Source organism: Bufo gargarizans, chromosome 2 (assembly GCF_014858855.1).
Source record: "Bufo gargarizans isolate SCDJY-AF-19 chromosome 2, ASM1485885v1, whole genome shotgun sequence".
NCBI classification, from domain to species: Eukaryota; Metazoa; Chordata; class Amphibia; order Anura; family Bufonidae; genus Bufo; species Bufo gargarizans.
The window spans coordinates 141683267-141827445 of record NC_058081.1 but is presented as its reverse complement, the minus strand read 5'-3'; the positions used below and the strand labels follow the sequence as shown (position 1 = coordinate 141827445).

At 46.3% G+C, this 144179-nt stretch overlaps 2 protein-coding genes across 2 annotated transcripts; one reads left to right on the top strand and one right to left on the bottom strand.

Annotated features, from left to right (window-relative positions):
* Nucleotides 1-46788: 46788 nt before the first annotated feature.
* Nucleotides 46789-104288, bottom strand: TRIP4 (thyroid hormone receptor interactor 4). Its single transcript, XM_044279534.1, has 13 exons — nucleotides 104112-104288; nucleotides 103304-103470; nucleotides 99185-99330; nucleotides 95418-95645; nucleotides 91227-91305; nucleotides 89289-89403; nucleotides 73336-73551; nucleotides 72999-73119; nucleotides 66634-66806; nucleotides 64089-64213; nucleotides 61592-61683; nucleotides 59215-59317; nucleotides 46789-47027 (listed from the first exon to the last, which is right to left on the bottom strand). The coding sequence occupies exons 1-13, from the start codon at nucleotides 104189-104191 to the stop codon at nucleotides 46924-46926; spliced, it is 1749 nt and encodes a 582-aa protein (XP_044135469.1). The 5' UTR covers nucleotides 104192-104288; the 3' UTR covers nucleotides 46789-46923.
* A 14305-nt stretch (nucleotides 104289-118593) lies between these two features.
* PCLAF (PCNA clamp associated factor) lies at nucleotides 118594-124805 on the top strand. The gene is made up of 4 exons (XM_044283235.1): nucleotides 118594-118732; nucleotides 119845-119928; nucleotides 122010-122187; nucleotides 124212-124805. Exons 1-4 carry the CDS (start codon nucleotides 118678-118680, stop codon nucleotides 124252-124254), a joined length of 360 nt encoding a protein of 119 aa, XP_044139170.1. The 5' UTR covers nucleotides 118594-118677; the 3' UTR covers nucleotides 124255-124805.
* Nucleotides 124806-144179: the final 19374 nt, after the last annotated feature.

Genomic DNA, 144179 nt, shown 5'->3' with positions numbered 1-144179 from the left:
TATAATGCTTTGTGCAACGGTGGACTCTCTTACAAGTGGCTGCCTTACAGATCTGTTCTATAGATGCTGATGCCCTCTCTGCCCAAGAGACCGACAGGGATCTTGTTGAATAAGCCCTAAGCCCAGACGGAACCTCTTTCTGCATAACTATGTAACATCTGGAAATAGCCTGTTTAATCCATCTTGATATGTGTCATGGAACCATGAACCAGACGTACAACAAGAGATGAGTGGAAATAAGAAGGCTTTATTGAAAATAAAGCTGTAAGGCAAAAGTCCAAACGGATGGCTAAACCGAAGCAGGGTCTTGCGAAACCAGGGATCAGGAACCAGAAGGGTAGTCAGACGAAGCCAGGATCAGGAATCAGCAGGGTAGTCAGACGAAGCCAGGATCAGGAATCAGCAGGGTAGTCAGACGAAGCCAGGATCAGGAACCAGAAGCAGCAGCAGTCTTAGAAGCATGTGAGCACAGGAGGACCAAGCAAGGAACTGAAGCCACAGACCTCCTATATATATGAGCTAGGCATCCAGCTCCTCCCAGTGGGAAGGAGGAGCCGCAGGGTGGGAGGCTACAAGAAACCCAGAAACCAAGATGGCCGCCAGCACATGTCAAACGAAGGAGGACAGCAAGGAGGTAAGACCATGACAGTACCTCCCCCTCAAGGGCCCCTCCTCCGCGGAGTAAGGAACGGTTTCTGAGGGAAGCGTGCGTGGAAGGCTCGGAGCAAGGCAGGAGCATGGACATCTGCGGAGGGAACCCAGGAACGCTCCTCTGGACCATAACCACGCCAATGGACCAGAAACTGCACCCGGCCGCGGACCAGGCGTGAGTCCAGGATATTGCTCACCTCATACTCCTCACGATTGCCCACTTGGACCGGACGAGGCCGAGGAATCGAGGAAGTGAAACGATTACACACCAGTGGCTTCAACAGGGAGACATGAAACACGTTGGAGATCCGCATGCCAGGAGGAAGCGCAAGGGCATAGGCTACCGGGTTTACCCTGCGAAGCACTCGGAAGGGACCAACAAAGCGAGGCGCCAGCTTGGGAGTGGGCACTCGAAGGTTGAGGTTGCGGGTGGACAACCATACGCGGTCTCCGACCTGGTAGGAAGGAGCGGGCGCTCGTCTGCGATCAGCCTGGAGTCTCTGGCGCTGCGCAGAGACCTCAAGGGACCTCTGGATCTGTACCCAAGAAGCACGTAGGACGGAAAGGTGATCCTCCACAGCCGGAATATCCTGGGGAGAGAATACCTCCGGTAACACGGCAGGTTGGAACCCATAATTGGCCATGAAGGGAGACGTCCCAGAGGAAGAGTTCACCGCCGTGTTCCTGGCAAACTCAGCCCAAGGCAGGAGGTCAACCCAATTGTCTTGGTGATCGGAGACATAGCAACGAAGGAATTGCTCCAAGGCCTGATTGGATCGTTCTGCGGCCCCATTGGACTGAGGGTGGTAGGCCGAGGAGAAAGAGAGATGAATCCCCAACTGGGAGCAAAAGGCGCGCCAGAACCTGGACACAAACTGACTCCCCCGATCCGACACAATCTCCTTGGGCAAACCGTGCAACCGGAAGACCTCCCTGGCAAAAATCGAGGCCAACTCTTGTGCAGAGGGTAACTTCTTAAGAGGAACACAGTGGCACATTTTGGAAAACCGATCCACTATCATGAGAATGACCGTATGGTCTCGGGATGCAGGGAGGTCCACAATGAAATCCATCCCCAGGTGTGACCATGGACGCTCCCCGGTGGCTATGGGTTGCAAAAGGCCCAACGGAAGGTGCCGAGGGGACTTACTCTGGGCACAAACGGAGCATGCCGCTACATATGCGGCGATGTCGGAACGTAGAGAAGGCCACCAGAACAGACGTGAAACAGCCCAGGACAGCTGATTCTTTCCAGGATGCCCCGCGGCCTTGGAGTTATGGTAGGTTCGCAACAACCGAGTGCGCAACTCCTCAGGCACAAAACACCTGCCGTTGGGTCTCCCAGAGGGAGCACCAGATTGAGCCGCCAAAATCTGCTCACCCAGGGGAGAGGTCAGGCTGGTGCGAATGGCGGCCAGGATCTGATTCGGAGGTATGACCGAAGTCGGAATCGACTCCTCCCCGGACAGCTCGGAGTACTGCCGTGATAAGGCATCCGCTCTGATGTTCTTGGAACCGGGTAGGTAGGAGACCACGTAATTAAAACGTGACAAGAACAGAGCCCATCTGGCCTGACGTGGTGTCAATCTCTTGGCCTCAGAGAGGTAGGTCAGATTCTTGTGGTCCGTCAGGATGAGAACCGGAACCACCGAGCCCTCGAGCAAGTGCCTCCATTCTTTAAGGGCCTGCACGATGGCCAATAACTCCCTGTCACCAATCTGGTAGTTGCACTCCGCGGAAGACAGTTTCCGGGAGTAAAACCCACAAGGAAGCAGAGGACCCTCTGGTGTTCTACGCTGAGACAGGAGGGCGCCTACTCCCGTCTCAGACGCGTCCACCTCGAGGACAAACGGCAACCCAGGGTTGGGATGCGACAGAATCGGAGCCGACACAAAGGCGGACTTTAGAGCCTCAAAAGCTCGGATGGCCTCGGGCGGCCAGACCTGGGGATTACTGCCCTTCTTGGTCAGATCCGTGAGAGGCTTGGCTAGCATGGAAAAGTCCCTGATGAACTTCCGATAATAATTGGCGAAGCCCAAAAAGCGCTGCAGGGCACGAAGACCACTGGGCTGGGGCCACTGTAAGACAGCCGAAACCTTCTCAGGATCCATGGAGAACCCCTCAGCGGAAATGATGTAACCTAAGAAGGTTACCTGGGATCGGTGAAATTCGCATTTCTCAAGCTTACCGAACAGCTTGTTCTCTCGTAACCGTTGCAACACTCGTCTGACATCCAGAATGTGGGCCTCCATGGATTCAGAATATACCAAGATGTCATCCAAATAGACCACCACACACTGCTGCAACAGGTCACGGAAAACATCGTTGATGAATTCCTGGAAGACTGCGGGCGCATTGCACAACCCAAAGGGCATAACCAAGGATTCATAATGACCGGTCCTGGTGTTAAACGCGGTCTTCCACTCATCGCCCGCCTTGATCCTTACCAGGTTATATGCCGCCCTCAGGTCGAGTTTGGTAAAGACTGTGGCCCCTTTGAGGCGATCGAACAGCTCGGAAATCAAGGGTATCGGGTAAGCGTTCTTGATCGTGATGCGATTGAGACCCCTGTAATCGATGCAAGGCCTCAACTCACCGCCCTTCTTTTTCACAAAGAAAAATCCAGCCCCTGCCGGGGACGAGGATTTGCGAATGTGTCCGCGTGAAAGCGCCTCCCTCACGTACTCCTCCATGGCCTCATTCTCCGCTACCGACAGTGGATAGACTTTGCCACGAGGCGGAACGGCACCAGATTGTAACTCTATGGCACAATCGTATGGGCGGTGCGGAGGTAGGGCAACCGCACGCACCTTATCGAATACATCCCGGTACTCCTCGTATTCAGGAGGCAACAGAGAGTCCGAGGAAGTACACAGCAACTTGACAGGCCCATGGATGCAACTAGCCCCACACTGCGGTGACCACGAGAGGATCTCGGCCGATTTCCAATCGAAAGTCGGATTATGCTTCTGGAGCCAGGGGTACCCCAAGACCACCGAGTAGTGTGGAGACGAAATAACCTGGAGACAGACCGACTCTCTGTGAATGGCACCAATGGCCATCCCCACTGGAAGGGTCTCATGAGTCACGTGTGGCGGCAGAAGGGGTCTGCCGTCTATCGCCTCAAGAGCCAGTGGGGAACCTCGAGGCTGCAGAGGAATGGAATTGGCGGCAGCGAACACACTATCAATGAACAAACCACCAGCACCAGAGTCCACCAACGCCTGGGTCGTCACCGAGCCCCCGACCCAGGAGAGGACAACAGTAATCAGTGGTTTGTCAACACGGGAAACCGGGGACGAGGAGACTCCACCCAAGATCTGCCCCCGACAGGATCTCAGGTGCGAGCGTTTCCCGGACGGTTCGGGCATGCCAACCGAAAATGCCCACCGAGACCACAGTACATGCATCGGCCCTCGCGTCTCCGGAGTACCCTCTCCCCCTCGGACAGGCGAGCAAACCCCAGCTGCATGGGTTCACCCCCAGACAAGTCATCCCCAGGAGGCGTGGGAGGAGAGGGAGGCACGGGTGGGACAGCAAACGTAGGCGCCAATCTGTTAGAAGGCCTCCGCAGGCTCTCCTTAAAGGAAGGTCTCTCCCTGAGTCTGGTGTCAATCAAAATCAGGAAAGAAATAAGAGACTCGAGCTCCACTGGTAGGTCCTTAGCTGCAACCTCATCCTTCAAGGCATCCGAGAGACCATGAGAGAAAGCAGCGACCAGAGCCTCATTATTCCAGCCCACCTCTGCTGCCAGGGTACGAAACTCAATGGCGTATTCAGCTACGGATCGTGAACCCTGTCTGATGGACATAAGGAGCTTCGCAGCAGAGGCAGCACGAGCCGGCACATCGAATACCTTCCGAAGAGAAGCAACAAAACCAGAAAACTCGGCAACCACCGGATTGTTGTTCTCCCATAAAGGGCTGGCCCAGGCCAAGGCCTTGTCCGAGAGCAGCGAGATCAAGAAGCCCACCTTTGATCTCTCAGTAGGAAAGGCATGTGGCAGCAACTCAAAGTAAATGCCCACCTGGTTAAGGAAACCTCGGCACTGAGTTGGCTCTCCCCCAAAGCGCTGTGGAAGGGGGGCAGAACCGGTCATACCCCGAAACACCGCAGGTGCAGCAACAGGTGTCGGGGTAGACTCTGGCGCAACAACCGGAGCGGCAGTAGGAGCGGGCCCAGGAGCGACAACCGACCCATCGGCAACGGAAGCTAAATGAGCCGTGCGTTCAAGCAGGGTTTGCAACGCCACAGCGAACCGACCCAACAGGTGATCCTGCTGATCAAGTCTGGCAACCAGCGTAGGTAGCGAGGATGGCCCTGTACCGTCAGAATTCATGGCTTGGTCCTAATGTCATGGAACCATGAACCAGACGTACAACAAGAGATGAGTGGAAATAAGAAGGCTTTATTGAAAATAAAGCTGTAAGGCAAAAGTCCAAACGGATGGCTAAACCGAAGCAGGGTCTTGCGAAACCAGGATCAGGAACCAGAAGGGTAGTCAGACGAAGCCAGGATCAGGAATCAGCAGGGTAGTCAGACGAAGCCAGGATCAGGAATCAGCAGGGTAGTCAGACGAAGCCAGGATCAGGAACCAGAAGCAGCAGCAGTCTTAGAAGCATGTGAGCACAGGAGGACCAAGCAAGGAACTGAAGCCACAGACCTCCTATATATATGAGCTAGGCATCCAGCTCCTCCCAGTGGGAAGGAGGAGCCGCAGGGTGGGAGGCTACAAGAAACCCAGAAACCAAGATGGCCGCCAGCACATGTCAAACGAAGGAGGACAGCAAGGAGGTAAGACCATGACAATATGGAAGTTTTAGCTGCTCTCTTCCCTTTATTTCGACCAGCAAACTGCAAAAAGAGGTTTTTATCTTTCCTCCATGGTTCCGTCATCTGAAGATAAGTGATTATGTCCCTTCGAACATCTAAATTGTGGAATTATTTTTTCCTATCATTTTTGGGATTTTCACAAAAAGAGGGAATAACTGCTTTATATCCTGAGACCTATGGAAGGACGAGGATACCTTAGGAAGGAAAGAAGGATCAAGTTTAAAAATTATTCTATCCTTAAAGGATTGAAAATATGGTAATACAGTAGATAATGCCTGAATTTCAGTAATCCTACGGGCCGAGGTGATGGCCACCAAAAACACAGTCTTCCAGGTAAGGAGATTAATAGATATATCAGTGTTTCCCAACCAGTGTGCCTCCAGCTGTTGCAAAACTACAACTCCCAGCATGCCTGGACAGCCTTTGGCTGTGCAGGCATGCTGGGAGTTGTAGTTTTGCAACAGCTGGAGGCACACTGGTTGGGAAACACTGAGATATATGATCAATGGGCTCAAAATGGAGGTGCTAATAATGCTCTGAGAAACAGATTTAAGTTCCATAGAGGGACCAGATTAAATTTTTTGGGCTTGATTCTATCTGTGGCTTTCAGGAACCTAGAAATAAGAGTTACCTCTGATAGATGAACATCAAAAAAGGTACTTAGTGCGGCCACCTGAACTCTTAAGGTACTAAGGCTTAGGCCCAGATCTAATCCTTTCGAAGAAATTCTAAGATATCTGGAAGGAAGGGGTGACACAAAGTTTACCATTTTCAGAACACCATAAAATAAATCTATTCCAAACCTTTTGCCCGTTCAGCATCCAAGCTGTCAATCTTAGGGTTTTTACGTCTGGGTGAAAAACCGGACCCTGGCTGATGACAAATTTTGTCTGCTGTTTGGCAGAGTAGACGACTCCTGGTTCCCCTTTGATGTTGAATGAACGCTACTGTCGTCATATTGTCTGAGAACACCTTCATATGGGTATCTTTTACATACTGTTTTGCGGCTTTTAGAGCTTCTAGATCTGCTGTTAGCTCCCTTAGATTTGAGGATTCTAGTGACATTTTTCGATCCCAAGCCCCCTGAAAAGATAACTGCGCTACATGCGCCCCCAGCCCCAAGCATTGGCAACCATAATCAGGGTCTGGCAAGGTTCTAAAATCCATTCCATGCCCTTCTGAAGGTGATCCTTGACTAACCACCACTTTAGTGATATCCTCACTACATGCGGTAATACTATGCTGTGGTCCAGATGTTGTATGGATTTGTTCCATTGACTTAGAATCAGATGTTGGAGGGGTCTTGAATGGAATTGGGCCCACGGAACAGCTGGAATACACCCAATAACTTCATTGCCAATCGGATGATTACTTTTCCTTTGGTAAACCTGATTTTTATAAGAGAGTTCAGATTATTATTATTTTTCTGGAGGAAGAAAGGCCTTTTGTAACCGGGAGTCCAGAAACATCCCCAGGAACTTTATCTTTGAAGAAAGAACTAGATTAGATTTTTCGTAGTTCACTATCCAACCCAGATACTGTCAAGTTTTCAATACTAAAAGAACCTGGATGGAGAGAGACACAGGATGAGACTAAATAATCAGCAGGTCGTCCAGATACAGAACCAGCTTGACACCTTCCAATCTCAGATAAGCAGACATCACTGCCATAATTTTTGTGAATAGACTTGTGAATAGGGGTGCTTTAGAAATCCCGAATGGTAGGCACACAAATTGGTAATGACAAATCTTCTGAGCTACCTTGATCGCAAAGCGAAGATACTTCCAATAACTTTGATGTATGGGTATGTGAAAGTACGCGTCCTTCAGATCTATCGTGACCATCACAGAGTTTCTTCTTATCAGAGGAATTGCAGTCTTTAATGACTCCATTTTGAACTTTTTGTATACAATAAATCTGTTCAGGTATTTTAGATTTATGATTGTCCGAATTGACCCGTTTGGTTTCCGTACAAGAAAAAGGGTTGAATAATGACCCGAAACTTGCTCCTTAAACGGAACTGCCTGAATTGCTCCTGCTTGAAGAAGTTTCTGAATTCTCTCCTGTAAGTTTGTGTTTTGAAGAGTAAAGGAGAGATTTGTTAACCTGAATCTTATGGGGGAGGAAACATAGAAACATAGAATGTGTCGGCAGATAAGAACCATTTGGCCCATCTAGTCTGCCCAATATACTAAATACTATGGATAGCCCCTGGCCCTATCTTATATAAGGGATGGCCTTATGCCTATCCCATGCATGCTTAAACTCCTCCACTGTATTTGCAGCTACCACTTCTGCAGGAAGGCTATTCCATGCATCCACTACTCTCTCAGTAAAGTAATACTTCCTGATATTACTTTTAAACCTTTGCCCCTCTAATTTAAAAATATGTCCTCTTGTAGCAGTTTTTCTTCTTTTAAATATTCTCTCCTCTTTTACCTTGTTGATTCCCTTTATGTATTTAAAAGTTTCTATCATATCCCCTCTGTCTCTTCTTTCTTCCAAGCTATACATGTTAAGGTCCTTTGATCTTTCCTGGTAAGTTTTATCCTGCAATCCATGTACCAGTTTAGTAGCTCTTCTCTGAACTCTCTCCAAAGTATCAATATCCTCCTGGAGATATGGTCTCCAGTACTGAGCACAATACTCCAAATGAGGTCTCACTAGTGCTCTGTAGAGCGGCATGAGCACCTCCCTCTTTCTACTGGTAATTCCTATCCCTATACACCCAAGCATTCTGCTAGCATTTCCTGCTGCTCTGTGACATTGTCTGCCTACCTTTAAGTCTTCTGAAATAATGATCCCTAAATCCCTTTCCTCAGATACTGAGGTTAGGACTGCATCACTGATTTTATATTCTGCTCATGGATTTTTACGTCCCAGGTGCATTATCTTGCACTTATCAACATTAAATTTTAGTTGCCAGATTTTTGACCATTCCTCTAGTTTTCCTAAGTCCTTTTCCATTTGGTGTATCCCTCCAGGAACATCAACCCTGTTACAAATCTTTGTGTCATCAGCAAAAAGACACACCTTACCATTGAGGCCTTCTGCAATTTCGCTGATAAAGATATTAAACAATATGGGTCCCAGAACAGATCCCTGAGGTACCCCACTGGTAACAAGACCTTGGTCTGAATATACTCCATTGACTACAACCCTCTGTTGCCTGTCCCTCAGCCACTGCCTATTCCAGTCAACAATATGGGAGTCCAAGCCCAAAGACTGCACTTTATTGATAAGCCTTCTATGTGGGACAGTATTAAAAGCCTTACTAAAGTCTAGATAAGCGATGTCTACTGCACCTCCTCCATCTATTATTTTAGTCACCCAATCAAAAAAAATCTATAAGATTAGTTTGACATGATCTCCCTGAAGTAAACCCATGCTGTTTTTCATCTTTCAATCCATGGGATTTTAGATGTTCCACAATCCTCTCCTTAAAGGGGTTGTCCGGGTTCAGAGCTGAACCCGGACATACCCTTATTTTCACCCCGGCAGCCCTCCTGAGCCTGGCATCGGAGCATCTCATGCTCCGATGCGCTCCCGTGCCCTGCGCTAGATCGCGCAGGGCACAGGCTCTTGTGTTTTCAATAACACACTGCCGGGCGGTAACTTCCGCCCAGCAGTGTGTTCGGTGACGTCACCGGCTCTGAGGGGCGGGCTTTAGCACTGATCCCGCCCATCAGTGCTGGTGACGTCACCGGGCTGGCTGTCAGCCCCATAGAGAGCCCGGTATGTCACGCGATTTAGCGCAGGGCAAAGGAGAGCATCGGAGCATGAACTGCTCCGATGCTCATGTCAGGGGGGCTGCCGGGGTGAAAATGGAGGGATGTCCAGGTTCAGCTCTGAACCTGGACAACCCCTTTAAGTATGGTTTCCATTAATTTCCCCACTATTGATGTCAGGCTTACTGGCCTATAGTTGCCCGATTCCTCCCTACTACCTTTCTTGTGAATGGGCACAACATTTGCTAATTTCCAATTTTCTGGGACGACTCCTGTTGCCAGTGATTGGTTAAATAAATCTGTTAATGGTTTTGCTAGTTCACCGCTGAGCTCTTTTAATAGCTTTGGGTGTATACCATCAGGCCCCTGTGACTTATTTGTATTAATTTTAGACAGTTGACTTAGAACCTCTTCCTCTGTAAAGACACATGCATCAAAAGATTCATTTGTCTTCTTTCCTAACTGAGGTCCTTCTCCTTCATTTTCCTTTGTAAAAACTGAACAGAAGTATTCATTGAGGCAGTCAGCTATTTCTATTCTGTAACCTGATTCTAATGTCTGGAGGATACACAGATTTTTTGTAATGCTCCTCCAAGCTGGCACAAATTCTTTCAATCTTCCCCCTACTCTGATGGCGTCATTTGGATGTGGATGGTTGGGAGGAACCAAAAAGAGAAGGTCTGCTCTTACCCCCTTTTTTGAAACTCTATCTACCTGATTTACCTCTATCAGATCTACATTGCGGCCGAAATTTAAATCTCTTATTAGGCTTATCCCTTTGGTCCTTGTCTTCAGTAAAACCCCTCTTTTTGTCTGATGCCTTTTCTAAAATTTTATCTAGATCTGGTCCGAAAACATATTGACCATGTAAAGGGATAGAGCAGATTTTATTTTTAGAAGCCATATCACCTTTCCATGACCTAAGCCATAATATTCTCCTAGATGAATTGGCAAAACCAGAAGTTCTAGCTGCTACACATACTGTTTCATCAGAAGCATCAGCTAGAAACCCTGCTGACGATTTAAGAAGAGGAAAAGAGGACAAAATCTGTTCCCTCTGAATTCCCGGAGTCCCCTGAAATAAGTGAGACCAGGGGCATAGCTATAGGGGGTGCAGAGGTAGCAGTCGCTACTGGTCCCAGGAGCCTGAGGGGCCCAAAGACCCTTGTGCCACATAAGAAGACACTGGTATTAGAGAAAGCACATGCTGTTTCAGTTACACCTCTGGCTGGACAGAAGGGGTTAGGTTAAGAATTTGGTATGGAGGAGGGGGGGTGCAGTTTCAATTTTTGCCTCAGGCAGCACGAAGGTTTGAGGGAAGGGGTCCCAAGTTGAACTCTTGCACCAGGGCCCATGAGCCTTTAGCTATGCCCCGAGTGGGACTCTTACTGATCTATTCATTGGCAAAGGGATCTTGCTACACACGTAGAGGAAGACGCAGGATTGCAGCTACTGATTCCCATGTCTTCTTAATTATACACTCTGCCTTCCTATCCATCTGATCATTAACCTGTTGGGGACACATGACGTACCGGTACGTCATGATATCTCGGTACTTAAGGACACATGATGTATCAGTACGTCATGTGTACTTCCGATCACCACAGCGCGACGGGCGGTGATCGGAACTGGGTGCCCTTTCAAATCAATCAGCAGGCACCCTGGGACAATGCGCGGGGGGTCCTGTGACCCCCCCCCCCCCCCGTATCGGCGATTGTGGCAAACCACAGATCAATTCAGACCTGCGGTTTGCTGCGTTCCGGGTTATTCGGGTCTCTGGGGACCCGATAACACAGAAAAGGATGGTGAACGGTGGTGTGATAATAGACCACCAATCACCATCCTGCGATCCTGAGGTGATGGTGACATCACCTCTCAGGATCGCTTCTGATTGGCTGCAGGGACAGGCGGTTTAAATTATTGCAGCGCTCCTCTCCTCCTCCTTTCTGTGTCCGGGAGCGCTGTATCGATCTCCAGAGCCAGCACCCCCCTTCTGACCCTCCACAGTGCACTAAAAGGTATTTAGGGAAAGGTTAGGCAGGAATATTCAGGGAAAGGTTAGTGGAAAAATAAAAAAGTTTTTTGTTGCATCACCCTAATCGGGTATCTGGGGTTCACAGCACAGCTGTGTAACCCTAGACCCCCCACGGGTGCTGCAGCTTGCTCCCCTGCCGCCCCCCCACACACATTTTTTGGGGGCGCAAGCAGTTTTTTCATTTTTTTTTCTGCGTACGCTGACTGTGGCCAACACTCTTAGCGTCCGGCCACTGTTAGCGCTTCGCACACCCCACCGCTGATCAGCTTCGGACGGCTGATCAGCGAGTTTGAATTTTGAAAAAAAATTCCCACATTTTTGGGCCTTTTTTTAATTTTTTTAATTTTTTTTTTGTTAGTTTTAGGGCAAAGTACGTGAACACCCATGCCCCCACACACACGCACAGCAAATAAAGATTTCCACGCACACACACACTCCCCCATTGCCCGCCGGACGTTCTCGGCTGAGGAGGCATACGCCCAACTTGCCTCCGAGGATGACCCCACTTTCCTTTTGTCAGCCGCGTCCTCCTCATCATCTAGCGATGATGATGAGCCCCCAAGGCGGAGCAAGGGGACCGCCATGCTAGGGACCCTGTGGCCCACACTAGTACGCGCAACCCTGGGGCTCGTACTAGTTTTCCGGCCCACCATTTAAGTCCACCGGAGCCCCCTACCGGTGAACTTGTCTGGTGTACCCCAGAGCATTTTGATCCTGTGATTCCTGATTTTGTTAGCCAAGCAGGAATCCAGATCCCCACAGTGGGCTTCACTGAATATGACTATTTTAGTCTTTTTTCAGTGAATCTGATGTGGGATCAAACGATGCTGTACGCCCAACAGTTCATTGCTCAACACCCGGGCTCATTGCAGCCGAGATGAGGACGTTTTGGGGCCTCATGCTGCACATGGGCCTAGTCAAAAAACCCAGTGTCAGGCATTACTGGAGTGGGGACGTCCTCTACCAGACCCAACTTTACAGTACGGCCATGACATGCTACCGGTTTGGGGTCATCCGGAAATGCCTACAGATAATGCAGCATGTCCCCCCAAGATGATCCTGCCTTTGACCGCCTGTACAAAATCAGGCCGGTCATCATTAACTTTGGGGACAAATTTTTGGAGGCCTATGTACCTGGAAGGGAGGTCGCGGTTGATGAGTCTCTCATTGCTTTCAAGGGGAGACTCCTTTTCCACCAGTATGTTCCCTCTAAGCGGGCGAGGTATGGCGTGAAGCTGTACAAACTTTGTGAGTGTACCTCAGGGTACACTTACAAGTTTCGTCTGTACGAGGGTCGAGATTCCTGTATTCAACCCCCAGAATTTCCCCCCACTCTGGGTGGTAGCGGGAAACTTGTGTGGGACCTTATGCACCCACTGCTAGATAAAGGTTACCACCTGTACGTGGATAACTTTTATACTAGTATCCCCTTGTTCCAGTCCCTCACCACCAGATCCACGTCCGCTTGTGGGACCGTGCAGAAAAATCAACACGGCCTCCCTACCCACCCCCTCCAGGTACCTATCCCCAGGGGTGAGAGCCGTGCCCTTACCAGTGGAAACCTGTTGCTGGTCAGATATAAGGACAAGAGGGATGTCCTTGTACTGTCCACAATTCACGGTAACAGCATCACCCCTGTCCCTGTGCGAGGTACCGCGGCAATGGTCCTCAAGCCCGATTGTATCGTCGACTACAATCGGTATATGGGAGGAGTTGATCTCTCTGATCAAGTCCTCGAGCCATATAATGCCATGCGCAAAACCCGGGCATGGAACAAGAAAGTTGCGGTCTACTTGGTACAGGTTGCCTTGTATAACTCTTTTGTGCTGTCCCGGAGCCCTGGCAACACAGGGAAATTCCTGCAGTTCTATAAGGCAGTCCTCAAGGCCCTGATCTTTTCTGACAGGGAAAGAGCAGGCCGGAGTACCTCGGGAACTGGAGGTGCCAGGTTCGTCCCTGGCCAACACTTTCCAGGTGTGGTCCCCCATACTGGAAAGAAGGGACGGACCCAAAAAAAGGTGCAGAGTGTGTCACAGGAGGGGGATACGAAAGGACACCACCACTCAGTGTGACACGTGCCCCGATCATCCGGGCCTCTGCATTATTGGTTGCTTCAGGGAGTACCACACTTCCATGAAGTACTAAATTATAATCCCCTTCCCCAATTTTTGTTCCATTTAGCCACTGGCAATCGGGGAAAAAACTATAGTTCTCAGACTTGAGACACTAAAACTAAAATATTATTTTGTAAAACTAAAATAAATAAATAAAAAGGTATTTTAGGACATATTAGGTATCGCTGCATCCATAAGAATCTGCTCTATAAAAATACCCCATGACCTAACCCCTCTGTATTTTTTGTCACCTTACATCACAAATAGTGTAATAGCAAGCGATCAAAAAGTCATATGCCCCCCCCCCCCCAAAATAATGCCAATAAAACCGTCCTCTCATCCCGCAGAAAAAGAGCTCCTACCTAAGATAATCGGCTAAAAACTCGAAACAAACTGACTCTTAGACTATGGAGATACTAAAATGTTTTTTTTTTTTTTTGTTTATAAAAGGATAATATAGTGTAAAACCTAAATAAATAAATAAAAAGTTGACATATTAGGTATCGCCGCGTCCGTAAGTATCTGCTCTATAAAATTACCCCATGACCTAACCCCTCAGATGAACACGGCCAAAAAAATAAAACAAAAACGTTGCCAAAACAGCTATTTTTTGGCAAATTTTCCATTTTAAACCGTTTTTTCCAGTAACAAAGCAAGGGCTAACAGCCAAACAAAACTTAATATTTATTACCCTGATTCTGCAGTTTACAGAAACACCCCATATGTGGTCATAAACTGCTGTATGACCAAACGGCAGGGCGCAGAAGGAAAGGAATGCTGAATGGTTTCTGGAAGGCAGATTTTGATGGCATTTTTTTGGGCACCATGTCCCATTTGAAGAACCCCCGATGCACTTCTAGAGTAGAAACTCCATAAAAGTGACCCCATCTAAGAAACCCAAAAAAAGAGATGGAGGCAGCATGACCGGTAGAAAAGTCCCTTTAATGGGAACAGCCAAGTGAACAAACGTGCAGTAGTTGTGACGTTTCGGCTGCTTCACAGCCTTTATCAAACACAATGTGAAATCTAAAAGTACCTGTTTAAATACATTAAAACACACCCACTCACACTGGAGTGGCCAATAACACAGTGCAGGAGATGCTGATGTCATCAAGGATGCGCCCACAGGTGCTCCTACTAAGTGTCTCAATCCTAAATGTCAGATCCATTATCCCACATACCTTCAGGGCACACATATATCACGGCGTACCCAGGCTCTTGGTGCGCATGTCAGGAGAGAAGGAACAGCGTCACCAGCCGCTTCACCCAGAACCAGCTGATCGCAGGCAACTCCGCCCCACCTTCTCACATCATGATAACACTCCCGCCATGCGCACCGTTGCCAGGGACGCCTAAGAGTCGATCCATCCCTGCCAATTACATGCGATCGCTCCACACCACCACGTCCACAGCGCCAGCGGACAGAACCTGGATCGGGCCGCACGGTCATAAAGACTCACCAGCTTATCCCTTGCGTCCTCTCGCACAATCGGGGGACGTCCGTAAATGAGCAGGCAGCGATACCACGCCTCCAGCCGAGACCCGGCCCTGGTGACGTCATAGCTCCGCCCCTCCAACGTCCGACCCACCCCGTGTTGCCAGAGACGCAACCAAGGTCTAGCCCCGCCCCCCGCTGTGGCGTGCGGTGCGGAACGACCGCACTCATGTCAGGGGTGAAAGATAGGGTCCAACCCTATATGACATACCGTACCCTGATCCATGCGGGCCAGGAACAAGTGAAAATGTGCATAAAACAAATTACAATTAAAAAACATTACACAGAGAACCAGTTCCATGGTCACTCAAAATTATACATTTGATACTGAGAACTCTACATTCATTCCGAAAGGTTGCAGGGCTCTCATCTCAAAGATCCACTTAAGTTCCTTCTTGCGCAGAATCCGATCCTTGTCCCCCCCCCACGTTTCAGAGGGCCGACAGAATCAATGATTCTAAAGCGTAGTTGGTTGACCGAGTGCCCACGCCCCAGGAAGTGTTTCGCCACCGGCTTGTCAATCTGGGCCCTACGGATGTTGCTCTTATGCGAGTTGATGCGCTCCCTGGCTTCCATTGTGGTTTCCCCAATGTAAATGAGGCCACACGGGCACGTGATCATGTATATCATGTCCCGTGACCTGCATGTATAGAAGTTTTTATCTTGTAGGGCTTGCCACTATAGGGATGGGCAAAGGTATCTCCCTTAAGCATATTGCCACAGTTACAACAACCAAGGCAGGGAAAGCATCCCAGCTTCCTTGGTGCCAGATACCTCTGCCCATCCCCATGTGGCTCACCAACCTCGGTCCTCACCAATTTGTCACGCAGGTTGGTCCCTCTCTTATATGCCATCATGGGGAAACCCACAAACTCCTCCACCATGGGTAACCCTTTTTGCAGGATGTGCCACTCTTTGCGTATAATCCGCGCTATGTCGCCACTCTTGGCTCCATACGTCGAGACAAACGGAATCCGTTTAGAGTCCCTCTCCTTCACCTTCCCCTGGAGCGTGGACTCCCGGTCAACCTCCCCCACCTTTAGCGAGATCTTCTCCACTAGTCGTCGTGGATACCCCCTCTCGAGGAATTTCCTCCCCATCTCCTCCACCCTACTCCCAAATCGCTCCTCCCCCGATACCACCCGTCTCACCCTCAACATCTGACTCCAGGGTAACGACTCTACCATCCGTCGAGGATGGTTACTCCTGAAATCTAACAGATTGTTCCTGTCTGTCGGTTTGTGGAAGATATCTGTTTCAATGCCCTCCTCCCTAATATGTACCATCACGTCCAAAAATTGAAGGGAAACCGTTGACATTGTCATGGTGAACCCCAACCCGGGCACCATGGTATTGAGGAACTCACAGAAGAGCTGTAGTTCACCTTGGGAACCTCCCCACACCACAAAAATGTCGTCGATGTAGCGCCACCAGCACCGGGCTTTCCCGAACAAGTCCGTTTGGTAAATGAGTCTGTCCTCCACCTCCGCCATAAACATATTGGCATATGTGGGCGCCACGTTCGAGCCCATGGCCACTCCACGCAATTGCTGGTAATAGGTGCTCCCAAAGCGGAAGTAGTTCCGCCTCAGGACCACCTTTAAGAGATGGAGGACAAACCCACGGCCGCCCAGGGAGAGTCCGGTGCTGGCCAGGGCCACATCGACGACATTCAATCCGTATGTGTGTTCTATGGAGGTGTATAGAGAGACTACATCGAAACTGACAAGAATGGGGTCGGTAGGTAGGCTCAGCTCTCTGAGCTTCAACAGAAAGTGGCTAGTGTCCCTGATATAGGAGGGGGCGCTGGTGGCATGGACCCGCAACACCCTATCAAGAAATATAGCTATATTGCTAAAGATTGATCCCCTGCCCGACACAATGGGCCGGCCCAGGGGATCAACCAAGCTTTTATGTATTTTGGGAAGCACATAGAACAGGGGAGTGACCGGGTGTTTAATCAGAAGAAACTCCCTGACTTCCTTATCGATGATACCCTCAACCAGGGCTTCACCGATAATCGTTTCCAAATTACGTTTGATGTCCCATTTGGGGTCATTCTGAAGCTCAACATACACCTCCCGGTCACCCAGCTGTCTATGCACTTCCCGTTCATAGCTAGGTGTGTCCATCACCACCACTGCCCCTCCCTTATCAGCAGATTTAATCGTCAGGGATTTATCCTCTGTCAGTTGTTTGAGTGCCTCTTTTTCCCCTCTCGTCAGGTTCGATGTAGTCCTCCCTTCCTTCCGCTCTCTCAATGTCTCAATCTGTTTAGAAACAATCGCAATGTATGCTTCCACAACGTGATTGCTACGCGGTGGAACAAAGTCACTTTTGTTCCTCAAATCCAGCGTCTTCAGAACAAAGTCAGCGTTCACAGCTCCATCAGAAGCTGGCACCGCCTTCCTTTCCTCCTTATCAAGAAAGAAGGCCTTCAATCTAAGCGTGCGGTAAAAGCGATGGAGGTCAAGTTCCAAATCAAACCAGTCCCTGTCGTGACCAGGACAAAAGGACAGTCCACGTCCCAGGACACGATGTTGTTCGGTGGATAGCTGTCTCGGTGGATAGCTGACACTTAGTAGGAGCACCTGTGGGCGCATCCTCAATGACATCAGCATCTCCTGCACTGTGTTATTGGCCACTCCAGTGTGAGTGGGTGTGTTTTAATGTATTTAAACAGGTACTTTTAGATTTCACATTGTGTTTGATAAAGGCTGTGAAGCAGCCGAAACGTCACAACTACTGCACGTTTGTTCACTTGGCTGTTCCCATTAAAGGGACTTTTCTACCGGTCGTGCTGCCTCCATCTCTTTTTTTGGACTTATTATGAAGGAGCCCTGATGAATCTTGGACTCCAGGTAGGCTGCTGCATACTGGTTGACCTCAAGTTCTGGTGAGTGCGATTCCAGCATATTTTTTTATCATTGTCTGGATTCTTGGAGTCAGCACCGGGGTTTGATCCTCCAGCATGGAAGGAACCCCAGGATCTATTAAGGTCAGTGAAACTGCCAATGTGAACTCGTGCTTATACACAGATGAACAGATCCAGAGACTCATTCATGGGGATAGCGGGGATGTTGCTTTTTTAAGCACCCCCTCTACGGATTTGCTCAAACGTAAATATGAGCAAGAGTCTAAAAGATTAGTCACACTAGATTTACACTTGAATACGCTGAGAGAATACTACCGCACACAGCGGATACCTCGGGGTTTGAGATCCCATCTCAGACCGACCCTACTTCCCAACAATGAGGAATTCTGCAAAAAATTCGAGCTAATTAACAACAAACATGCGTTTGAATTGATGCTGCTCAATATCGATTTTCTTGGCCAAGAGATTGAGGGGGTGAAAGTGTCCATGACAGCCTTGGAGTCACAGATTCACCATTTACTGAGCAGTGATGAGGCCACTACGTTCTTTGATAAAATCAAGAACTATACACTTCGACACAAAACTGAAGTTGAGAAAATTAAAAGGGACAAATGGCACCGGGATCTGGATGACTACCAGACGGGCCAGGTCTATAATTGGCAGCAACAGACGCACAATAAACCTCGCAGAAAGAAGGGGAGAAAGTTTGAGCAGAGTCGATTTGGCTTCACGACGGGCGAGTCTGACTCCTCAGACGACATAGGCAAAACTGCTTTTTTAGGCCCCCCGCTACACGGCCAAGACGGAGGTGCCGTAGGGGGGGGGGAAGAAAACACCATAGACCCCAGAAAAACCTTACCTCCACCGTTCCAAAAACACAAGAACACACGGGGACGGATGACGAGACGCAACCAGATCTAACCCTGAATCTGGTTGTCAACATTTCCACGAGACAGCTATCCACCGAACAACATCGTGTCCTGGGACGTGGACTGTCCTTTTGTCCTGGTCACGACAGGGACTGGTTTGATTTGGAACTTGACCTCCATCGCTTTTACCGCACGCTTAGATTGAAGGCCTTCTTTCTTGATAAGGAGGAAAGGAAGGCGGTGCCAGCTTCTGATGGAGCTGTGAACGCTGACTTTGTTCTGAAGACGCTGGATTTGAGGAACAAAAGTGACTTTGTTCCACCGCGTAGCAATCACGTTGTGGAAGCATACATTGCGATTGTTTCTAAACAGATTGAGACATTGAGAGAGCGGAAGGAAGGGAGGACTACATCGAACCTGACGAGAGGGGAAAAAGAGGCACTCAAACAACTGACAGAGGATAAATCCCTGACGATTAAATCTGCTGATAAGGGAGGGGCGGTGGTGGTGATGGACACACCTAGCTATGAACGGGAAGTGCATAGACAGCTGGGTGACCGGGAGGTGTATGTTGAGCTTCAGAATGACCCCAAATGGGACATCAAACGTAATTTGGAAACGATTATCGGTGAAGCCCTGGTTGAGGGTATCATCGATAAGGAAGTCAGGGAGTTTCTTCTGATTAAACACCCGGTCACTCCCCTGTTCTATGTGCTTCCCAAAATACATAAAAGCTTGGTTGATCCCCCGGGCCGGCCCATTGTGTCGGGCAGGGGATCAATCTTTAGCAATATAGCTATATTTCTTGATAGGGTGTTGCGGGTCCATGCCACCAGCGCCCCCTCCTATATCAGGGACACTAGCCACTTTCTGTTGAAGCTCAGAGAGCTGAGCCTACCTACCGACCCCATTCTTGTCAGTTTCGATGTAGTCTCTCTATACACCTCCATAGAACACACATACGGATTGAATGTCGTCGATGTGGCCCTGGCCAGCACCGGACTCTCCCTGGGCGGCCGTGGGTTTGTCCTCCATCTCTTGGAGGTGGTCCTGAGGCGGAACTACTTCCGCTTTGGGAGCACCTATTACCAGCAATTGCGTGGAGTGGCCATGGGCTCGAACGTGGCGCCCACATATGCCAATATGTTTATGGCGGAGGTTTACCAAACGGACTTGTTCGGGAAAGCCCGGTGCTGGTGGCGCTACATCGACGACATTTTTGTGGTGTGGGGAGGTTCCCAAGGTGAACTACAGCTCTTCTGTGAGTTCCTCAATACCATGGTGCCCGGGTTGGGGTTCACCATGACAATGTCGACGGTTTCCCTTCAATTTTTGGACGTGATGGTACATATTAGGGAGGAGGGCATTGAAACAGATATCTTCCACAAACCGACAGACAGGAACAATCTGTTAGATTTCAGGAGTAACCATCCTCGACGGATGGTAGAGTCGTTACCCTGGAGTCAGATGTTGAGGGTGAGACGGGTGGTATCGGGGGAGGAGCGATTTGGGAGTAGGGTGGAGGAGATGGGGAGGAAATTCCTAGAGAGGGGGTATCCACGACGACTAGTGGAGAAGATCTCGCTAAAGGTGGGGGAGGTTGACCGGGAGTCCACGCTCCAGGGGAAGGTGAAGGAGAGGGACTCTAAACGGATTCCGTTTGTCTCGACGTATGGAGCCAAGAGTGGCGACATAGCGCGGATTATACGCAAAGAGTGGCACATCCTGCAAAAAGGGTTACCCATGGTGGAGGAGTTTGTGGGTTTCCCCATGATGGCATATAAGAGAGGGACCAACCTGCGTGACAAATTGGTGAGGACCGAGGTTGGTGAGCCACATGGGGATGGGCAGAGGTATCTGGCACCAAGGAAGCTGGGATGCTTTCCCTGCCTTGGTTGTTGTAACTGTGGCAATATGCTTAAGGGAGATACCTTTGCCCATCCCTATAGTGGCAAGCCCTACAAGATAAAAACTTCTATACATGCAGGTCACGGGACATGATATACATGATCACGTGCCCGTGTGGCCTCATTTACATTGGGGAAACCACAATGGAAGCCAGGGAGCGCATCAACTCGCATAAGAGCAACATCCGTAGGGCCCAGATTGACAAGCCGGTGGCGAAACACTTCCTGGGGCGTGGGCACTCGGTCAACCAACTACGCTTTAGAATCATTGATTCTGTCGGCCCTCTGAAACGTGGGGGGGACAAGGATCGGATTCTGCGCAAGAAGGAACTTAAGTGGATCTTTGAGATGAGAGCCCTGCAACCTTTCGGAATGAATGTAGAGTTCTCAGTATCAAATGTATAATTTTGAGTGACCATGGAACTGGTTCTCTGTGTAATGTTTTTTAATTGTAATTTGTTTTATGCACATTTTCACTTGTTCCTGGCCCGCATGGATCAGGGTACGGTATGTCATATAGGGTTGGGCCCTATCTTTTACCCCTGACATGAGTGCGGTCGTCCCGCACCGCACGCCACAGCGGGGGGCGGGGCTAGACCTTGGTTGCGTCTCTGGCAACACGGGGTGGGTCGGACGTTGGAGGGGCGGAGCTATGACGTCACCAGGGCCGGGTCTCGGCTGGAGGCGTGGTATCGCTGCCTGCTCATTTACGGACGTCCCCCGATTGTGCGAGAGGACGCAAGGGATAAGCTGGTGAGTCTTTATGACCGTGCGGCCCGATCCAGGTTCTGTCCGCTGGCGCTGTGGACGTGGTGGTGTGGAGCGATCGCATGTAATTGGCGGGGATGGATCGACTCTTAGGCGTCCCTGGCAACGGTGCGCATGGCGGGAGTGTTATGATGATGTGAGAAGGTGGGGCGGAGTTGCCTGCGATCAGCTGGTTCTGGGTGAAGCGGCTGGTGACGCTGTTCCTTCTCTCCTGACATGCGCACCAAGAGCCTGGGTACGCCGTGATATATGTGTGCCCTGAAGGTATGTGGGATAATGGATCTGACATTTAGGATTGAGACACTTAGTAGGAGCACCTGTGGGCGCATCCTTGATGACATCAGCATCTCCTGCACTGTGTTATTGGCCACTCCAGTGTGAGTGGGTGTGTTTTAATGTATTTAAACAGGTACTTTTAGATTTCACATTGTGTTTGATAAAGGCTGTGAAGCAGCCGAAACGTCACAACTACTGCACGTTTGTTCACTTGGCTGTTCCCATTAAAGGGACTTTTCTACCGGTCATGCTGCCTCCATCTCTTTTTTTGGACTTATTATGAAGGAGCCCTGATGAATCTTGGACTCCAGGTAGGCTGCTGCATACTGGTTGACCTCAAGTTCTGGTGAGTGCGATTCCAGCATATTTTTTTATCCCCATCTAAGAAACTACACTCTCAAGGTATTCAAAACTGACTTTACAAACTTTATTAACCCTTTAGGTGTTCCTCAACAGTTTATGGCAAATGGAGATTAAATTTTTGGTAACCTTGCCCCACAAAAATGTATCATAGAGCAACCAAAAATCATATGTACCTTGAAGATAGTCCCAACAAAACTGCCACCTTATCCCATAGTTTCCAAAATGGCATCACTCTTATGGATTTTCTACTCTTGGGGTGCATCAGGGGGGCTTCAAATGGGAAATGGTGTAAATAAACCAGTCAAGCAAAATCTGCCTTTCAAAAACCACACGGCGCATCTTTCCCTGTACGCCCTACCGTGTGCCCGTACAGTAGTTTACGGCCACATATGGGGTGTTTCTGCAAACTACAGAATCGGGGCAATAAATATTGAGTTTTGTTTGGCTGTTAACCCTTGCTTTGTTACTAGAAAAAATGGATAAAAATTGAAAATTGAAATTCTTAAATTTCATCTCCATTTGCCAATAAACTCTTGTGGAACACCTAAAGGGTTAACGACGTTTGTAAAATCAGTTTTGATCAAATACACTTGGCAAATAGTCTTGCCATGTGAACCTCGGGTGATGTTATTTCATGACTTCCCAGAAAATGTTAGGATTCCAGGGCTGATACATGGAGTATTACTTGTAGCTTTGAGATGCTTGCTTCGCAATTGGCTGGTTCCACACACACCTTCCGAAGGGGAATTTCAATGCCAAATGAGACACTATCTGCTTATGGATCAGCTGGAAGCAGAAGCACATAAAAATCAGAAGTCGACTCGATTTTTAGACAAATGGAATGTTTTCATTTCCAAACATTTATCAGCAGATGATATTACTTCTCTTATGAAAAATTTCCAACATACAGAGTGGTATTTGTTAAAGGATCTAAAAGGGTCACTGGGGAAACTGAAAGTGGAGTAGAAACATCAAGTGCGGTAACATAGAAATAAAAATCATGGAGGTTCGAGTCGTATCCAGATGGGGAGGGTGTTATGGGAGGGGGGAGGGATTGATGTTATGGGATAACTGTCTTTTATTTTCTTGTTTCAGTGAAAATGGATATTACAACATAAATATATTGTTGAGAAATGAACATATTAAAATTATCCATATAATTCTGGCTTTGTATAACAGAAATATTGAATAAAATGTTAAATAAAAATAATAAAATCAGTTTTGAATACCTTGAGGGGTGTTGTTTCTTAGGTGGGGTCACTTTTATGGAGTTTCTACTCTTGGGGTGCATCAGGCGGGCTTAAAATGGGACATGGTGTAAATAAACCAGTCCAGCAAAATCTGCCTTCCAAAAACCACACAGCGCACCTTTCCCTCTATGCCCTACCGTGTGCCCGTACAGTAGTTTACAGCGACATATGGGGTGTTTCTGCAAACTAAAGAATCGGGGCAAAAAATATTGAGTTTTGTTTGGCTGTTAACCCTTGCTTTGTAACTGGAAAAAATGTATTAAAATGGAAAAGTTGCCCAAAACCGAAATTCTGAAATGTTATCTCCATTTGCAATTAACTCTTGTGGAACACCTAAAGGGTTAACGACATTTGTAAAATCAGTTTTGAATACCTTGAGGGGTGTAGTTTCTAGAATTGTGTGGTGTCTATTATGTAAGCCTCACAAAGTGACTTCAGACTTGAACTGGTTCTGAAAAAGTGGGTTTTGGAAAATTTCAGAAAAATTTCAAGATTTACTTCTAAACCTCTAAGCCCTGTAACGTTTCCAAAAAATAAAATGTAATTCCCCAAATTATCCCAACATGTAGTAGACATATGGGGAATGTAAAATAATAACTATTTTGGAGGTATTATTATCTATTATAAAAGTAGAAAAATAGAAATTTGGAAATTAGAAAAATTTCCCCAATTTTTGTTAAATTTTGTATTTTTTTATAAATAAAAATGATTTTTTTTAAACTCCATTTTACCAGTGTCATGAAGTACAATATGTGACGAAAAAACGATCTCAGAATGGCCTGGATAAGTCAAAGCGTTTTAAAGTTATCACCACATAAAGTGACACTGGTCAGATTTGCAAAAAATGGCATGGCCCTTAAGGTGAAAATGAGCCCGGTCCTTAAGGAGTTAAGCTGGGAGGAGTTCTTAAATGGAATGGAAGTATTTTTTTTTTCTAAAGGCAAAATACATTTCACAAAGACTTGAGAAACAGTGAAACATAAAATAAAAACATGTCCTGCAAAGGAAAATAGTATTAAAACCCATCCATGATCCAGTAAATAATTTCTATAATCACAGTTATATCTTCAGACTAGTTATAACAGGGATCTTTTATGGATCTTAAGATTTGGAATCAATATAATATAGCGGCGAAGTATTGATACATCAGTGTTGTCCTTGTTGCAGTCTACCTAATGTACCCTTTAGCTGCTCTGTTAAGTACCATTGAGTAAATTTAAAGGGCTTCATTACACTCCCAATTACTATGAAGCGCCTCCATTTCTTGAAGAACTTTCGCACCTTGCTCTCCTTACATCTCTTCTATTCTCTTCCCTCTAGTGCCATCAAAGCTTTCATCTTTTGTAGGATCAATTCTCTGGAGGTAACCCTAGGCTCCAGCCAATTTTGTAATATAGAGCTCTTGGTTACCATACTCAAAGCATGGAAAATGTCATGCCCGGCTTTCAATATGTGCGGAGGTCGGCCAGAATAGCTGCACGTGTTTAGTGTTTGTTTTGGAGTCGTGCTGGATCCGCCTCCCATCAGGTGCACTGGGTGGGGTCATTAGTTTAAATGGCTTTCAATTCCAGTGCCCTGAGCGGGTTATAGAAATCAGTCTGGCCTAGGAAGCAAGCAAGGAAGGTTTTCTGTCCCAGCTCTGATAAGATAAGTGTGGTTTCTGTTTTTGTTGTTTGAATGTTGTAGTTGTGTTTGTGTCATCTCTCCCATCTAGGTTCTGTGCGAGCAGGCTGCTCCTATTTCCCCTTTTCACCATCTCAGGGAATTTAGGGTGAATAAGCCCAGGCACGAGGACACAGCATTCCTACCACCAAGGTCTGCCTGTGGGCTGAGCAGTGCAGGGAGAGAGGTTAGGGATTAGCTAGGAGGTGACCCTTCCCCTGCTTCTCGCTCAGAGCCTGGTTGTTGTTTTCTCTGTGTGTCTGAGTGCTTGTCCGCCATGACATTATAACCCGCCAAACTTTGACTGTCATTACTCAGCGGTTTAGTGATGGCGTCAATTGAAGCGTTAGTTGACAGCATGCAGGGGCTATCTTTAGAGGTTCCGGAGCTACGTGGTTCGGTCACACGTTGTCAGAATGCTCTGGCATCAGGTGCAGATCAAATTTGTGTGGAGCCTAAAGTGGCTCTTCCTGATCGATTTTCAGGGGGTACGGATGACTTTATCCGTTTTAGAGAATCCTGCAGATTGTATTTTCGGCTGCGTCCATCGTTGTCAGGTGATGAGAGTCAGAGGATAGGGATAATCATTTCTCTGCTTAAAGGGGACGCGCAATCCTGGGCCTTTTCTCTACCACCCGGTTCTCGGGCCCTCCGGTCGGTGGAGGAATTTTTTAAGGCTCTGGGATTAATCTACGATGACCCAGATCGGGTCTCGATGGCGGAGTCGAGGTTATGTAATTTATTTCAGGGTGAACATACTGCAGAGGCTCTTCTCCAAAGAGTCTGGGTATTCATGAAAAGCAAGGGCATCCTTCAATGTTTCAGATAGCCCTTGACAAAACTGACTACGTAACGCGGGATCATTCCACTCTGATTCCGTAGCCCATCTCCTAAACCTGCAAGGTACTGTGCCACCCATTATGAGTGGTGGGCAGTGTGCACAGTACAGTCTGTGGGCCTGACACTCACTAGCAGGGAACTGCAATTATATTACAGAGAAACATTTTTATGACTTTTTTATCTGCAATTTACTGTGTCACCCTACATGAGTGGTGGGCAGTGGGCACAGTACAGTCGGTGGGCCGGACACTCACTGGCAGGCAACTGCAATTATATTACAGAGGAAAAATGTAATGACTTTTTTTATCTGCAAGGTACTGTGCCACCCTATATGAGTGGTGGGCAGTGGGCACAGTACAGTCTGTGGGCCTGACACTCACTGGCAGGCAACTGCAATTATATTGCAGAGGAAAAATGTAATGACTTTTTTATCTGCAAGGTACTGTGCCACCCTATATGAGTGGTGTGCACACAGTACAGTCTGTGGGCCTGTAGCCTCTCACACACGGACAGGCAACTGCAAAATATATATAGAAAAAATAAATAAAAGCAGACTGATGTACCTGGGGGTGCTGTCAGGACGCTGTCCTTACAGCAGATGAGTCTTTGAGGACTGGAGTGGACACAGAACACTGGCCTAGCTAACGCTTTCCTTATTAATTCAGCAGCAGCAGCACTCTCTAACTAACACTGTAGCTTCAGAATGAATCTAATAGGGCTGCCGTCCTTGCTTTTTTATAGGAGGTGGGGGGGGGGGGGGTCTGAAAGGGAGGGTATGCTGATTGGCTGGAATGTGTCTGCTGACTGTGAGGTACAGGGTCAAAGTTTGCTCAATGATGATGTATAGGGGGCGGACCGAACATCGCATATGTTTGCCCGCCGTGGCGAACGCGAACAAGCGATGTTCGCCCGCGAATAGTTCGGGATATCTATATAGATAAATCATAGGTTGCATCGCGATTTCAAGGTCACAGATATCTTTAATAATATTCACAACTTTATTCCATAAAGAAGAGATCTGTGGACAAGCCCATAGACCATGATACAAGTCAGTCTGTGGTGTGTGACATTTCGGGCAACTCGTCAGTCTGTTAGGTCTACTAGATGCTGGTGGTCATTTAAAAGCGTAAATGGCATTATGCATTATTCGAAAGTGGGTATCCCTCCAAGTTTCATTTAGTATAGAGTTCCTCAGTGCCCACCAACCTTTTAATATCTTGTCAACCGCTTCCTGATCCTTCAATATCCGTGCCCATGGACTGAATGCCAAAAGGGGTAGTCCATCTCCCAAAGCCTCCCTAACTTGGGAATATAGGAAAGATATAGACTGAGGACCTGTCCCTCTCTGCAATATCTTGACAAAGCTGTTCTGTTTCGTTTCTTTTGAGGGTTCAGACAACCTATCAGTAAGGAACTTATGAATTTGAGCAAACTGGATGTTTTGGAAGGGACTCAAATTGTTTTTATCTTTGGTTTCCTGGTATGTCAGCCACCTGTTCTCTAAGTCGTTCATCATATGCTGAGCCGAAAGTATCCCCTTCACTTTCCATTCCTTAAAAAGGCTGTTGTGTCTACCCTGCTCAAATTCTGGATTGTTCCATAATGGCAAATATTTAGACATTCTATGACATAAGCGAAACTGCATTCTGATGGCTTTCCATGCCGCCCAGGTATGTCTAAAAAGAGACGATTTTCTAAGGTGCATAGGCACATCTTTCAATCTCACATGCAGCAGGGTACCAGGATTCCACAGGGAGCAGAAATTTCCCTCTAGAACATAGTCTGAATGATGTTTCATGTGTCTTATCCAATCTATAATGTGCCTTAGACGGCAGGCCAGATTATACAATGTAATACTTGGCATATTCATATCTCCCTTCCATTTGAGAGCCATAAGCTTTTTGATCCCTATTCTAAGGCGTTTCCCTTGCCCCGAAAAATGCGTCATCTCACTATGTAATTTGGTTATGTCTGTGTGTTTAATAAGTAGAGGTAGGGTTTGGAGGTGGTACAGGAGTCTCGAGAAGCTCATCATTTTAATTAAATGAACCCTTCCCAAAAGCGATAGAGGTAAGTTATGCCACTTACGTAATTCTTGTGTTATTTTGAGTATTAAGGGCGTATAATTAAGTTTGTATAAAGAATCAGTTTTATTTCCCTCTTTAATTCGTATATAAGTTATGTAGTCTGTTTCTACCGGTACGCCACATAACATTGGACTCCATAGAGCCCCATCCTTCCTTTTCTTTAATTGCAAGAGTGCGCATTTGGATATGTTAATTTTAAAACCAGAAAGTTTAGCAAAGTCATTAATGCTGTTCAGCACCTCTTGAAGATACTCCTGGGGTTTTTTCCAGAAATAAAATAATATCATCTGCGAAGAAGGCTACTTTCAACTCCACCTTCCCGATCTTAATTCCTTCAAATTTCCCCCGGGAGCTTAAATACCTAACCAAGGGTTCCACCGCTAAATTGAATAACAGAGGAGATAGAGGGCAACTCGGTCTGATCCCTCTATATAACTCAAAGGGATCAGATAAAAAGCCCTGAATACCTATTCTAGATTGTGGGCCTAAGTATAATTGTTCCAAGTACACCCTAAATGAGCCCTTCATCCCCAGCTTGTCCAGCACCCACCCTAGCCACTCCTAGTGGATGTTGTCAAAAGCATTTTCAGCATCCAGTGTGACCAGGGCGGGGGTTGAGGATCCCTCCTCCCTTCCATCCACCACATCTAGGCAGGGCCGGTGCTACCATAAGGCAGACCAAGCGGCTGCCTTAGGGCGCACCCTGGGGGAGGGCGGAAAAATGTGACATGGAGTGGGAGAAATGTGACATGGGGGGCTGATGTGACATGGAGGGGGAGAAATGTGACATGGAGGGCTGATGTGACATGGAGGGCTGATGTGACATAGGGGGGTGATTTTTTGACATGGAGGGGGAGAAATGTGACATGGGGGCATGATGGCTGACATGGGGGTATGATGGCTTACATGGGGGGCTGATGGCTGAAATGGCAGCATGATGGCTTACATGGGGGTCTGATCTGAGGTCTGATTAACATTGGGGGTCTGATTGCTGGTCTGACCTGAGGTGGGTCAGACCAGGTGAGCTGCGAGTGGGGCGCCAAAATGTAGCTTCGCTTGTGTTGGCAAAAATCCTTGCACCGGCCCTGCATCTAGGGCCGCCAAGACCCTACGAATGTTTGTGACCAACTTTCACAAAACCAACCAACTATGATGGGGGCGGGGACGTAGTTCTGGCGGCAGTGCATGGCGAGAGGTATCCGGAATAAAAGTACTGCATGTGGTACTTTTAGTCCGGCTGCCTCTCGCCGTGCGCTGCCGCCGGAACTCCGCCCCCGCCCCCATCATAATCAATGGGGACGGAGCGGCAGTCCAGGGGCACACGTGAACTAGAGGCAGAACAGATCCGACAGGCTGTTCACCCGCCGGAACAGCCTGCCGGACTCCCCTGCTGCTAGTGTGAAACTAGCCTTAGTCTTGCCTCCCTTTGCTCCTTCAGATATGCAAAGGAATTTCTGGTATGGTGAGCCAGCTGCTTCTGAGGCCTCTTTCACACAACCGGATGGCTTTTTTAGTGTTTTGCAGTCTGTTTTTTCACGGATCCATTGTTCTGTTTTTTGTTTCCGTTGTGTTTCTGTTTCTGTTTTTCCGTAAGGCATATACAGCAATTACATAGAAAAAAATGGGCTGGGCATAACATTTTCAACAGATGGTTCTGCAAAAACGGAACGGATACGGAAGACATACGGAGTACAGTCCGGTTTTTTTGCGGACTCATTAAGGCTACTTTCACACTATGCAGCAGAGTGATCCAGCAAGCAGTTCCGTCGCCGGCAAAACATATGCCAACTGATCAGTCAAAAAATGCATTGAAATGCCGGGTCTATCTTTCCTGTATCACCCGGCAAAACGGATCCGGCATTTATTTTCTTCACCTTTTTTTTCAGTCTGCGCATTCCGGTATTTTGAATGGCACTAATACATTCCTATGGGAAAAAATGCTGGATCCGGCGTTCAGGCAAGTCTTCAGTTTTTTTGTCCGGAGATAAAACCGTAGCATGCTACGGTTTTATCTTTTGCCTGATCAGTCAAAATGACTGAACTGAAGACATCCTGATCGGATTACTCTCCATTCAGAATGCATGGGGATATACATGATCAGTTCTTTTCCAGCATTGAGCCCTTTTGACGGAAAAGAAAAACGCCACGGAACGTAATTTGCGGGCAATAATAGGACATATTCTATCTTTCAACGGAACAGGAAAACGGAAATGGAATGCATACGGAGTACATTCTGTTTTTTTTTGTGGAACCATTGAAATGAATGGTTCCGTATACGGAACGCAAAAAACGGCCCGTAGATGGAAAAAAAAACGGTCGTGTGAGAGAGGCCTGAAGCTGCAGTGTCTTCTCCGCTTCTTATAGGAAATGCTGAGCAAGTGATAAACTGGTGCTAAGTGATAAATCAGTGTTACTGTAATTGCGCTTGCTCACTACTTTTTCTGAGGAGTAGAGAAGATGCTACAGCTTCAGAAGCAAAGGTAGGGTGGCCAGATGTCCGGATTTAAGCCGGACAGTCATGTTTTTAGATTCCTTGTCCTCCATACGGCGCCAGGCCAGGACTGACGGCCAGAAGTCCTCCTTTTTGTACTCAAGTCGGGATCACATTGAGATGTCACTTTAAATCTTCATAACAAGGGGCAGGCCCTGGCAGCACGTCTGGAGCGCTGTATGGTGTGACGTCACGTCATCAATGCTGCTGCATGAATGCCAACGTGCCACCTGAGCCAACTGTTATCTGCAGCAGGTGGGAACTGAGTGTGCAGAAGCTACACTGTGGAGGTCCTCCTCCTTGGGCTATGACTTCATCCTCAGCCCAGGAGCTCCCCATCCAACCCAGTATGGCCCCACCATCTCCCCGCTGGAAAATGTACTTGTATTTAATATTTACCTGTATTTGCAGTAAGAGGGCCTGGGAAGGTGTGATGGGTGACGGTGTACCGGGAGCGGGGTCTGCTCAGTGCTTTATCCCCATGATGTGCTGTCTCCACAGGTGTACTATCCCCAGGGTAACACCACCTGTAATGTAAGATAACCCCCACCATAATGTATGAGCTGCCCTCTCTCCCACATGGCACAAGAAGCCCCCCTGCATTCATTTCTGCCGTAGGTTCCTCATCCTTGTGTTTAAATGACTGTGGTGAAGCTGCCAGCACCGTGCTCCCCCAGAAATCCCCGGCTTATGTCTAATGCTACATGCACACAAACATATTTTGTTTCCATGTCCGTTCCATTATTTTTGTGGATGCTGTCCGCATCAGTATGTCCGTTCCGTAACCCCACAAAAAAAAATAGAACATGTCCTATTCTTGTCCGTTTTGCGGACAAGGATAGGCATTGTTACAATGGATCTGCAAAAAAAACGGATGGCATATGGACGTCATCCTTTTTTTTTGCAGATCGCAAAACACATACGGTCGTGTGCATGTAGGCTAGTTGTACGTGGAGTGTCAGCTCCAGAGCAAAGAACATATACTGTATATCATTCTTCTAAGTGACTGGCTTTTACACTGCGTTGTGGGGCATCCCTAACGGGAGGCATGTGTAGCAGTGAGTTACTGATAGGAGTCCTCATCCATTGTGAATCATTTGACAATATAAATCTTTGCTCACATTATGTATTTTATGTAATATAGATCAATATAGATCAGGAAAACTGGATGGAAAAGTTTAGTATACAGCGCTTTTCCATCCTGCAGAGTCCAGTAAAAAAAAAAAAAGCCCTATGGTGACATATTTTTCCTTTTCCTGGGCACTTACTGGGAAAAGGCGTGGTTTAGCAGGTTGGGGGTGTGGCCTAGAATGTCCTCCTTTTTGGAGTGAATCAAGTGGCCACCCTAGCAACTGGCTCATCACACCATACCTCATACACAAAGGAGCAAAGAGAGAGGCAAGACAGGGCATGTGTGTCTGTATTGGTACATTTAATGGAGTGGACACAGAACGGCTGTTAAATAGAAACAGCAGGTGGCGCTATTCTAACATTAATATTGGAATATCTGGATATGTCACAGACATTCTTTTAATAAGTGTAAATACAAAAAAATATTGGGTTGATGTAACGATAAACATTATGTACATCTTTTTGTATATAATGATATGGAGCATGCTGGTATAACCTGGACCTCTCCTGAATATTATTATATATGTACAGCTGATATACTGTAAGCTTTACATCTTCTTGTATATAGTGTTATGGACTATGCCGGTATAACCTAGGCATCTCCTGTATATAATTAGGCTACTTTCACACTTGCGCTTGATCGGATCCGTTCTGAACGGATCCGATCATATTAATGCAGACGGAGGCTCCGTTCAGTACGGATCCGTCTGCATTAATAACTTTAAAAAATTTCGCAAGTGCGCAAGTAGCCTGCGCGGATCCGTTCAGACTTTCAATGTAAAGTCAATGGGGGACGGATCCGCTTGAAGATTGAGCCATATGGTGACATCTTCAAGCGGATCCGTTCCCATTGACTTACATTGTAAGTCTGAACGGATCCGCACGCCTCCGCACGGCTAGGCGGACACCCGAACGCCTGTCCGTGCGGAGGCGAGCGGAGCGGAGGCTGAACGCCGCCAGACTGATGCAGTCTGAGCGGATCCGCATCCATTCAGACTGCATCAGGGCTGGACGGAAGCGTTCGGGTCCGCTCGTGAGCTCCTTCAAACGGAGCTCACGAGCGGACCGACTAACGCTAGTGTGAAAGTAGCCTTATATGTACAACTGGTATAAGTTATAAGTCGTCTTGTATATAGTGATATGGAGCATGCTGGTATAACCTGGGCATCTCCTGTATATAATTATATAAGTACATAATAAGTTATACATCTTCTGGTATACAGGTCCTTCTCAAAAAATTAGCATATTGTGATAAAGTTCATTATTTTCTGTAATGTACTGATAAACATTAGACTTTCATATATTTTAGATTCATTACACACCAACTGAAGTAGTTCAAGCCTTTTATTGTTTTAATATTGATGATTTTGGCATACAGCTCATGAAAACCCAAATTTCCTATCTCAAAAAATTAGCATATCATGAAAAGGTTCTCTAAACGAGCTATTAACCTAATCATCTGAATCAACTAATTAACTCTAAACACCTGCAAAAGATTCCTGAGGCTTTTAAAAACTCCCAGCCTGGTTCATTACTCAAAACCGCAATCATGGGTAAGACTGCCGACCTGACTGCTGTCCAGAAGGCCATCATTGACACCCTCAAGCAAGAGGGTAAGACACAGAAAGAAATTTCTGAACGAATAGGCTGTTCCCAGAGTGCTGTATCAAGGCACCTCAGTGGGAAGGAAAAAGTGTGGCAGAAAACGCTGCACAACGAGAAGAGGTGACCGGACCCTGAGGAAGATTGTGGAGAAGGACCGATTCCAGACCTTGGGGGACCTGCGGAAGCAGTGGACTGAGTCTGGAGTAGAAACATCCAGAGCCACCGTGTACAGGCGTGTGCAGGAAATGGGCTACAGGTGCCGCATTCCCCAGGTCAAGCCACTTTTGAACCAGTAACAGCGGCAGAAGCGCCTGACCTGGGCTACAGAGAAGCAGCACTGGACTGTTGCTCAGTGGTCCAAAGTACTTTTTTCGGATGAAAGCAAATTTTGCATGTCATTCGGAAATCAAGGTGCCAGAGTCTGGAGGAAGACTGGGGAGAGGGAAATCAGTGTCAAGTACCCACAGTCAGTGATGTCAGCTGCTGGTGTTGGTCCACTGTGTTTTATCAAGGGCAGGGTCAATGCAGCTAGAGATCAGGAGATTTTGGAGCACTTCATGCTCCCATCTGCTGAAAAGCTTTATGGAGATGAAGACTTCATTTTTCAGCACGACCTGGCACCTGCTCACAGTGCCAAAACCACTGGTAAATGGTTTACTGACCATGGTATTACTGTGCTCAATTGGCCTGCCAACTCTCCTGACCTGAACCCCATAGAGAATCTGTGGGATATTGGGAAGAGAAAGTTGAGAGACGCAAGACCCAACACTCTGGATGAGCTTAAGGCCGCTATCGAAGCATCCTGGGCCTCCATAACACCTCAGCAGTGCCACAGGCTGATTGCCTCCATGCCACGCCGCATTGAAGCAGTCATTTCTGCAAAAGGATTCCCGACCAAGTATTGAGTGCAGAACTGAACATAATTATTTGAAGGTTGACTTTTTTTTGTATTAAAAACACTTTTCTTCTATTGGTCGGATGAAATATGCTAATTTTTTGAGATAGGAAATTTGGGTTTTCATGAGCTGTATGCCAAAATCATCAATATTAAAACAATAAAAGGCTTGAACTACTTCAGTTGGTATGTAATGAATCTAAAATATATGAAAGTCTAATGTTTATCAGTAAATTACAGAAAATAATGAACTTTATCACAATATGCTAATTTTTTGAGAAGGACCTGTATTATATACCAGCATGGTCCATATCACTATATACAAGAAGATGTGTAACTTATACCAGCTGTACATATATAATTATATACAGGAGATGCCCAGGTTATACCAGCATGGTCCATATCACTTTATACAAGATGTATAACTTAAACCAGCTATACATATATAATTATATGCAGGGGATCCTTAGGTTATAAAAGTTGTACATATATAATTATATACAGCCTCGGCTCTTCTCTCTATCACATTGCAGCCACAGAGACGTCGCTGAAGGCCCTACATTCTAGTTGGCCAATCACAGAGCCAGCCAGATCCTGCTCGTCCTCTCTTCATTGCCAAACATATCCCCTGCTCCTCAGCCAGGGCAGCCTTTGCTAAGTATACAACAAGTTTGAAGTTCCAATCATCCTCTGGTTACGCCGTGCCCTCCATAGGCAGCTGTAAGTATATGATGCAGAATATGTATGGAAAGCGTCTTACACTGCTGGTACTGTATTATACTCATGCTGTGGTTTTTCCAGGCAGAAAAACCCTTTGTAATCTGTAGTAGTGTTGAGCGCGAATATTCGAAAAGTGAATTTTTATTGCGAATATCGGCACTTCGAGAATTCGCGAATATTTAGAATATAGTGCTATATATTCGTAATGACGAATATTCGTTTTTTGTTTCTTTTAACACAGTACACATCAGGTGATCATCCCTCTCTTCCTCTAGCTTGTGGGCCAAATGAGGCTTTGTCACAGCTTAGCAACATAGGAAAGTTGCCTACCCCACGCCGGTATTTTGCGCACATTACGCGAATAATACACTTTGCCAATTTTCGCAATCAAGAATATAATGGCAAATTCATGAATATTCTGCAAAATATTGCGAATTCGAATATTGCCCCTGCAGCTCATCGCTAATCTGTAGCTGATTACATAGGTCTTTCCATCTGGAAAAAACACAAGCGTATAATACAGTATTTTGCTTTTTATTTTCTAGGCAGAAATTGATCTGCCATGTGGATTTAGAAATCCTCATTTTTTTTGTCTGCAGATTTCACTATTTTACCTATTAGTGGAGCTGTTTTCTGCAAGGACCTGACTGCCGAAGAGACTGGATTTTGGCCGCCACTCATCTGGTTACCGCCAGCTATATCGCCTTGACTATTAAAGCCCTGGAGGACGCTGTTGGTAAGTTCTGTTAAGAGGTTCAAGCAGTATAGCACTACTAACAATATGTGTTAGGGTCCATTCACACGTCTGTGGTGTATTGCGGAGTCGCAATACACCCGGCCGGCACCCCCTATAGAACGGCCTATTCTTGATCCGCAAAACACTTTACGGAAGTGTCAATGGACCCTTAGACTGCACACAAGTCAAAATGATGTAATGTCTGGCATTTTTTATTTTATTTTTTTATGTTCTCCTGACGGCCAATATTATTTCAGAGGTAGATCACACAAGGTGTAGTTTGTAGAAAGGGTTAAATTCTTTTTATATACGGTAATCTGCATCAACATCAAAAATATCCAAATCTAAATATCCATTGAGAAAATGAGAATCCATTTTTCTCCTAATATACTCCGAGGAATATGGGAATTTCCACACATTGTATCTTACAAATAGATGTACAATACCACCAAATAAAGCTGGCGAGTGCTGCTGCGCATTGCCGCGTGCATCACTAAACAGGTTTTTACAGACAAGTCACTCTTAGGAGGTTTAGTTGTGTCTGCGTCTGTGAGCAGATGTCTCTGACATATGGTGTCATACACTGCCAAGAAGTGAAGGCCGCTCTTACATCGTCTACTAGCGACGGTTATTTGTTCCCCATGTCTATTAAATCTGCCTCCATTGTGCTAGTACATTCACATGCTCTGCCTTATGCTGCCGAACCGGCCACCCAGTTTAAGATAACTCTATAAGCGACTACTGAATGTTATATTCTGATTTTAGTAGGAATATACAGACCGCTTATAATGCTAGTGCTTCACATTACTGATCGCAGCAAAACTAATGAATGGTGGGAGATGAGCTGGAGGCCAGACAGGGTACTTTGTGCCAAGTCTAATCTAGGTTTTGGTTCTGGACATTTGGGGTACCAGAGCCTGGGCCCACCAAAGGATCCTCTAGTACTCTGGTGGGGTCAGACAGGGTGCTTGTTAAGGCGGATTTAGCACTACAGACATCATATAGAGTTCTGACTTCTTATTCACTGTAACTCATATTCAGCACCAGGAATTACTTATGCCTTTCTTGCAAGGCATTGACATATACCACTGTATAGAAATACAGTGGCAAAGGTTATCCATAGGGCCCCATTATTTAAAAAAATATATATCTGCATTATTTTGTGATAACTTTTTTTTTTATAGAAAAGCAATTTCTTGCACTTTCCTATATCCACTTTACCAATCCGGAAATGTCCTGTTTGTTTCCATTTTGTGAACAAAAATAGGCATTGTAAGTATAGGATGGGATGCACACGGCCAGTATCCGTGTTTTGTTGATCCACAATTTACAGACCGCAAACTGCATACATCAGTGTGCATGAGGGCTTATCCTCCTAAGGCTACTTTCACACTCGCGTTTTGTGCGGATCCGTCATGGACGTATTCGTTCTGATAATACAACCGTCTGCATCTGTTCAGAACAGATCCGTTTGTATTATCTTTAACATAGCCAAGACGGATCCGTCTTGAACACCATTGAAAGTCAAAGGGGGACGGATCAATTTTCTATTGTGCCAGATTGTGTCATAGAAAACGGATCCGTCCCCATTGACTTACCTTCAGGACGGATCCGTTTGGCTCAGTTCGAGGCTGCAAAAAATACAGACAGCACACTGCATTCTGTCCGCATCCGTATGTCTGTTCCAAAGTAGTACAAAAAAGATAGACAAGAATAGAACATATTCTGTTTTGCAGACAATAGGGATTGTTACAATGGGTCCGCAAAAAAATGGATGCAACACGGACTTCTTCCATAGTTTGTGCTACCACGGCCTCATTCACACAACCATATTTTTGTTCCACATCCAATCCGCATTTTTGCGGATCAGATGCAGACCCATTCATTTAAAAAAAATACGGTCAGCACACCGCGTGCTGTCCGCATTCGTATATTACACAGCTCTGAAAAAAAGAAAGAACATGTCCTATTCTTGTCCATTTTGGGGGATAAGAATAGTACTTGTTACAATGGGTCCACAAAAAAACGGAAGCAACACAGATGTCATCTGTAGTATTTGCAGAATCGCGTTATGCAGACAGGAAAATACAAATGGTCATGTGAATGCACGCTTAGTATTAGGAACATCACCAGTCACCTAAGGTGCTGTAACACACGTTGCTAAGCAACAGCTAAGTATATCCAAATCTTAACAAGCAGTGCAGGAGAATCTTTATAAGCGTAAATTCACACATATAAGATTTATTGCAGATTACTGTAATAAGTCCTATTCATCCAGTCCATCTAGTCCTATTCATTGGGACTTAAAGGGGTTGTCGGTGGGGTCCGACACCCAGCACCCCCTGCTGATCAGTTGTTTGAAGAGGAGGTGGTGCTCCATGTGAGCGCTGCTTCCTGTTCATTACACTGTCCGTCATCTCGGAAGTTACAATGACAAGTACTCGCTCCATTCACTTTAATGGAGTGAGTGCTTGGAATGACTCCACAGGAGACAACAGGCAGTGTAATGATCAGAAAGCCGTGCTCGCATGTAGCGTCGCCTCCTCTTCAAACAGCTAATCAGCAGGGGTGCCGGGTGTCAGACCACCACCATCTGATATTGATGATCTATCCTGCCCTTGTCTGAAACTGACTGGCCTACGTTGGGGTAAGGCCAAATTGGGTGGCAGTGGAGCGACCATGATGGAGTAAAAACCACAGTAGCCAACTTTAAAACTGAATGTTAATTGGCTGCAAGCCAATATGCAGGCATAGCCACTGCTGCTGGATTGCAGGGCGGCTGTAACCCCTGGATGCGAGAAGTGTATAACGTGATGGAAAAATAAATTAAGCCAGCAAAGGAGGCAATATTGACAATCACAATACATTAGTAAGTGTCTTGTATTAACTTTATCTACGTAATAAATGCCATTTGCTGAAGAGACACAACCAGGTTTGCCAACCAGAATTATTCTTTTTTTCTGGACAACTTATCTCAAAATCATGGATAGCCAGCATTTTTTATGGACAAATTGTAAAACTATGATGAATGATAAAGATTATAAGTAATCCATGTCTATAGCTCAGTATACTAATGAGAACTCATTACCAGCATTTCCTGTGAGCTGAAAATTGATGATAATTATCACCAAAATAATCTAATCAAGTACCATCCAAGTGATTATAAGACTGTTTTCTCATGACACATCATACTTCATATCAGTGGTAAATTTGAGTTAATATATTTCACCTTTATGTATAAAAAAATCCCCAAATTTACAGAAAAATGTTAAAAAATATTGCAATTTTCTAAATTAGAATTTCTCAGATTTTAAGACAAATAATGATTCCTTGCAATATAGGTAAATAACATTCTGCATAATCCTACTTTATGTTGGGATAATTTTGTAAATTTAATTTAATTTTTTTCAGATGTTAGAAGCAGGCTCGGACTGGCCCACAGGTGGGCCCTTCATCCACCAGCACAGCATCTAAAATAATCTATATCAATATAATTCAGTTTATTATTAGAGACACATCAGATGATAGAGGAAGGCCAGCAAGTATCTTCTCTTCCCTGGGATCCACATTTGAAGTTGTTGCAGAGAATCCCAAAATCAATAATCTGTTAGCGTCTTGTTGCTGTCTGTCTCTGTGTGGGCAGGTAATATTTGCATGTCGCTGTACAGTGGGCCCCCAGAATGAATTTTACTGGTGGGCCCTAGGCATCCCTGTCCGACACTGGTTAGAAGGCTTAGAATTTTGGAAGCAATTTTTGAAATTTTCAAAACCATGTTTTCAAGGGCCAATTCAGTTCTGAAATGACTTCAAGGGGCTTACATCATAGAAACCACACAAAAATTACCGCATATTAGAAACTAAACCCTCAAACTATTCAAAACTGATTTTGCAAACTTTGTTAACCCTTTAGGTGTTCCACAGGAATTAAGGCAAAATGGAGGTGAAATGTAAAAATATCTTTTTTTTATTGTGTGCAGATTTTCCATTTTAATCAATTTTTTCCTGTCATTCAACAAGGGTTAATAACAGCAAAACAAACCTCAATATTTATTACTTTGGTTCTGTAGTTTACAGAAACACCCCATATGTGGTCGTAAATTCACACGGCAGGGCTCAGAAGGAAAAGAGCGCAATATTGTTTTTGGAGGGCAGATTTTGCTGGAATGGTTTTCAGGTGCCATATCAAATTTGAAGAGACTCCGAGGTACCCCTAGAAAGGAAACCCCAAAAAGTTACCCCATTTTGGAAACTACACCCCTCAAGGTATTAATCGGGTGAAGTGAATGCTTTGACCCAATAAGTGTTTAATAGAATTTTGAAACACTTGGCTGTGAAAATGAAAAATTACATTTTATTTCCAATAAAATGTTGCTTTAACCCCAAATTTTTCATTTTCACAAAGCCTAACAGGAGAAAATGTGCCCACAATATGTTATGCAACACCCCATATCTGGTCATAAACTACTGTTTGGGGACGCAGCAGCGTTCACAACATTGGAATTTGCTAAAATTGTTTTTAGGGACCATAACATTTTTATTTTTTGTTGACTGAGCTGTGTAAGGGCTTGTTTGTTGCAGGACTAGCTAATATTATAGTAATTTTTTTTGTACTATTTTGGAGTACAAAAACGAGATTTTTGTGAAACTCACCTGTAAAATCTCTTTCTCGCGTGGTTCATTGGGGGACACAGGACCGTGGGTATAGCTTGCTGCTGCCACTAGGAGGCGACACTAGGCTGAAAAGTGATAACTCCTCCCCTGCAGGCTATACCCCCTCCAGCCTGGAGAGAGCATATCAGTTTGTGCCCAAGCAATAGGAGTAGGAAAAAAATAACCATACGGTAAACAACCAACAAATGACCAACGCCAGCCGGAGCAAACCAGAACTGGGGCCATACTGGCTCCACAACCGCCAACAATCACAGCAAACAGAAATTACTGGGTGGGAGCTGTGTCCCCCAATGAACCACGCGAGAAAGAGATTTTACAGGTGAGTTTCACAAAAATCTCGTTTTCTCGCTGGTATCATTGGGGGACACAGGACCGTGGGATGTCCTAAAGCAGTCCACGGGGAGGGAACAAATCACATGCCCATGGAGAAAGAAACGCCCTCGAGGATGCGTAACTCACTGCCGCCTACAAGAATTTGCTGCTTGGAACAGTACCCGCCGGCGCCTAGGAAGGCACCCGGTAAGACTTGATGAACGTGTGCCCGGAAGACCAAGATACCGCCTTCCACACTGGAAGCTACTGCATGGAGGAGATGGACCCGAGAAACGCCGACCGCTGGTCGGGTGGGCCAAGACTCAGCTGGGCGTTGCCTACCCGAGGGCGCATGCCCGAGCAACTGTTGAACGGATCTATCTGGAAAACATCCCTTGGAGGCCGTCAGCCTTGACAAGGACCCCAAGATAAGAATTGGTAGAAGTCCGTAGGGCTGTAAGCGCTAGACAAGGACAAGCAAGTTCAGAGGCCAAATCACATGGCTGATGGAGAGCCCGGTCCATGTACTACGAGGGAGAAAGAAGAGAAACCCATGTCTGCAAGGCGTGGAAAGGCGACCACCTTCTGCGAAAAAAGAGGATCCTGGACGGAACACTGCCCTATGCCATACTCAAAGAAAAAAGTACGTACAAGAAGGCAAATCAATTCAGAGAAAGAAATAAAAATAAAAAATAACGCCACCAAACAGCTGGCTCCTGGCCGCAGCTGTGGAAGCAGAACTAAAAAGGCCAAGTCCGTAGGATTCACCTCTGGCCCAGAGAACACCCCCTAGGGAGCGGAATATTGGTAGACCAACGCCCTTATAGCCATAGAGGCTGGTGGTGAGATTTCTAGTGAGAGAAACTGCCTGAGAATCACTAAGAAACAAACGCCTGAGCCAGGCGTGCCCCACTGCAGGCCAAAGTATCAATGCCCCACGGGAAAGGCAAAGTAAAGCCAACGAGAGCACCGCCAGTGATGGGAAGCCCCGTCAGTGACCATATTTCAACAAAGCGGCAACGCTGCCTGGAAGGGCAGATGAGTGGAACAAAGATGAGAGAAATACTCTTGTCGGGTGAAGTTCGACTACGACGTCCAACGCCTCCACCATACCCGAGGAACCCTGGGTCCGTGAAAAAATAGAGATGGGCTTCCAGGGCCGTACAACCCACGACTACTGGTCGGCTAGACAGGAGGATAAGGAGATCAGTCATCCACCACGAGGGGAGACCGGAAAGGAAACGTGTGATCCGTACCGGGGACGAAACCCCTACTAGCGGGGAACGTCGTAACAGACACCCGCTCTACCCGTCTTGGGAAGGCTCTCAGTCAACACCCGGAATGAGCAGTGAATGAACAACCACCATTGGCTTGAGGCGATATCACTGACATCTGAAGAGAGGTAGCACCAATGGCGTTACGGTATGACTACTAGAATCCAGGTCCCGCTTAGAACGGCAATCTAGTGTTGACGAGTGCCGTAGGGACTGATCTACTCAGTAGAACGCACTCAAAAGGTAGGTGCTGATCAGCCATGGTAACTACACCATCGCCATCTCCGAGCCGACGACAGAAGGACAATAGTCAACAATAATAATGAAGAGGACCGGCACTCATTGTAGTCTTCAACAAAAGATGATGTCTCTATTGGTCACATACAACACTGTGACGCGTTTCGGCTCACATCTAGAGCCTCTCTCAAACATATGGATATGGATTGGATGTGGCAGAAGGACAACAGTTGTCAGAGCCACGGACCCCCATTGGTAGTAAACCAGAAAGAGGCCAGAACTAAAGCCCATTCCCATGTGAGACTGGAGCTCCACAGCGTCCAGTGGTGATGCGATCCTCCGCCTGAAGGGAGGCCCTACAAGGGAAGCCCCAAGAGTAATGCTCACGCCATACTCCAGCCGAGGAGTAGGCCACACCGTAGAGGTCACTGAAACTCTTGTTAGAGGAATCCGTTGCCTGACGAAAGAACTGTGCAGAAGGAACCTCAGCATGTAGTGGTGACTCAAACACCCCTTGTGCGGAAGGGGCTACCGCATGCTCCGCCAGAGTGGACATGAGGGGAAGGCCTGAGGACATTCAGTAGAAGTGCTGGTATCAAGCTGGCCCAGCCAGTAGAGCTAACCTTAAACCCTCCACCTGACAAGGGCGCTGAATAGGAGCAACTGCCGAATTAGTACCAGGGCAGAACCCCTACCTGAGGGGGGCCGTCTCGCTACAGCGATTAGGAGCATCTAGCCCTAGCATGAAGACTACCCTGCGAAGGAGAAGCCGTTGTAGTAGCCACTGCAGATTGCCAGCATAACGCCCTCACCCAGATAAGGATGAGTGGTGGACGAAGCACCCGGAGTCGGTGGAATATTCGGCTTGCTGGATCTTGACCACAGTACTCTGTGCAGTGTGATTGACATGAAACGGTGGAGGCTCATAGGGACAGGGAGTCTCTAGGACACACAAGGCTGGTGACCCCCTTAGAGCACAAAGGCCACAATCTTGTGTCCAATAAGTGCATGAAGAAAAAGGGATACAATATGAGAGTATCCATAGTATCCAGTGGCAGAATCCATATGCCACTAGATGGAGAATATCAGGCACCAGCGGTACCGACTGTTGCCACAGACCACCTGTGAAAGAAACCAAGGCATCTAGAGTCGTGGCGTAGCTGAAATACAGCATGCAAAGAGGCATAGTGATTCCCCCGTAACTGGATCGTTTGTAGAGCGTAATGCCCTAGGAAGTATGTGATGGCAAATGGGAGACCAACGGAAGCGCAAACCCCCGGTTAGGGAAGGGGGTAGCGAGATAGTCAGAACCGCGATCTACGGAAGTGTAATTACCCACTCAATGGAGGGGGAAAAATCTACGTCAAACACTGCGCCCAGTGGCAGTGCCAACGCTTTACCTATGATCGGGAGTAACATATCCAGTAAGTACAGTAACCCGAGGTAGTGCAAATACAACACCCATCGAAGGGGGTAACGCACCTAGCAGGAACTTGCAAATGACGAGTTCTGTACTCTGTGGGAAGTGCCATCATCCTACCCCAGTAAGGGGGTAATGCGTACGTAAACACTGCGACAGCAGTGAGAATGCCATAATGCCACCTATACAAAAGGTTAATGTATGCTGACTATACTGAGCTCAGTGGAACTTCAATTCCGCCACTCACAGAACGAGGGGCACCTATGGCTGGCATTGAGGCTAATGCTAGTGAGGTCAGTCCACCTCAGGAAGGAGGTAATACCCAAATTAAGCACTGTATCTAGTAGAAGAGTAAATGGTGCCTAAGGAAGGGGTTAACGCTACACCAGAACCGGTTAGCACGGACGTAATCTAGGAAAAATAATCCGGATTCATGTCGGAGTCCGAATAACTGTCCTGCTTCGGCCCACACGTGCGCAGTTCCACCTCTCAGCCTCTAGCCCATGGCTGTTGCAGGCTGTGGCGGTGTTGATATAAGAACCAAACTACCCCGGAGGTGGAATGGAACTAAAGGTCTGCTCACCGATTGCGCAGACGGCGCTCTATTAACCAAACGACCCAGGAGGGTGGATTGGGAACTTCCAGAGGTCCTCCGCTGAGTTGCGCAGGAGGAGAAACTCAAACAGACGCCCCCGGAGGGTGGATGGGAAGTTTCAGTTGTCCTCAACTGGATTTTTGCGCAGTTGTAGCACCATTAACCCACCGGCCTCAGAGGGCGGATTGGGATCCTCCAGATGTACCCCACTGGATTTATGCAGTTGGAGCATGATCAACCAAACGGCCCGGAGGGCGGATTGGGGACCCTTCGGATGTACTCCACTGGATTTACGTAGTTGGAGCATTATCAACCAAACGGCCCAGAGGGCGGAATGGGAATCCCTCAGATGTACTCCACTGGATTTGCGCAGTTGGAGCATAATCAACCAAACGACCTCAGAGGGCGGATTGGGATCCTCCAGATGTACCCCACTGGATGTATGCAGTTGGAGCATTATCAACCAAACGGCCCGGAGGGCGGAATGGGAATCCCTTCAGATGTACTCCACTGGATTTGCGCAGTTGGAGCGTAATCAACCAAACTGTCTCAGAGGGCGGATTGGGATCCTCCAGATGTACTCCACTGGATTTATGCAGTTGGAGCATTATCAACCAAACGGCCCGGAGGACGGATTGGGGACCCTTCGGATGTACTCCACTGGATTTTGCGCAGTTGGAGCATAATCAACCAAACGGCCTCGGAGGGCGGATTGGGATCCCTCAGATGCACTCCACTGAATTTTGCGCAGTTGGAGCATAATCAACCAAACGGCCTCGGAGGGCGGATTGGGATCCCTCAGGTGCACTCCATTGGATTTTGTGTGCTGAGGAAGGCAGGATCTGTATGCGCATAATATATTTTTTTTTTTTTTTTTTTTTTTTGGTGAGGACCTAGCCTGATATGGAGAGGAGGTCAGGGAGGGGTGTATACTGCAATATTAAGGCACATTGTGCCTGCAGACAGAAAACTAGAGTAAACAGGGGCCTGAAATGAGGGAGGAAGGTCCGGCCTAGAAGGCCGCAAAGCCGGGGACTAAATTATCACGCCGGCCGACCGAACTCACCGCTAGTCAGCACAGAGCGTACCTGGAGCGATGTCCGGAATGCGGTCGCCTGTGTCCACTGACCGCGGAAGCCCATCGGAGGAGTAAATAGCGTGGCCGGAGGGAAAAGAAAGAAATAGAAAAGGTAGGCCCGAATAAAGCCGGGGCCTAGATTTTGCGGCGTCCGGCCGAGTAGGGGAACCGTTCTGCCTGCTCTCCTGGGACGGCTTAGCGGGCTCCTGAAAAGGAGCCGCCGAGAAGATGCGTCGCTTGGCCGGCCGGGAAGCCACCCGGTCGGTCGGAGAGCGGGGTGACCGGAATAGGGCGCAGAAGGCGCCTGTTTTAGATCGGGAAGGGGTGAAAATAAGATGCCGTCGCCGCGGAATGGGATTAACCCTTTCTACTGAGGAGAGCTGGGCGACGGGTGGAGGATTCGTTACCCCCTCCAGAAGGTGGCCATGTGAGGGGGACAGGGAGGGACAGTAAAACTCACCTGTCTTCATCTGTGGTCTTCACCCTTAATCTTGTACCAGCAGGGCCACCCCACGACCGCTGGCACCAGGCATCAGGGGTCCAGGTAGAGAAGGGCTGGAGAGTAGGTGGCCCTCTTGCTGGCGGGAAGCAGGGGAGCGAGGCTGCCCTGGTCCGCTTTGTCTTCTTGGGGGGAGGCAGGGCGGTGGAGCAGGCAACACCGGCCAGCCTCCCAGGGAGACAGAGACGCATGCGAATCTGTGCCCCTTAACCTAATAAAATAAAATAAAAACAAAATTGTAAAAGAGCCACCCTGCTAAGCAGGGAGGTCTGCCTCCTACGACACTAAGCTAAAAACTGATATGCTCTCTCCAGGCTGGAGGGGGTATAGCCTGCAGGGGAGGAGTTATCACTTTTCAGCCTAGTGTCGCCTCCTAGTGGCAGCAGCAAGCTATACCCACGGTCCTGTGTCCCCCAATGATACCAGCGAGAAATGACTTTTTGATTGCTTTTTTTTTTTACCATATTTTAAAAGGTGAGGTGGGGAAAAACTGCAATTCTGTCAGTGATTTTTTTTAATGTGGTTCTATGACATTTCTAGTTGCTATTACAACCTCATTTTAATCAGCCCAGTGACAGCAAATCAGTTGTTAGCACTTTTGTGCTCTGTATAAAGTGTCTCAGAGTCAGGGCCCATTTACACAGGCTGGGACATAGGGCTACAAGGTATGTTCCAGATCACTGCCCACATGTGAGCTGCATTTACATGCAGCAATAGCCCCTATTGTATGGGGATTAACAATCACTACTGTGATCGTTCATCCCTATAGAGATGTTTTGTCTGCAGCATATCCCTGCTTACAACCAAATACCAGGAACAAGCATTCACAGGAACGTAGTCATGATCCTCAGTCCGTGTGAAAGGGCCTTTAACAACTCCATCAAGCAATATGAAAAGAAATACCAGTGCCAAATGGAACTGAGCAATGGACAAAATGACACAAAGGTGATTACTAGGAAAAAAACTTTAGGGTCCCTTTAAAGGAGTTATCCAACCCCTATAATGACCCCCCCCCTAATGAAAGATTATACAGCTGCATAGCGAGGCTAGCCTGCGAGGCTAGGGAGGCTTGTCCCTGTTACTACTACCCCCCCCCCCCCCCCCAGCATGTTTTGATCCATGCAGCGGCCGTGCGGGGATCAGGAGCGATGCGGGTGCAATGTTAGCGTAATGTATACGAGGGGCCCGTGCATTGGAGGGGGTCATTATAGGGGTTGGATAACTCCTTTAAGGCATCTCTAGATGTTTTGACAATACCTGCTCAAAATGTATGTGGTCTTAACTTCAGCTAATAAATGTGTCATAGCCAAAAGCAGGTGTCCTAAGAATGTTATACATAAAACTAAACACCATACACCAGACTCTGTGAACTCATCTTTGCCAGTTTACTAAAATAAATAGACCTTTATAATCACATTTTTGGAATATGTTCATAAATCCAAAATCAAATTTTAGAGTGAATGATAAGGAAACTACATTCTGTAAAGGCAAGTTATTGGGAAGGCTTCATCTGCAGAATGCTGAGCCACTTTCCTCAGCTTGTCCTGTTCTCCCTTTGCTGAACATTACTCCTTTCTTGGCACCTTGGTGAATCTTAGAATCCAGTTTCCCTGTGAATAAAAAAAAATAAAAATTTGTATGAAAAAACACACCAAAAATGTATGTACCTTACATATGCATTGTGTTTCAAAGAACAATAGGCTGTATTTAGTAATATATGCTAGATTTGTGATTTGTGCTAAAATGTGGCGTAATTTGGTGCATACAGGTTTACAGTTTATGTACCTAGCCTGACATGTTTCTTTTTTTTTTTTAACTCGTTTTATTGAACTAATCATTAGAAAAGTTCAGAGACCAGCAGTATACATGAAGGTCAATGAGACATTCAAATACAAAAACAGTACCATATTCATACCGACATCAGTTGCAGTGAGGCGACAATTCACAGTTACAATGAATGTACAGAGCAATCTTAACGGGCAGGACACATGTTTGTAATGGGAACATACGCATCTTACCCTAACACTGCGTTAAGGTTGTCTGAAAATCTAGGAGCTGAATACATAGTTTGCATGAATGAACACCAAGGTCCCCACACTTTATTGAATTTCTGAGGACAACCCCGATTCTTGAACACAATATTCTCATAGGATACCACATTGTTCACAAGTACTTTCCATTGATTAAGAGAAGGTCGTCTATCACCAATCCAACGAATCGCAATAGCCTTTCGTGCAAGGAATAATGATTCTGTTAAGAATATTCTGGTATGGTGAGGATATACTTCCTCATCCAGTATACCAAACAGACATACCTGCGGGGTCAATGCCACCGGAGGATGTGTGAGCGCAGAGAAAAAAGCTTATGATGTCAGACCAAAAGGTTTGTATATATGGGCAGTCCCATATAAGGTGCCAAAAATTTGCCCCTTCCGCGTCGCATCTGTGGCACCTCTTTGCCTATCCTTTGTAGCCGAACGGGTGATAGATAACCTTGGTGAATAATACATAACTGTATAAACTTATTATTGATAGATGGGGAGACCAATACAGGAGATTCCAATATATCGTTGGTTTCCTCATTTGTAATACCCGGTATTAGAGTTTCCCATTTAGATGATACCACGAGGGGGGCTCCGTGCATTTTAGTGCTCAGCAAGTGGGTATAAAGAGCAGAGATGAATCCCTTGGGAGCGTATGACACCGATCAGTGGGTAATCAGAAATAGATATTGTAGTATCCCTAAAGTGAGTGCTCATAGCATGTCGCACCTGGAGATATGTGAAAAAGGTGGTGCTAGGGAGATTATGACGTTCTCTTAGTTGTTCAAAGGAGTTAAACACATTGCTGGAATATAAATCTCCCAGGACGATAATCCCATGATCCCTCCAGAACTGCCCATCCATTCCTGTATGAAGAGGGGGAATCATAGGGTACATATATAGGTACATCAGAAGTCAGTCCTGTGTGAGAGTGCATTTTCTTGCCAGCATCCCAAACTTGAATGGCTAGTTTGTGCACGGGTAGAAGCATTCGGCTAAATAGTTCTGTTCCAGCACTGGCCACAATGATGGGATATCCAAGGATACAGCTAACTGCTTTTCTGCTCTAGTCAGAGCACCCTCCATCCATGACTTTAACTGCCTCTGCTGTCCCGCCAGATAGAACAGATATAAATCAGGCAAGGACATACCTCCCTGACCTCTAGGTCTACACAGTACGTCAATGGACAATTTAGGTCTGTTATTGCCCCAGATAAATGGAGATAGTAGAGACTTGTAGCGCTGAAATGTTTTTTTTTAGGCACAATAAAGGGCGCATGCTCTAAGACATATAACAACTTAGGCAGAATAATCAGATTAATTCGACCCGGGATGGACAGAGGGAGCCCACTCCATACCCTAAATTTGTCTGCACTATAATTCAGGAGAGGCTGTATGTTATGAAGTACTTAAACTCAGAGACTATAGGCAGCTCAGTATTCAGAGAGGATGAGGGTAGGGAATACAGCGGAAATAGAACAGATTTAGTCCAATTTATCCTGAGACCGGAAAACTGGCTAAGTGTTTCAATGAGGTGAGTAGCACGAGGTAGTGTAGATTCCACATCTGACATGAACAGTACCGTGTCGTCCGCATATAATCCCACTCTGTCCTCTTGATCTCCTATAGCTATCCCCTTGAATAGGCTATCAGATCTGATACGGATAGCTAAGGGTTCAATCGCCAAGGCGAATAATAGTGGCTACAGCGGGCATCCTTGTCTGGTCCCACGGCCCAGGTCAAAGTTTGCTGAACACATACCATTCACCAGAATTCCAGCCGAGGGTCGTTTATACAACACTGAAATCCACTTGATAAATGCGGGACCTATTCCAAAACATTCCAGGGTTGCCAGTAGGTAGGGCCATTCCACTGAGTCAAAGGCCTTGGCTGTGCCTAGAGAAGCAAGGGCCCAATGCTTCCCCCACTGAAGGCCTATCTGGGTGACAACCTGCACTCTGCGGATATTATCTGTTGTAGATCTACCAGGCAAGAAACCAGACTAATCTGGATGAATAAGATTCAAGATAACCCCATTCAGCCGCTGCGCCAAAATCTTAGCCAAGATTTTGTAGTCCAAATTCAATAGTGATATGGGTCTATATGACCCACACTCAGTCGGATCCTTGCCTGGTTTAAGCAGTATTACAATAGTGGCCTCATACAGTGAAGGTGGTAGGACACCCTTTGAGAAGGAGTCATGATACATTTGTAATAAGGGAGTGACTAACTGATCGGCATATCTGGAGTATATTTCTAAGGGTAGCCCATCTGGGCCAGGGGATTTCCCATTTGCTAAAGATTTGATGGCATCTAGTATCTCCCGATCCGATTTTGGGCCTTCCAGAGATTGGGCCAGCTCCTGCGAAAGCTTGGGGTAGTCTAACTCCTGCAGGTAAGTATTAACCGTCTCCGTAGTGTAATCTGCATGGGCCTCATACAGATCTTGATAAAATTCCCGGAAGCGCTGGGCTGTATCCTCTGGTTCTACTACTATAGTGCCCTCCCCATCTCTAATACGCAGGATAGCAGGAGATGCTTGATTCTGGTGAACAATATGTGCCAGCAACTTACTAGACTGGTTGCCTAATTCAAAATAAGATTGTTTAGTGAAAAACATTTTACGCTGGGCCTTTTCCTGTAACAATGTAAGGTAACGCCTCCCAACTTGTAGCCAACTGTCCCTATTCTGAGACGTTGGGTCTGCAACATACAGCCTCTCCATCTCAGCACATTCCTCAGCCAGCTCTTTTTCTTGTTTAGCAGAGTTTCGTTTAATAAACGAAATAGAGGATCTCAGGCACCCTCTCAGATAAGCCTTCAGCGTCTCCCACACCATCGATCTATCAGTATAAACGGCGTTGTCAGACAAGAACATAGATAATTGGTTCGGGATACGGTCCGAGGGCGGAAACAATGTAAGCCAGAATGGGTGCACCCTCATGGAGCGCCCTGTGCCCCTAGCAGTCATCAGTAAGGACAACAGAATAGGGTTATGGTCCGACACCCCTCTAGCACCATACTCCACCTGATGGGAGAGTGAACGCACTGTGGAGCTACCAAAGACATAGTCAATGCGGGACAAAGAGTGGTGGCTCGCTGACTGGCACGAGTAGGTCCGATCATCTGGGTGCTTAAGGCACCATAAGTCCACCCAACTCACCTCCGTCATCAATTTGGATAATGGAGATTCTGATTGGGCACTCCCACGAGGTTGCTCCTCCCCATGAAACCGGTCCAGCAGGGGATGTAGAGTCATGTTAAAGTCCCCCATACATATAACCCGTGCTGTGGGGAAAGTGGCTGCAAAACATATCGCTTGGTGTAACGCTTGGAAGGAAGAGGGGGGGAGGGATATAAATCCCCAGTATAACATATAGTATGCAATTAATGTATGCCGCCACGAAAATATACCTTCCCGCATTGTCTACCTGTAGCCTCTCCACCTCCCACCTCAGGGATTTATGAACCATAAGAGAAACTCCTCTGGCCAGATTAGAATAGCATGAGTGGCTAGACCTTTGGACCCAAGGTCTACATAATCTCCTAGTCTTGTCAGGGAGTAGGTGGGTCTCTTGTAAGCACAAAATATGGGGGTTAAACCTCCCGATCGCTGAAAATACCATGGTACGTTTCCTAGCACTCCCAAGGCCCCTGACATTCCAGGACATCAGCCGTATTTCTGCCATTGTGACATGATGTAATATGCATAACTCTCCCCACCCTCTGTCGCATATTTCCGCCTCCCGCCATATCTCTGCAGATCGTACACATAGTATGATGGTACATAGGTGAGCATGAAATGGTAGTTAAGAACTAAACAAAACCAAACATATAACAATAAATCCTAAAAGGACACCGCAAGAATGGATCCAGTGCCAAGCATCCAGGGCATTACAAGTATGCAACGAGATACTCGGCGGTAGATCCCGAGTGGCACAATAATATACGGGGTGTGCTACCGGGTAACTTAACCCTTCGCACTGTAGTTAGGTAAAGAAGCAAAGGAGCTTGCGCCCCAACTTTGTGTTATTTAAGCACATCCGTCTGAGAGGGAGGCCCCTCATTCCTATACCGACAATCACACCACCACCTTTCATAGCCAAAGGACTATAGGATACTACACATCACCGCTGAAACAAGTCCTACCGCATAGCGGCTAATGCAGGACAATAGTATTATACAGCAGTGTTGTGCTGCGAGTGCATGTTACGCAATGAGCAATAAAGATCAAATGGTGGAAAAAACACAACATGACTAACATTAGCCTATAAAATGAGTAAGGCACATAAGTGATGCAACAGGTCATTTAGCAAACCCTTTCCTCAAACAAGAAAAACCTTGACAGGTGATAGCACCAAAAGGTAGCAGAGAGCGTTAATCTCTGAGGTCTCGCTGGACGCGGCTGTCCGTCCAACCAGGCCGTGGCTTCAGCAGGAGTGTTGAAGAACTTAATGGAGTCCCCGTCCACTACCGTAGCCTGGCCGGGTAGGCCATGGAATACGGCATGTTTAAGTCGCGAAGGCGTCTCTTAATCACCGTAAACGTCGCTCTGCGCTTCTGGAGCTCTGCGGAAAAATCCGGGAATAGCATAACCGTTGCATTTTCAAAACGGAGCTCTTGCTTGCGACGGCCCAATTGCAGGATGAGGTCACGATCCGCCGATGTCAGAAGGCGCGCCAGTAATGGCCGAGGTGGTGCTCCAGGAGGCAAAGGCTTGGCAGGTACCCTATGCACTCTCTCAACAATAAAAGCGGAGGAGAAGGTGGCGTCAGGGAAAGTGGCTCGCAGCCATGTTGCCACGAAATCGCATGGGCTGTTACCCTCCGCACGCTCAGGGAGTCCCACTATACGTAGGTTGTTGCGGTGCGAACGATTTTCGGAATCGTCGCATTTTTGCTGCTAGTAACCCACCTTTCTTTCCAGTTCGGCCAAGTGTGCTGGAAGTGGGTTCAGTAGATCTTCCGCCGTGGATACACGGTTCTCTACCTCCACAATGCGTTCCCGCATGTTCCGCATATCATGTCTCAGGAGGCTGATATCTTTCTTCACCTCCTCCATCTTCTCTGACAGAGATGAGCGGCAAGTAGCTATCGCCTGGAGTAATTGATCGGTCACCTGCTTGAGTGAAGGTTCAGCGTCCGGTGAGCCATCCTCACTAGGAGCAGGGGAGGCACTCCGGGAGGTCACTGCTTGCACACGCGGCCCAGGGCCGGCGCCATCTTGGGAATCAGACCGGGCAAACTCTGAGTCTTATTACGTGCCATCCCGGATTTACGGGATCTCCTCTCCTCCGTGGGGGATATGATTGCGGTCAGTAAGTTCAGGATAATGACAAAGTCAGGGCATCAGAGAGGGATCTCAGCTAAACATGTCCGTCCATGTTGCGCTCAGGCCACCTAGCCTGACATGTTTAATCGAAGAGAGGCATGGAATTGTGTAAAAAGAGGTGTGGTCTGATATGCAACATTTTGTGCCACAATTGTGGCGTAAAATTCTCCAAGAAAAAAAAGTCAGAAACGAAAATGGTAGGTATACAGTTAGACAAAAGTGTCTATCCCTTCACCAAATTTATCATCCAGCCTGGGCCACTAGCGTAGCTCTAGACAGTGGCGAACATTTATCAAGACTGGTGTTCCCATACGCCATTCTTGAACTCCTTGCGATGGAGTGAGACACGTCTAATTTATTATACACACACACTTAGACCAGCAGTGCAGGGGACTCCTAAGCAGCACAGGGACTACCAGAAGCTGCCTGCCTGCTGTGTTAGGCTAGAGCTACACTGCGAAATGTGCTGTGCGAAATATAGGGTACAACTACACTACAACACGTGTCGCAGTAATGTTGCACAACATATTTTATAATGCTAGTCTATGGTGTCTCACAGCAATATGCTTTGACTGTGATGCAACATTCGCACAAAAAAAATCTATTTGGATGGGTTCTTTGCAGTAGTCATGTCGCAGCGCAACACCATAGACTAGCATTATAAAATATGTTGCGTAACATTACTGCAACAGTCATGCAACAAATTTTGTCTTGTAGTCCTAGCCTTAAAGAGAAGATGCGACATCAGCCCACTGCATATAAAAGGCAATCGGCCCACCAGGAAAATGCCCACTAAGGTACATTGCCAATCCACCCCTAAAGACTATGAAAAAAATGAATCAAACATTTTTACTAAATGGATTACTGAATTACACGTTTGCTGATGAAGGTTTTTAGTTAGACAAAATTCCTTGCATGCAACAGATTTTGGTCAGGGAATTCTCGGTATGTTTTCGGCACGCGGCCGGATCTCCAACAGTCCCCCATTATAGTAAATGGGGCCAGCAGGTGTCAGAGTCAGGCAGTTCTGGATCCAGACATCTCCAGGAGGCTGCTCTCTGCCAGAACAGCCTACCGGAGATGTCTAATGCAAATGTTAAACAGGCCTTAGCCACATATGTAGTCAGACAGGGGACTCCTAAGCAGCACAGGGACTCCTAAACGCTGCCTGCTGTGTTTAAGAGCAGATGTGACATTGGCCCTCCGGGAAAATTCTCAGTAAAGAACCTTGCCAATCCGCCCCTGAATGCAATACAATAGTTAATCAAGCAAGCAAAGGCTATGACAGTACATTAATAAGTGCCTTGTATTAACTCTGACTACATGATAAATGCCATTTGCTGAAGTGAGACAACCCCTTTAACCCCTTAAGGACTCAGCCCTATTTCACCTTAAGGACTTGGCCATTTTTTGCAAATCTGACCAGTGTCCCTTAAGTGCTGATAACTTTAAAACGCTTTGACTTATTCAGGCCATTCTGAGATTGCTTTTTCGTCACATATTGTACTTCATGACACTGGTAAAACGAAGTAAAAAAATTTTTTTGCATAAAAAAATACCTAATTTACCCAAAATTTGGAAAAATTTGCAAATTTCAAAGCTTCAGTTTCTCTACTTCTGTAATACATAGTACTATCCCAAAAAATTGCGATGACTTTACATTCCCCATATGTATACTTCATGTTTGAATTATTTTGGGAATGATATTTTATTTTTTGGGGATGTTACAAGGCTTAGAAGTTTAGAAGCAAATCTTGAAATGTTTCAGAAATTTACAAAAACCCAATTTTTAGGGACCACTACAGGTCTGAAGTCACTTTGTGAGGCTTACATGATAGAAACCGCCCAAAAATGACCCCATTCTATAAACTACACCCCTCAAGGTATTCAAAACTGATTTTACAAACTTCGTTAACCCTTTAGGTGTTGCACAAGAGTTATTGGCAAATGGGGATGAAATTTGAGAATTAAATTTTTTTGCCTAACTTTCCATTTTAACCCATTTTTTCCACTAACAAAGCAAGGGTTAACAGCCAAACAAGACTGCATCTTTATTGCCCTGACTCTGCCGTTTACAGAAACACCCCATATGTGGCCGTAAACTACTGTACGGCCACACAGCGGGGCGTAGAGGGAAAGGAATGCCATACGGTTTTTGGAAGGCAGATTTTTGACACCATGTCCCATTTGAAGCCCCCCTGATGCACCTCTAGAGTAGAAACTCCAAAAAAGTGACCTCATTTTAGAAACTACGGGATAGGGTGGCAGTTTTCTTGGTACTAGTTTAGGGTACATATGATTTTTGGTTGCTCTATATTACACTTTTTGTGCGGCAAGGTAACAAGAAATAGCTTTTTTGGCACTTTTTTTGTTTTGTTATTTACAATATTCATCTGACAGGTTAGATCATGTTGTAATTTTATAGAGCAGGTTGTCACGGACGTGGCGATACCTAATATGTATAAAAAATTTTTTTATTTATGTAAGTTTTACACAATGATTTCATTTTTAAAACAAAAAAAAAAAGTTTTAGTGTCTCCATAGTCTAAGAGCCGTCGTTTTTTCAGTTTTTGGGCGATTATCTTAAGTAGGGTCTAATTTTTTTGCGGGATGAGATGATGGTTTGATTGGCACTATTTTGGGGTGCATATGACTTTTTGATTGCTTGCTATTACACTTTTTGTGACGCAAGATAACAAAATATAGCTTTTTTTTACACCGTTCTTATTTTTATTTTTTTTACGGTGGTCATCTGAGGGGTGAGGTCATGTGATATTTTTATAGAGCCAGTCGATACGGACGCGTCGATACCTAATATGTATACTTTTTTTTATTTATGTAAGTTTTACACAATTATTTCATTTTTGAAACAAAATCATGTTTTAGTGTTTCCATAGTCTAAGAGCCATAGTTTTTTCAGTTTTTGGGCGATTATCTTGGGTAGGGTATGATTTTTGCGGGATGAGATGACGGTTTGATTGGTACTATTTTGGCGTACATGCAACTTTTTTGATCACTTTTATTACCTTTTTTGGGAAGAAGGGTGGGCAAAATTTCAATTTTCTCATAGTTTTTTTTTTTTTTATGGCGTTCACCGTGCGGGGAAAGTAACATGACCGTTTTATAGATCAGGTCGTTACGGACGCGGCGATACCTAATATGTGTAGTGTATTATTTTATTTTTTTTATTCAGTGATAAATGTTTTTTTTTATCTTAACTTTTTTCACTTTTTTTTTCCACTTTTTTTTTACCCAGACCCACTTGGTTCTTGAAGATCCAGTGGATCTGATGTCTGTATAATACAGTACAGTACACCATATAGGGTACTGTACTGTATTTTACTTACACTTTGTCAGAACAGATCTATGCCTTTAGCATAGATCTGTTCAGCACCATGGACAGCAGGATGCCTGAGAAGGTGTCCTGTTGCCATGGGAACCTTCCCCGTCTGCTCAGTTGTAGACACAACTGCGCAGACGGGGAAGGGTAAGGACGGGGCTCTCGGGGGGCTCTCTCCCTCTCCCATCGGGGGGCTGCAAAGGCACAGCAGCCCCCTGATGGGAGAGGGAGGGTGCTCCCTGAGCTGTTAATCTTTTCCATAGAGCGGTCGGTCAGAGACCGCGGGGATCAGAATAGTCTAAAAGCGCAGCAAACCGCAGGTCTGAATTGACCTACGGATTGCTGCGATCGCCGATACGGGGGGGTCACATGACCCCTTCCCAGCGTTGTGACAGGATGCCGGCTGAATTATTTCAGCCGGCATCCCGTTCGGATTAACCCCAGGGGCGCCGCAATCTTATTTTAAACTCATAACGTACCGGTACGTCATGAGTCCTTAAGGACTCGGGAAACATGCCGTACCGGTACGTCATGCGTCCCTAAGGGGTTAAAGAGGACCTTTCACTAGAATAAAACATCTAAACTAACTATACAGACATGGAGAGCGGCGCCCAGTAATCTCCCTGCACTTACTGTTATACCTGGGCGCCGCTCCGTTCTCCCGGTATAGGCTCCGGTATCTTCATAGTTAGGCTCCACCCAGTTGAACCTGCCGGCGTCTCATTCTCCCAGGCTGGAGTGCTGGCCAATCGCAGCGCTCAGCTCATAGCCTAAGAGAAAAAAAAGCCTCTCAGGCTATGAGCTGAGCGCTGCGATTGGCCAGCGCTACAGCATGGGAGAATGAGACGCTGGCAGGTTCACCTGGGTGGAGTCTAACATATGAAGATACCGGAGGCTATACCGGGAGAATGGAGCGGCGCCCAGGTATAACAGTAAGTGCAGGGAGATCCCTAGGCGCCGCTCTCCATGTCTGTATAGTTAGTTTAGATGTTTTATTCTAGTGAAAGGTCCTCTTTAAGGCATTTTTCACATGAGTGATACAGAATGAGGTAGGGTCTACTCATGGAAAAACTGACGGCTGTGCGTGAAGAAAAACTGAAGATCAACACTGAACATCTCTTAGCAACCATCGGTGAAGAACGCATTGCATCCGAATGTCTTCCATTTTTCAGGCTTCCCCCATTCAATTCCATGGGCCCAGGGATGCATGAAAAACACACAACATAGAACATGCTGCGATTTTTCCTGAATGCAGAGATGATCGGTGATAAACAATGTTCATGTACGCAAGCCCACTAAAATGAATGGGTCAGGATTCAGTCCAGATGCTATCCAATCGCATCCGGACTGTGGATCTGTACACTCTGACCATATAATGTTACATCCCAGCTTCCTTCACTATGGCACTATTTATGAGTGAGGAGGGGGAGGGTTTATCCTGGTCGATTTAATAGTCTGCAGTTTACAGCTTCCCATGGTGGCAATACAGCTTTCCCGGGACCCTGAAAGGCAAATCTGCCTAGCTATGGCACTAATTAGGAGTGGGATTTATCTTGGTAGATGTATTATTTGTAGTCTATTACAGGTCCACATTGTTGTAACCCAGCCCCAGTTTTCCTTGGATCTTCAAAGGCAGATCTGCCTAATTATGGCACTATTTAGGAGTGAGGAGGGGAATTTATCATGGTAGATTTAGTATTCTGTAGTTTATTACAGTTCCACATGTTGGTAACCCAGCTTTCCCAGGACCCTGAAAGGCAAATTTGCCTCACTATGGGACTATTTAGGATTGACGAGAATGATTTATTTAGGTAGACTTAATTTTTACCTCCTCCTCCTAAACCTCCTGACTCACGTGTAATAGCATCAGAAGAGGCAGGAGGAGAAGTCATAGCTGCAGCCTGAGAGAACAATACACTGCTATTCTATTGTATTTTCATAATCTGCAATAGTGATATCTCACAAAACAACCTTAAATAACAAAGACACATACACACATAAGGAGATTACATTAAGATTTGATGTTTGTACTTTTTTTTTGTTTTTGTTAGATTCTGGGTTTAGTTTCCCTTTAATTTGCATCCCCTTTCCTACAAGGTCCTTTTGCTATAGGGGATGTACAGTTTACAGTAGCCAGCCAATGGCTAAAAGCTGCAGTGTTTTAATTTCGTTTGGTCTTTATTGATTTATTTTAGGCTGAGGTTACATAGTGATAACTGCTATGACACCCGTCACATCACTAAAGATCACACATTCACATCATACTGTGACCTTGACACTACAGTCACAAGAAATCCAGCCCTGCTGTGTCGTAACGCATCTTCAATCACTTCCACTATGCTTTGATGCAACACCATGCAGCCAAGATCACAGTGTAGCACTAGTATTATATTTTGTGCCCTCAAAAGACCATACAAGATCTTTGGGGGGCATTTTAACAATACATTATTTTTGTTTTGATCTTGATTTCTCCTTAACTTGGTTGACATATTATCCCCAGCAATACAACCTGTTCAATGCCAAGCTCATCTGGGTCTGCTCCTGTAGTTACCCGTGATAATGTGATCACTAGGTCAGGAGGAGAAAGCAACTGTAATGAGGAAGGCAGGAACGGTAATGATAATAATAATAATAATAAATAAATAAATAAAAAATAAGTATTAGGCCTTATTCACAGAACAAGTGCAAATATTTCCATGATACTTTATCTCTCTGTAGCCTCCACCCCTGGTTTTGGCTCACAATTACTAATCGAAATCAAACACAAAACACTGACGTGAATAATGGTCCCTTCACAGGGGACAACGATCTAGCAGATTGTCCTTCCCGACAATCTGCTGATCGCTAGTGGAGGAGATCAGTGCATTTACATTCACCAATCTCCTCCACAGTATGGGGAGGAGGGATCACTAACGCCATTGCTCTTCCCCATACTGACTCGTTGTTTCCCGGCAGCAGATCGTATTTACACAGCACAATCTGCCACTGGGAAACAATGATCTTTTGTGCTGAACAAAAGATCCAATTATCCGTTGAACGAGCGTTTCAATAAATATCAGTCAGGTCTATACACTGTAGCACTTACAGATCTTGTGTTGTCCTTTGATGGGGAATTTTAAGAGCAGTTCTTCAGGGTTTGTGCAGATAAAAACAAATGGAGAAGCAGATTCCTGGCCAAGAGATGGATACTGTAAAAAAATAAAAATAAAAAAAATGTATAAAAAAAAAAAAACATATTGGCCAGAATTACTAATACTGTCTAAGTGCAAGCTTAAGGTACTATTACACCAGCAGAAGTCATACAGATCACAATAAACAAATTAATATGTAGTGATTTGTTAATGAAAATTTAGCTTATTTTACACAATTAAATAATCGTATGTACTTGCGGTCGTTACTCGTTCACTACTAAATCATTCCTTGTTATTACATGTAAACATAGGGGACAGATGCTTGGTCAGAAAGCATGTATGAGATAGTTAGCGAGTAGACGACTCCATATTATAGGAACGAATCTATTACATGGAGCGATCATTTTTTAGCACTCAGAGATCACGATGGATTGAATCATTCATTGTTATTACATCACACGATTCTTGTTCATTTTTGCTCTCATGCATGAGAATCTGTACGATATTCGCTCCGTGTAATAGGGCCTTTAGACTAAATAGTCACACCCTCTTTGAGCCACCAGAATAAAGGCACATTTTGAATAGTAAATCTGTATATATAATTTCCTTGATAAAAGCACTGGATTAAGACTACTCTGTATAGTAGCAAATAAATAGATTTTTTCCTCTTACCGTAAAATCACTTTCTCGTTCAATTCAGTGGCAGACACAGTACTAGGAGTATATGCCCTGCTGCCACTAGAAATAAAAAGGAAGCTGGGCTATACCCTCTCCATAAGCATTAGCCCAATCAGTTTGTACCGATAGCAATAGAATGCATATGGCCAATAGTAAAAACTAAGAAAAAAGGACCGTATGGTTTCAAGACCATGTAGAGTGAAAAGAATTGAAGAGACCACACTTCCTTCCCGACAATCGTCTGTTAAATCACGCTGTCTTACAGCCTTTACCCTGGGTTCACACCTGAGCGTTTTACAGCGCGTTCAAACGCGCTGTAAAACGCTTAAGACATGAAAACCAATGCTTCCCTATGGGAAGGGTTCACACCTGGGCGTTTTACAGCGCGTACGAACGCGCTGTAAAACGCCCGACGCTCAAACAAGTACTTGAGCTTCTTTGGGGCGTTTTGACGCGCGTTTGTGGCCATAGGACACTGCAGTCAATGACACAAACGCGCGTCAAACGCGCGTTTACTATTACAAAAAACGCGCATAAAAACGCGCGTAAAAGGAACGCTCAGGTGTGAACCCAGGGTTAGGATAAGCCTTAAATATCAGATTGGTGGGAGGAATCCACTCAGCAACCCTGCCCATCCATGGACTCCAGCAAGTGCAGTGTCTCCTATACAGGTGAAACTCGAAAAATGTGAATATTGTGCAAAGTTCATTTATTTCAGTAATGCAACTTAAAAGGTGAAACTAACATACGAGATAGACTCATTACATGCAAAGCGAGATATTTCAAGCCTTTATTTGTTATGACTTACAGCTTATGAAACCCCAAAGTCACAATTTTGAGGTACCCTTTGCTCAGGGGGTATGGATTAATTAGCTGACTAGAGTGTGACACTTTCAGCCTAGAATATTGAACCTTTTCACATTATAATAATTTTAAGTTGCATTACTGAAATAAATTAACTTTTGCACGATATTCAAATTTTTCGAGCTTCACCTGTACATACAGCTTTATTTTATTTGCAGTGGCTGGGCTCAGAGAAGCTCCATCCCAGTGAAGTGAATGTGACCAAGCTGTAACACCAGGCACAGCCATTGTCAAAAATACAGAGCTGATCCTGGTATTAGGGATGTAGTGCTTTCTTGATTGGCGTTCTGACGAAACCCCTCTAATGGGGTTGTCTGGACTAGAAGCCAACAACTCCAATAATACTAACCTGTGCCCCATGATAAAAAACACACTACACCAGTCTACCATCCCACCGTGCCAGAGATGCTGCCCTGTTTCCAATTGCTTCAGGTTTCCATAGGACCAGAAGGGGCTTGGTCTCATGACCATTCCAGCCAATCACAATTTTTTGTGGATCACATGCGGACCCATTCACTTCTATGGGGCCGCAAAAAATGCGGACAGCATACAGAAGTCATCCGTGTGCTGTCCGCATCCATGGGGCTATGCCGCAAATTACAGACCATGTCCTATTCTTGACCGGTTTGCAGACAAGGATAGGCATTTTTACAATGGGGCTCGCGAAAAGTACAGGATGCACGTGGATCGTATGAGTATTTTGTGGATCCTGAATTGCAGACGGGAAGACAGATACGGTTGCGTGAGTGTAGCCTAAACCATTATACGGCATAGCGTGAGTGGGCTCACCTGTTCCTTAAATTGATCCTGTGCCAGACAGTCAACTACATTCACACACCCGAGCAGGCAGCCAGTTGGGTAATCCTTGGGGAAATGAATATCTAAAAATACAGAAAAAAGTACTTCGACTATTAAACGCAAAGGATTGTTAGTCACTTAAAAGGTAATCAGATAAAAATATTAAATAAAAAAGGACATTGAAAAGAACATAAGAGAAAATGCAAAAGCAATGCAAATACATTACAATCCTGAATCTTGAACAAACTCCTGTATTATATCATCTACAAAGTATACATAACAATGAAAATTAAAGTCATATAAAAAGAATTTCCACACAACTTAAATTGGCTATACGGTAGTAAATCAGAGGCTAAAGCCAAATTAACTATGTTTCATTTACTTGCAGCTCTATTGAACCCTGATCAGAAGAAAATTGCACCCCATATCTGTTTATAATGAACTCCATAGCAATTTTAAAATATTTCACTGCCTGTAATAAAGGGTTAATAAAGGGTTTGTGCACCTTTATTTTTTGGTGTTTGGAGGAAGGGGAGGGGGGAATTGTTGGCAAAAGCCCTGTCCTGGGCAGACCTGCAAAGGGAAGCTTACTTAGGCTACTTTCACACTAGCGTTCGTCGGTCCGCTCGTGAGCTCCGTTTGAAGGAGCTCACGAGCGGACCCGAACGCAGCCGTCCAGCCCTGATGCAGTCTGAATGGAGCGGATCCGCTCAGACTGCATCAGTCTGGCGGCGTTCAGCCTCTGCTCTGCTCGCCTCCGCACGGACAGGCGGACAGCTGAACGCTGCTTGCAGCGTTCGGGTGTCCGCCTGGCCGTGCGGAGGCGTGCGGATCCGCCCAGACTTACAATGTAAGTCAATGGGGACGGATCCGTTTGAAGATGCCACAATATGGCTCAATCTTCAGGCGGATCCGTCCCCCATTGACTTTACATTGAAAGTCTGGACGGATCCGTACGAGGCTATTTTCACACTTAGCTGTTATATGCTAAAAATAATGCAGACGGATCCGTTCTGAACGGAGCCTCCGTCTGCATTATTATGATCGGATCCGTTCAGAACGGATCCGATCGAACGCTAGTGTGAAAGTAGCCTTACCTGCTTTCCGGCTTCTTCACGCCATGCCCTCTGCTGCTCCACAATGCAGCAGTCAATTGCTGGCCGCAGCGGTGGTCTGCTCCCCTTGCGACATGAGACCATTTGTTACGACGCAAGGGCAGCAGCTCCCTGCTGTGGCCATCGATTGGCTGTGGTGGTGTCAAACAAGAAGTTTATATCCAGGGTGCCCAGTGGACTGACCGATGCAGTGGAGCAAAGGAGCCAGTGCCGGGAAGCAGTTAGGTGTGCTTCCCTTCACAGGTCTGACCAGGAGGGAGGAGGTTTGCCAACCACCCAAAGGTTAACAACCCCTTTAAAGGGTTTCTACCACTTAGGTGTCACATATTTGGCTGTCAGACACTAGCGATCCGCTAGTGTCTGCTCTGGCCAACCATCCTAATATAATTGCTTTTGGGGCGGTGGTTTGGCTAAAAAAACTACTTTTATTAATATGCTAATGAGCCTCTAGGTGCTATGGGGCGTCATTAGCACCTAGAGGCTCCGTCTACCTTCAGAAACTGCCGCCGCCGAGCGCGTCCCTCCAGCCCGCCCATCTCCTCCTGAATGCGATCCTCGTATGTATTCTGCGCATGCGCAGTGAATGTCTGACCGCTTCCTTGCTCAGACATCTCCACTGCGCCTGCGCGATGACGCCATAGTGCTCCGAGGAACAGGCGCAGTGGAGATGTCTGAGCAGGGAAGCTGTCAGACATTTACTGCGCATGCGCAGAATACATACGAGGATCGCATTCAGGAGGAGATGGGCGGGCTGGAGGGACGCGCTGGGGGCGGCAGTTTCTAAAGGTAGACGGAGCCTCTAGGTGCTAATGACGCCCCCATAGCACCTAGAGGCTCATTAGCATATTAATAAAAGTTGTTTTTTTAGCCAAACCACCGCCCCAAAAGCAATTATATTAGGATGGTTGGCCAGAGCAGACACTAGCGGATCGCTAGTGTCTGACAGCCAAATATGTGACACCTAAGTGGTAGAAACCCTTTAAAGGGAACCTGTCACCGGGATTTTGTGTATAGAGCTGAGGACATGGGTTACTAGATGGCCGCTAACACATCCGCAATACCCAGTCCCCATAGCTCTGTAAAAAAAGATTTGATACATATGCAAATTAACCTGAGATGAGTCCTGTCCCTGACTCATCTCACATACAGGACTCATCTCAGGTTAATTTGCATATGTATCAAATCAGGTTTTTTTCCACAATAAAAGCACACAGAGCTATGGGGACTGGGTGTTGAGGATGGTCTAGCGGCCATCTAGCAACCCATGTCCTCAGCTCTATACACAAATTCCCGGTGACAGGTTCCCTTTAAGCTCCCTTAAGTAATGAGTCAACTGCTTTTCATTCACTTTTTGGAAGGTTTCCCAGCACAACCTTTATGAAGTAGTACTCGATATGATGCCTCTAGCTCCGAGATTTCCTGCGGGGAAGGCCTTTTAGCTGCAGCTGCTATCCATAGACGACCTCTATGTGCACTGTACCATGATCGGCCCTCCACCCTGAAAATGACAGTAGTGAGAAGTAGAATTAGCAGTCTGATCCTGCACATAGGGAACTGCAGACACATTTCAAGAAGCTGGAGTCACACTGAGACAAAATGACTTTGTTACACTTTGTGTCAGCAGGGGCAGTTGTACTACAATGCAGATTCAGCCACAGCTAGTGCTCAATCACGCTGACAAGTTAGTAGGAGCACAGTGCTCATTATGTAGGAACCATCCAGTGTTACCTTCCCATAATCCAAGATGCTATGTGATGAAGCACCAATATTTGAGGATGGCAAGATGAAACAAACAGTAAAAATCCATATAAATCACATTAAAATGTAAAAGCATACAGAATATAGATTAAAACATATATAAAAAAAATATATGTAAAAAATGAACTTTGTATGTTTTTGTATCAATTTATTAATGATAATTTGCATACTTTTTCCTATGGAGCGCTGCTTGAAAGTAAGTCTTGAATATCAGCTGCATCTATTTAATAAGAAGCAGGAGGCACCAAAGCTCAATTCCTATACATAACCACTTGAAAATTTATGTTGGCTGCCTTTGAAAGTAGCTTTTTTGGATTGCTCTGTTGATTGAGATATTATCCCATTGGGGAGGAACGCAGCAAAAAAAAAAAAAAAAAAAAATCACCTGTTAAAGGGTATGTCCACTACTTTTATATTGATAGCATATCCTCAGGATAGGCCAGCAATATGCGATCGGCAATGGTCCAACACCCCACACCACCACGATTAGCTGTTGGGGTGTAGTTCTGACAATTGTTTAGTGGACAGAGCTGGTTACTGCAGCAAAGCTCACATTCACTTCAGTCCTTTTGGGCTAGTTTCACACTAGCGGTAGGAGATCCAGCAGGCTGTTCCCTGCCGGAGCTTTCTGGATCTGGCATGGCTGGAAGGTACCTGAATGCCTGCCGGCCCCCCATTAACTGTTATGGGGTCCTGCGGAGATCCAGCCGCCACCTGGCAAGTATGCCATGAATCAGCCGCACAAAAACCACTGCCTGGTAACGTGATACGCGCAGCAAACGGTACTGTAAGTAGAAGTGGGAAGTTCACCAATCATCTAGTATTATTTCAGTTTCAAATAAATTATATTAGGAAGAAAAAATACGTCATTAAAACAAAAGACTAACATTATGTAGGCCCCACACAGGAGGCAATAAATAGTACAGACACTTGTATGAACAGTCAGTATCACAAAAGAACAGTGAACAGACACCCCATGGTGGGTATGGCATAAAATATCAGGGATATAGAAAAATAAAAGTATCAGGTGAACGCCCAAAGCATGACTGAACCAGTATATTTAAAGGTGATCACCCCTTGGGGACATGATAGGGCAACATAAGACAACCTCGGCTGCCAAAGTTGCAGATAACAATCAACAGTATCATTTTAGATTGCTGCAGCCTTTTCATATATTGCCATTCTATCCGTGCTGTGTATAACCTCAGATATATGAAGGGTGTTGGTTCGCCATTTGGCAGCAATTTGGATGTGTGCTGCTAGAAGAAGAAATTGTGCTAGTTTAAATGGAGCAGTTAATGGCACGGTTTGTCCCCAAGTAGTCAAATAGATGGGATTTTATAGAAGGTGAGCCCCAGTACATCAGAAATAATTGAACAGATATGTGTCCAAAAGGTACTAACCACAGGACAGGTCCACCAAATATGGTACCTAGACCCTATTGAATCACATCCACAAAAGCAAAATGGTGAAACCGAGGGGTAGATTTGATGGAAGAATGTCGTGGGCATGCTCTGTGCAGAGAGAGTGAGCTGTCCAAATATTCTACTGTAAATGGTGCGATTTTCTAGCATTATAACAGAGGTGTTACAACTCTGATACTATTAGGATGACTGCTTGCTAAACACTCCCTATCTCTCGCATAAGCAAGTACGCTAGGCTTGGCAGAATGAGGAGGTTTTTTTTAATAGGCAGATGAGCCACTAACACAGTGCGCTTTCAGCAGCTTTCCTTGTACAGGGACAAAGGCATGTTGATATCCAACATCTCTGTTCCTTCTTTCTCCCAAATCTGCTACCAGGGGAGAGTCTGATAATCCATATACACACTACATGGTCAGCCAAAATTGGCAGGGTCTAATGATCTTTTCCTAAAGGGTATGGGCATGTTTACCCTAAAATGATAATGAAATGACTGCTGAGAAGTGATGTCTACAAAACAGGAAGTGTCAGACTACTGTGTGGCTCAGCGGCCAGAGTAAGAATTGTACAATTTCAGAATTTTCGTTTTCTAAACAGTCACACAATAAACATCATCAAGTACTTATGAAAATATATTTAATATAAAAAAGTAGATTTAAACAATATGGAATTTTCTGGCAATACATTCCTGTTCAGGTATGAACACAATTCTTTTTAAGAATTCCGGCAACGTCATTACCTTTTAATGCCAGCAACAAGAAGTGAAGCCCATGGCTGGTGCATGCTAAGGCACATGCCCTGATCACTAATCTCCTGCAGTTCTCTGTCCTGTATGCGAAGTCTGCTCCGCTCATCTGCATCTTCTATACCGGTCCTCTTCCTATTTGAAGTTGCACTCACCTGATCAACCCACTGGGGAAACACAACAGAACTGAGACCAAACATATTAAAAAACCATATTAAAGGGGTAGCCGATTTCTGAAACACCCCCTCTCCCATGTGCCAGGCCCCTCACAGGTAATATACTTACCTCGCTCCCACTCCCTGCACCGCCGCTGCTGCACACTGATGAAAACATTGGGTGGGGAGGGGGGCAGCCAATAGCAGGCAAGGACAGGGACAAGCCTCCCTAGTATCACCCGCGATGCTAGGGAGGCTCATCCCCGTCTGCCATTGGCTGCTCCCCACCGACATTTCCATCCGTGTACATGTGTGCAGGGAGAAGCAGCAGCGGCGGTGCGAAGATCAGAAGCAGCGCCAGGAGCGGGGTAAGTATATTACCTGTGAGGGGCACGGCACATGGGAGGGTGTTTCAGAAATCGTATAACCCCTTTAATAGTGTATTTTTACATCTAATAATTGTACAACTGTAACAGAAATGAAAATAGGTTTTCAAGTATTGCAATTTTTATGATCCTCTCCCCCTGGCGGGCACGGCACTGCTCTGCTTAACTGTTCAGACCCACGAGCCTTCCTCTCCTTTCCAGCGAGCCTGGCAACCGGAGGAGCCTGGCTGTTCTCTATTGCAGGTTGTAACCTGATTCATAGGGCACACATGTGTGCACGCTCCCTCTGGCTCTTGAAGGGCCAGTGTGTGCACCATAATCTTTCCCAGTGTATTGCTAGCCACTCAGGGGGGCGTAAGGCACCCTCCCCTGTGGGAGCGTGCCTGAGTAATGAGTTTTAGTCCACTAGTGTCTGGCAAAGGTCTGCTGTTCTACATTTGTCTGCCTGTGTACTGACTTCTGCCTGTTTCCTGGATTTGATTTTTAACAGCAATATTGATGCACCATCAAGGAAAGGTCACGAATATCAAATCGGGGGGGGGGGGTCTGAATCTTGGCACCCTAGCCAATCAGCTGTTTCAAGGGGTGTCTGTTCTTGGGCGGGTGCTCTGTACACATGCATGTCCTACATTTAGTAGCAGCTCTGTAGGGTACTGCATTTATTTGACTGGGACAAAGCTGCCATGCTCAGCATTGATGCTACTATATGTATGGCAGGGTATCAAGAGTCGGGCCCCCACAAATCTGATTACTTATCCTAAGAAAACTATTGTAATCCCAGAAAACTCTTTAAAGTACAATGTGCCAAATTTATCAATGCGTTCACAGTGTTCAAAAAGAGGCAAAGAGCTATGTCATAGTGATTTGTGGAATATGATGCAAGCTACACTAGGATATATTGGCAAAATGTTTGAATCCACAACAATAGCAGTGTCCCATTGTTATCTCAGCTAGAATGTGCAATATATTATACGAAAACAATTACCGTATTTTGGTCTATAAGATGCAACCCAAGTTTAGACAAAATAAAATTTGAAAAAAAAAATTGTAGGTCAACTTTGAAGGGAATATGGTTTACTGAAGTGGAGGGGTCAAGGTCAGTAACATTAGAGTGTGTGTGTGTGTTGGGGGAATAGTTCTGGGCAGCTCCTGTTACCCTTACTGTGTCATCTGCTGACCATTGTAACAACCAGCAATGGTGCATGTAGTCACCTTATTACATACAGTCTGCAACACACATACAGCTCTACTACATCCATACAGTTCTCTTACACACATACAGCTTTGCTACACACATATATACACATGCAGCACTGCTACACACATCATCTTTAACAGGGCCGTCTTTAACAAGGGGCAGAAGGGGCAGCTGCCTCTTGAGCCCTGCTAGCCACTGCCCCGGGTGTCAGGCTGTCAGCTACACTGGGGGTGCTGCCATGCCATGCCTGCCGGCACTCCAGGCAGCGTACTGTGAGAGCTGCGATTCTCTAGGACCTTAGGTGACATCATCACCATGTGACCAAGGTCCTTTCTACAAGGAGTGTTGCTGTAGACATTTGCCTTAACTGTGGAGCTTTTTTTGTGAAGATTATATCAGAAAAAGGTGACAGGGGCTGTTATGCTAATATACTGTAAACTACTGTATAGTAGGGTGCTGTATAGTGTGGGAGCCTGTATACTGTGGGGGGCTGTATACTGTGGGTGCTGTATATTGTGGAGTGCCATACTGCTGTACTGTATAGTGTGGGGGGCTGTATACTGTGGGTGCTGTATATTGTGGAGTGCTATATTGCTGTACTGTATACTGTGGGGGGCTGTATACTGTGGGTGCTGTATATTGTGGAGTGCTATACTGCAGTACCTTATACTGTGGGGGGCTGTATACTGTGGGTGCTGTATATTGTGGGGTGCTATACTGCTGTACTGTATACTGCGGGGGGCTGTATACTGTGGGTGCTGTATATTGGGGAGTGCTATACTGTATAGTGTGGGGGGCTGTATAGTGTGGGGTGCTGTATCGTGTATAGTTTGGGGTGCTGTATACGGTGAGGTGCTATACTGCTCTACTGTATACTGTGAGGTGTTGTATACTGTGGGCTGCTATACTGCTCTACTATATACTGTGGGGTACTGTATAGTGTCCATATCGCACCCTACCTAAGAGTGGAACTGACGCACTGACGGGCGATTCCAATGTCTATAGAAAACCCTGTGCACAATGGGTTATCTAGGTAAAAAAAGTGGGATCGCAAAATAGTACTTCTATTTATGTATAATTACTAATATACCTATGTACACATGAAACGGGAAGGTAGGATTTTAATTGTTCTGATGTCTCAGGATATTAGCTATTCTATACAGGATCCTATAGATAAGTCAGCAATATTTTGAACCTCTTACAAGTATGCATTCATAAGTCTTCATTTACATTCATTAATCAACTCTGTCTCAACTAACATGGTCACATTTCTGTCCAAGAATGATAGACTACATTTTAATATTACATTTTAAAGTAGATGGGAATAAGTTGCTGATAAAGAGACATACAAGTAAAGTACTGTATTAATTATCCTACAGACTAATATAAGACTATAGACACTCAAATAAGAGACTGAAAAAGCATGTTTGAGGCAGTTGTCATCTGTGTGTGTGCCCAGACTGTGCCATCTGCCTGGAACAGATGCACTCTCCTCCTGGGCATGAGTTTCAATGTGTTTAAAGGCTCTAGGATATTGTTCTGCAGTTCACTTTAGGTGCAGTATATTATATCCTCTATAATAAAATCCCTGTGTGCGTGTGTGCCTGCCGATGAGTTAAGTGCGCATGAGCGGGCGCCAGCCAATGAACACACGGCGTTCCGCGCGCACCGCCCACATCTGCTTGCCGGCCCGCTGCTGTGCCCAGCTCTGCCCCGCCTCCCCTTCCGGCTTCCTCTGCAGCCGACTCACACTGCAGGATCTGGGCCCTGCAACCGCCGCCTGCCACAGCAAATCCTTCACCGGACACCCTTACACACTTGCGCACCGGGCAGAGAGTGGCCCCATACCTGCTAAAGCATCGCATCCTGGAGTTCATAGAACTCCCGAAGAGCCTGGGAGGACAAAGCTGGGAGCACTGGGGACCTCTGATTCTGGACCCCGGGTATCTGTCAGCACAGGGGTGACATGTTAGTCCCCACAGCAGCCGCATCCTCCTCGCTCCTATTTCGCCCTAACTCCGCCCACCAAAGTCAGGAAATGGCCACACAGTAGCAAGTGAGGGAAGCCATCATAGGCAGGGAGCATTACACACGTATTACACTCCAGTCCTCATCATTGTACACATATTACACTCCAATTCCCATCATTACACTACAGCCCTCATTGGAGTGTAATGTGTGTTTAATGATGGGGATTGGAGTGTAATATGTGTGTAATGATGGGGGTTGGAAGGTAATATGGTGTATAATGATGCGGGTTGGAGTGTAATATGTATATAATGATAGGGATCCCGGGGAATGAGGCGGCTGCAGAGGAAGCTGGAGGCGAAGGAGGAGGCACGGAGGGGCTGGGCACAGCAGCAGGCCAGCGCGCAGTTGCAGGCGGCATGTGGAGCGCTGTGTGCCGAAAGGTCCCCGTGCCACGCGCATGCCCACTATTGCAAACGGCACTCACACAGGGCTTTTATTATGTAGGATGATGGCGGCTGGAGTGTAATCCTACATAATAAAATCCCTGTGTGATATGTATACAATGATGGGAGTTGGAGTGTAATACGTGTGTAATGCTCCCTGCCTGTGATAGCGTCCCTCACTTGCTACTGTGCAACCATTTCCTGACTTCCTGACTTTGGTGGCCGGGGTTAGGGCGAAATAGGAGCGAGGAAGATGCAGCCACTGCGAGGACTAATATGTGCCCCCTGTGCTGACAGATGCCCGGGGTCCAGAATCAGAGGTTCCCCGTGCTTCCAGCTTTGTCCTCCTAGGCTCTCCGGGAGTTCTATGAACTCCAGGATGCGATGCTGCAGCAGGTACGGGGGCCACTCTCTGCCCGGTGCGCAGGTGTTGGCGGTATGTAAGGGTGTCCGGTGAAGGATACGTTGTGGAAGGCAGCAGTAGCAGGGCCTGGATCCCGGGGTGTGAGTCGGCTGCAGAGGAAGCCGGAGGGGAAAGAGGAAGGCACGGCACACATGCACACTTCACTAATCGGCACACACGCACGGACACAGGAATTTTATTATTATAGAGGGTCTGCGTGTCCGTGCGTGTGTGCCGATAATTTAACTACGCATCCAGTCAACACATGGCGCTCCACACGACGCCCGCACCGCCCACACTAGCGTGCCGCCCAATCACGCAACTGCGCTGTCCACACCAACGCGCACGGCACACTGACCAATCATCACACGCCGCCCGCACTGCCCACACCTGTGCGCCAGCCAATCACTGCCACCGCTCGCAGGTTATGGTGTGCTCTCCACGTCGGAGCCACCAGTCGCTGCCAGCAGTCTCAGCACCAGTCAGTGCCAGCAGCCACCAGTCACAGTGCCAGCAGTCTCAGCCACCAGTCAGTGCCAGCCATCTCAGCCACTAGTCAGTGCCACCAGCCACAGGCACCAGTAAGAGTACCAGCAGTCTAATGTTTATGCACTATTGTTCTAGCGCCCGTTATTGTAACGGGCTTAATGTCTAGTAGAAAAATAATTGTGCTGATATCATGAAATGCCAGCAACTTTCAGTATAAATTGTAGCTCATGGGAGGCCAGATGAAACACGGCCAGAGCGAAACGGCTGTTGCCATATACTGTAGAAGTGCCCGCATCGGCGACTGAGCTGTTTTAAAAGATGGAATAAAGAACTGCAAAGTGATTCGGTGAGTGCCGCAAATTTATTATCTCATTATACAAGTGTGCACAATTCTATATGCTAAGCACCACCGGGTCAAATGGCGAAGAAGCACCAACTCCACTTTACCCTAGATGCATGTGGCAGTGACAACCCAGAACTTTTTCAGTTAGTTTGGTGGAATTGTAGCTCAAGAGTGTAAAGGTGGAAGTGAATAGTCATAGTAGTGACATAAAATTCATGGTATAAATACTAAATAGTGGCATTGGGTTACAATTAGTGTTGAGCGAATCGAAGTTAACGAAGTGGAATTCTATCCGAATTTCTGGAAAAATGTAATTTGACCTAAATTCGAATTTCCTGGCACTTCGTGGTAACAAATAATTTTTCCTGAAATGGTGCTAAAAAATACTAAAAAAACCAAACATACATACTCATCCATTTGATTGCGAAGCGGCTGTCGCACCCATCTTGATTGAAGACAATGCGCCAATTCTTGCGCACGTTGATGTGTGATATCACCACGCTGGGCGGGCCCAGTGACATCATCAGTGATGACATCACCGCACCCATTCAGCATGATGACGTCGTGACTGGTTTTCTTCAATCAAGATGGCCACGACTGCTTCTCCGCGATCAAATAAATGAGGTGAGTGTATAGATTTTTTTTGTTTTAACCCCTGATTAACCCCCTGATAGGCTGAATGTGACTCTCAGATGCCACGATCAGCATTGAACACGGCATCTAAGGGGGTTTAATGACGGGGCGGCGCGATCGCTGTTCCCAGTTACTGCAGCTGCTCCATACGATGGAATGCGATCCATTATGAATTAATTTGTAACTAATCGAATTTCTTGATAAAGTCAGCAAGGCTGCGGAATCAAATTTTCGAAAACTTTGCTCATCTCTAGTTACAATACTAAACATACGTTACTATATTCTATCTAAGTCTATTTCTATATCATTTTCTGGTCCAGTGTACTGAAATCACTTACCACTGGTGGGGGAAATGCCAAGGCTGGATTCAAAAGCAGGGAATCCCGTGTATTTTCTCCTGAACGTCTCACTGGCTTTGATAATGTGCCTGAGTTAACTGCATGTACAACTTCATCAAACCTGTCAGGACAAAGAGATATTTTGGATCTGAAAAATGCTTTTGCAGTGGACATGTTGTTATTAACCACACATAAACCACTTTCTAAATAGGTATGAACAGTCTTACAGCACTGGTATATGCCCAAATCATTTTCGAGGTCCAATGAGATTTCTATGACTCAGAATCTACGCGTTATATCCATTGTTGCATGAGAGAAGTATGACACTTTTCCTTACTGTTTGTGATACTCCGACAAGTCTCCTCCTTCTTCCACAGCTTTGCGTCCTGCGAAATCTATAGTGATCTTGCGAGGAAGCCGAGAAGCATGACGCAGCTCTTGCAATTCCCGTTCCTTCTTGCGAAGAGTCTCACGTTCTGCCTGGGACAACCACTGGTTGGAATCAGCGGAGAAGTAATCAGACTCATCATCTATCACATGGGTGCGTCGAACACTGTATGGTTAAAACAAAATTTGACAAATGAAAGGTGCAGTTTACAGTTTAAAGGGACACTAAACTTCTAAACACAAATAAATGTAAATGCTTGTCATTGTCTTTGTCCATTGCAGTTTTGCAGATATTTTTACCCAGCTTTAACAGTCTCTTAGATAGCAAATCATTATAGTAAGGGTACTTTCACACTTGTGGCAAAGGATTCCGGCAGGCAGTTCCATCGCCGGAACTGCCTGCCGGATCCGTCAAAACATATGTAAACTGATGGCCTCCGTATGACAAATGCATTGAAATGCCGGATAGTGTCTCTGGTGTCATCCGGAAAAACTGATCTGGCATTTACATGCTTTTCCCTTTTTTTCCGGTCCGAGCATGCGCAGACCGCAATGCCGGATACGTTTTGCTGTAACACTCGGGGCCGGATCGGCATTAATGCATTTCAATGGGAGAAAAATGACAGATCCAGTATTCTGGCAAGTGTTCCGGAATTTTGGACGGAGATAAACTGCAGCATGCTGCGGTATTATCTCCATCCTGAAAAGGCGAAAAGACTGAACTGAAGATATCCTGATGCATCCTGAACGGATTGCTCTCCATTCAGAATGCATTAGGATAAAACTAGATTTTGTGACACTCACCTGTAAAATCAGTATCTCACTTGATTCATTGGGGGACACGGGACCATGGGTATAGCTGCTGCTGCTGCCACTAGGAGGCGACACTAGGCTGAAAACTGTTAGCTCCTGCTCCGCCAGCTATACCCCCTCCGGCCAGGAGAGAGCTCTCAGTTTGTGCAAAAGCAGTAGGAGAAGCAGATCAAAAAAACGGAATACAAACAACCGCACACGGTCAACAGACCAGAACGGGAAGAGGCCCCAGGAACCTGGCGCCCAAGCTGCCGTACTTAGAACACGGGGTGGGTGCTGTGTTCCCCAATGAATCAAGCGAGAAACAGATTTTACAGGTGAGTTTCACAAAATCTCGTTTTCTCGCTCATATCATTGGGGGACACAGGACCATGGGATGTCCGAAAGCAGTCCCTGGGGAGGGAAATCAAACAATGTGAAGAAAACACGAGCACCTCGTTGACAGGCATCACACCGCGACCTGCAAGACCAGGCGGCCCAGAGCTGCGTCCGCAGAAGCAAGAGTGTGAACCCGGTAAAACTTTGCAAAAGTGTGAAGCGACAACCAAGTTGCGGCATTACACAACTGAGCCATTGACGCTTGGTGGAAGCGAGCCCAGGAGGACCCAAGCGCCCTGGTAGAGTGGGACGTAATCCCCGGGGGAGGTTCCTTGTCCCGGACACGGTAACATTCCAAAATAGCGGAATGGATCCACCGCTCGCTCGTCACCTTTGAGGCTGCCAACCCCTTCTGAGAACCCTCCAGAATGATGAGCAAAGTGTCCGTACGCCCGAAAGGGGGCCACGGCCGACAGGTATATCCGCAGAGCCCGCACCACATCCAAACGGTGCAACAACACCTCCCTCGGGTGGGAGGGCCGAAGACAAAAGGAAGGTAATACAATGTCCTCATTGATGTGGAAAGCTGAAACCGGGCAAAGCACCACCTTATCCTGATGAAAAATCAAGAAAGGTTCCTAGAAGAAGGCTACCTTCCATGACAACAAGCGAAGGGAAACCTCTCTCAGGGGTTCGAAGGGTGAATTCTGAAGAACTCCCAAGACCAGGTTGAGGTCCCACAGATGCAAGGGGGGGCCGGTAAGGCGGAACGGAGTGCGCAAAGCCTTGAAGAAAAGTCTTGACCGGACCCATTCCCGCCAGTGAACGCTGAAAGAAAATGGAAAGGGCAGACACCTGACCCTTCAATAAGCTGACCGCCAATGCCGAGTTCCAGGCCAGACTGAAGGAAAGCCAGGACCACCGGCAGAGAGAAGGACCTGGGAGACAGGTCACACTCCTCGCAGAACCGCAGGAAGGATCTCCAAGTCCTATAGTAGATTCTGGACGAGGTGGGCTTCCTGGCCCGAATCAGCGTCCGAATGACCGCATCGGAGAAGCGCCGCCGATTCAGGAGGAAGGTTTCAAGAGCCACGCCGTCAAACGTAGAGTATCTAAACTGGTGGAAGATGGGCCCTCGAGACAGGAGGTCGGGTCTGAGCGGTAGCGGGTATGGAATGTCCCCTAGAAGGAGGACTAGATCCGAGTACCACGCTCTGCGCAGCCAATTCGGAGCTATCAAGAAGGCCGGAATGCCCTCCCACTTGATCCTGCGGAGGATCCGGGGCAGGAGGGACAACGGCGGGAAGGCATAGCGGAACATGAAGCCATCCCATTGTGCCACCAGAGCGTCTACCCCGCACGCTGCGGGATCCCTTGCTCGGGCAAAGTAGAGCGGAAGCTTGCGATTGAGGTTGGAGGCCATCAGATCCACGTCCTGACGCCCCCACCGGAGACAGAGGTCGAACACCTCCGGATGGAGAGACCACTCCCCAGGACCTATCGTCGTCCGGCTGAGGAAGTCTGCTGTCCAGTTGGCAACTCCCAGAATGTGAACCGCTGCGAGCGCCGGAACGTGGGCTTCCGCCCACCTGAGGATCTTTGCAGCTTCCGACATGACGACCAAGCTGCGGGTCCCCCCCTGATGGTTGATATATGCCACAGCTGTGGCTTTGTCCGACTGCACCTGGACCGGAAATCCACGCAAAACGGGAGTCCAATGGCGGAGGGAGAGGTAGATCACCCGAAGCTCTAGGACATTGATAGACAGTCTGGACTCCAACGGAGAACAGACTCCCTGCATTGTCCGAGTATCCAGGACCCCTCTCCAACCTTAGAGACTGGCGTCGGTCATCCTGAGGAATCGAATACAGGTGGTCGGAATCAGGGAAGACTTCTTCCTGTTGACTATCCACCTGAAACGGGCGAGAGAATCCAACGCGATGCAAAGACTCTCCTCGCACTGCAGGGCAGACGGCACCTTGATCAGGATGTCATCCAGGTATGGGAGTAAGGCAATGCCCCTGGAGCGCAGAAGGCCCATGAGCAGGACGAGCACCTTGGCAAACACCCGCTGCCAGACATACAAACACAGAGAGACATACTTACCTGTCTTCATCTGTTGTTTTCACCCGTCTAACACAAACCAGCAGGGCCACCTCTTCAGTCCTTGGCACAAGTGACAGGGAAGGGAGTGAAGGGCAGGAACAGGTGGCCCTATGGCTGGGGGGAGTAGGAGAGACAAGCTGACCTAGTCCACTTTTTCTTCTTGTGGGAGGCAGAGCGGTGGAATATCCATCACCGGTCAGCCTCCCTGGGATGGCTCTGGACCTCCACTGCAGCTCTGGACCCCCATGTCCTGAAAAGAAAGAGAAAAATAAATAATAAAAATAAAAAAAGAACTTACCAGCCACCCTGCAAGCAGGGGGTCTGCCTCCTACGACACTAAGCTAAAAACTGAGAGCTCTCTCCTGGCTGGAGGGGGTATAGCTGGCGGAGGAGGAGCTAACATTTTTCAGCCTAGTGTTGCCTCCTAGTGGCAGCAGTAGCTATACCCATGGTCCTGTGTCCCCTAATGATATGAGCGAGAAAACTGATTACGGTAGTTCTTTTCTGGTATTGAGCCCCTAGGACGGAACTCCATGGAAGAAAAGAATAACACTAGTGTGAAAGCACCCTAAGCCTGCTATAGTACAATAAGGGCTTCATCAAGCATCCCTGGAATTCTGCAGTCTGGGAAAGTGGGGTAACAACTACTGGGCTGTTGGAGGACATACTGGTTATATAAAATACTGAAAATCCTGCAATCATATATATAGCAGTGATGCTCAACCTCTAGCCCTCCAGCTGTTGCCACACTACAACTCCCAGTATGCCCAGACAGCCTACAGCAGGGCATGATAGAGCTGGAGGGCTGCAGGTTGGGCATCCCTGATATATAGTATTAGGACAATTTATGCAGCCTGTGGTCAGCTGTGCAGCTCTTGAGTGTTGTCACCCAGCTTTCCCAGCACCCCAAACAAAGGTTGGATTTTACAGTAGTTTTATCTCTAAACAAGGCAAATTTGGAAGCAGTCCGGGAAAGCTGGGTAAGAACTGTAACAGAGGTGACACTTGGTACATATGCTCTGTACATACAGTTGTATACAGAGGTCGCACTACATTTTTTCCAGAAGATTAAAAATAATCCTCTTAACAATTTTGAGGAGTATTCTTAGCCGAGGAGGAGTACAAATTATGTGGTAAATCATATATATATATATATATATATATATATATATATATATATATATATATATATATATATATAATATACATAGTCCTACATAACTATGAGGCTGCTATTTCTGCAGGGAAACCATTACTAGTCTCCTCTATAAGGTCTTCTGTGCAGAAATAGTAATAAGAAAAAGAAAAAAAAAACTAAGATCACTGCCACCATAACACAGTGAGATACAGTGCCCACCTGACGCTGCCATACACAGACAGCGCCCACCTGACGCTGCCATACACAGACGGCGCCCACCTGACATTACTATATACATACTACATACACAGCTGTACTACATGATCATTAGTTAGCTTAACTATATACACAATCTATACACAGCTCTGCTACATGTCCATTACACAAATAGAACTACTGTGTGCCCTGCTTTATACACATCTTCCATACATAAAGTACTTCTGCATTCTCCACTAGCACAGTCCTACACAGAGTCTGTGTTCCCCCAACTCCTCCCACACACATGGCTGATCACATGACTGTGACATCACCACAGGTCCTGTAACCACAATGTAGTGTTTAGTCCGTTCTCTGGAGCTGCTCCTGGTGAGAGAAATGTCTGTGAGGGGCGGGTCATCTCATGAGAGGGGCGGGGCTTCTTGTGTGCCAGACCTGGCAGCTTCTGATACAGGGCTCCTGACTGCAAATATAAGATTACACTCACCGGTAATCACTTTTCAATGAGCCCATGACAGCACACAGGAACTTCCGTGGAAAGCTTCTTAAGGAGGGACCCGGCCTCTATCCACCAGTTATTTGCGAGAACCTGTCCCAAAACATATACAACATCCCAAAACTTTTTTTTTTTTTTTTTTATGATTTTTTTTTGGGGGGGGGGGGGGGGGAATAAGTAGCAGGTGCTGTCATGGGCTCATGGAAAAGTGATTACCGGTGAGTGTAATCTTATATTTCCCTTATGCCCATGACAGCACCCTTGAGAGAAGACTAGAATAGAACCAGACTAGGGAGGGATAACAGCCTGTAAAACTTTCCTACCAAAGGATAGTTGATCCTAGGAGTCTAGATCTAGCCTGTAATGGTGGAAGAAAGTACAAGGGGATTTCCAAGTAGCGGTCCTACAGATCTGCTCTAGGGAAGCTTCAGCTCTTTCTGCCCGGGAGGTAGAAATGGACCTGGTTGAATGTGCCCCGAATCCCAAGGGGCAAGGTTCCCCTGCCGAGGAATAGGCCAAAGAAATGGCTGCAATAATCCATCTAGATAGTGTTCTGGATGTAACTATCACCTCTGTTCTTTCCAGCAAACTACAAAAAGTCTAGAGAACTTCCTCCAGGGTTCAGTCGTCTCCAGATACTTTAGGAGACATCTCCTGACATCAAGACAGTGACGTCTTAAGATCTGTGAAAAAAGGAAACTACTTTGGGGAGAAAAGAAGGGTCCGGTTTGATTATTACTCTGTCCTCCAGAATCTTAGTATAGGGAGGAGAGGTGGAAAGGGCAGAAATTTCACTTACACGTCTGGCAGAGGTGATCAGAAAAGCAGTCTTAAAGGATAGTAACTTTAACGGCAGATCCTGTAGAGGTTGAAACGGAGGCTCCATCATACTGGACAACACTAAGTTGAGGTCCCACGGAGGAGCAGACATTCTGGATATTGGTCTGGTACGACTGACAGCTTTAAAAAATCTCCTCACCCAAGGATGGTTGGCTACGGTGAAGTCAAAATACGCACTAAGAGCTGAAACATGCACTTTAAGTGTACTAACCCTTAGTCTTTTGTCCAGGCCACTCTGAAGAAAATCGAGGATTATCGGCATAGGAGGGGGACCTAAAGGGTCTATTGGAACCGTGGAAAAATGTAAGAAGTTTTTCCATATTCTTAGGTATATAGAAGAAGTGATGTCTTTCCTACATGACAGGAGGGTATTAATCACATCTCTGGAAAGGCCCTTCTTCTCTAGTATAGACCTCTCAGATACCATGCTGCTAGGTGTAGGTTGGTTACCTCTGGATGGTGAACTGGTCCTTGATACAACAGGTTTTGTCGGTCTGGCAGAATCCATGGTTCTGTTATTGATAGTTTGCGTAGCCAGGTGAACCATGACCTTCTGGGCCAGAAAGCGGCGATCAGAATTAGTCTTGTCCTGTGTTGCCTCAGTTTCTTTAGAACCCTTGGAATTAGTCTCATGGATGGAAAGGCGTATAGAAGATCGTTCAGCCAAGGTAGGAAGAAGGCGTCTATGCCGGTTGGAGAATCTTCTGGATTTAGAGAAAAGAAAGAGATTACATTTTTTGCCAGGTTTTGCCTGTTTGCGAACATGTCTACTAGAGGATTGCCTCAGAGGTGGACTATCTGCTTGAACACTGTTTGATTTAAACACCATTCTCCCTGATCTAGACGATTTCTGCTTAGAAAATCCGCTTTTTTGTTCTCTGTACCTTTTAAATGCACCACTTTTATGAAGGAAACTGAGGGAATGATTACGGGGGGAAAAAAATTCTGCAAGAGACATAATGTCCTCTGACCTTGTCCCGCCTTGCCTGTTCAAATAAGACACTACCGTGGTGTTGTCTGAAAAGACCTTCACTATTTTTCCCTTTAATTTTGGAAGAAAAGCGGTTTGAGCGAGGAGTACTGCCCTTAGTTCTCTTACATTCTGCGAATTTATTCTTTCTAGAAGAGTCCATCTTCCCTGAACAAAATCTTCCAGACAGTATGCTCCCCAACCTGTCGCACCCCACTTGCATCCGTGGTGATTTAAATCTGCTCTTGCATATTCCAGGGGAGCCGCTGAGACAGGTTTGCTGAGTCTAACCACCACTGAATGGACTTAATGACCTGGGATGGAAGAGGAAGTGGGGCATCCAAAGGGGATAGAGACCCCTGCCACTCTCTCAGAATCTACCATTGAAGCTTCCGAGGACGCAACAACGCCCACTTGACTGCAGGAATTGTGGACGTCATCCTGCCTAATACCGCCAGTCCCCTGTCTGATGGTTCTGCGTTTTGATGAAATTAAAGATTGTACTTCTTTCAGAATTTTGGAGATCTTGTTCTGAGGAAGAAAGCAGCATTGTTTTACGGAGTCTAGAATTAGACACAAAAACGGACAACTCTTTGATGGGATTAAGTTTGATTTCTCCCAATTTATCCACCATCCCAACTCTTCCAATATCTTGATTATTTCTGAGAGGTGGGAGGACAGAGTGCTCTCCGATTCTGCCACGACCAGTATGTCGTCCAGATAGGATATCCTTTTCCCTCACATGAGCCATCACTTCTGCCATTAGCTTGGTGAACCGCCTAGGAGCTTGGGATACTCCGAATGAGAGCGCTCTGTATTTAAAAGTGGTGGATCTGTCCCTCCATGGATACTGCTACCCTTAGGAACTTCTGGGAGTCTGCATGGATTGGGATGTGATAATATGAATCTTTTATGTCTAGGGTTGACATTACACATTCTGGAAACAGCTGCTTTATTGCCGATTGTACCGATTCCATTCTGAATTTTTTGTACTTTAGGAATTGGTTTAGGTATCTCAGGTTTATTATCATTTTGAAAGCCCCATCTGGTTTGGGGACCAGAAAAAGGGAAGAATAAAATCCTCTCCCTCTTTCTGATTCTGGAACCTCTATTAAGACTTTCTTTTTTAAGAGTGAAAGTAACTCTTGTTTTAAGGCCTGGTGTTTTATAGAGCTTCGGTCCAGACTTGTAACCTTCATCCTTTCCGGTGGGGGAGAAGCGAACTCTAGACGGAACCCGTCTCTTATAACGCCCAGAATCCAAGGACTTGTGGAGATCCTCTCCCAAGCCTGAAGAAAGAGAGACAACCTTCCTCCCACCGGAATGGAACAGTCATTGCTGACTGTTTTTAGAACGGTTACTGGACTGGGAGCTGAAAAGGAAACCTTTTTACTTCCTACCCTTGTTATCCTTCCAGTATTTTTGTCTTTTATCTTGGTTATATTCCCTCTTGTTATTACGAAAAAATTGACGCCTTTTTGTAGGTTTGGAGGATGGAAAAAGGAGATTTTTGTGAAACTCACCTGTAAAATCTTTTTCTCGTCTTTTCCATTGGGGGACACAGACCATGGGTATAGCTTAGAGGTATTACTAGGAGGGACACTATGCAAAAACGAAGCTCCTCCTCCTCGGGCTATACCCCTAGACACCTCCAGGAGGACTTCAGTCGTTGCAAAAGCAGTAGGAGAAGGAGAACTGAAAAAACCACAATGGAAACCATCACACCAACTAAACAAAAAAAGCGGGCGGGAGCTGTGTCCCCCAATGGAAAAGACGAGAAAAAGATTTTACAGGTGAGTTTCACAAAAATCTCCTTTTCTCGTACATTCCATTGGGGGACACAGACCATGGGACGTCCAAAAGCAGTCCATGGGGTGGGAAAAACCAACACCGCCAGGAGAAAAAACGTCCAACCGTTAAACGGGCACCACGGCCTGCAATACCCTGCGCCCGAGGACAGCATCAGCCGAGGCCAGCGAGTGCAACTGATAAAACTTTGTGAACGTATGCAAGGACGACCAAGTGGCAGCCTTACACAACTGGGAGGCGGAGGCGCGATTGCGTCTGGCCCAGGAAGCTCCCACTGCCCTTGTGGAGTGAGCGGTAATCCGCGACGGGGGAACCTGACCACGAGCGCGATAGGCCGCAGCAATAGCGGAACGGATCCACCGCGCCACAGTAACCTTGGAAGCCGCCAGACCCTTACGAGACCCCTCGGGAACCACAAAGAGGGAGTCCGAACGACGAAAGGAGGCGGTGGCCCCCAGATACACTTTCAGGGCCCTGACGACGTCCAGGGAGTGGAGAGCACGTTCCTTGGGGTTCGCCGGAGAAGGACAAAAAGAGGGCAGGACAAGATCCTCGTTAAGGTGGAACGGGGAAACCACCTTGGGCAAAAAAGAAGGAACCGGCCGTAGCACCACCTTATCCTGGTGGAAGACCAGAAAAGGCTCCTGACAGGAAAGCGCGGCCAGCTCCGAAACCCTCCTGATGGAGGTAATGGCCACCAGAAAAACCACCTTCCAGGTGAGGAAGACTAGGGAGACCTCCCTCAGAGGCTCAAAAGGCGCCTCCTGAAGGGCGCGCAGGACCAGGTTAAGATCCCAGGGTGGTAAGGGAGGAACATACGGAGGAACCAAATGCGCCACCCCCTGCAGGAAGGTTCTCACAGGCCCCAAAAAGGCAATAGACCGTTGAAAAAAGACCGCCAAGGCCGAAACCTGACCCTTCAAAGAACTGAGCGACAGCCCCACCTCAACGCCGGACTGTAGAAAGGCCAGCACCACCGGAACAGAGAAACGAAGCGGCGGAAAACCCGACTTCTCACAAAAGGTTAGATAGGCCCTCCAGGTGCGATAATAGATCCGCGAAGAAGCCGGCTTTCGAGCTCTGATCATGGTTCTCACCACTGCATCAGAGAAGCCTCTCTTCCTCAGGATGTAGGTCTCAATAGCCACGCCGTTAAACGCAACTGACGTGAATTCTGGTGGAAGAGCGGTCCCTGAGATAGAAGATCCTCTCTGTCGGGAAGAGGCCACGGAACGTCCGCTAACATTCGGACGACGTTGGAGAACCAGGCGCGGCGAGGCCAATCCGGAGCGATAAGAATGGTCGGTATCCCCTCCGCCTCGATCTTGCGCAGCACCTTCGGCAACAGAGGAAGTGGAGGGAAGACATAGAGGAGGTCGAATCGCTGCCAAGGAGACACCAGCGCGTCCACTCCGCACGCCCTTGGGTCCCGAGCGCGGGCCAGGAACACCGGCACCTTGTTGTTTAGCCTGGGACGCCATTAAATCCACGTCCGGACGGCCCCATCGGCGGCAGATGCCCTCGAACACCTCCGGATGTAGGGACCACTCTCCCGGATCCACCTTGGTGCGGCTCAGAAAATCCACCGTCCAGTTGTCGACGCCCGGAATGTACACCGCCGACAACACTGGAACATGAGACTCCGCCCATAGGAGGATCCTCGCCACCTCCTGCATCACTGCCCGACTGCGCGTTCCGCCCTGATGATTGACGTAGGCCACAGCCGTGGCATTGTCCGACTGAACACGCACCGGCCGAGCCGCAAGGAGGGAAGTCCAGTGGGAGAGGGAGTTCGCCCTTAGTTCCAAAACGTTTATCGGAAGACGGGATTCCTCTGTCGACCAGACCCCCTGAACTGTGAGGTTCCGGAGAACGCCTCCCCAACCGATGAGGCTGGCATCGGTGGTGACTATCGTCCAGGAGAATGGAAGGAAGGAACTCCCTGATGAGAGATTCGGGGAGGCCTGCCACCAGGGGAGAGACAACCGAACGTGCCGGGACAGGCGGACGGGAGCGTCCAGACCCCGAGAGGTCTTGTCCAATAGGGCAAGAATCCACTGTTGTAACGGTCGAGTGTGGAACTGGGCATACGGAATCGCCTCGAAGGAGGCGACCATAAGGCCCAGAACCCGCATGCACTCCCGAATGGTGGGACGAGGAGCTTGTAGAAGGAGCGACACCGCCCTCCGAACCTGAGAATCCGGAAGAAACACCCGAGAACTCGAGGTGTCCAAAATCATCCCCAGGAAGGAGAGTCTCTGGGAAGGGTGCAGAGAGGATTTTGGTAGATTGATCAGCCACCCGAACCGTTCTAGAGATTGAACGGTAATTCGGACGCTGTCCTCGGCCTGTGGAAGAGACGGGGCTTTTATCAAGATGTCGTCCAGGTAGGGCAACAACGAGATGCCCCTGGTGCGAAGAAGCGCCATGAGAGGCGCCAAAACCTTGGTGAAAACGCGAGGGGCGGTCGCCAACCCAAAAGGCAGGGCGACGAACTGGTAATGACGACCCCAGATGGCAAAACGCAGAAAGCGATGGTGAGACTTCGCAATCGGGACGTGCAAGTAGGCGTCTTGAATGTCCACAGACGCGAGAAATTCCCCCGGAAGCAGAGAAGCAATAACGGAGCGAAGGGACTCCATGCGAAACTTCCGCACCCTTAGAAACTTGTTCAGAAGCTTCAGGTCCAGTATCGGGCGCACCAACCCCTCCTTCTTCGGAACGACGAACAGGTTTGAGTAAAAACCTGTTCCCTGTTCCTCCGGGGGAACGGGAAAAATGACACCCCGGTCCAGAAGAGAGGAGACCGCCAAAAGGAGGTCCGAGGCCCTGGCTGGATCCCCCGGAACGCGAGACGGGAAAAAGCATTCCGGCGGGCTGGACGCGAACTCCAATTTGTAACCGGACGTCACAATCTCCAGAGCCCAGGCGTCCTGAACGTGAGCCCTCCAGACCTGCTGAAAGGAGAGCAAACGGCCCCCCACCACGAGGGGTGGGGGCACCCCTTCATGCGGAGGGCTGCTTGGGAGCAGGGGGACGGATTGACTGTGCCCGTGGTCGCCAAGAGGGCTGGGGTTTGAAGAAAGGCTTCTTGCAGGATTCCTGGGATCCCCCAGCCGACGAGGACGAAGACGTCCTGGCCGTGGAGAAGCGACGAAAGGACTGGCCCCGGAACCCTGAAGCCCGAGATCTAAAGGGCCGTTTGGATCTGGGTTGAGGCAGATGAGTACTCTTGCCCCCCGTTGCGGCAGAAATGAATTCGTCCAACTGGGCTCCAAAGAGTCTAGATCCTTCAAAGGGAAGGTTAGCGAGGGAACGCTTGGAAGAAGCATCAGCATCCCACACCTTCAACCAAACCTCTCTACGCTGAATGACCGAGAGGGCCGAAATACGGGCAAATAGGGAACCGATATCCATTGAAGCCTCACAGAGATATTTAGAAGCCTGAGACATTTGGAGAATAAATTCCAAAGTGTCTGCAGGGGCGCCCTGTTCCGTCAGATCCTGGTGGTGGCGCCGCAACCACGCCGTAAGGGCTCTGGCAACCCAAGCCGACGCAAAAGCCGGTCGCAGGGAAGCGCCCGCCAGAGAGAAGATGGACTTGGAAAGTGAATCCAGGCGTCTGTCCACCGCATCCTGCAGGGAGGAACCGTCTAGGACAGGAAGGGCCGTGTTCTTGGCCAACCTGGCCACCGGTGGATCTACCTTAGGGGAAGAAGTCCACTTTTCCACCGAGTCAGAGGGGAAAGGGTAAAGCGTATCCATGCGCTTGGTGGCCGAAAATTTCTGATTGGGTCGGTCCCAAGCCTTTGATATGACCGCTGTGAATTCCTCATGAACGGGGAACACCGCGGATTCGGGCCTTTTGGGCGGAAACAGGGAGAACTCCCGACTAGTGGAGGGAGTGGAATCTCCGTGGATATTAAAAGTGTCACGGACAGCCTCCACCAATTCGGATACCATGGTGGAAAGCTTAGGCAGGGGTTCCCGCTCCGTGGCCTCGTCCGATCCGGACAATTCCCCTTCGGATTTGCGCTCCCCACGAGAGGGAGAGTCAACCGGGCATGCCTCAAGGCGTGGGGGAGAAGCGGAGTCATCCGATGAGGAATGCTGCCGCTCACGCTGCCTCTTAGACGTCAGACGCCCCCTGTGAGAATCACTGAGAGGGGATGGAGCGGTGGACGCCACTGGAGTAGTAGCTGCCATACGCTCCATGAAGGACATGGCTGCCTTGGCAACTAGGGCCAGATCCGCTACCGCACTAGACATGGCGGAAGCCCAGGCGGGTACCGCCGGTTCCGCAGGGGCAGAGGGAGGACTGGGCTGAGCAAGAGAAGGAGGCTGATCCTGTCCAGGAGCAGGGCACGAGTCACAGGTGCCAGAGGCAGAAAAAGGCAGAAGGCACACCTTGCATGACCCCAAAAGAGCCTGAGAGGAGGCCTTGGCAGATTTAAGTGCCCCAGGCTTTGGCATGATGGAACCCCACAGTAAAAGATCTCCTACCAGTTGCTGCAAAGATCAGGAGCAGAGCAAATATGCGCGAAAATAAGCGCGCGCGCGAAAATATGCGCGAAAATAGGCGCGCGCGCGATTTAAACACCCCGACTCCCCTCACGTGGTGCAGCAGGGGTTAACGAGGCCATGGAGGAGCGGCCTGCCGGCGGGCGCTGAAAGAGCGCAGCAGCCAAGGCCCGACGAGAGAAGCGCTGAAGCCCACAGTTTAGGGGGGAAGAGATGCCAGTACTCCAGTGCCAAAATGAAGAAAGACGGTGGCAGACACTCCACGGGGGCCAGGAAAGCGCAATGCTGACCTGAGTCCCCATCTGAAAACAGAAAAAAATAACAAACAGGAGAAGAGTAAGCGTCACCTCCTTGGACAGACACTAAGCAAAGACTGAAGTCCTCCTGGAGGTGTCTGGGGGTATAGCCCGAGGAGGAGGAGCTTCGTTTTTGCATAGTGTCCCTCCTAGTAATACCTCTAAGCTATACCCATGGTCTGTGTCCCCCAATGGAATGTACGAGAAACCTTTTTTGTCATCTGCGGCTTTCTCAATAAATCGTCTAGAACCGATCCAAATAAGAAATCCCCTTGGCAGAAAAATTTATTTTTGGATCGTGTATCTCCTGACCACCCTTTCTTCTTGCAGAATTAGCTAAAGCCGCAGATCTAGCACTTAGTTTCAAGGCATCTGCAGAGGCATCCCCTCTTAGAATAATAATTTTGTAAGGAGAATGCTGGGGATTAACCGGTCGTGTTTCGTGGTTGTCCTGGTCACCAGTGCGCTGACCACTCTCTTCTTCCATTGTACAGTCCACGGATGGAGGGTCTTCCATAGATGAGGTCTGCAGACGTCTTTCTCTGGCTGGCTGGCCCCCTTTCACCTGCACACTGAACGGGGTTTAATACCCCAGTTATGGTCCCGTTGAAAAACCCGCCTGCGGCCTTCCGCTCCTTACTTCCGGAACGCTGTGCGTTCCAAATACTGGAAGTGGCCGTACGTCACTTCCGATCTGCGCTTCGCCCCCTGCCTCTGTAATGCCAATAGGGGATGTGGCCTGCGGGAGGAAGAGGTCCCGGACCTCCTGAACACCGCCAGGAGGTTCTGGCGTGACAGCGGTACCTCCGGGTACAACTGGTACTGCGTGCAGATCACAACCCGGCCCCAGCCAGAACCAAGAAGGCTGGAATTCCAGACTTCAGGCGGCTCCTAGTGGAGACTAATGCCGTACCAGGTAACCCCTATGGATACAAGTCAAACACCGACGGGGCCCTGCAGCCTTTGTAGCTCCACAGAAATGAGTCCTATCCATAGGACAGGAAACAGGAACTGGTGGATAGAGGCCGGGTCCCTCCTTAAGAAGCTCTCCACGGAAGTTCCTGTTTCCTGTCCTAGATGGAGGCGGGCTCTCTCAAGGATGCTGTCATGGGCATAAGGGAAAAAGACCATGTGTAAAAATACGCATTAATCTTTTTTCGGGGAGTAAAATGGCCTGAACAGGCGTCTATGGCACGTTATTGCGACTTCTGGTTGTATATACATAGTGCTCCCCTATTTAGCATATAGAGTAAAACTATATATAGTGTCAGGGCAAGAAGGATTATGTTTCATCCCCAGTTTGGTCTCCAGCATACCTCCACATTTATTTTTACACATAAATAAGTGCCTAATTACATAGCAATAAAGGAAATAAGAATTATAATCTTATAATTAGGCAGATTTGCCTTTCAGGAGCTTTTGAAAGCTATAAAACTGTAATGGGGGCCTGATATGTGTACAGTGGTTAACAATACATATACTGCTTCTGTCACTGTATAAGCAATCGGTAAGATGGCCTTTGCCACTGTCAGTGTGTGTACTACTACTGGTACTACAAATGGCACTGTGTTTACTTCATACTTTTGGTAAGATTCCTTCCATCAAAATGGCCATGCTCACTGTGTAGACCAGTTACGAAGCCTAAACCTAGCCCTGTCCTAAATGCCCTGGCTCACGTGCACTAGCACTAAACAGAGATTAGTAACCTCCACATCAGTCCTTGTCCCAAGTAAATCTAAATTCCGGAGCGGATACGGGCGCACCTGGGGAAACCTACACATCGGATGAACATACAAACTCCATGCAGATCTTAGGCTACTTTTACACTAGCGTTTTTGCTGGATCCGGCAGTGCTCAGCAAAAACGCTTCCATTACTGATAATACAACCGTCTGCATCTGTTATGTATTATCCCTAACATAGTCAAGACGGATCCGTCATGAACACCATTGAAAGTCAATGGGGGACGGATGCGTTTTCTATTGTGTCAGATTGTGTCATAGAAAACGGATCCGTCCCCATTCACTTGCATTGTGGGTCATGATGGATCCGTCTTTCTCTGCATCCTGGTATGGGAACGCAACTAAACGAAACGCATTTTGGAGCATTCCATTCTGTTACGTTTTGTCCCTATTGACAATAAATGGGGACAAAACTGAAGCGGTTTTTTTCCGGTATTGAGACTCTATAACAGATCTCAATACTGGAAAATAGAAACGCTAGTGTGAAAGTAGCCTTATCCTTGGTCAGATTCAAAGGGAGGACCCCAGCGTCGCATGGCAACAGTCAAAATCTTATTGCAATAAAGTGCTCTAAAAAATGTTCCTCTACACTTCTTGACAGAAAGTACCGTAATATTACAGTTTAACTCTAAGTAATACCTTGTCTTATCATATTCCAGGAGCTTGTCACGATGCTGCGTGGCCCTTTCTAAGCCTTCCTTAAGGCGCATTTCTTGATGTGGTAGAAGATCCATTTTCAAACTTGTTTCAGCACCTGTAATAAATTGTATATGTTTATGAATTAAAAAAATAAAATTTAAATAAATAAATCACTAAAGGCAGGGTTACATGCAATCTTAGTCTGATGAGACTTAGGCTGGTTTCACAACTGCAGCAATTCTCCGGATCCAGCACTGCCAGATTCAAAAGGGATGCCCAGCCAGCAAAAATGCGGAGAATCTACGTGCTGCGGTTTGTGTCCGCCCAATTCCTGGCATTCTCTTCCGGATCAGGCGACCAAATGTCAGTGCCGCCGATGTGAAACTATGCTCCCTTAAAACTCTGCCATTTTGCATGTAACTACCAACTAAGACCAGACACATATACAGTACCCACCAAATGCCACAAGTGTGGACACAATACATATAGTCAGAAAAGACAATACCGAAAAATTTTAAGCATGAAAAACAACCCAGGATATATAATAAATAATCAATGATAATATGGCATCAAGGCACCTAATACCTGAGTAGAATACAAGGGTATGGAAATATCCAGATGGGACTGAATGGAGAAATGTCGCCCCACGCGCATCGCCAGTGATAACCGGCTTCCTCAGGGTTATCATGTGCCTGGTCTTATTTGGTATCAGCACATAGTACATTGTATACAATTTTTAATCTTGTTTGTATGTCTTTGTAGTGCAATAAAATTTGAGTATTGATTTTATAATTGGCGGATGTGTGCTTTATTGGGGTTTTCTTAGGCCATGTAGCCCTTTTTCTGCATATACACCTATACATATCATCAGCCATCAATCGTTTGCGAAAGGCAGAAATAAGTGGCAGACAAAATTTTTGTGCCACTTGGTATAACAATTAGTTGGACCTGACGTGATATTAGTTTTCTTTAAAGGGATTCTCCAACAAATAACACATATCTCCTGCTCACCAGATATTGGATAAATATCTGATCACTGAGGGTCCAACCACTTGGAGCCACAAAGCTCATAAGAATGGAGGTCTCCAAATCTCCTTTGTGAATGGAGCAGTAGTATCCATGTGTGACAACCACAATTACTTCTGTGGGACTGATGGGGATAGCACTCAGCTCTACCTCAGCCAGTCCCATAGAAGTGAATGGAGCAGTGGGGTTGCATGCATACACGCTTCTGCTCCATTCACATGGGGTCTCCCAATCTCTTGATCGCTAGGGGTCCCAATAGTCAGACCTTTAGCAATCAGACAGACAATTACCTCCTATCCTGAGGATAAGTGGAGAAAACCCATTTAAAGGGGTTGTCTCATCATGGACAATGGGGGCATAGCGTTAGAATATGCCCCCATTCTCTTATAGGTGCGGGTTCCACCGCTGGGATCCGCAGCTATATCGAGAACGGAGCCCCGCAAGTGAAGGAGGGTGCACTGAGCATGCGCAGCCGCCCTCCATTCGTTTTCTATGGGGCCGGCGAAAATAGCCGAACACTGGTTCGGTTATTTCCGTCAGCCCCATAGAAATGAATGGGAGCGGGGGCCACGCATGTGTGGTACGCTCCCATTCACTTCTATGGGGAGCCGGCTTGGTGGTGGCCAGACCGGAGTCCTCCAGCCACCCCCTTGCGGGGCTCCGTTCTCGGTTGGGACCCGCACCTATAAGACAATGGGGGCATATCCTAGTCATATGCCCCCATTGTCTATAATGAGACAACCCCTTTAAGTCTGTAAAGAGAGACCTGGGAGTATTCTCTTTTTCTACCGAACAATGCATAGAAACATGTGGGTAAAACTACCTATCCCCAAATGCCAGGTTCTATAGCCAATAAGTAAAGAATTTTAGTATTTAGCATTTTTCTCCTCAAGAGCTGGAGTTACAGCTTACCGCCCAAGAGTTTCTTTCGCAATTTCTGACTTTTGTTGGAGTCTCTTAGTAAAATATCTTGCTCTTCTCTTGTACACACCTAAGAGGAGTCAATAATAAAACAGTTTAAATAAAGGTAGAGCATTATGGGCTAATGTGTTTTTCCCTACAGAAATAAAGGCAAACCATTATTTTGAAAGGCAACCAAACATTCATAAAATGTACTTAAGGCCTCGTTCACATTTCCTTTAAGGAGATCTGGCAGCCGAATCTTGCGCTGGATCAGGAAGCCGTATCTCCTTAACGGAGATATGAACGAGGCCTAAAAAATTGTATATATATATATATATATACACACACACACATGATATGTTGTCTAGCAGCACACAACTCCTTTAACAGGATGTTATTCTTTCATTCATACCCTGGCAGCATCATTTTACCTCTTCCCAACCTTAAAAGGTAGGGCCACTTTCCATGTGTAACCGCCTTGGAGCAAAGTACCACGTGGCAGTACGGGTCAAAGTAGTATCACTATAACTAATTAGAACAATATTGTTTATTCAGTCTTCATTGCTAATGGCCGTAAGGTGGTCGCACCCCAACTGGAGCTAGGGCACTCAAAAAACATGGAAATGCAGATGTCCAATAAAGGTATGCCAACTAAAGCAAGCCTAATGGCTATAATGGAATAACCCACTTTTCTGCGAGCAGGGCATTGTTTTTCTAACAATTTTTCTACTATCAGTATTTTCTTTCTTTTTTATTTACAATGGCTAAAGAGCGAAGCTGCAGATTCCTGTACCTTAGGGCCACACGTATGCAGTCTATATATCTTGCCACTAATGTTTCATCCTTTTCCTAAGTGACTATGGCATCACATTTTATAATGTAGAAACTTCCTTTGACTGACTTAAAAAAAAATATAAACTTGATTATCCGCCTATTTCTCTTGACATTTTATGTTTTTTACAAACATATTTGGGTATTTCCTGTGGTAAATTGCAACTTTTGTCTCAGACTTGGGACGTTTTTGTTAGATGTAATTTTCCTGACAAAACCCTGTTATTTAGCTCAATTATATTAGATAAAAATAAATAGGTCCTGTTTTATTACTTCCCTATCACTTGTTCCCACAACGAGTTGGTTTTCTTTTCAGAAATGCGACTTTTTACACAAAACACCACCACATAAGCTGGCTTAATTCTCTGCAACAATTGGAGCCATTTCCACCGATAAGAGGATGATAAATGAGGCGTAATATGCCCCAATTTGATAGCCCCGCCCACTAACATTTATAACTAATTTCTGGCATGATACATTCTTTATGGGGAAAATTGTGGACAAAACTGTTGACAGATTTGGAGCAAATCAAAACGCCATAATTCTGGCGCAACATGCGAATAAATGTCCTCCAATGTATTTCAATCTATAAACATCATCACTAAGGGTACAAAGTAATGCAAACTCACTAATGCAGGTGTCAGTTATGCCCGAGTACGTCCTGTCTGGTTAAGTGTATATAGTGAGAGGTTGTATGCTGGTCTGAATGTCCCGGCGGACAACTGTGGAGATAGGGCTCTGCTTTCTTTAGATGCCGCTAAGGCATTTGATAGTGTAGAGTGGACTTACCTGTGGGGTGTTTTGAGAGCTATGGGGTTTGGGGACCGGTTTGTGAAGTGGGTACAGGTTTTGTATTCCTGTCCCAGAGCCCGCATTAGAGCTAATGGAGGATTGTCGGACAGTTTTAATTTGGCTAGAGGTACCAGGCAGGGATGCCCATTGTCGCCCTTACTGTTTGCACTGGCCATTGAGCCACTAGCAGCTTTAATTCGCCTGTCTCCTCATATTGTGGGGTTTAGATATGGTGAATTCCAGAATAAGGTGGCTCTATATGCCGATGATACCTTGCTTTTTTTGGGTGATACTGGGTCATCTTTGGACAGTGCCATGTCACTAATAGATAGATTTGGGAGTTTCTCCGGTCTTAGGATCAATTAGCAAAAATCTGCTTTGATGCCTGTGGATGGACAGGTTGTGCCGGATGTGCGAGTGGATGATAGAATTCCCTGGGTTAATAAGTTTAAATATTTAGGGCTGTACATAACGCCTAGACTGTTGGACTTTGAAGATCTTAATCTAACCCCCCTGCTTGTGGCTTTCAGGCTTAAGGTGAGAACTTTGTGTAAGCTCTTTTTGTCGGTAGTGGGTAGAGTGAACCTTTTAAAAATGGTTATGATGCCGCAGCTGCTTTATGTTCTTAATAATGCTCCTGTATGGATCCCTCGGGATAGGTTTAGGAAAATTCATTCCATATTTAGAGATCTTGTTTGGAAGTATGGCCAAGCAAGGATCAAATTAGAGACGTTGCAGTACCCTAAGACGGAGGGTGGTTTGTCAGTCCCGAATGCCTGGATTTATTTCCTGGCGTCTCAGTGCCAGCACTTTAAGGGCTGGATTGATTTTCAGGCCTTGGATGTGACGGGGATAATATTGCAACATTGGGTGGGTAGTCAGGACCTTATGTGTATATTAGAGGGGGCGGGAATGCATGGGGGGAGAGATAGGGTCCTAATTATTGATCTTATGAAGAAAGTGTGGGCGACGGTGAAGCAACTTAGAGGTGTGGGGGGTGTTGGTGAGCTTTCCCCAATATGGGATAATAATCTATTGCCAGAATTCACGTCACTGTCGGGTCTCAAGAACTGGGAGTCTCGGGAGGTGATGAGGATAGGTCAATTACTTGAAGGCACGGTATTCAAATCCTTTCAGGAAATACAGCAAGAGTTTAATGTCCCAAAGAGATGGTTTTACCAGTATTTGCAATTGAGGCACGCTTATGATGTCACGGTAAGGAAAGGGTGTCGTATAGCCAAAACGGATGTGGTGCAGAAGCTTATTCTTTCAAAAGGTGGGAGGAGAGGACTGATTTCACAGGTGTATACGTTATTACTGGATAAGTTTCTGGATGGGTTCCCTCGGTCGCGGATGTTGAAGTGGGAGGGTGATTTGGGTACAGTTTCGAAGGATCAGTGGGATGCTATTTTAGATGCAGTTCCCAGTGTGTCTCTGAGTGAGCAGGCGAAATTATCACAACTCTTTATCATCCACAGAGTTTATAAAACACCAGTATTTTTACGAAAAATCGGGGTCAGGACTGATGATAGGTGTCCGAAATGTATGGAGAAAGGAGCGGATCTGGTGCATATGCTGTGGTCGTGCTCTGTAATAAGTAGCTATTGGGATGAGGTGTTGAATAATATTAACCGTAAGCTGGGGCTGAGTTTGCAAAAAGATCCTAAGGTGTGTGTGCTGGGATATGTGGCTGAGATCGGGGGAAGTGAGTTAGTTAAGGTGGCGGTGGGTAGACTGTTATATGTGGCCAGGAAACTGGTGGCGCAGAGATGGATCCAGGGGAGTCCGCCAGAGATTGCAGAGTTTGAAAGGAAGGTGAATGACATGTTGATATTGGAGAAGAGCGTGTTTGTTAAGCGTGGCTGTCCTCAGAAGTTTGATAAGCTGTGGAACGAATGGTTGTCTCACACTCATCTAGTGCTATAAACTAGGATAGAAGGTGTAGTACTCCTTTCAATTGGGGGGGGGGGGGGGGCGGGGTGTTAACATGTTAGTCTAGGGAACATTGTTATGATTAGTGTTCTTAGTAGCATATCTTATATGCCATTTCTTGTACTCATGATTGAATTTTGTGTGTATTTGCAAGAGTCATTTTTGTCAGTTGTGAGCTCTATGATAGAATCGTATTTGGATGGTGGTACTGGCATAAGGTGATTGTGAACCCTGATTTTGCTTTCTTAAAAATTTTCAATAAAAATGATTTGATTCAAAAAAAAAAGTGTATATAGTGAGGATCTGACTGCTGGGACCTCCACTGGTACCAGACACAGTGCTGCTCGGTCTTGGTGCTCTGTCGGGCATTACCTCACTTACTCGGTTCTCTACACGGCCTCTATTCTGGAGTGCCAAGGTGCACAATAAACAGGGGGCCCCAGTCTCTTCATTTGTACCATGGTAGGGTCCCAGTCCTCACACTCCCACATTAAACAGGTGATGAAATATTCCAGACTTTATTGCTGTGGTGAGAAAACTTCATCTGACATGAAGCTTCCACCAATGCTTGCAGATAATTTTATAGGCATCTGTTTTTTCACCCATCTTTTATTATATTTAGAAAGAAAACACGAGGAGTCTTACCAGGTTGGCGCAAAACAAACATGGTCCCGATCCCTCCTGTTCACACACAATACGGCCACAGGTTGTGCAGTTGTTAATAAGCTTATGCTTCTGAGCCAGACATTCACAGGGGTGACGGCCTGGGATCAGTACAGTCAAGCGATCCTGTCCTTCTTTAGTATAAAGGTTGACATACTTCTGCTTTTTCTTTGAAGATGACAAACCAGCCATTTCCTGAGCTTGAGCTTGCTGGTGGGAAAGAGGACACAGTGAAGTACAAAGACTTTTACCAACGGGCACCTCAATAATAGCCTAAACTGATTTGAAACATATGGCATCTTCATCCAGAATAGGAATTATGGAAGATAGTTATAAGTGAACAAGTGAATGAACACCACCACATGATGTATACCACCATGCACTTCATGATACACCACAGAAGCCTTGTTGTTCTATTTTATGGTGGATTACATTTTTCTCATACACCCAGATCTAATAATAGTCATGTTGGTGGAGTTGCCATACTTCTTTACTCACGATGAACCTTCCAGGTCATTTCCCCAGTACCAGGGGAGTAGCTATAGGGCAGTGGTGGCGAACCTATGGCACAGGTGCCAGAGGTGGCACTCGGAGCCCTCTCTGTGGGCACCAACACCCTGGAAACAGTCTATGGTGTACCAATATGCGTTAGACTTTTCCTGCCATTCATCAGCGCAGGGCGCACTATGAACAGCACAGGCACTGCACTGAATGTGGGCAGGCTATGATAGCTAAATGATAAAGTACATGGAAGATCTACTATATTGGACTGTAGTATTCAGGTTACATTGCCGTGTTGGCACTTTGCGATAAATATGTGGGTTTTGGGTTGCAGTTTGGGCACTCGACCTCTCAAAGGTTCGCCATCACTGCTATAGGGGAAGCGGCTACTTTGGGGCCCGAATTCAGAAGGGGCCCACTCAGGAGGAGGACTGAAAGATTTTATTGTCAGGGCCCCCTCAACAGTAGTATACAATGACATAATATACAGTGACAGTAAATACAGGGACATGACATACAGTATATACGTGTAGGAAACGGACGACGTGGCCGCTGGGCCTCATCCGAGAGAGCGATTTTGACTAGCTGCAGGGGTGGGGGTTGCACAGGAGGAGAAGGTTGTGAAGAAGTTGCTGTGGGGCCAGTCATTTCTAGTTACGTCACTGCCCAGTACCACCACTTACATTCTCATTATTTGAGGTTTACACCCTAAAATTCTTCCACCCACTCTCCCTGAGAGTTTTGGCTGTTTACCGACCCCCTTGGCTGACCCACCCAGTTCCTGGACAGGGTGGGTCAACCTCAGCTCTTGGATAATCAAAACCTTATAATTCCCAGACGCATAAAGTCGGTAATATACTGAACCTGGTCTTCTTCCGGCTCTGCTCTGCTTCTGACTTCACTAACTCTCCTCTCCCTCTCTCTGGCTACAACCTTCTTTCTTTCACTGTTGCAAATGCTCATCCATTCCAGCAAACTCATACTTATCCGATATTCAGAAATTGACATGTCATGGACACTAAGAAACCTACAGACACTCTACAGTCATCATTGTCCCCAATTTCTTTCCTCTCCTGTCCTAATCTGACTACAAACATTATAATGACTACCTCAGAAGCACCCTGGATGAAGGAGCCTCGCCTACACTCAGAACCTACTGACACAGAAGAAAGCCATTCTGGCACACACCTCAAACTGGCTTTCTTCAGCCCTGCTTGATGGAGTGCTGAACGCCTATAGAGGAAATCTCCATCACTGACCTCTGTTCTGCGGATCTGCCAGCCTACTTCAATAAGAAAATTTAAAACATCCACGTGACATTATCTCCCAGTCTCATCAATCCCCTTCCATCCAGCACCTCCTCTGGTTCACTTTCCCCATTTGACCCAGTCACAGAAGAAATCTCCAGACTCCTCTCTTCTTCTCACCACCCTGCTACCTACACTACTGACCCTATTCCATCACATTAACTCCAGTCTCTCTCTTCATCCGTCACTATTCACCTAAGTAAAAATTTCAACCTCTCTCTTCTGGTATCTTTCCATCCGCTTTCAAACATTCTGTCAAAACCCCTTAAAGGGTTTCTACCACTTCGGTTTCACATATTTAGCTGTCAGACACTAGCGATCCGCTAGTGTCTGCTCTGCCCAACCATCCTAATATAATTGCTTTTGGGGCAGCCGTTTTGCTAAAAAAAGAACTTTTATTAATATGCTAATGAGCCTCTAAGTGCTATGGGGCGTCATTAGCACCTAGAGGCTCCGTCTACCTTCAGAAACTGCCGCCGCCCAGCGCGTCCCTCCAGCACGCCCATCTCCTCCTGAATGCGATCCTCCTTGTGAGCGTATGTATTCTGCGCATGCACAGTGAATGTCTGACCGCTTCCTTGCTCAGACATCTCCACTGCGCCTGCGCGATGACGCCATAGTGCTCCGAGGAACAGGCGCAGTGGAGATGTCTGAGCAGGGAAGCTGTCAGACATTCACTGCGCATGCGCCGAATACAGGCGCTCACAAGGAGGATCGCATTCAGGAGGAGATGGGCGGGCTGGAGGGAGACGCTGGGCGGCGGCAGTTTCTGAAGGTAGACGGAGCCTCTAGGTGCTAATGACGCCCCCATAGCACCTAGAGGCTCATTAGCATATTAATAAAAGTTCTTTTTTTAGCAAAACGGCTGCCCCAAAAGCAATTATATTAGGATGGTTGGGCAGAGCAGACACTAGCGGATCGCTAGTGTCTGACAGCTAAATATGTGAAACCGAAGTGGTAGAAACCCTTTAATTGAAAAAAAAAAAAAAAAACATCTTATGACCCATCCTGCACAGCTAACTACAGACCTGTTTTTAATCCCCCTTTCATTTCTAAACTTCTGGAAAACCTGGTCTACTCTGGCCTCATCCGCTATCTCTCTGTTGTAACTGCCCTTATCAAAGTGACATTTGACCGTCTAACAGTTAAATGCAACAGTGACTACTCTCTATTCGTTCTTCTGGATTTGTCTGCAGCATTGTAGACCATATGTCTGTCCGTGACATGGGGTTCCTCTGGGTTCAGTCCTAGGTCCTCTCCTACGCAGCAGTCTCCAATCTATTGGCCTCAAGGACACTGCTCTCTATTGTTTTTTTTCCTATCTCTCTGACCACTTTTTTAATGCATCATTTGCTGGCTCTACCTCCCCTCATCTCCCTCTTGATGTTGCGGTGTCACGTTCTAGTGTGGGAGGGAAACCCCATACCGAACATTTAAGGGAAAAGGGAAAGGAAACAACAAAGAAAACCTAGTGATCCACAAGGTAAACATGTCAAATTTAACCACGTGTTGCCAGTCTCAAAGATCTCCTGCCACTCACTGTCGCAGGGATGTCCGTATGTCTCGGTACGTCCGTGACATGGGTTTCCTCTGGGTTCAGTCCTAGGTCCTCTCCTCTTTTCTCTCTACACAGGCCCTATTGGACAGACTATCAGAAGATTTGGTTTTCAGTACCATCTCTATACTGATGACACCCAGCTATACACTTTATCCCCTGACATCATCCCTGCTGTACTGCAGAAAACCAGTAACTGTCTGTCTGCTGTCTCTAACATCATGTTGTCTCTCTCCCCTCTCCAATCTAGTGATATGCCCCAATTGTCTGAGATGGGAAAGCCCCTTTAAGCCAACGCAGACTCGGACATTTGATAAACTTGCAGAATATTGAGCCAATGCAAAACAGACTTTAAAACTAATTTTCCCCACATGTATCGTACTGACCTTAGCCAAGTCCATTGGGGTCTTAACCTCTTCAGCAGCGGTAGCAGTCACAGCAGAATTTGGGAGAGGTTCCAGCTTGTTCCTTCCTTTACGTCTGCCTTTTTTTGACTGGTCTGTAAAGGATAACCCCTGCATACCTGGTGTGTCTGATACATGAAAACACTTTGAATGATTAACATGCCATGAAACTGGCAAACATTTGCTGTAACAGAATTGTAAACTACCTTCTAGAATCCATGCCTGCTCCAGCCTAAGACCACATGCACATGACAGTGAAAAAAAAAGTCTGTTAAAAATGGCCACACACTGCCAGTTTTTAATGTCCGTTTTGCATCAGTTTTTTCATGTCCGTTTAAAATGGACATGAAAAATGGATGAATTTGATTGGCAGTTATTTCTGAGAACAACTACAGGATGGGTAGGCCCCCAACTAAAATAATGTCCCCCATAGTGTAGGATTTTTTTTTTTTGCTGCCCCCAGCTTTAATAATACCCCCAATGTAGTCCCCCATCTTAAATAATGTCCCCCACAGTATAGGAATTATTATTTTTTTATGTCCCCAGCTTTAATAATGCCCCCAATGTAGGGCCCTCTTAAATAATTTCCCCCATAGTTTAAATAATGTCCCCATAATGGCCCACAACAGTTTTTATCCACTTGCTCGCGCTGCAGCAGCATCTTCTCTCTTCACTGAATGGGACCTGTCGAAGGTGCACGATGATGTCACTGTGTGCTTCCACGTGGTTGCATCACCACCCATATCGCAGGTCCTTCGGCAGGTCCTGCTCAATGAAGAGAGAAGAGACTGCCGTACTGCGAGAAAGTGGATGAGTTGAGGTTTAGTTTCTTAACCCCTCTTGGGTAAAGTGTACCTGTTTTTAATGGCCGTTAGACGGGTGCACTCCTGTCAATCGGCCTTTTAAAACGGTCCTATTGATTTCAATGGATCGTCTGACCGTAAATACATGTCCTATTTTTGGACGGACGCTATTCACTGGCCGTTAAAAGAACAGCCATGTGAATAGCCCCATAGACTTTCATTGGTGCTAAAAATGCCCTTGTGACGGCTGTCACACAGCCATTATTTACTGTCGTGTTATTAATTCTGCATTTAAAGGGGTTATCCTGTAATAGATAATGATAACTCATCCTCAGGATAGGTTATCATTATCACACATCGGTGGAGGTCTGAGTCATCCCCGCCGATCAGCTGTTTCAGGGAGCCGCCATGCTCACCTATATCCTCCTTGTGAAACTATCCCTATCTGGAGGGAGAGTTCCAAGGAATGCTCCTTCCCGATAATTGCCTTACATCAGATTTATTTGCCTGGGGTAAAGATAATTCCAACAATGTAGAACAAACAAAGCATGCTCTTTACAGACCAAACATCAGAAGGTGGCTACAGCTGGAAAGCACATTAGGTGGAATGATGAACAGAAGATTGGTGTAACATGGCAGCTCAGAACCCATAAGCTTACAGTGTAGTCTGCACATTAAAGGGGTTCCCCAGGATTTAACAATTCAAGCCCTATCCCCATCCATCAAAATTAGACCAACTCCTGAACAACTGATGGGCAGAGGTGTCAGACCCCACTGTTCTGATACTGATGGCCTATCTTAGGGATCGGTCATTAGTTGTTAAAGGGGTTTTGTATGTTTTGCTTACTGACGATCTACCCTCTGGATAGATCATTAGCATCTGATCGGTGGGGGTCGACACCCAAGACCCCTGCTGATCAGCTGTTTGAGACATTAGCGGCACTAGCAGTAGCAACACAGCCTTCTCACTCTTTCCTGCAGGCCAGTGACGTCACGACTACTATCACTACTATGAAGTGAATGGGGCTTAGCCGCACCAGGCCAGTGATAGTAGTCGTGACATCACTGGGCCCGCGGGAAACAGCAAAAAGGCTGTTGTGCTACTGCCAGTGTCACTGCCTTCGGGGTGTCCGACCCCCACCGATCAGATGCTGATTATCTATCTAGAACCATGGTTTGCACCTGTGTTTCTGCCTGAAGCCGCAAAATTGCGGGGTTAAAGCTCCTGCACTGGAGCAGGAGCAGGAGGGATCCCCGGCTGTCAGAGACAGCACGAGACCCGAGGAGAAAGCAGAAGCAGTGTATCAGCACTTCTGCCTTCTCCTCACACAGGTGAGCGGCGCGCTGTGCAGTTTAGACGATCACGGGTGTCAGGGGCAGAGGAGTGCAGAGCCTCACCAGATCTGCCCTGTACAAAGCCCCCCCCATGATTTGTCCAGAAGATGGGAGGATGATGTAAAAGTAGTAAACTAAGATTTTGTTTGTCAAACTGCAAAGACGAGAAATGGCAGAAAAATGGTGGTCTGGTCCGAAAGGAGAAGATGAAGAAAGAGAACATCTACATCAAAGAGACGTCACTGGATGTAAGAGGTACGTGGTGCTGTATTACTCTGTATGTAGGGGTGGATGGAGGGGTTAGTAGTACAGTACTATCTGCACATTGTAAAAAAAAAAAAAAAAAAAAGTAATCTGCAAAATACTATATATTTGTGTCAGAAGTTGTGCTTTTTTAATTTTTAAAATAATGATACAGCCATTTTATTTGATACTTTTGTGCAGATTAATTTTTTTTCCTCTATATTAAGGGACACTATAGTCACCAGAACCACAACAGCTAAAAGTAGTAGTTCTGGTGTCTATAATAAAAGGCAGTATTTACATTACTGCCAGGGAACACCTCTAGTGGCCACTCATCATTATTACAGTTTACTACTCTACGAGGTGTGTGGATTTTTTGTGTGTTGTGGTGGAGTGCGTGATTGCCTGCTAAGGTGTGGGAAGGCGGGATCCAGGGGGCCCCAAGTAAATTCTTGCCCCGGGTCCAATCAATATTAAAGACGGCCCTGGGTGAAACGCTGCTGGTGGCCACATCACCACTGAAGCCAGTCATTGGCTGGAGAGGTACATGTGACTATGCCCATATCCAACCGGATGTAAACAGCGGGAGCGGCAGGGAGCAGGAGAGTATGCATCTTATGTTTCAGGCCCATGCTCCAGAAACAAGTTAAAAATCATTTTTTACCAGGAAATCTCCAAGTCCCTGTTAGACGGCACGATATTTAGGACAATTAATGGGAACAAGTGTTTCAAGGGGCGCTCATTCCTCATATCTGGCCGACTTAATTGTGCCGCTGATCAGCCGATGCGGCCCCTTGAAAAAATACGATGTGACAATGCGGCCCCCAGACCAAAAAAGGTTGTGCACCCCTGATCTAGAGGATTGATCATCAGTAAGAAAAGGCTACAGAACCCCTTTAAATCCTAGAGAACACCTTTAAAGGGGTTGTCTGATTTTTTAGATTGATGACCTCCCCAGGATAGGTCATCAGTATCAGATCAGAAAAAGTCCAACTCCCAGCTCGCCCACCGATCAGCTGGTTGAAAAGAACGCAGTGCTCCATTCCCGTCTCTGCGCGCTGTTGACACTGCAGATACAAGCAGTGTAATTACAGCTCCTCCGCCCCATTTAATTGAATAGTAAGGAGCCGTTGTAGCAATGTCATAGAGGAGTAGGTAATCAGTGAAGAAAACAGCTGATCGGAGGGGGTGCAGGGAGTCAGACCCCCGCTGATCTGATATTGATGATCTATCCTGAGGATAGGTCAACAGCTTAGGAAGCTGGACAACCCCTTTAAGGCCCCAATGCTTTGTTAGGCTACTTTCACACTGGCGTTTCTGGGTCCGCTTGCGAGATCCGTACAGGGCTCTCACAAGTGGTCCAAAACGGATTAGTTCAGCCCCAATGCATTCTGAATGGATAAGGATCTGTTCAGAATGTATCAGTTTGGTCTCCGTTCCGCTTTTGAGGCGGACACCAAAATGCTGCCTGATGATGCGGAGACAAACGGATCCGTTTTCACTGACACAATATGGTGCAATTGAAAACGGATCGTTTTGACTTTGACTTTTTTTTTGACAGAATAATGCAGATGGATCGGTTCTGAACGGATACAAGCGTTTGCATTATAGGTGCAGATCCGTCTGTGCAGATACAAGACGGATCTGCACCAAACGCAGGTGTGAAAGTAGCCTTACATATCAGAACACTATACATGCCAGATCTACAGCAGTCACTGACCATCTTTTGTACAGATCGGTGAAGAGGAGGCGCCGCGAGGATTCTTTATTCTGTGCCAGCATATTTTTAAGTCATTGATGAAGCCTTGTTTCTGCTCATCATGGCCCTGGACAAGGTCATTTATGTAATCTTCCGTTTCTTCCCAATCATCAATGGAGAGGATATACCTGTGAGTGACAGTGATGCCCAAATTACAAGTCGGCTACAGTTCATTCATTTCCAAGCAGTGTGAAGCTCATATCAGGGGGAACTAAAATCCCATCCTTCATCTCTTGTAGAAGTATCTTCTGATGACGCTGTCACTGACGTCCACCCTGACATCACCAGGAAGCACATCTATTAGTGGTGGATGGTTACCGACTGGTCAGCAAGGGACTAACAGATTGGTATGTTTCACCCCAGACGTGAACAGCAATGAACCTCCAAACTGTGGCTGACCTGGCACTGAACACAGGCCATACCATGTCATGGAATAATGGGGGGCGACTAAACTTTATTCCATATAAACAAGTGCATATAGAACACACCCGTGCACATAGTGTACATGCAGTAAATGTTACTCCAGAGACTTCATCTAGGCCACTGAATTTAGGGACTTTAGTTGGAGGAGGGCTTTATTTATTAACATATGCTGATCCATAGATTTACAGGGAACACATTCCTCATGGACAAGGACAGCCAGACTGTAATCACATAGATCATCCCTTCCATATGATGACGTATGAACACTTCCTGTGCGCTGCGCTGACGTCAGACTACTGCACTAGGAACGCTCATGACGTGTACCACCTATTCCCGGGGCACTCACTGGACGACGTCTTCGCTGACGCTTAATCCGAAGCGGCGGTCCAGCTCTCCGACACACCAGCTCAGCAGCTCAGCGGACATGACAGCTGTCAGATACTCCTTCCAATAAGAACAGTCACCATCTACTTTACTGACACCACCCGGCAGAAGAACGCGGGACGTGTCATGTGACAGGAAGTGTCCGTGGCTCCGCCCACCCATGTGATCTATTCTCAGAGACGCTGAGCTGATCGCTCCGTTAGTTTAGGCAGGGTGGACGCTAGATGGCGCTAGTGTACAGTGTGGAGGGGTGTTTTTCCTTTCATATGGGCACATAGTGAGTGTATAATATGAGTGTATAATTCTTAGGCTAGGAAGGTCTACACGACGACATTTGTCGCACCAATGTCGCACAATTTTTATGATAGTCTATGGTGTCCACTGCGACGCGACAGTCACAAAAAATCCATCCAAAATGGGCTCATGCACACGTCCGTTGTTGTTTTGCGGTCCGTTTTTCACTGATCCGTTGTTCCGTATTTGAGGTTTTTTTTCTCTGATTTAAGTCCTCTTCCGTTCCGTTAGTGCACAAAACATATCTGTATGGTTTCCATATTTGATCAGTTTTTTGCAGATCGTATACAGAAACAGTAACTTATTAATCACCAAACACATGAGCAATATGGGCTGGGCATAGCATTTCTACAGTATGGACCCGCAAAATACGGATGACATACGGATTTGTTCCGTGTGCATTCCGTATATTTTGCGGACCCATTGACTTGAATGGAGCCTCGGACCGTGATTTGCGGACAATAATAGGACATGCACTACTTTTTTGCGGAATGGCCATGCGGACAAATGGAAACGGAATGCACACGGAGTAATTTCTGTATTTTCTACAGCACCATTTTAGTGAATGGTTCCGCATACGGTCTGCAAAATACCCGGAACGGAAGCGGAAAGAAAATACGTTCGTGTGCATGAGCCCTTATGCGGACAATAATAAGGTACTCCTTTCCATATCTTTGAACAGAAAGGAGTACCTTCCGTTTTTAGTTTTTTTGAAGATCTATTGAAATTAATGGTTCCGTATATGGTCAGTATACGGAAAGCAAAAAATGGAACATAAACGGAAAAAAAATGTTTGTGTGCAAGAGGCCTTAGAGCTCATGTACACAACCGTTGTTTTGCGGTCTGTTTTTCACAGATCCGTTGTTCCGTATCTGAGGTTTTATTTTCTTTGATTTAAGTCCTCTTCCATTCCGTTATTGCACAAAACATATCCGTATGGTTTCCGTATTTGATCCGTTTTTTGCAGATGGGAAACAGTAACTTATTAATCACCAAACACATCAGCAATATGGGCTGGGCATAGCATTTCTACAGTATGGATCCGCAAAATACGGATGATATACGGATGTGTTCAGTGTGCGTTCTGTATTTTTTGCAAACCCATTGACTTGAATGGGGCCTCAGACCGTGATTTGCGGACAATAAGGGCTCGTTCACACGAACGTTTTTTGCGTTCCGTATACGGGCCGTTTTTTGAGTTCCGTACATGGTCCGTATACGGAACCATTCATTTCAATGGTTCCACAAAAAAATAAGGAATGTACTCCATATGCATTCCGTTTCCGTATTTCCGTTTTTCCATTCCGTTCAAAGATAGAACATGTCCTATTATTGCCCACAAATCACGTTCCGTGGCTCCATTCAAGTCAATGGGTAGCATTGTCATATACAATGGCCCACATTTTTTCTACATAATTGCCTCCTTGATATGCTTCCTATTTGTGGTATTGATAATGCCCCTCCCTCCATACTGCCCGATTGCTGCCTGCCTTACCCTAAGTTCACACCTGAGCGTTTTACAGCGCGTTCAAACGCGCTGTAAAACGCTCAACACATGAAATCCAATGCTTCCCTATGGGAATGGTTCTCACCTGGGCGTTTTACAGCGCGTACGATCGCGCTGTAAAACGCCTGACGCATAATCAAGTACTTGAGCTTCTTTGGGGCGTTTTGACGCGCGTTTGTGGCCATAGGACACTGCAGTCAATCACACAAACGCGCGTCAAACGCGCGTTTACTATTACAAAAAACGCGCATAAAAACGCGCGACAAAAACGCGCGTAAAACGCGCGTTTGAGAAACGCTCAGGTGTGAAAGCAGTGTCAGGGTACTTACAAAAAAAAAAAACTCACCTCTCTTCCTCACTCCATCAGTGCTTTTGGCCTGAGTTTGCGCGTCCCTGCGCAGGCGGTCACGAACAAATCACTGTGGCCTCCTGCGCTGCGTCATCACATCATCTCGTAAGACCCGGCACAGGAGGTCACAGTGAGGTAATCACGATCTCCTGCGCCGCTATACTGCCTCATAGACTTCAGGCCTGGTGGCCTAAAGTCTATGAGGCAGAACGGAGGGGACGGGAGCCATAGGCTCCCATGGCCCTTATTGAAATGTCTGCTGCCCGGCGCCCCCTGCAATTTGGCGCCCAGGGCAACCGCCCCCCTGCCCCCCCCCCCCCCCTCAATGCTACGGCCCTGCCTTATATGGATCCAGAGATCTCCACATTTATTGATATGCTAGATTTATATCAAGCTGACAGCTCAGGGGGCGTGTCTTTTCTGCTGCAGCTCTGGGGGCGTGTCCATGTTCTATCCTTGTGATATGGAAGCTCCTGCTCCGCTCTGCTAATAGCCTACAGACAGCATTGGTAGCGGTGTAACGTTACATTACCCTGCTTCGTGAGATTTCTCTTCCTCCTAACTTCCTGTCGCACCGGAAATGACGTGTGGAGGCGTTCCTTAGTTTTGACGATCTGCGCATGCGCAAAAGGACAGTTTAGGGAAAATCTCACTGTGGAGTTCAGCAGCATACCGGGACACTGCGCATGCGCCAGAGAGCCGAAGTAGGGAAATATTACGGGCCATTGCGCAAGCGCGGTTAACTCCTGAAAATCCATCCGATCTCCCCGCCTGTGCAGTGTGGGGGTAGGGAAAATGACGTCCAAATGCGCAAGCGCCGAGGGTAGTATAAATATTGATTACGCAAGCGCTGCTAACGCTTTGCTGGAGCTATTCTCATATAGCTCCAGCATTTTTCCGTAAACGGAAGAAAAAAACGGTCGTGTGAAAGAGGCATAAAATACATGTTTTAGCTGCTTGATCTAACAATGCTTCCAAACCCATGTATACCAGTCAGGATAGACTGGATGCGATGCTTCGGCCTATACATCGCTCAGCGGGGGAATCCGTACTCCAGTACACTATGCACCAGAGTACAGGTTCTAAAGTACACTAGGAACCTAAACTTCAACAATTTTTTTCAGAAATAAAAAAGTATACAGGTCCTTCTAAAAAAATTAGCATATTGTGATAAAGTTCATTATTTTCTGTAATGTACTGATAAACATTAGACTTTCATATATTTTAGAATTATTACACACAACTGAAGTAGTTCAAGCCTTTTATTGTTTTAATATTGATGATTCTGGCATACAGCTCATGAAAACCCCAAATTCCTATCTCAAAAAATTAGCATATCATGAAAAGGTTCTCTAAACGAGCTATTAACCTAATCATCTGAATCAACTAATTAACTCTAAACACCCGCAAAAGATTCCTGAGGCTTTTAAAAACTCCAAGCCTGGTTCATTACTCAAAACCGGGTAAGACTGCCGACCTGACTGCTGTCCAGAAGGCCATCATTGACACCCTCAAGCAAGAGGGTAAGGCACAGAAAGAAATTTCTGAACGAATAGGCTGTTCCCAGAGTGCTGTATCAAGGTTCCTCAGTGGGAAGTCTGTGGGAAGGAAAAAGTGTGGCAGAAAACGCTGCACAACGAGAACAGGTGACCGGACCCTGAGGAAGATTGTGGAGAAGGACCGATTCCAGACCTTGGGGGACCTGCGGAAGCAGTGGACCGAGTCTGGAGTAGAAACATCCAGAGCCACCGTGTACAGGCGTGTGCAGGAAATGGGCTACAGGTGCCGCATTCCCCAGGTCAAGCCACTTTTGAACCAGAAACAGCGGCAGAAGCGCCTGACCTGGGCTACAGAGAAGCGTCAATTTTGACGTAAATTTGTTTTCCCTTAGTCCTAACAGCAGCACAAGTGGGGTATTCGCCCCTGTGAAGCTGGTCAGGACAGGCGGAATTTTTGCTGAAATAAATTCTGCATCCTTAGTAATTAATTAATTAATTAGCTCCCCCCTCCTTATATAGGCCGCCCTCCATAGGGCTAGTTGCTTTTTTAACAAGTAATCATAACAGCATAGAGGGAGGGATATTTGTGTGCTGCTGTTAGGACTAAGGGAAAACAAATTTACGTCAAAATTGACGCTTCCCTTACGTCCTAACCAGCAGCACAAGTGGGGAAGTAGCAAGGAACCTCGCACAAATCTTGGGAGGGCTAAAGGACTACTACTAAGTAGTTGAATTATCCCACAGGAGATAGAGAGCTGACCTATGGACGAGCAGCATTTAACACAGACCGTCCAAAGGCTGTTCCCTCTGAACGCCTATTCTCCAGGCGGTAATGGGAAATAAAGGTGTTTTGCGTACTCCATGAGGCAGCAGCACAAATTTGCTCTAAAGGGATTAGTTTCCTTTCCGCATACAATTTAGAAACTGGCCTTGTAGAATGGGCAGATAAAAAGGATGGCGATGGTAAGTCCTATGGAGGGCAGCCTATATAAGGAGGGGGGAGCTAATTAATTAATTACTAAGGATGCAGAATTTTATTCAGCAAAAATTCCGCCTGTCCTGACCAGCTTCACAGGGGCGAATACCCCACTTGTGCTGCTGGTTAGGACGTAAGGGAAGCAGCACTGGACTGTTGCTCAGTGGTCCAAAGTACTTTTTTCGGATGAAAGCAAATTTTGCATGTCATTCGGAAATCAAGGTGCCAGAGTCTGGAGGAAGACTGGGGAGAGGGAAATGCCAAAATGCCTGAAGTCCAGTGTCAAGTACCCACAGTCAGTGATGGTCTGGGGTGCCATGTCAGCTGCTGGTGTTGGTCCACTGTGTTTTATCAAGGGCAGGGTCAATGCAGCTAGCTATCAGGAGATTTTGGAGCACTTCATGCTTCCATCTGCTGAAAAGCTTTATGGAGATGAAGATTTCATTTTTCAGCACGACCTGGCACCTGCTCACAGTGCCATAACCACTGGTAAATGGTTTACTGACCATGGTATTACTGTGCTCAATTGGCCTGCCAACTCTCCTGACCTGAACCCCATAGAGAATCTGTGGGATATTGGGAAGAGAAAGTTGACAGACGCAAGACCCAACACTCTGGATGAGCTTAAGGCCGCTATCGAAGCATCCTGGGCCTCCATAACACCTTAGCAGTGCCACAGGCTGATTGCCTCCATGCCACGCCGCATTGAAGCAGTCATTTCTGCAAAAGGATTCCCGACCAAGTATTGAGTGCAGAACTGAACATAATTATTTGAAGGTTGACTTTTTTTGTATTAAAAACACTTTTCTTTTATTGGTCGGATGAAATATGCTAATTTTTTTAGATAGGAATTTTGGGTTTTCATGAGCTGTATGCCAAAATCATCAATATTAAAACAATAAAAGGCTTGAACTACTTCAGTTGGTGTGTAACGAATCTAAAATATATGAAAGTCTAATGTTTATCAGTACATTACAGAAAATAATGAACTTTATCACAATATGCTAATTTTTTTAGAAGGACCTGTATTACTAAATTAATTTCTATCACATTTAGGCCTCCTGCACATGAACGTGTGCGCCCCGTGGCCGTGCTGCAAGATGCGGGCCGCAATGCACGAACACCGTCCGTGGGTCAGCCGCAGCGGATCGCGGACCCATTCACTTAAATGGGTCCGCAATCCGGCCGTTCCACAAAAAGATAGGACATGTTCTATCTTTTTGCGGAACAGGAGTATGGGACGAAACCCCATGGAAGCACTCTGTAGTGCTTCCGTAGGGTTCCGTTCTGCACCATCTCCGGATTTGTGGGCCCATTGAAGTGAATGGGTCTGCATCCGTGATGCGGAATGCACACTGAACGGTGCCCATGTATTGCGGATCCGCAAATGCGGTCCACAATACGGCAACAGGACACCTACGGTCGTGTGCAGGAGGCCTTAGAACAGGTTTTAAAGGGCACCTGTCACCACATATTAGCAAATAAAACTGTCTGACCTTTGCGATGTGTGCTGGTCAGCTGAATGTTACAATCTTGGTACCTTCTTCCTTGGAGCCCACATTGCCATCATTTGCATAGGAGAATTACCTAGTTGCCCCCAGAGGCTCCGCTCACTGCCCTTCATGCCATGCCCCCACCGATAAGACTGACAGGCCAGGCAGAGAAAATATATTCACGCCTGGCTTCGAAGTCTCCCATTAGAAATATTATTTTTTAGCAAATTTACTATAGGCTTTAATTAAGGATAAAGAGTAAGAAAACAGAGCCAGCTCTATCAATAATGCCAGACATGGCATACAAGAAAAAGTATAGTAAAACAAGACACAAAAAGAAGGATGCCAAAACACAATGCAATGCTCTGGTACAGAGGAAGCCATTGCAAAAAAAAAGGTTACATAGGAGATTAGAGAGATATACAGTTTGGTATAACTCATTGCAATGTATCGGACTGTGAAAGACAAGCTAAGCAAGAGTGTAATCTTCTCTCATCCAGGGGAGACAAACGAGGTCTATGGTCCCCAAATGTTACCAAATTTTGGTTTGATATTGGACTCCTAGCTATAGAGCTCATTGAACTTATGGAGTTGGTTAACATTTTCACTCTAGAGCTGAATCAAGGGAGGATATTCACTCACCTAAAGAATTATTAGGAACACCTGTTCTATTTCTCATTAATGCGATTATCTAGTCAACCAATCACATGGCAGTTGCTTCAATGCATGTAGGGTTGTGGTCCTGGTCAAGACAATCTCCTGAACTCCAAACTGAATGTCAGAATGGGAAAGAAAGGTGATTTAAGCAATTTTGAGCGTGGCATGGTTGTTGGTGTCAGACGGGCCGGTCTGAGTATTTCACAATCTGCTCAGTTACTTGGAATTTTCACGCACAACCATTTCTAGGGTTTACAAAGAATGGTGTGAAAAGAGAAAAACATCCAGTACTTCGGCAGTCCTGTGGGCGAAAATGCCTTGTTGATGCTAGAGGTCAGAGGAGAATGGGCCGACTGATTCAAGCTGATAGAAGAGCAACGTTGACTGAAATAACCACTCGTTACTACCGAGGTATGCAGCAAAGCATTTGTGAAGCCACAACACGCACAACCTTGAGGCGGATGAGCTACAACAGCAGAGGACCCCACCGGGTATCACTCATCGCTACTACAAATAGGAAAAAGAGGCTACAATTTGCAAGAGCTCACCAAAATTGGACTGTTGAAGACTGGAAAAATGTTGCCTGGTCTGATGAGTCTTGATTTCTGTTGAGACATTTAAATGGTAGAGTCCGAATTTGGCGTAAACAGAATGAGAACATGTATCCATCATGCCTTGTTACCACTGTGCAGGCTGGTGGTGGTGGTGTAATGGTGTGGGGGATGTTTTCTGGGCACACTTTAGGCCCCTTAGTGCCAATTGGCCATCGTTTAAATGCCACGGGCTTCCTGAGCATTGTTTCTGACCATGTCCATCCCTTGACCACCATGTACCCATCCTCTGATGGCTACTTCCAGCAGGATAATGCACCATGTCACAAAGCTCGAATCATTTCAAATTGGTTTCTTGAACATGACAATGAGTTCACTGTACTAAAATGGCCCCCACAGTCACCAGATCTCAACCCAATAAAGCATCTTTGGGATGTGGTGGAACGGGAGCTTCGTGCCCTGGATGTGCATCCCTCAAATCTCCATGAACTGCAAGATGCTATCCTATCAATATGGGCCAACATTTCTAAAGAAGGCTATAAGCACCTTGTTGAATCAATGCCACGTAGAATTAAGGCAGTTCTGAAGGCAAAGGGGGGTCCAACACCGTATTAGTATGGTGTTCCTAATAATTCTTTAGGTGAGTGTATATCTCTCCATTTTAGCATTACAAGTATTTTAGTGGCCAAATGACTTCTCGATGGTTGGGCGTCATGGGACAGTAAGTAATACAACTTCAGGCTTACAAGAGATATCTTTGCCTCAAATCTCAATTTCACTACAAAATGCCTCCCATAAGTAGGTGATTTTAGAACATGGAAGCCAAATATGCAGGAAAATCCATGCAAATGTGTTACATCTCCAACATCTGTCAGAGCTACAAAGGTTCAGAACATCAGGAGTCCTATACAAACAAGTGAGAATTTTCCTGAACTTTCACACATCTATAAAACCATGAGCATGGGATAGCCTAGTTTTGATTTCAATATCAGAAAATAGTCCCCTGGAGATTGAACAGAACAGCAGTGTACGTGTGTGACAACAACAATTTGAACTCCTTAGGGACAGGGGCTCAGAACCCCCACCCTAGTGATCGGTGGAAGTTCCAGTGGTGGATAAATGTTGATTGTGGGAAGCTCCCTTTGAGGAGCCTTTCTCATCCTGACCATAGCTGATTACTGATCAGCTGTGATTGCCAAGAGACGTTGCGATGAGCCATACAATAAACATAGATGGGTTCGGTCCACCAGAGAGTTGTTGATACTTAGCGGGTTTCCTCTCTGTTTCATTGAGGGAACCCCTCAATGACACCCATATGCTCTCTTAAGGCATGTTAAAATAGAGCATCATGTCGCATTCAGTGGGCGCAATATCTAATGGGGGTCACAAAAGGAGCAGAATACTTAATGGGGGCACTAAGGGGCATAATACAGAGTGGACAGACTCCAAGAGGGTATCAAACTGCATGAGAATGCAATAAGGGGAAATGATTACAGTCTGAGGGATCATTGGTACTGTGTGGTGGGCACAAAGAAGTATTCTTAGTCCTCATGCACATGACCGTATGTGTTTTGTGGTCTGGACATCCATCCAATAGTAATAAATAGGCAGTGGCGACTCTAGGAACAATATATAGGGGGGGCACAAAGATACCACAGTCAAAAATGGGGGGGCAAAAACAAAATAAGTATATAGAAATAAGATTACAAAATACTAGAGAGTTGCGGTATGCAGGGATACATTTATAATAAAACAATTTACTTACAAAAGAAGCTATTCAGTCGTCTGCTGTGCCGTCCTCTGCTTGCTTCCGCGGATTCTTTCCCCTTCTTTCTGTCTCTCGTCAGTGCACAGGCGCACTGTTATGGTGGATCTGTGGAAGACACACTGTTATGGGGGCATCTGTGGATGACACATTATGCCTCTCATTAGCCCTCATTATGCCTCTCATTAGCCCCCATATCAGCCCTTATGCCTCATTAGCCCCCATTATTCTTCATATTAGCCCCATTATGCCTCATTAGCCCACATTATGCCTCATTAGCCCACATTATGCCTCTAATTAGCCCCCATTATGCCTCTAATTAGCCCCCATATGCCTTCAATTAGCCCCCATATGCCTTCAATTAGCCCCCATATGCCTCCTATTAGCCCCCATATGCCTCCTATTAGCCCCCAATTAGCCCCCATATGCCTCCAATTAACCCCATATGCCTCCAATTAGCCCCATAGACCCCATATGCCTCCAATTAGCCCCCATATGGCTCCAATTAGCCCCCATATGCCTCCAATTAGCCCCCAATTAGCCCCCATATGCCTCCTATTAGCCCCCAATTAGCCCCTATATGCCTCCAATTAGCCCCTATATGCCTCCAATTAGCCCCCATATGCCTCCAATTAGCCCCCATATGCCTCCAATTAGCCCCCATATGCCTCCAATTAGCCCCCATATGCCTCCAATTAGCCCCCATATGCCTCCAATTAGCCCCATAGACCCCATATGCCTCCAATTAGCCCCCATATGCCTCCAATTAGCCACCAATTAGCCCCCATATGCCTCCTATTAGCCCCCAATTAGCCCCTATATGCCTCCAATTAGCCCCTATATGCCTCCAATTAGCCCCTATATGCCTCCAATTAGCCCCCATATGCCTCCAATTAGCCCCATAGACCCCATATGCCTCCAATTAGCCCCCATATGCCTCCTATTAGCCCCCATATGCCTCCTATTAGCCCCATATGCCTCCTTTTAGCCCCCAAATATGCCTCCTATTAGCCCCCAAATATGCCTCCAATTAGCCCCCAAATATGCCTCCAAATGCCCCCATATGCCTCCAATTAGCCCCCAAATATGCTTCCAATTAGCCCCCAAATATGCCTCCAATTAGCCCCATATGCGTCTAAATGCCCCCATATGCCTCCTATTAGCCCCCAGCAGCCACATTTTTTATAAAATAAAATAAAAAAACACTTACCTCTCCTGCTCCTGGACGGACGCCGCCTGCCATTTTCTCCCTCCTCAGTCGACTGTGCTCTAAACTGGCGCGCACAGCGTGAGGTCACAGAGCGACCTCACGCTGTGCGCAGCCCTGCACAGCCGACAGCCGAGGACCAGGAAGTGGTGAGTACAGAGCGTTCACCACTTCCTGGTTCTTCGGTACTAATGAGCGCTTCCATAATGGAAGCGCTCATTAGTATTCACTCAGGGGAATCAGCGGGGGGGCACCCGGGGGGGCAAGGAACAACATAGGGGGGGCAATTGCCCCCCCTCGCCCCCCTCTAGCGACGCCACTATAAATAGGTCTGTGTCTGAACTGCGAAAAAAACGCAGATCAGATGCCAGGCAAAAGTGCAATTGTGTGCATAATGCCTTTGGGCAGTATTGGTTAACCTCTGGCACTCCAGCTGTGGTGAAACTACAACTCCCAGCATGCTCCATTTTCTATGGAGTTCTGAGAACAGCCAAGCAACTGTACATCTTGGGAGTCGTAGTTTAACCACAGCTGCAGTGCCAGAGGTTAGCCAACACAGCCTTAGGCCTAGTTCACACGAACGTATGGCTTTTATAGTTTTTTGCGGTCCGTTTTTCACTGATCCGTTGTTCCATTTTTTGAGTTCCGTTCTGTTTTTCCAGTATGGCATATACAGTATACAGTAATTACATAGAAAAAATTGGGCTGCGCATAATTTTCAATAGATGGTTCCGCAAAAACGGAACGGATACGGAAGACATACGGATGCATTTCCGTATGTGTTCCGTTTTTTTTGCGGACCCATTGACTTTAATGGAGTGACGGAACGTGATTTGCGGGCAATAATAGGACATGTTCTATTTTTCAACAAACGGAAACAGAATGCTTATGGGACACATTCCGTTTTTAATGCGGAACCATTGAAATGAATGGTTCATTATATGGAACACAAAAAAACGCCCCGTACACTCGCAAAAAAAACGATTGTGTGAACTAGGCCTTAGGCCTCTTGCACACGAACATTGTGTGCCCATATTGCGGCCCGCATACGGAGCTGCGGTGCGGAACGGAAGCACAGATTGGAACCCCACAGAAGCACTACGGAGTGTCCGTGCCTCCGCACCGCAAAAAAAAAAATAGTATTTGTTCTATTTTTTTGTGGTGCGGACGGATCACAGACCCATTCAAGTTGAATGGGTCTCGATCCGTCCCGTCCTCCGCACGGAATGGATGCATAACGTTTTTGTGCAATGGGCCTTAGGGTGTGTTCAGACTGAGTATTCAGCGTGGACCCTGCGCCGAAACCTTCTCCCACTGTTGTCAATGGGAGGCTGTGCAATAGTTCATGTGGTTTGCAAGACCGTGCCAAGAATGTACAGGTCCATTCTTAAAGCCACAGCAGGGGCCTGCTCGCAGTTTAGATCCATTCAATGGAGCTAAATCTAGAGCAGGTCCGCAGAAAAACCTACGTCAGAAACAATGGCGCAGCACAGAGGTTTCTGCTTCGGGATACGCACAGAGTTCGCTGTTGACAAAAATCCTCCATCTGAATGGTGTGTGGAGATACAAAGGGAACTGGGTATATATGGATAAGAATTGGGTTTGAGGCCCTGCACATTTCTCACAGCTGGCTGCTGTCCTTCTTTGCTTTTTTTATCAGAGTTGTGAGGTATGGTGAATGGAAAAGAAATGGTTTGTAAAAATATTTAGGATAATAAACCAAGAATAGGTAAAAGTAAATATTAGGAACAGGGTCAGTCTATAAAAATACACGTTATACAAATAGATCTAGCAGTGTACTGAGGATCCGGATAAAAAATGGTGATAAAATCGGCTGACGGTAAGCACGACTTTAAAGGACACTCAGTCACTGGTAGTAAAAAATCAAAAATCCTTAACAGCCGACTAGTGGCGGCACAGTAGTGGGTATCAAGGTAGCTTGATCTCTTTGACCAGGGTAGATGCAAGTCCGTGTTGCCAGCTATCGGCCCTTATGCCACCTTGATAGCGTCTGCTGGATTCTCACAACACAGTAGTCAAGGACAATTCCAAGCAGTTAATAGCAATTGCTGTATATGGATAGAATATACGCAGCAGTCACAGTGATTAGCTCATTTTTCAATGTCCCAAAAGAATATTGGTTTTAGCAACAGTATAACAACCGAAAGGAGATGGATAGAAGATGGCTATGCGTTCCTACCATAGAGAAAGAGGTAATTATTCGTCCATAATCATAGTAAACGGCTTTGTACCTCCTTTATAGCGCCTACAGTGAGAATTTGAATCGTAGCTGCTAGCTGACATACGGCGGCGTCCCGCTATATGTATGTCCCAGCAGTATCCAACTAAAGGTCGCTGAATGTTATATTCGGTAATACCGACCTGAGGTCGGAACGGTCTTACCCGTTTGGAGTGACCCCGACTGCCGTGTTCAGGTGGAGGTTTCCCTTTGCTTCACCAAGGATTCGTTTGCCGTATCGTGGATCAGTGCATACGAGTCCGCCGGTTTGGCTTCGGACCCGATTCAGTCTAGCTTTCCACGCGGTCTTTCAACGGATATTCGGCAGCGGACTTCCTCTTTGTGTAGTGCACTACTTTTTAAAGTGATGGGGGGTCTGACCAGACGCGTTTCGGGGCTAGAGTATCCCCTTCTTCAGTGGTTCAACTGAAGAAGGGGATACTCTAGCCCCGAAACGCGTCTGGTCAGACCCCCCATCACTTTAAAAAGTAGTGCACTACACAAAGAGGAAGACCGCTGCCGAATATCCGTTGAAAGACCGCGTGGAAAGCTAGACTGAATCGGGTCCGAAGCCAAACCGGCGGACTCGTATGCACTGATCCACGATACGGCAAACGAATCCTTGGTGAAGCAAAGGGAAACCTCCACCTGAACACGGCAGTCGGGGTCACTCCAAACGGGTAAGACCGTTCCGACCTCAGGTCGGTATTACCGAATATAACATTCAGCGACCTTTAGTTGGATACTGCTGGGACATACATATAGCGGGACGCCGCCGTATGTCAGCTAGCAGCTACGATTCAAATTCTCACTGTAGGCGCTATAAAGGAGGTACAAAGCCGTTTACTATGATTATGGACGAATAATTACCTCTTTCTCTATGGTAGGAACGCATAGCCATCTTCTATCCATCTCCTTTCGGTTGTTATACTGTTGCTAAAACCAATATTCTTTTGGGACATTGAAAAATGAGCTAATCACTGTGACTGCTGCGTATATTCTATCCATATACAGCAATTGCTATTAACTGCTTGGAATTGTCCTTGACTACTGTGTTGTGAGAATCCAGCAGACGCTATCAAGGTGGCATAAGGGCCGATAGCTGGCAACACGGACTTGCATCTACCCTGGTCAAAGAGATCAAGCTACCTTGATACCCACTACTGTGCCGCCACTAGTCGGCTGTTAAGGATTTTTGATTTTTTACTACCAGTGACTGAGTGTCCTTTAAAGTCGTGCTTACCGTCAGCCGATTTTATCACCATTTTTTATCCGGATCCTCAGTACACTGCTAGATCTATTTGTATAACGTGTATTTTTATAGACTGACCCTGTTCCTAATATTTACTTTTACCTATTCTTGGTTTATTATCCTAAATATTTTTAGAATTACTGTTTTTATTGATGTTTTGAACTGTTTTAAACTAATTAAATCTTGTGGCCTAATATCTTGTGGTGTGCCCAGTCTTCTATTGATTGTTGTAATATTATTCTGAGTAGTGGGGTGATACTACTCGACTGTGGGCACCCCGGTTGGTGATCACATAGACTTGTGCGTTTGACTACCTCTGATCTTGAAAGAAATGGTTTGTGCCTTCAGGGCTACAATATAAACAGGGAAGATTTCTCTGGAATCAGCTGTCTTTATTGGTTTGCCATACTGCGCTTCCACTGTGGTAGCAGGCCTGTCCCGCCAGCTAGCCACAGAATTGAGCGGGAAAATCAAGAGCTAAAGAAGCCACTCCTCAGTGACAGGGCCTGACATAGGGACTTCGGGCGTGAAGTTGGCGTGACAGGATGATTGACAACCTGCTCTACGCTACCATTGGCTTATTATTGAAGAGTGGGCGGTGCACAAAGAATTGTGTGCAATAGGAATGCAGTGGGCGGGTTAGAATTTCGAGCGCCAAGGTGGGAGCTTTAAATTGCGCTATAGAGCAGCGTCCGGTACAGTGTGCACTGTGCGGTGATAGAGCGGCTCACGGCGGATCATGGTGCGCACAAAGGCAGACAGCGCGGGCCCCTCCACCGGCAGCTACAGGAAAGGTGAGGCGGCGGTGAGGGTGATGTCCGGTGACTTTATTGCGGGCTTACATTCGGGGAGACATCACGTAATAAAGTCGCATAGTAACAGACGTAAATCGCAGTTCTCGGCAAAATGGTCTTGATATCTGGGGAAATCAAGCTCCTGGCTGGGTCATATTTTCTGACTGTGGACGGGTTGACATTAGTTAGTAGTTTTGGCGCCAAGGGGAGGAGCGCGCCAAAATGTCAGGAGCCTCTGTGACTTCTGTAGGTGATGTGTAATGACCCGGTCACAGCACATCTGAGTACTGTAAGTACTTCTCATAGGTATGTACCTGCTCAGCCCACTAGATCATATTCTGTCTGTGCTGGATTACATATGTAGACAGCCAATAGCAGCTGTGTTAGCCTACCGGACCTGCCATCGTGGTTATTAATCTGGACCTACCTACCTTGGAGCTCTGAGATCAGCCGTTGGGCTTGGTAGGTGGTTTGGTTAGACTCCTCCACTGTGGGTTTGGTTAAAGATCTGGGCAGGAGGGTGCAGCATCCTGGGCTACCTGACAGACAGGGGGCATCGTTATGGGCAATGTGGTCAATCAGGAGCTTTCTCCCATTGTGTTATTGTCATGATGCATGGGTGACAAGCTGCCACTATGACTGTCCTATCTAAAGAATTCTTGAGTTAAGACTGGGTTATAGGGGTAGCATGTCCTGTGGGTATGTCTGATTGTAATGGTCCGTTAAAGGGAACCCGTCACCGGGATTTTGTGTATAGAGCTGAGGACATGGGTTGATAGATGGCCGCTAGCACATCCGCAATACCCAGTCCCCATAGCTCTGTGTGCTTTTATTGTGTAAAAAAAACAATTTTATACATATGCAAATTAACCTGAGATGAGTCCTGTCCCTGACTCATCTCACATACAGGACTCATCTCAGGTTAATTTGCATATGTATCAGATCGGTTTTTAAACACAATAAAAGCACACAGAGCTATGGGGACTGGGTATTGCGGATGTGCTAGCGGCCATCTATCAACCCATGTCCTCAGCTCTATACACAAAATCCCGGGGACAGGTTCCCTTTAATTCTGAAATTTCCATTAAAACCTGTCTGTTTTGTTTTTATAGCTGTTGCTGCTAGGGCACCAAGGAAATCATTTGGGGCCACATCTAGTTCCTCAAGTAATGTGACCTCTCCTTCTGGGAAAAAATGTAAGTTGTGATCTAGGCTACTTTCACACTCTTGTTTTGTGCAGATCTGTTATGGATGGATCCATTGAGAACAGATCTGTTTGTGTTATCTTTAACATAGCCTAGACGGATCCGCCTTGAACACCTTTTTAAAGTCAATGGAGGATGGATCCGTTCCCATTGACTTGCATTGTGTGCCAGGGCGGATCGGTTTGGCTCAGTTTCATCAGACTCGCACCAAACCGCTCTAAGCAGCATTTTGGTGTCCTTCTCCAAAGCGGAATGGAGGCTGAACTGATGCAAAATGTGCTAATTCTTTGCCCATCCTCAGTAGTGATAACTTATCAGGATAGGATTGGGCACATAGTGGAGCCTACGCACCCCATAGACTATAATGGGGTCCGTTAGGTTTACGCTCAGAAGAGTATTTTTGGAGCGGAGACTAAAGTCCTGCATGCAGTACTTTCGTCTCCGCTCCAAAATTATCTTCTGAGCGTAAACCTAACGGACCCCATTATAGTCTATGGGGTGCGTAGGCTTGGCTCAGTTATGTGCCCAATCCGTCCTCTCCGTTATAGGAGCAGGAGAACGGAGAAGGGAAAGGCTGAACGCTGATGTGAACTCAGCCTAAATGGTATAAAAATAAAGTCTTGGACTGCACTGGCATCATGGGTTTGTCCCATGTTTAAAGGGGTTTAGAAAAAAGTACTCGGGTAATTTGAAGCACACATCCTCAGCAAATTTTATCTTCTTTTTTTTTTTTTTTTTTTTTTTTGCATTGAGGATTTATTTGTGACACGTGACCACAAAGTGAGTGAAGCGCTTCCTATTATTCTCACGCTGTGCTCAGAATACTCATCTTTCCAGCAGGGGTCCTCCGGACACTCCGCAACACATCCATGACGTACGCACGCTGTGACCTGATGCACTGTGTGACGTCAGGTGCGGAACGATGGCGTGTCGGCAGGGCCCCTGCTGGAAAGGTAAGTCCGGAGTGCTCAGCGTCATAGCAACCAATAACACTGTGCACTCCGGGTGTTAGGAGGAGCAGGGGGGGTAGCTTATGGCATCGGGGGGACGAATGGTTTTTGGGTCTGAGTTTTTTTTAAAAGAAAACAGTCATAGACGTATCTCTGGAGCACCGCTACTTTCTCGGACAAGACACACAGCCCCACCTACATATCGTGCTGACTCCAGGCTTATGTGGGCCCTTGGACGATAAAGTCTCAGTGGGCCTCCTTATACAGTGGTAACTCTGAGTACAGATAATATCGTAGATGTCCCCTGCAGTCTTATGTAAAAACATAACACTATTCCTGATAATGTGGTAGTGTTACCTACGTCCCTAGTGTGCCTTCCTGTGTCTCCCACACTATTCTAGTCACTATCCAACCAGTACAGCAGCACATGATCATGTGATCCGCTTGACCTCACCCATACAGGATCACATGGTCAGACATCATCGCGGGTCCTTTACCTCCTCCAGCTGAACAGCCTGGAGAATGACTCCGCCCACGCAGGATCACATGGTCATGACGTCATGAAAGGTCTTTTTAGTCTCCTCCAACAAGAAAAAGCCTCTAATGTATGGGCTCCTGGGAGGTATGGGTCACATGGTGCGGGAACGTGAAATACTCGGTAAAAAATAACTCTTTAGCACGGCTGCGGCATGCCCTCGGACCACGTCTGAAGTACCCAACCGTTCAGTCCACCCCTGCTTAGTGCACCATACCACAACCTTTACACAAAAGAAGTGCGGCTGTGGTGTTGGTTACACATCTCGCTACAGTAATTTGGGGGAAGGTGCTTGCACCTAAACACCAGCAATGTAAAGGAATTTTTTTTCCTATTATCCATTTTATTAATTTTTGAAAAATTACTCAAATACAATATTGGTACAGTAGAAATCTGATTTAACTGACATGTTTAAAGCCTCACGAGAACTGGATTCCTATTCGGTTGCTCAGGATAAACAATTTTTTATTTTTTTTTGCTTGTTTCTTAAGTTCTCTGTTGGTGGCTCTAAGACTTTTTACAACTGTGGCACATAACTCTACCTTAATATACTCCATTTTTTATTTATTTCTTTACCATATGCGAAGCTGAAGGCAAATATGCAGGAGGAAATCCTGTATGTGTTCGTCCTACACCAAAATGGCAAAAAGGTATAGGAGACTTCTTTGGGTCTCCATCTACAAGCCTTCCTGAGAAAGAAAACCGTATACCATCTGATGATGAAGAGGAAGCTGGTGGCAGTGGAATTGGGAAAGCACCAAGGAAGTAAGATGCTAATAGCAAACAGTCATCATAGTTTTATGTGTCTTTGCTGTAGAGCATTTTATTTGTTTTACCTATGGTAGACAGGTCATTATCTAAATGAATGAACACCTTGGGGGAAGACTTACAAAAAGGACTGGGGTCCAACCACTAGAGGCTCCATCAATCACAAGAACAGAGGCAGTGTTTCCCAGCATGCCTTTGTGGCTGCAACTCTATTCAAATGGGGTAATACATGCACTCAGGATTGGCGGGTGACCCAGCAGTTGGACCCCAGACCATCGCTTATTCTCTATCCTTTAGCTCGGTGTTCTCCCAACTCGGCCCTCGGGGCCCACCTTCCAGTCATATTTTCAGGATTTCCTTAGTATTGAGCAGGTGATACAATTAGTGTTGATGCATCAGGACTTGCCTCAGGCATTCTTTCTTTGGGATATTCTCAAATCATGACCGGTAGGTGGGCCCTGAGGACTGGAGTTGGGGGAACACTGCTTTAGCTCATCCCATATCCATTGTGATGGGACATTCCCTTTATTACAACCTAACCAGATATGAATTTGCTATTGCATATTTTTTTTTTTTCTGTGGCCATGTTGTACAGTACCAGCAAAGTAGATGAGAATTTCTGAGTTGCCCACAAACAATGTAAACTGACCACATGCTGCATACAAAAACAACTTAAACTGACACGTGGTATAGTCTTGAAATCCAAGCAATTGCCATGACTATTTGGGGCCTTGTGTAGGCTCGCGGTGTTGTCAGTGAGCTGCCTGAAAAGTAATGCCTAAGACATACAGAATGCACACAGATGTCGTCCGTGTTTTTGTGGACCGCAAAATAGATAGTTGTGTGCATGAGTCCTCAAATGCATATAAAAACCTCCAGCATTACCTCATAGTAGCCCCCAGTCTGTTAATAATCATATGTTTGATCCGATAGTCTGATGCTCTATAGATTAAGAAAACAGTTTTTAAGCGCTATCTTGCCAGTCAGCTTGAAGTCAAGGGGCAGCGGCTTCAAGTCAAGCATCCCCCTAACTGTCCCCTCTTTTGTTAGATAGACAACCTGCAGTGCGGCCAGGATCGCATAAGTCTCGAGCGTGCTCGGTGCGCTTCTTGGTAAGGGGCAATCCTGTCTCCGGCTACCACTGTTAGCTGGGTTTCAGCGGTGCACTGCAGGCTGTCAATCTAACGAAGGGGGCGTGCTTACCTTGACTTGAAGCAAGGAAGCTGCTGCCCCCTGACTTCAGGCTGACGGGCAAGATGGGGGTTAAAAAAAAAAAAAAAAAAAAATTTATCTGGAGCTAAGGCTGCAGTAAACATTGGCTGTTTTCTTTGCTTAAAAACTTGTCAGATCTCTTGTCATCAGTCCACAACACCCTTCGTTCCACCCCTGTGCGACCAGCCTAAGTGCATCAGCGCCAGTGAACTAAAATGTCATGACCATGTGTGTACATCATCCCGTGCAGTGTTGTGCGAGTAGGCAGGTGACCATGGAGAGTGAGTAATAGCAAGCTTTTCACTCACACTCTGTGGTCACATGGCACAAATCATCAATTAGATTGGTGTGTGTTTTGGGTCGAGGTAATCGTTTCAGCCCTATATGGAGTATCAGACTACCGGATCAAACATATAACAGACTGGGGGCTACTATGAGATAAACCTGGTGGTTTTATATGCGTTTGAGGTGACAGGTTCCCTTTAAAAGGACTGAAAACGGTACAGTAAAGTGTTCAGATTGCGATTTGATTTTTATATTTGTAATGTCCAAACTATTAAAGTATCAACATTTTTCCTGTGCAGTGAATACAATAAAAATTCCACATTCATCATTTCTTGGTCATATTGTCCCCTGAAGAAAACTGCCTTTATTACAGCTTTGTAGATGGAAATGGATAAAAATGGGTTAAAAATTATGGGTATCAGAGAATGAAAGAGAAACTCAAATTGGCCTGGTCCTTGAGGGGTTAATGCATGTCTTGTGAGCTGCAGTGCTTTTGTAATGTATTTTCCCTCCATTAATTGCAGATCTCGCCCTTTGCCTGAAGACGATGGTTCAGATGCAGAGTGAAACAAGATTTGACTTAATGTAAATTTGTAAATAAAATGCTTTTTTGTACAGATGTTTCCAGTGTATTTACACTATGCGTCAATATTAGTCGCATTTTAGCTGTTAAAGTCTTTATTCTTTTTTTTAATGTGCCTTCAAATGCTTCTGACTGTAAATGGGCTTCTCCTGTCTATAGATATTGATGACCTATCCTTAGCATAGGTCATAAATATCTGTGGGTCCAAAATCGCCCCCACTGATCAGGTATTTGCAGCAGCTGGAGCTGACACAGAATGGCGCTGGAAGCATAGCAATGGGTGTAGGTGTTTGCTGTTGGGGGGAGGGGGTCCCCCTACTGTTTTGATATTGATGCCTATTCTAATGTCATTAAGTTCTATAAGCCTGGAACCTCCATAAATGTTACACATTTTGCGGTCTTGTATAAGACAAGTGGAATTCAATCGTTTTTTTACTTTGTCTGGAGTGTAAACTTGGAGGGCCTATGTATTACTAAGCCATGGTATATTTTTCGGAGCTGTAAAACCTTAGTCTAATAAAATATTTATCAAAGACTTTTTTTTTTGTATTGCATTCCCTCTACAATCAATAAATCACTGCAAAATATGCAATTGAAAACCTAAGGCTAAACCCTCATGCTAGATGTTAAAATGAGATTTTAGCCAATATATTCTGGTGAAGAACATATTGGAGCCCGTGCACCCTACCACTAAACCTATCTCTAGTTTGAACACTTTCTGATAGGTGATAAGGTGCAACAAATCTCCAAGGTAAGATCCCCATTTCCTTCTACAATCTGCTATATTAACACCTTAGTGACCACACTTTATTATTATTTTTTTCCCCCTCATACTTGTATGAGGTCTTATTTTTTGCAGGACGTGTTATAGATTTTTTTTTTTTATATGCACCATTTTGGGTACATATAATGATTAAAGGCAGTTTAGCTAAATCCCCCTTTTGTTTGTCAGAAAAAAGGTGTTTTGGTGGTCACTAAGGGGTTAATGCATGTTCATTAACTTCTAAGATTATTTGGTGAAACAGACTTGGTACTAATCCATAGTATGATGCTCTAAAACTACTATGGATTCTATTTTGCTTTCTTTTTGACAGGTTTCCAGGTTCTTTAAGTAGAATTTGAGGCAGGAATGAACGCCTGCTGTGGGGCTATGTCATACAGAGTCCTAGACTTCCCTTACCAATACACACAGTGAAGCCTGTATTGGGCTACTTTCACACTAGCCTTTTTCCCTTTCCGCTATTGAGATCTGTCATAGGATCTCAACAGGGGGGGGGAAGCCCCTGTTTTGTCCCCAATAATTGTCAATGGCGACAATGGAATTCACAAATGTGTTCTATTTGGTTGTGCTAAGTGGTGTCTTTCTGTCTGTGATGTGGTACAGAGCAAAACTGATCAATGTAAGTCAATGGGGACAGATCAGTTTTCTAACCCAATAGAAAATGGATCCGTCTCCTATTGACTTATCCATCATCGCTATGTAAGACTTAATACAACCAGATCTGTTCATGACAGATGCATTTATTTTATTTTTTTTGAAGATCCATGACTGATCTGGAATAACTGCTAGTGTGACAGTAGCCTCTTGCACCTACTGAACTTGATATACTACTACCTTTTTATTCCAAACCACAACTTTTTTTTTTTTTTTTTGTGGGATTCAAATAACACTGGGCTCGACAAATCCCAGGTCACCATGGCGATCAGGAATTTTGTCCTGACACTTGGGTATTTGCCCTCACATGGCTGTCTCCCAGTAATCTGGAGCGCTACTGGCACTACCTGGATGGGTAACAGCAGGTTACACAGAACGGCGCCAAGAGATGTCTCAGCACTTGCTATTATTCCTGGGTGCTGCTCCATTCGCCCTCTGCCCCCATTACTGTCTCCTGCTCCATATGCTAATTACTATTGGAGTTCCTTCTCCCTGGCTGTAGCGCTGTCCAATCCGCAGTGCAGGGAGAAGGAATGCCCAGGAGAGGAGACAGTAATGGGGCACGGTGGGCGAACGGAGTGGCGTCCAGGAATAAGTGCTGGGACATCTGGGCGCTGTTCTGTATAACCTGCTACTTAAAGACTACCTTATATTGGTCAAGAATTTAACACATAATACAGGAGGCAGGTGCCGGCAGCAGAATCACATAGCCGGCACCCTGCCTCTGAGACAGGGAGCTGTGATCAGTGGAAGTTAATGCCTCAGGTGTGGGACTTGAGGGGTTAACTGCCAGTACCTGCCTCCTGTATTAAGGGTTAATTATCATTGGTGGTGCAGTGTGTGCTTCCCCCCCCCCAATTAAAATCACTGGTGGCACAGTGCGCCCGCCCCTCTCAGCCCCCAGTATTAGTGGCAGTGGCAGCTTCTGATCGGAGCCCCAGGATTACACTGCTGGGGCTCCGATCAGTTACCATGGCAGCCCGGACACTACTGAAGCCCTAGCTGTCCCTGCTGCCCTGTGCACAGGGCCGCCGGCTATGGCAGTGTGAGGTCCTATTCACCCTAAAAGAGCTCTATTAGGGTGAATAGGACAAGGTACTAAAAGATCCCACGTTCTGGCCCCTAAGGGGGGAAAAGTGTAAAAAAAATATAATAAAAAATATTAAGTATAAATCACCCCCTTTCCCAATTTCACATATTATATAAACATATCACATATTGCCACATCAGAAAAGTCCCAAACTATTAAAAAATATGCGGTGAATGCCAGAACAATAAAATGGCAAATCTCGCAGTGTGTATGTATATATTTATTTTTAAATGTTGAATGCACGTGGCTTTTGTTTTTCGCATGGTATCGCAATACCTTTTTATGATATTGAAATTGAATTTAAAAAAAATTGGTATCGCAACAAATCTACTCTGTACACCGCCACTGTGTGAGATTCTGTACACTGCCACTGTATGTTATTAATGCCCATGTTTGGTTCTAGACTTCTTTATATCTTAATTTTAAGAGGTGTTATTTTTGTCGCTGAAAATAAGGCTTTATAAGGCAGCACTTGATACCAAAAAGGCCTTTGATACCGTATGGTGGAAGTGGCTACATCTTACTTTGGATGCCTTTTGGCGTCATAGGAAGCTTCAGACAGTTCCTTACTAATTTGCAGTGCCTGGAATTAACATGGATTGTTTGAGGATTTGCATAATTTAATTTACAGACCATGCCGACAACTTTTGAAGGTGTGTTTTTTTTTTTTTTGGTGTGATGCAAACAACAAATAAAACAAAATAACAAAGTCAATGTGCATAACTATTCACATTGTCCTGCTGGAAGGTGAACCTCTGTCCTAGCCTCAGATCACGCAGAGTGGTACAGATTTTGCTCAAGAATATCCCTGTATTTAGCACCATCCATCTTTCCCTCAACTCTGACAAGTTTCCCAGTCCCGGCTGCTGAAAAACATCCCCACAGCATGATGCTGCCACCACCTTGTTTCACTGTGGGGATGGTGTTCTTTGAGTTATGTGTTGGGTTTGCACCAGACGTAGCGTTTTCTTTGATGGCCGAAAAGTTACATTTTAGTCTCATTGGACCAGAGCACCTTCCTGCATACATTTGGGGAGTCTCCTACATGCTTTTTCGCAAACTCACAACGTGCCTTTTTGGGTTTTATCTGAAAGTAATGGCTTTCTTATGGCCACTCTACCATAAAGCCCAACTCTATGGAGTGTACGGCTTATTGTGGTCCTATGTACAGATACTCCAGTCTTTACTGTGGAACTCTCCTCCAGGGTTACCTTAGGTCTCTGTGCTGCCTCTCTGATTAATGCCCTCCTTGCCCGGTCCGTGAGTTTTGGTGGGTGGTTGTCTCTTGGCAGGTTTGTTGTGCCATGTTCTTTCCATTTGGTTTTGATGGTGCTCCTGGGAATCAACAAATACTTTTTTTTTTTTTTTTTTTTTATATAACCTAACCCTGACTTATACTTTTGAAAATTGTCCTTTTACTTGTTTGGAGAGTTCCTTTGGTCTTCATGGCAGTGTTTGGTTAGTGATGCCTCTTGCTTAGGTGTTGCAGCCTCTAGGGCCTTTCAGAAAAGGTGTGTATATGTAATGACAGATCATGTGACACTTGCACACAGGTCACTAATTATGTGACTTCTGAAGGTAATTGGTTGCACCAGAGCTTTTTATGGGCTTCCGAACAAATGGGAAGAATACATACACACATGCCAATTTTCTCTTTTATATTTCTAAACAATAGCTTTATATATTTTTCTAATTTCACTTCACCAACTTAGACTATGGTGTTCTGATCCATCACATGGATGTATTTCTGGAGCGTAATAATATTACAGGCTATAGCTACTAGAGAGGGGTCGTTGATCCAGGGAGTTATTCTGATTGCCTGATTGGAGTCGGGAAGGATTTTTTTTTTTTATTCCCCTAAAGTGGGGAAAATTGGCTTCTACCTCACAGTTTTTTATTTTGCTTTCCTCTGGATCAACTTGCAGGATGACAGGCTGAACTGGATGGACAAATGTCTTTTTTCAGCCTTATATACTATGTTACATAAAATTCAGATCAACAAAACATTGAACTGCTGTAATGTAACAAAACACAAAAAAAAGTCAAGGGGGTTAATACTTTTCCAAAGGCACTGTAGATACTTCCCCATGAGCAGCCATCTTTTTCCCATGAGCCATTCTTTTTACAGAAGGGAACAAGGCAGGGGTGCTCCACGATCACCTTTGTCTTCAATTTAGCAATCCAGCCTGTAGCTAAAATACTGAAAAATGGCCATACGTTCAAGGGGATAAGTACAGGAACACACAAAGTCAGAACAGCCCTATTTGCTGATGACTTACTACTTTTTATGGTCAAGTCTGCTTTCCAATTGTCCTTAATCTTCAGGCATTTCCACTTTGGGAACTGTTAGGTTTTAAGGTTAACCCCCCCCCCCCCCTAAGGGCTGTTTCACACGAGCGGATGCTGTGCGTGGCATCCGCTCCGTGAAAGAGTGCCAAGACCCGATGCAGACTGCAGAGGCACGGAGCATTAACATTATCGGTCATGTTAATGCTCCGTGCCTCTGTAGTCTGCATCGGGTCTTAGCCCTCATTCACGGAGCGGATGCCACGCACGGCATCCGCTCGTGTGAAACAGCCCTAAGTGTGTGCTATTAAATTGGACCCCAAATCTTCAGCCGCTATATCGGCAACAGGCATCAAAATAGCAGCTTCCTATATTAAATATTTATGAATCAAGATTGTCAGAACAGCGGACGCGATATATAAGCTGAACATCCCTCCACTGATAACAAGAACTCAAACACTGGGAACACTTGCCCATAAACTTACTGGCCAGGGCGCATCTTATAAAAATGATGAGCTTCCTGAAACTGTTGTACCCCTTACTGACCATCCCTATGTGTCATATAGATGTAAATTGATTACATTCTGCATTTACCACATTTTTGTGGAAGGATAAAAGGCCCTGTATAGCTCTGACAACACTGATGTTAAGCAGAAAACGAGGAGGTATACATTTCCCAAATGTACGAGCATATAATCTTGCCTGCCTAAGTAGACCTGTTTATGGACTCGATACACTGCACTAGCTATTCTAACTCTGAGCTGGAATCTGTCACATGCCGGGGGTCCAAAGCAGGCCTCCGGGACTTCATACGAGCAGGTCACGGGAAAACAGAACTGACAAAGACTGACCCCAGAACCACAGCTCTTTGGACTATATAGTTGGGTAAGGAGGCACCTGGGAAGCCACACCCAGGCACAATATACAGGGGCAGTTAATCCCAACAGAACCGGAACTCAGACAGCCAAGACACACAGGAATATAACCCTTGGCAACCAGCAGACACGGATACAGAAATACAGAGACAGTGAAAGGGATACACGGGCAGAGAACACCCTAGACACTGCAGCCAAAAGCAACCAGTCTGCACGGAATCACCCGCAGCCAGTATGCAAAAGGCGTGCAACCAGCTTACACGGCAACACACCTCACGGTGAACCGCACCGTGACCGAATCAGCTCTAGCTTATCCATTTGACCCAGCTAGTTTGCTTCATACTAGCTTAGGGACCATGCCTTTGAGACTGAAACAATCCCTAATAGTACAGGATGCAATATCGACATGGAAGGAACTCCGTAAACTATTTAAACACTCATTTAGAATGTCTAAATAGTGGACAAACATCGGCCAGGACGTTTCACGAATGCACGTTTGCGATCAAATGTTTGCGAAGTGCGCGTTCGCAGAAGGCCCCATTCACTTTAATGGCAGGTGAACCTGAAAAAAATCTTCAGGTCATATTTGCAGCCACGAAATACTTACTAGAAGTGCACAAATAGTCCCACAACATAGAATGTGTTGGCAGATCAGAACCATTTGGCCCATCTAGTCTGCCCAATATACTGAATACTATGGATAGCCCCTGGCCCTATCTTATATGAAGGATGGCCTTATGCCTATCCCATGCATGCTTAAACTCCTTCACTGTATTTGCAGCTACCACTTCCGCAGGAAGGCTATTCCATGCATCCACTACTCTCTCAGTAAAGTAATACTTCCTGATATTACTTTTAAACCTTTGCCCCGCTAATTTAAAACTATGTCCTCTTGTAGCAGTTTTTCTTCTTTTAAATATTCTCTCCTCTTTTACCTTGTTGATTCCCTTCATGTATTTAAAAGTTTCTATCACATCCCCTCTGTCTCGTCTTTCTTCCAAGCTATACATGTTAAGGTCCTTTAATCTTTCCTGGTAAGTTTTATCCTGCACTCCATGTACCAGTTTAGAAGCTCTTCTCTGAACTCTCTCCAAAGTATCAATATCCTTCTGGAGATATGGTCTCCAGTACTGAGCACAATACTCCAAATGAGGTCTCACTAGTGCTCTGTAGAGCGGCATGAGCACCTCCCTCTTTCTACTGGTAATTCTTCTCCCTATACACCCAAGCATTCTGCTAGCATTTCCTGCTGCTCTATGACATTGTCTGCTTACCTTTAAGTCTTCTGAAAAAATGACCCCCTAAATCCCTTTCCTCAGATACTGAGGTTAGGACTGTATTACTGATTTTATATTCTGCTCTTGGGTTTTTACACCCCAGGTGCATTATTTTGCACTTATCCACATTAAATTTTAGTTGCCAGATTTTTGACCATTCCTCTAGTTTTCCTAAATCCTTTTCCATTTGGTGTGTCCCTCCAGGAACATCAACCCTGTTACAAATCTTTGTGTCATCAGCAAAAAGACACACCTTACCATCGAGGCCTTCTGCAATTTCGCTGATAAAGATATTAAACAATATGGGTCCCAGAACAGATCCCTGAGGTACCCCACTAGTAGACCTTGGTATGAATATACTCCATTGACTACAACCCTCTGTTGCCTGTCCCTCAGCCACTGCCTAATCCATTCAACAATATGGGAGTCCAAACCCAAAGACTGCAATTTATTGATAAGCCTTCTGTGTGGGACAGTATCGAAAGCCTTACTGAAGTCTAGATAAGCGATGTCTACTGCACCTCCGCCATCTATTGTTTTAGTCACCCAATCAAAAAAAATCAATAAGATTAGTTTGACATGATCTCCCTGAAGTAAACCCATGCTGTTTTTCATCTTTCAATCCATGGGATTTTAGATGTTCCACAATTCTCTCCTTAAGTATGGTTTCCATTAATTTCCCCACTATTGATGTCAGGCTTACTGGCCCATAGTTGCCCGATTCCTCCCTACTACCTTTCTTGTAAATCGGCACAACATTTGCTAATTTCCAATCTTCTGGGACGACTCCTGTTGCCAGTGATTGGTTAAATAAATCTGTTAATGGTTTTGTTAGTTCACCGCTGAGCTCTTTTAATAGCTTTGGGTGTATCCCATAAGGCCCCTGTGACTTATTTGTATTGATTTTAGACAGCTGACTTAGAACCTCTTCCTCTGTAAAGACACATGCATCAAAAGATTCATTAGTCTTCTTTCCTAACTGAGGTCCTTTTCCTTCATTTTCCTTCGTAAAGACTGAACAGAAGTATTCATTGAGGCAGTCAGCTAGTTCTTTATCTTCTTCCATATACCTTCCTTCTTTTGTTTTTAATTTTGTAATTCCTTGTTTTAGTTTCCTTTTTTCATTTATGTATCTGAAGAATGCCTTATCACCTTTTATCCCTGACTGAGCTAATTTCTGTTCTGCCTGTGCTTTAGAAGCTCTTATAACTTGTTTGGCCTCTCTCTGCCTAATCTTGTAAATTAGCCTGTCATCCTGTTTTTTTTATAATTCCTAAATGCTATCTTTTTGTTTTTAATGATTTTGGCCACTTCTGCTGAGTACCGCAGTGGTCTTTTCCTTTTTTTGCTTTTACTGACAAGCGTAATGCAATTTTCTGTTGCCTTCAAGGACTCTTTTAAGTAGTCCCATTTCTCCTGGACTCCAATGAAACTGTTCCAATCTGATAGGGACTCGTATACCACTAATCTAATTTTAGAAAAGTCAGTTTTTCTAAAATCTAAAACTTTTGTTTTTGTGTGGTGTGACTCGGTCACTGTACTTATAGTAAACCACACTGACTGGTGATCACTAGATCCCAAGCTTTCCCCTACAGTAATATCATATACCAAATTCCCATTTGTGAATACTAAATCTAAAATGGCCTCCTTCCGGGTTGGCTCCTCAACTACTTGAGGGAATTTAGAATATCTGTACTCCTGGCAGAACTAGCTATTTTGGTTTTCCAGTTTACATCAGGAAGATTGAAGTCTCCCATAATGATAACTTCCCCCTTCAATGTCATTTTAGCTATTTCCTCAACTAGTAGATCATCTAATTCTTTGACTTGGCTAGGTGGTCTATATATCACACCTACACGAGTTACCTTATGATTATCAAGCTGCAAGGTAACCCAAACTGACTCTAAATTGTTCTCGCTAACTTGTATCAAATTAGATTTTATGCTGTCTCTCACAACATGGACAGTGACATACCAGAGGGGGATCAATGACAAAAATTCTCACAAACATATGTATTTTAATCAGGGGCCATTTTTATGCATCTTAATGGGAAACTCAAAAATGTGCCCTGCTGGAGCCTAGAAAAAATAGTTTTAGGCCACAGCAGTACGGGCCCCAAAAAATTAGGCATTTACCTGACAGAAAATAACTTGTTAATATGTGGCTGGAGGTACATTAGGCAGCCACTGGATACAAATTTTACTGTAGGCCAGTACAGGCCCCAAACATTAGGCATTCACCAGACAGAAAAGGCCTTTTATACCGCAGTATTTCCATAAGACAGGGACCATTATTTGTTCTGGGTGGTGGCAGATATGTGTGGGCTGGCATGAGGAAATTCAATTAAACGTGGTCATCACATGTCTATAATTCCTCCGAGAGCCATGCATTTTTAGAAATGTGAGGTAGTCCACACAGTCGTGAGCTAGGCAAGTGCACTTATCGGTCACAATCTCCCATGCTGCACTGAACGTCCTTTCGGACAGGACACTCGACGAGGGGCAAGCCAAGAGTTCCATGGCAAATTGTGCCAGCTCTGTCCACAGGTCAAGCTTGAACACCCAGTATTCCAGGGGTTCCTCGCTTCTCCGAGTGTCCTCATCGGCCGTTAACCAATGTAGTCGGACACCTGTCAGTCTCGGCATTCCCTGAGGCTGGATCCAGAGGGCAGCTCTTGATAGGTTGGCTGCAAGAATGATCTCATATCCGAAGTGACCAACACATTTTCAAACCGCCCTCTTCTTGCAGGCACGGTAGGATTAGTAACCGCGCCTGTTTCGCTGTGGGTGGAAATTCCTTTGCTAGCGTCCGCAACAGTAGAATGCAGCATCTCTCGCAGCAAGGCCTGGAAATGCTGCATTCTGCCAGCCCTCTGTGATGCTGGTAACATGTCCGCCATTTTGTGTTTGTACTGGACTCTAAGTACGTTGCCACCCAGTACTGGTCCTTGCCCTTTATGCTTTCTATACGGATGTCCCTCCTCAAACACTGGCACATGAAGGTCCCCATTTGCACTAAATTGGAAGCAGTGGAGTGCCATGGCTCCTGCTCATTGCCCAGGAGAATGTCGTCCTCGGATCCTCCCCCCCCAGCCACGGACAACAGCAAGGATCCCCTCCAAGTTTAAAGTCCCCCTCCAAGTCTGCTCTTCTTGCTCCTCCTTCCCCCAGCTACCATCCTCCTCTGACTTCTCTTTAGACTCCTGCTGACTTGTCTCAGATGAAGTAATTCATTCAGCATTGCGACTTCCTCATTTTCCAGCTCCTGCTCCTCGACGGCTTGATCAATGACACAACGCAATGCACGCTCCAGAAAGAAGGCGTAAGGTACGACGTCGCCCTGGCTGCGACTGACCAGTTTGGTGATCTCATTAAATGGCCGCAGAAGTCTGCATGCGTCGCACATGAGCAGCCACATGCGCGGTGAAAAGAAACCAAGCTCCCCAGAACCTGTCCTGCTGCAGAGTTCGTACAGGAAGTCATTAATGGCAGGTTGCTGCTGGAGCAGCCTGTCAAGCATAAAAAAGGTGGAGTTCCAGCGCGTTGGGATATCACAAATCAGACGTCTGACGGGCAGGTGGTGTCGCCACTGAAGGTCAGCAAGGCGAGCCATGGCCGTGTAAGATCTTCTAAAATGGCCATATATTTTCCTGGCCTGCTGCAAGACGTCCTGGACACCTGGGGTATTTGGCAACAAATCACTGCACGACTAAGTTCAGGACGTGTGCCATGCACGGCACGTGTGTCATTTTGCCCTTTTTTAGCGCACTCAGCGGATTGACACCATTGTCGCACACCACTTTACCAACTGTCAAATTGAGCGGGGTTAGCCACTGATTGGCCTGTGACTGCAGAGCTGAAAGCAGTGCAGGATCGGTGTGGCTCTTGGCTTCCAGTCACAACAGACGCAGCACAGCATGGCAACGTCTCACCTGGCACCTCAAATAGGTTCTGGGGAGCTTGGAGGGTGCAGTGGAAAAGGAGGAGTCAGCCAAGGAGGAGATGGAGTAGGAGGAGGAGAAGAAGAGGCAGGCCTGCATGCAATTCGTGGCGGTAAACCAAATCTACACGGGTGCCAAGGGTTGCATGCTTGACGGCCGTCAGAAGGTTCACCCAGTGGACAGTAAAAGTTATGTACCTTCCCTGCCCGTGGTTGTTAGACCACGTGTCTGTGGTGAGATATATCTTGGCACCGACACTGTGTGCCAGAGATATATTCACTTGTCTCTGAATGTGGCCATATAGCTCTGGGATGCCCTTCTGGGAGAAATATTTCCTTCCGGGGACCTTCCATTGCGGTGTGCCAATCACCACAAATTTTCTAAAGGCCTCCGAGTCCACCAGTTTATATGGCAGTAGCTGGCGGGCTAGCAGTTTTAACAAGCCAGCGGTCAGCTGTTGGGCACGAGGGTTATCCGGCATCATGAACTTTTTAAGCTCGAACATTTGGGCCACGGAAGCCTGCCTTCTGCCAGATGAACGCGATGACTGCACGGTGGAAGGTGGAGTGGAGGACAAATGGGAGGAGAAAGGAACAGGACGTGGAGTGCCGGGAGTGTGGCTTTGTGGGTTCGGACGGCGTTGCTCCCACTGGGCTCGGTAATGGGAGGCCAGGTTCTAGGTGAGTGTTGGGCTTACCGGTACTTATGCGTTGACAGCACAGGCTGCAGATGGCAACACTATTGTCAGCAGCTGACACGTTAAAAAGAGCCCACACTGCGGAGCCATGTGCCGGTGTCCTGGGAGCGCAAGATGTGGATGGCTCGCTCCAGATACATTTGCAGTCTGCTTTTTGCCTTCGGTACACTCCCGAGTTCTGCCTGCTTCTCCTCCCTATCTGCTGCTCCGTCTCTCCCTCTGATCTCCCCTCCTCTTCCTCTCTTGTGGGCACCCATGTGACATCCATCAACACGTCATCATCGTCACCTTCACCACCACTGACATTAGAGATCTTGGAGTAGGCAGCAACAGCGGAGACCACCCTCCTTGGGCTGACCTGGGTACTGTCGTCAGACCGCTGGGTGGTGGCCATTGCTACGTTCTCTTCCTCATCTGATGCCAAGAATGGCTGCGCATCGGTAAGGTCTGGGAATGGATGGGAAAATAATTCCTCTGACTCAAGTGGAGGGGCTATGGTGGTGTCTTTAGGGGTGCACACAGCAGAGAGCGAGGAGGGTGCAGATACACAGGATGAGGAGGGTGCAGAAGCGGAAGGCTGAGTGAGCCACTCAACTAGCTCTGGTGCAAACTTTGACGTAATCGCAATCACCTTCTCCAAGTTCCCACTTAGGCTCCGGCCTGGTGCACCTGCCCGACCCCTACCACCCCTGCGGAACGGCCTGCCTCTTCCTTAGCCTCTCATTTTCAAAATGACCCTGTGCCAAAGTCCCTAGAGAAGAGCAGTATTTGTGGAAGCAGGTATATTGCAGGCCTCAATCGATATTTGGTGGAAACAAGTATATCAATCCCCTTAATCAGTATTTTGTGGAAGCAGGTATATCACACCCCTCAATCAGTATTATGTTGAAGTAGGTATATAGAACCCCTTAATCAGTATTTTGTGGAAGCAAGTATATTACACCCCTCAATCAGTATTTTGTGGAAGCAGGTATATCGAACCCCTTAATCAGTATTTTGTGGAAGCAATTATATCGCACCTCTCAATCAGTATTTTGTCGAAGCAGGTATATCAAACCCCTTAATCATTATTTTGTGGAAGCAGGTGTATCACAGGCCTCAATCAATATTTGGTGGAAGCAGGTATATCAATCCTCTTAATCAATATTTTGTGGACGCAGGTATAAAGAACCCCTTAATATTTGGTGGAAGCAGGTATATCACACCCCTCAATCAGTATTTTGTCAAAGCAGGTATATCGAACCCCTTAATCAGTATTTTGTGGAAGCAGGTATATCGCACCTCTCAATCAGTATTTTGTCGAAGCAGGTATATCAAACCCCTTAATCATTATTTTGTGGAAGCAGGTGTATCACAGCCCTCCATCAATATTTGGTGGACAGGGCCGGAGCTTCCATTAAGACAAGGGGGGCAATTGCCCCCGGGTCCCCGAGTCCTTAGGGGCCCCCTCGCGCTGGCCCGCAACTAACTATATTTTCGTGGGGGCAGCGGCGGACAGTCACACAGGGAGATGAGCGCTTCCATTGTGGAAGCGCTCATCTCCATAGTCATCTGTATCGCCGTCCTCAGGACAGCGATACAGATGGCTGTGCAGCAGGGGAGGGAGAGGTGTGTCCCTTCCTCTGATAGGCACTAGGCCGGCAGCCTATCAGAGGCCAGTGCAGGCGGCGCGATGAAGTCATCGCGATGCCTGAGCCGTACAGCGCGAAACACAAGCCGGAAGAGGCCTGCATCGCTGACTAAGTATAAGTGTTTGTTTGTTTTTGTGAAATTGTGTACAATACTGGTGGCTACTGGCACATGTTGATGGGGGGCTCTGGCTACTGGCACATGTTGATGGGGGGGCTCAAGCTACTGGCACATGATGGGGGGTCTGGCTACTGGCACATGTTGAAGGGGGGGCTCAGGCTACTGGCACATGATAGGGGGGCCTCTGGCTACAGGCACATGATATGGGGGTGCTCTGGCTACTAGCACATGATATAGGGGGGGCTCTGGCTACTGGCACATAATATAGGGGGGGCTCTGGCTACTGGCACATAATATAGGGGGGGGGGGGCCCTGGCTACTGGCACATGATATGGGGGGGCTCTGGCTACTGGAACATGATATAGGGGGCTCTGGCTACTGGCACATGATATAGGGGGGGGGGCTCTGGCTACTGGCACATGATATAGGGGGGGGCTCTGGCTACTGGCACATGATATAGGGGGGGCTCTGGCTACTGGCACATGATATAGGGGGGCTCTGGCTACTGGCACATGATAGGGGGGCTCTGGCTACTGGCACATATATAGGGGGGGGCCTGGCTACTGGCACATGATATGGGGGGGCTCTGGCTACTGGAACATGATATAGGGGGCTCTGGCTACTGGCACATGATATAGGGGGGGGGGGGCTCTGGCTACTGGCACATGATATAGGGGGGGCTCTGGCTACTGGCACATGATATAGGGGGGCCTCTGGCTACTGGCACATGATGGGGGGCCTCTGGCTACTGGCACATGATGGGGGCTCTGGCTACTGGCACATGATATGGGGGGCTCTGGTTACTGACACATGATGGTGGGGGGCTCTTATTACTGGCACATGATTGGGGGCATCTGTGAGGGCACATTTTACTGGCACATTATTGGGGTTCATCTATGGGGGCACTTATTACTGGCACATTATTGGTGGGCACTATAGGGGCATCTACTGAGGCTACAAAGAACGGTTATTTTATATGGGGGGCTCTGTATAGGGGCATTTTATACTGGGACACATTATATGGTGGGTACTATGGGGAAGGGGGGAGAGAAGTACTATGGGGTCATCTACGGGTGCACTGAGAAGGGGTATTTTATACTTACAAATTATGTGGGGACACTGAGGGCATCTACTGGGGCACTATATATGGGGCATTTTATACTGGTACATTATGGGGGGCACTAGGAGGGAGGGGGGAGAGGAGCACTCTGGGGGCATTTACTGGGGGCACTATATAGGGGTATTTTACATTAGCTCACCTGGGGGCATTACAAGAGGGTATGTTTTGCACATTGTAAGGAGAATTATTTCTACTGGGGGGGGGGCATTATGGTGGGCTTTATTACTCCCCCATGGTATGAGCCCCCTAGTAGCAGCACCAGCCTCTCCCTACTCTGCTATCCCTCTGCCTCTTCTCCAAATCCTTATTATGAAATCTTTCTCATTAGGATAAAACACAACATCAGCTCCGCCGAGCCCCCGGCCAAGTGTTGAAGTGGTGTCTGAGATCCCCAAGGGCCAAGCCAAGTAATTGTAATTTTTCATGTGAAATATGTTTATGTTATGCACATATAGCATACACTGTGCCACACAATATACAGTATACCTCTACACTGTGCCCCACAATATACAGTATACCGCTACACTGTGCCCCACAATATACAGTATACCGCTACACTGTGCCACACAATATACAGTATACCTCTACACTGTGCCACACAATATACAGTTTCTTCTGTAAAAGTCATCAATTGTCATGGGGGGGGGGCCCTTATTGTTCTTTGCCCCAGGGCCCCATTTCACCTAGAATCGGCCCTGTTGGTGGAAGCAGGTATATCAATCCCCTTAATCAATATTTTGTGGAAGCAGGTATAACGGGAGTCTGTCACCTCCATATGGCCATATACAGTGCTTACATGGCTCTGTAGCACACCTATACAGGATTGTAATGGTACCTTTGTCTTTGTCTTTAGACTTGCACCAGCAGGAAAAACGGAGTTTGATTCATATGCAAATGAGCACTCGCAAGTGCCCAGGGAGGAGTTCAGTGTGTAGGAGCCCAGGCTGCTCTGCCTTCTTTTTACTTTACTCCTCCTCAGCCTCTTCCTTTGCCCGCCCTCAAGTCCGGACCTATCGATGAGGCAAGAGACTTGGAGGGCGGGCAAAGGCAGAGACTGGGGAGGAGTAGAGTGAAAAAAAGGCAGAGCAGCCTGGACTCCTACACACTGAACTCCTCCCCGGGCACTTGCGAGTGCTCATTTGCATATGAATTAAACTCCGTTTTTCCTGCTGGTGCAAGTCTAAAGACAAAGACAAAGGTACCATTACAATCCTGTAAAGGTGTGCTACAGAGCCATGTAAGCACTGTATATGGCCATATGGAGGTGACAGACTCCCTTTAATATTTTGTGGAAGCAGGTATATCGCACCCCTCAATCAGTATTTTGTGGAAGCAGGTATATCAAACCCCTTAATCAATATTTTGTGGAAGCAGGTATATTGCACCCCTCAATCAGTATTTTGTGGAAGCAGGTGTATTGCAGGCCTCAATCAATATTTGGTGGAAGCAGGTATATCAATCCCCTTAGGCTACTTTCACACTTGCGCTCGTCGGTCCGCTCGTGAGCTCCGTTTGAAGGAGCTCACGAGCGGACCCGAACGCCTCCGTCCAGCCCTGATGCAGTCTGAATGGAGCGGATCCGCTCAGACTGCATCAGTCTGGTGGCGTTCAGCCTCCGCTCGCCTCTGCACGGCCAGGCGGACAGCTGAACGCTGCTTGCAGCGTTCAGCTGTCCGCCTGGCCGTGCGGAGGCGAGCGGATCCGTTCAGACTTACAATGAAAGTCAATGGGAACGGATCCGCTTGAAGATGACACCATATGGCTCAATCTTCAAGCGGATCCGTCCCCCATTGACTTTACATTGAAAGTCTGAACGGATCCGCTCAGGCTACTTTCAGACTTAGACATTTTTCTAAGTTATTAATGCAGACGGATCCGTACTGAAGGGAGCCTCCGTCTGCATTAATATGATCGGATCCGTTCAGAACGGATCCGATCAAGCGCAAGTGTGAAAGTAGCCTTAATCAGTATTTTGTAGAAGCAGGTGTATTGCAGGCCTAAATCAATATTTGGTGGAAGCAGGTATATCAATCCCCTAATTTGTATTTTGTGGAAGCAGGTGTATCACAGGCCTCAATCAGTATTTGGTGGAAGCAGGTATATCAAACCCCTCAATCAGTATTTTGTGGAAGCAGGGATATCAAACCCCTTAATCAGTACTTTGTGGAAGCAGGTATATCGCATCCCTCAATCAGTATTTTGTGGAAGCAGGTATATAGAACCCCTTATTCAATATTTGGTGGAAGCAGGTATATCACACCCCTCAATCAGTGTGATCAAAAATACAGATCAAACCCCTTAATCAGTATTTTGTGGAAGCAGGTATATCAAGCCCATTAATCAGTATTTTGTGGAAGCAGGTGTATTGCAGGCCTCAATCAATATTTGGTGGAAGCAGATATATCAAACCCCTTAATCAGTATTTTGTGGAAGCAGGTGTATCGCAGGCCTTAATCAATATTTAATTTAATTTAATTTAATTTAATAACAATAACATTAAAAACGCAATAAAAATCACAATAAAAAACTGAATTAAAGAACCACAATAAAATGGGCTGAGTGAATGGGTCACTCAAAAGGCATGCATATAAATTTCTTTGAAATGATGCATATAAAGTTCTTTGAAATGATACTTGAGTGGTATAGGTCTCTGTATTAGTCTCATAGAAAATAGGATATGCAATTGCTATGAGTTCTTTAATTCTGTTTTTTATTGTGATTTTTATTGTGTTTTTAATTTTATTGTTATTAAACATCTGTGATTACTTCATGCACTACAATATTGTAGCATTTATCCACACATTTAGAGTGCCAGTCCGTACTTCTAATCCATTACTTTTCTCTGTAAGGGTGAAACAGTTAATTGGACTAGAGCACCTATTTCTTTGACCACATAGGAGTGAGCTACTCCTACCATTCTTATCTAGCACTTAATCAATATTTGGTGGAAGACGATATATCAATCCCCTTAATCAGTATTTGGAGCAGGTGTATCGCAGGCCTCAATTAGTATTTGGTGGAAGCAGGTATATCGCAGGCCTCAATCAATATTTGGTGGAAGCAGGTATATCGCATCCCTCAATCAGTATTTGGTGGAATCAGGTATATCAAACCCCTTAATCAGTATTTTGTGGAAACAGGTATATTGCACCCCTCAATCAGTTTTTTTTGGGCAACAGGTATATCACACCAGTTGAAATTAGTTATTACAATAGCGTTTGTCCCTCTATATAGCTGCGGTATCGCAGCAGAACCGCGCACAACTGCTGCACAATAGAAATGCACTATAATATACTTTCTATGTTAGAAAGTATATTATAAGTATATCACACCCTCAGTAAGTCACACCTATCGATAGCATACCTATACCAGTCCTCAAAAGGACTTTTGTGGCCCAATTAGCTAGCGTTTGGTGTCCCTAACAGTCTGTCCCTGCTCCACAAAGAAACCTCTCCCTACACACAGAATGTAAAACGGCTGCCAGATCGGGTTCTGTTAGAGGGAAAAGTCCATCACTGCCAATAATCCTGCCTTTTACCCATGACAGCAACAAAGGATACGAGTGCAGAGAGCCTATCACACACTTTATATACCCCCCACACATCACTTCCTTCATGAGCTATACACTGCTGACGTTGAACGTAGGAAATTATCCTAATAATGTGACTCCACTGTGTAGAAAATCATTCATTGTTCTGGGTAGTCCTAAGTTATAAAACAAAGTTCCAGCACTCGCGTTTTCTTTGGTAGCTAAAATCCTCGTCTTTATTCAGGCAGTAGAAGCAAATGTACAGGACATGCACCCACTAGTGCGGCAACATTTGCACTAGTGGGTGCATGTCCTGTACATTTGTTTCTACTGCCTGAATAAAGATGAGGATTTTAGCTACCAAAGAAAACGTAAGTGCTGGAACTTTGTTTTATAACTTATGCTACTGAGGCTGATCCAGGTTGATTGAGTGAGCTGGACTTTTTTCTACGTATTGCCAAACTTCTATGTAGTCCTACCCTGCGGCCTCTCCTCTCCTGCCCCAGCCCCCAGTAAGGGTCCATTCAAACGTCCGCAAATGGGTCCGCATCCATTCCGCAATATTGGGAACGGGTGCGGCCCCATTCATTCTCAATGGGGAAGGGATGGATGCGGAGAGCACACTATGTGCTCTCCGCATCCGCATTTCCGGAGCGCGGCCCCGAACTACCAGGCTTTGGCCCCGAACTTCCGGGCTGCGGCTCCGCAAAAAAATAGAACGTGTCCTATTCTTGTCCGCAATTGCTGACAAGACTAGGCAGTTCTATGGGGGGTGCCGGTCGGGTGTATTGCGGATCCGCAATACACAACGGGTGTGTGAATGGACCCTACGGGTATGTTCACACAGCAAAATACACTTTGAAAAAATTCTACGTGTATTTGCCACAGAATCAGTGGCAGAAATAGGAGGTTGTTCACAAATTTTTAGGTTAAAAGCTGCAGATCTGACTGTGGATGGACACCATTCAGTGTCCCAAGAGGGAACATGTTGCTTTTTTTCCCCTGCATTATAGTTTTATGAACTGCCCATGGAAAAAAATCAACGTCATGTAAACCATGCTGCAGGTTTCTCAAATGGGAAGCAGATTGTGCAAATTATTTACTATGGCAGAAACAAATGTACAACGTGCCTGAGCAGGGGTGGACTGGCCATAGACTGTACAGGGAAATTCTGAGTCAGGTATATAAAAATCTGGTGCCCCCAGTGTTAAATAATGTCAGGTAAGTATGTACCAGGCCAGCACCTGCAGGTGCCCTCCTGAATTCAACGATGTGTCCTCAGAGATCATCATGGTGGTCTGGACTGAATGGAGAAACGATGGAAAGATAATATCTACATAAGAGGGGCAGCATGTTGTGTTGAACTGTGGTATTTGGTTCTGCTGGGGCAGTATATTGTGCTGTACTGTGTTATCTGGTTCTGCTGGGGCAGTATATTGTGCTGCACTGTGTTATCTGGTTCTGCTGGGGCAATATATTGTGCTGCACTGTGTTATCTGGTTCTGCTGGGGCAGTATATTGTGCTGCACTGTGGTATTTGGTTCTGCTGGGGCAGTATATTGTGCTGCACTGTAGTATTTGGTTCTGCTGGGGCAGTATATTGTGCTGCACTTTGGTATTTGGTTCTGCTGGGGCAGTATATTGTGCTGCACTGTGTTATCTGGTTCTGCTGGGGCAGTATATTGTGCTGCACTGTGTTATCTGGTTCTGCTGGGGCAATATATTGTGCTGCACTGTGTTATCTGGTTCTGCTGGGGCAGTATATTGTGCTGCACTGTGGTATTTGGTTCTGCTGGGGCAGTATATTGTGCTGCACTGTGGTATTTGGTTCTGCTGGGGCAGTATATTGTGCTGCACTGTGGTATTTGGTTCTGCTGGGGCAGTATATTGTGCTGCACTGTGGTATTTGGT

Bases quoted from the DNA above. Each gene is read 5' to 3' on its own strand.
- TRIP4 (XM_044279534.1), bottom strand. From the start codon at position 104,191: ATGTCCGCTGAGCTGCTGAGCTGGTGTGTCGGAGAGCTGGACCGCCGC. The intron at 95,646-99,184 runs GTCAGTACGATA...CTTTCCCACCAG, and splicing joins CCCCAATGGACTTGGCTAAG to CAAGCTCAAGCTCAGGAAAT. The intron at 89,404-91,226 runs GTAAGCTGTAAC...AATTTATTACAG, and splicing joins GCGAAAGAAACTCTTGGGCG to GTGCTGAAACAAGTTTGAAA.
- PCLAF (XM_044283235.1), top strand. From the start codon at position 118,678: ATGGTGCGCACAAAGGCAGACAGCGCGGGCCCCTCCACCGGCAGCTAC. The intron at 118,733-119,844 runs GTGAGGCGGCGG...TTGTTTTTATAG, and splicing joins CACCGGCAGCTACAGGAAAG to CTGTTGCTGCTAGGGCACCA. The intron at 119,929-122,009 runs GTAAGTTGTGAT...CCATATGCGAAG, and splicing joins CTCTCCTTCTGGGAAAAAAT to CTGAAGGCAAATATGCAGGA.